A 144,179-nucleotide genomic window follows, 5' to 3' on the forward strand; every position below is an offset into this window, starting at 1 on the left:
TACTTGATATTTTGACGGAAAATATCTGGACTGCATAATTCTAAGATATTAAAACATTGTTATACACAACAGTAAAGATCTGTCAAAATCCCACTGTGTCACAGCACAGACATTCCAAAAAAATCCAGAATCTTTTGATTCGATTCTCTTCACAGATTAAAAAAAAAAGTGAGCAGGAACTCGATAATAAAATGCATTTGGGTCAAACTTCCATCCATCCATCCATTTTCATATCCGGGGCCGGGTTGCGGGGGGAGTAGTCTGAGAAGGGATGCCCAGACCTCCCTCTCGCAGGACACTTCCTCCAGCTCTTCAGGGGGGGCCCCAAGGTGTTCCTAGGCCAGGGTTTTCCTCTGGGTCTCCTCCCGGAGGGACATGCCCGGAACACCTCCCAAAGGAGGCGTCCAGGGGGCATCCGATACAGATGCCCGAGCCACCTCAGCTGGCTCCTCTCGATGTGGAGGAGCAGCGGCTTTACTCCGAGCTCCTACCGGGTGACAGAGCTCCTCACCCTATCTCTAAGGGAGCGCTCCGCCACCCTGCGGAGAAAACTCATTTCAGCCGCTTGTATCCGGGATATTGTTCTTTCGGTCATAACCCAAAGTTCAAAGGATAGGAACGTAGATTGACCGGTAAATCGAGAGATTTGCCTTTCGGCTCATCTCCTTCTTCACCACAACGGACCGATACAACGACCGCATTACTGCGGCCGCTGCACCGATCCGCCTGTCAATCTCACGCTCCATCCTTCCCTCACTCGTGAACAAGACCCCAAGATACTTAAACTCCTCCACCTGAGGCAGGATCTCTCCACTGACCCATACTCCCGGAGCACCCCCCACAGAATGCCACGAGGGACACGGTCGAAAGCCTTCTCCAAGTCCACAAAACACATGTGGACTGGTTGAGCAAACTCCCATGAACCCTCGAGCACCCTGTGAAGGGTATAGAGCTGGTCCAGTGTTCCACGGCCAGGACGAAAACCGCATTGTTCCTCTTGAATCCGAGATTCGACTATCGGCTGAACTCTCCTCTCCAGTGCCCTGGAATAGACTTTCCCCGGGAGGCTGAGGAGTGTGATCCCCCGATAGTTGGAACACACCCTCAGATCCCCCTTTTCAAAAAGAGGGACCACCACCCCGGTCTGCCATTCCAGAGGCCCTGTCCCCAACTGCCACGCAATGCTGCAGAGATGCAGATTGCGTTGTATTATGACTTTGACCCGGAGTCAGAAGACACTGTCGCTCATGAAACGCCTCCACAACTGAAATTATTATTCTTCTGCGGTTCAATGTACGCAACCGGATGTGCCCGGACTAGTTCCCGGACTAGTTCCCGGAGCAGGAGGATCTGCCGTTCAGGAGAAATGCTGTTTATGTAACCGGAAGGGAGATCTCGCTGAGACCGAGATTACAATAAAATACAGCGTTCTCAGCAGTGGCTGAACTGTTTGTTTTGAAACTTCAGGGCTTCGTAAACAAGGTAATGACGCAGATACACACTAAAACTTCCGATCTAGGTCCGCTTTAATATGAGCCTTATGGTACAATAAATATTCTGGCAGCCAGTGTCCAATCGTGAATTTAAATATTATTTTATGAAGTAAATAGTGATAAATGATTAATAAATTGTACTGGTACCTTTTTTGTCCTTCATCCTACCTCTGTAGATCAGATTGAGGCGCCGACCCACCATGTATGTGGTGAACCTGTTGATCCCCAGCTGCTTCCTCATCACCATTGACCTCTTCAGTTTCCTGCTGCCTCCACAAAATGTGGACAGATCCTCCTTCAAGATGACTCTCATCCTGGGCTACACCGTCTTCCTGCTCCTCATGAACGACCTGCTGCCCACAACTGGACACGCTGTACCTCTCCTAAGTCAGTGATTTTCAGAGAAAGCACATGTTTGAGTGTGTTTGGTCATGAGCATATAACTATATATAGTTATATAAACATACATACATATTTATGTATATACAGTATATGTATACATATATAGACCCACCTTTTGCCCTATGTCAGCTGGGATTGGCACCAGCAACTCCATGTGGAGGATGAATTTATGTATATGTATATACAGTGGGGCAAAAAAGTATTTGGTCAGCCACCGATTGTGCAAGTTCTCCCACTTAAAATGATGACAGAGGTCTGTAATTTTCATCATAGGTACACTTCAAATGTGAGAGACAGAATGTGAAAATCCTGGAAATCACATTGTAGGATTTTTAAAGAATTTTTTTTTAAAGAAAAGTTCAACTCAATGCTTTGTAATATAACCTTTGTTGGCAATGACAGAGGTCAAACTTTGATGTAGGTCTTCAGCAGGTTTGCACACACTGTAGCTGGTATTTTGGCCCATTCCTCCACGCAGATCTTCTCTAGAGCACTGATGTTCTGGGGCTGTCTGTGGGCAACACAGACTTTAAACTCCCTCCACAGATTTTCTATGGGGTTGAGGTTTGGAGACTTTGAAGTGTACCTATGATGAAAATTACAGATTTCTGTCATCATTTTAAGTGGGAGAACTTGCACAATCGGTGGCTGACCAAATACTTTTTTGCCCCACTGTATATACATATACATACATACATGCACACACACTGGATAGGTTTCCAGTCCAAATCACAGGGACACAGACAAACAACCATCCACTCTCACACTTCCAGTCAATTTAGAGGGTCCAATTTGCCTCATCCCCAAATTAGTGTGTTCGGTCATGAGCATATATATATATATATGTATATATATATATATATATATATATAAATACATATATACATATATACACAATATGTGTGTGTGTGTATATAGAAAAGTGTGTGTGTGTGTATATATACATATAGTGTATATATGCTCATGACAGAACACTCTAAACTGCAGATTTGGGGATGAGGCAAACTGGACCCTCTCAATAAGGAAGTGTGTCGGTGGATGGTTGTTTGTCTCTGTGTCCTGGTGATGGACTGGAGACTTGTCCAGGGTGTACCCGCCTTTTGCCCTATGACAGCTGGGATTGGCACCAGCAACTCCATGTGGAGGATGAATTTATGTAAACCTTTGTTGTTGCGGGGTCCAGGTCTCACCTGTCTTGTTTTCTGTTTGTTTGTTTGTTTGCTTTACATCAGATGTGTTCTTCTCTCTCTGCCTGGCTCTGATGGTTGCCAGTCTACTGGAGACAATCCTCATCACCAACCTGCTGTGCGGCTCTGTCAAAGTCTCTCCAGTTCCTCACTGGATCCAAGTGTTCGTTCTTCAGATTTTAGGTTTTGTTGTTTTCCTGCCACGCAAAGCTGAAAATCCAGGTATTTATCTTACTGGTGGTTAAGTACAGTGTATAAATCAGAGATTTACAAGTTACAATTCACAGAAAATAGAATAAGCATGATAGTTGATCATAAACTTTGACTAAAGGGAGGAAGTAATACTGAAAACTGTCTGGATTTCTTCTTTTTTTTTTTTTTTTTTAACTAGACATGGAGCTGAGAAGTGTTGCTGTGATAGAGCTTGATGCTGTTGAGGGACCTCCACAGGAGAAGGGGCCAGTGGTGGAGGACAGGGCCGTGCAGGAGCTGAGAAGCCTGGCCATGGAACTCCAGGCTCTTCGCCTCCAGGTGGAGCAGCGGCTTGATGGAAGCCAAAGCTCTGAGGATTGGATCCAGGTGGGTTTCATCATAGACCGTCTGCTGTTCGGTATCTACATCCTTTTCATATCAGTCAGCTTCATTACCATCATCATTATCTGGCAGAAATCATACAGTCAGTAAACAACTGCTTTGTGTTTTAAAAAGGCTCCATTCATGTGAATAGTGACCTGATAGTGACTCAACTGTTTCAGTTATGTCATTGTTTTCTTGGAGAAACATTGCTGTAGCACATATGGTATATTCTACACTTATACAATGTACTAATGTTTAGAGCAACAATTGTTGTCATTGAATTATTAGATGTGATGTGAAAAATAAAAGTACTTGAAAAAAGTTCTGTCAGTTTTTGATTGACATTTATTTCAAGCATAACAATAATGTCCTTTTGAAATTATGAAATAGTGATCAATCATAGCATCAACTCTCAAAAATAAACATTAATACTGATAATGTGTTCCACCCGAGTGGGAACAGTACACATTACAGTACATCAGCAGTGTCACATGGTATGTGGACAGGGACTGGGGTCAGACATGGATGTTCAGCCACGTGGTCTCGCTCACTGTCTTCATATTTGATCCTTAGTATTTTGGATGTGTTTGAATTCAAGTCTTTGTGTTGCAGACTTAAAAGTACTGCTGTATCAAGTGTCCCTGAAAGTAGTAAGTGAGGATGATAAAAATAGTGATAGCGTCTATGGATCACCCAAATGACTTTTAGTCAACTAAAATATGACTAGACAAAGAAAGAGTATGAATGAGACTAAAACTAATAAAAAACTAAAATGACAGTTTGACACAAAGACTAGACTAAAACAAAAAACAAGAAATTGTGCCAAAAACAAGACTATCTCAGTGTGATTTATTTGTTACTGGAGGGATTTGTGTGAATGAATTGTTAAAATCCCCGCTCCAGCCAGCAGGGGCACTGCTGGGTGTGGCCTTTAACACTCACATGCTTATTATTAAAAAAAAAATCACCACAGCATCTTAGATATGATTTTAGCTTGATTAAAAGCTTGGCAAAGAGGGGACCTGAAAAAAATGGCCCCCGTTCAACGTGGAGTTCCCTTTTTGTGGGTGTGTAGCAACACTGAAATCCCCTGTTCTACTGGTACACAAGTACACACACACACACACACACACACACCACCAGCTTAATTCTCTGACAGACAAAAGGGCCTCACCTGCCCAAGAGATCCTCCTAATCAAAACTTCCTCAGGTGATCTGACTCACCTGATTAGCCCGTCTCTCACTACCGGCATGCCAGGAAGCTGCCAGGAAGCTGCCCTTCTGTGCTACATGGACGAGTCAAAATGTATTTAAAAATAAACTCACCTAATGACTTAAAGGGACACTGTGTAGTATTTATGGGTTTATATAACCCAAAATCCACTTTTTTATACATATTATGTGCTCCTGCATTGTCTAGTCGTTGTATAATAGTTTTTGTTTCATTTTCGTAGTGTTTCAAAAAGTCATGTTAAATAACATGGTCGCGGGCCACGGTTGCATTGCCACTGTTAACAGAGAGACGCCATGTTTCTACCGGAGCCTGTAAGGACAAACGCGAGAGAACAAATCAAGTGTCACTTTGCTTGTAGCGGAAGTCCCGCCTCCTCTCTCTCCGCTTCGTCTGCTACGGCCGCGGTAGCTCGCCCTCTCCCTCGCCTCACGAACCTCATCTGCTGACACGGAGAAAGACGACGAGGACGACATTTGACCAGCTGAGGATACCGTAGCGCTCAGGGAAGGGAGGGGGTGAGCAGAGGAGCAGTTCTTTGTTGTAAATTTCAGCCTCTCCTCTAGATGGCACTATAAACTACTTACCTCACCTTTAAATAGTGTCAAAGGCCATTGAAAATAATTTAGTTTTTAGAAGAGAAAAACAGACAGATGCAAAGACAGATAGTTCCACTGTTTAGGGGCCATAACAGCAAACAAATTGTCCCCTTATGCATATTTTCTCTTGGTAATATTATTAAAAATCTAATTGTCCATTGTTATGCTGATGACACACAGTTGTACATTTCCATGAAGTTTGACAGCAATGAAGTTACAAAGCTCTAGGAAGGTCTCACAGACATTAAGACCTGGATGACGCATAATGTTTTACTTCTTAACACTGACAAAACTGAAGTTATGGTCCTTGGTCCTAAAACACCTTAGAGAAGCCCTACCTGAACACCCTAACCATTACCATGGCCTGCAGTTCTACTGTAAGGAACCTTGGATTTGTAATTGACCCAGATAGACCATTCGACTCTCACTACAACAAGTCTGTAAGTCTGTCGGCCTTCTTCCACCAACATAACAAAAATCAGAAACATCATGTCATTAAAGGATGCTGAAAAGCTTATTCCTGCCTTTATTAAATCTAGACTAGATTACTGTAACTCATTATTATCATGATGCTGCTATAAAGTCTCTGGGGAGTCTTTAGTTGGTTCAGAATGCAGCAGCACCACTACTGACGGGAACCAGGAAAAGAGATCACATCACTCCAGAGCTGAGCTCTTTACACTGGCACCCTGTACAATTTCATATCTCAAAGACATGATTATTCCTTACTATCCAAATTGACCACTCTGGGTGGAAATTGGAAGAAAATGGAGGCCTGTTTGTGGTTCCCAGAGTCTCTAAGAGCTTTCAGCTACCAAGCTGCTCTTCTGTGGAACCAACTCCCACTTTGGGTCCAGGAAGCAGACACGAAAGTCAAACTTAAAACTTTCCTCTTTCGTAAAGCTTTATAGTTTGAGCTGGTTCAAGTGAACTCTGAACCATTTGCTAAGTTATGCTGCCATTGACCTAGACTGCTGGGGGAACAGCCACTATTCAGCTCTCTCTCTTTCTCTCTAAAGGGTCATACATACATTTCCTCAGTTTTCCCATGATAACAACAAAATAGGGCTGCCCAAAAATTATCAGATCAGATCTTGGTAGCCTACAACGTGTATGTGAACAGATTCCTGTGTTTTCTTTAATTTCATTCATTACCACTCAAATTAATTATCTCATTATCACGAGAAAACGGAGGGAAAAAAGCTTGTTATCACAAGAAAACAGAGGAAGATTGTCTTGTTATCATGGGAAAATGGAGGAAATAAAATGTATGTATATATGACCCTTTAGGGCTTCCGTAATATATATAAAAGAATGATAGTTTGATGCATATATGAAATTCAAGAAGTACAAAAAGAAAAAGATTGACATTTCATTGCTGTTTACGCTCCACCTCTTATAAAGTGGATAAAACTGTTTGTTTGTGGCAAATGAATGAAATTAAAATGAACATACTTTGAAATAAATTAAGTGAAATTTGGATTGTATGTTGTTCATGCGTGAGAAAACCTGCCTGGCATACATAGATATGTTGATCGAAAGATGGACAGGACTCCAAATGTGTATTTCTTCATGTACACAGCACTGCATTTAAGTGTCGGAAATGGCTTCACATATTTAAACGCTTGGCAGTTCTGCGTAGAAAACGGCTGGCAGCCAATGAGTTAATATTGTGTTTGACACAGAATATTTGGATATATCGCCTTGATCTCTAAAAATCTTTATCAAAGCTTCTCGGAGCTGCCACTGCCTCTGCCTATCATGTGGATACAACATGGAGGCTCCACAGCCACACCTCGCATCAACAAAAAAAACAAACAAATAAAAACAGCTCAAAGATGAAAGAAACAATTCAGACTGCTGAATGCTTTGTGCATTAGAGCTAATTGGAGTAATGTGAAGTCCAGTGTGGTGAGATAAGAGGCGCAATCAACGAACCACATAATTTCCTAAATCATTTCTGCAAACAATCTATGAACCTAATGATAATGCTGATGCATTCAAAGACGCTCAATAAAAGTCAGTGGCTCAGGCTGATTCCTCATTCCCACAACCTGCTCCTTTACTGTGCAGACCAGCTCTGAGACTCCAGGTCTTGAATTAACGACTGGAATTGACCGTCACCGTCAGGATGGCACTTTCAGAGTGGACCAGTATTTTCCTGGGAGAAGCCAGTGATGTGCTGCATTGAGACACTTGGAATCTGGAGTTTTTTATCCCTCTATTCGACCCAAGTCTCCAGAGCCAGGATGGAAGGAATACATCAGTAACACTAGTGCAAGGTCAGTGTACTGGACTTAAATTATCTTGAAGATACAGACCATTTATACAGTCTAATGTACAACACATATGTAAGTATCTCTTACAGTTTTGGACTAAAAGAATTAGATGTGAATAAACGTGTGTGTATGATAAAGCGGGAGATTAATGTATGACTTAGCAGTTGTGTGAGACATTAAGACATGAGGACAGGCAATTTATAAAGGAAACATACAGATACAGTGGAATGCTAAAGTTTGGGCTCCCTGGTCAATTTTCATGATTTTCCTTTATAAATCATTGGTTGTTTGGATAAGAAATTTCAGTTAAATATATCATATAGGAGACAAACAGAGTGCTATTTGAGAAAGGAAATAAAGTGTATATGATTTACAGGAAGTGTGGAAGAAACAGAATTAGGCATGTGCATAAGTTTAGGAAAATGTTGTGCATCCTTCTTTTGCAGAAATAACAGCCTCTAAACGCTTCCTATAGCTTCCAATTCGAGTCTGGATTCTAGCAGAAGGTATTTTGGACCCTTCTTCTTTACAACACATCTCCAGTTCAGTCAGGTTGATGGTTTCCGAGCATGGACAGCTCACTTTAAATCACACCACACATTTTCAATAATATTCAGGTCTGGGGACTGAGATGGCCATTCCAGAACGTTGTATAATTGGGCAGTGGGGATAGTGGGCCGAGTAACCTGCTATCTACTTAAAATTTGACCTCCAGTAGCTGCCATTTATTACAAAAAAGACTATTATTTCCTCACCAGGCATAAGAAACCAAAGATGGATAAACACTTGATTCTGGATGTCATGGCATCCCAGGTAAAATCTATTCTTGCTGTATATTCTGAATTTGACATATTCATCTGAATACAGCAGTGGCTGTTACATACTGTAACTGATCATCTGTTCCTCTATAATATCATTTTCTAAATCTGTGTTCACAATAGCGGCTGATTTTAATATCCATGGTGTGGTTTCTAATGCAAGGTAAGTGTTATTTCTATAAAGCTCATATACAAGTATTTGTACACTGTGTTTAACATCTCTCACCAACAAGGCAGCATCACACAGACAGAAAAGATGCAAAGGAACGCAAAATAAATAGTTTCTATCATATAATGTCTGTAAAGGCTGACATGTATTAGCTCTTGTTTTTACGTTATGTTAGGGTTAGACTGGTATAAACTATTTGTGAATACAATTTGACTCTTTTTTTCCCAGGATATCACATCAGCCAAATCATGTAACCATAACATCTTTTGCATCTTGACAGCAGCTCCATGCAGTGCCATCACAGTGAATTGCTCTGAGCCAAACCAACCTGCCCTTCTGAAGGCTCTGACTCCACTCTTTAACCTGAGCGACATACGACCTGTCATGAACACATCAACATGTACCAACGTCAACATTTCCTTCACCCTTTATGGAATATTAGGAGTGGTAAGTTTACATCTCTTTTAAAAAAACAACCAAGAAATCTCTACGTATGAGGACTTTAGGTGTAGGTGTATTATAATAATAATAATAATAATAAGGATTATATTGTATATTGGGCTGCTGTCTACAAGAACATTCTTATAAGGATCCATGTGTTTTCCAAAACCAAATCCATGTGTTGAAATTGTTACTCTTGTCTTCCAGGATGAAAAGTCGCAACTCCTGATGACATACCTTTGGATCAGTTATGTAAGTTCTGCATTCACCCATTTCCAGGCAGTGATGATGTTGCAGTATAATTGTGTGATCAAGTGAAGCGTCTGCTCTGTGCACTAACAACAGGTCTGTTTTAGTTGTGGGTGAACGAGTTTGTCAGATGGGATCCAGCCCAGTGCGGCTCAGCGTGGATTATTCTCCCCAAACACAGATTGTGGGTGGCAGATATTGTGATTGATGAATTGTGAGTCTGTTTATTAATTTCCATTGAGTAATTTACTGAAATGGCTCAGCACTGTAATTTAATTTTGTCAAATCTTTTCAATTGTAAATGTATACATCTTTGGTACTTTAGTGAGAACTGACACAATATACAGTAGTATTAGTCAATTAGTCAATATTTGGATATACACTTTTACTCTCAGGACAGGATAAATTTATTGGTTTTATTGTTGGCCTCACCATATCATCGGATGTGAATATAGGAGCTGTGGAAAAATATTTTTTTCACAACATAATTCAGTTACAAGCAAATTATGTGATACTGTGTGTAAACATGTAGATATGTTTTCAAATTTAAACTCAGGACAGAAAAAGTTAAGACTTTAAACTTCTGCTAAAGGTGCCTTATTTTCTCTGCTTTTTTCCATCTTGCAGTGTGGATGAAAACAAGGCCCCTGAGGTTCCATATCTGTACTTACGTAGCGATGGTTCGGTGTATGACCATCTACCGGCCAAAGTTGTGAGCTCATGTAACCTTGACATTTATACCTTCCCATTTGACGTACAGAATTGCAGTTTGACTTTCATCTCCTACATTCACTCAGGTAAGAAAGCTTCATCTCAAAGAGTTTTCAAAGAAGCTATGAATGAATGATGAACTACTCTGATATTATTTTCAAGTAGTGTTTGATATCAACACAGAAAAAAGTCTGACACAATGAGCAAATGGCAGTTTGAGTCAGTTATTGAAAATGCATGTGGGACAGTTTGTTTTTTGCCTTTCTCTTCATTACAGTGATGATCTTAGAGGTTGATACCTTCCTGTGTTTGTCTCTCCTCAGTGGAAGAGATAGAGCTTTCCCTGGGCAACCAAATAGAGTCAATTACAAATTTCTCCAAACAAATGATGACTACAGTGGGAGAATGGGAGCTGCTGGATATCACTTCCAACAAAATAAATGTGGATCAAAGTAAACTTATATGTCATGTAAGTTGATGGTACCATCTGTGAAATGCTCTCAAGACACAAAAATGGCATTTTACACCTAGATTGTAAGAGTGCACATTTAGGTTAAAACCTATGTTATGAATTTGATTTACTTGATATTTTGACGGAAAATATCTGGACTGCATAATTCTAAGATATTAAAACATTGTTATACACAACAGTAAAGATCTGTCAAAATCCCACTGTGTCACAGCACAGACATTCCAAAAAAATCCAGAATCTTTTGATTCGATTCTCTTCACAGATTAAAAAAAAAAAGTGAGCAGGAACTCGATAATAAAATGCATTTGGGTCAAACTTCCATCCATCCATCCATTTTCATATCCGGGGCCGGGTTGCGGGGGGATTAGTCTGAGAAGGGATGCCCAGACCTCCCTCTCGCAGGACACTTCCTCCAGCTCTTCAGGGGGGGCCCCAAGGTGTTCCTAGGCCAGGGTTTTCCTCTGGGTCTCCTCCCGGAGTGACATGCCCGGAACACCTCCCAAAGGAGGCGTCCAGGGGGCATCCGATACAGATGCCCGAGCCACCTCAGCTGGCTCCTCTCGATGTGGAGGAGCAGCGGCTTTACTCCGAGCTCCTCCCGGGTGACAGAGCTCCTCACCCTATCTCTAAGGGAGCGCTCCGCCACCCTGCGGAGAAAACTCATTTCAGCCGCTTGTATCCGGGATCTTGTTCTTTCGGTCATAACCCAAAGTTCATAGGATAGGAACGTAGATTGACCGGTAAATCGAGAGATTTGCCTTTCGGCTCAGCTCCTTCTTCACCACAACGGACCGATACAACGACCGCATTACTGCGGCCGCTGCACCGATCCGCCTGTCAATCTCACGCTCCATCCTTCCCTCACTCGTGAACAAGACCCCAAGATACTTAAACTCCTCCACCTGAGGCAGGATCTCTCCACTGACCCGGAGGGAGCAAGCCACCTTTTTCCGGTCGAAAAATGGCCTCGGACTTAGAGGTGCTGATTCTCATCCCAGCCGCTTCACACTCGGCTGCAAATTCTGGAGTTCCTGGTTCGTAGGAGCCATCAAGACCACATCATCTGCAAAGAGCAGAGATGGAATCCAGTTGCTCCCGAACCAGACCCCTTCCGGCCCCCGGCTGCGCCTAGAAATTCTGTCCATAAAAATAATGAACAGAACTGGTGACAAAGGGCAGCCCTGCCGGAGTCCGACATGCACTGGGAACAAGTCTGACTTACTGCCAGCAATGCGAACCAAGCTCCTGCTCCGGTCGTACAGGGACCGCACGGCCCTTAACAAAGGGCCCCCGACCCCATACTCCCGGAGCACCCCCCACAGAATGCCACGAGGGACACGGTCGAAAGCCTTCTCCAAGTCCACAAAACACATGTGGACTGGTTGAGCAAACTCCCATGAACCCTCGAGCACCCTGTGAAGGGTATAGAGCTGGTCCAGTGTTCCACGGCCAGGACGAAAACCGCATTGTTCCTCTTGAATCCGAGGTTCGACTATCGGCTGAACTCTCCTCTCCAGTGCCCTGGAATAGACTTTCCCCGGGAGGCTGAGGAGTGTGATCCCCCGATAGTTGGAACACACCCTCAGATCCCCCTTTTCAAAAAGAGGGACCACCACCCCGGTCTGCCATTCCAGAGGCCCTGTCCCCAACTGCCACGCAATGCTGCAGAGATGCAGATTGCGTTGTATTATGACTTTGACCGGGAGTCAGAAGACACTGTCGCTCATGAAACGCCTCCAGAACTGAAATTATTATTCTTTTGCGGTTCAATGTACGCAACCGGATGTGCCCGGACTAGTTCCCGGACTAGTTCCCGGAGCAGGAGGATCTGCTGTTCAGGAGAAATGCTGTTTATGTAACCGGAAGGGAGATCTCGCTGAGACCGAGATTACAATAAAATACAGCGTTCTCAGCAGTGGCTGAACTGTTTGTTTCGAAACTTCAGGGCTTCGTAAACAAGGTCATGACGCAGATACACACTAAAAAAAAATAGCGTTAATTGAAACTTCCGATCTAGGTCCGCTTTAATATGAGCCTTATGGTACAATAAATATTCTGGCAGCCAGTGTCCAATCGTGAATTTAAATATTATTTTATGAAGTAAATAGTGATAAATGATTAATAAATTGTACTGGTACCTTTTTTGTCCTTCATCCTACCTCTGTAGATCAGATTGAGGCGCCGACCCACCATGTATGTGGTGAACCTGTTGATCCCCAGCTGCTTCCTCATCACCATTGACCTCTTCAGTTTCCTGCTGCCTCCACAAAATGTGGACAGATCCTCCTTCAAGATGACCCTCATCCTGGGCTACACCGTCTTCCTGCTCATCATGAACGACCTGCTGCCCACAACTGGACACACTGTACCTCTCCTAAGTCAGTGATTTTCAGAGAAAGCACATGTTTGAGTGTGTTTGGTCATGAGCATATAACTATATATAGTTATATAAACATACATACATATTTATGTATATACATACATATATATGTATATACAGTATATGTATACATATATAGACCCACCTTTTGCCCTATGTCAGCTGGGATTGGCACCAGCAACTCCATGTGGAGGATGAATTTATGTATATGTATATACAGTGGGGCAAAAAAGTATTTAGTCAGCCACCGATTGTGCAAGTTCTCCCACTTAAAATGATGACAGAGGTCTGTAATTTTCATCATAGGTACACTTCAAATGTGAGAGACAGAATGTGAAAATCCTGGAAATCACATTGTAGGATTTTTAAATAATTTTTTTTTAAAGAAAAGTTCAACTCAATGCTTTGTAATATAACCTTTGTTGGCAATGACAGAGGTCAAACTTTGATGTAGGTCTTCAGCAGGTTTGCACACACTGTAGCTGGTATTTTGGCCCATTCCTCCACGCAGATCTTCTCTAGAGCACTGATGTTCTGGGGCTGTCTGTGGGCAACACAGACTTTAAACTCCCTCCACAGATTTTCTATGGGGTTGAGGTTTGGAGACTTTGAAGTGTACCTATGATGAAAATTACAGATCTCTGTCATCATTTTAAGTGGGAGAACTTGCACAATCGGTGGCTGACCAAATACTTTTTTGCCCCACTGTATATACATATACATACATACATGCACACACCCTGGATAGGTTTCCAGTCCAAATCACAGGGACACACAGACAAACAACCATCCACTCTCACACTTCCAGTCAATTTAGAGGGTCCAATTTGCCTCATCCCCAAATTAGTGTGTTCGGTCATGAGCATATATATATATATATATATATATGTATATATATATATATATAAATACATATATACATATATACACAATATGTGTGTGTGTGCATATAGAAAAGTGTGTGTGTGTGTATATATACATATAGTGTATATATGCTCATGACAGAACACTCTAAACTGCAGATTTGGGGATGAGGCAAACTGGACCCTCTCAATAAGGAAGTGTGTCGGTGGATGGTTGTTTGTCTCTGTGTCCTGGTGATGGACTGGAGACTTGTCCAGGGTGTACCCGCCTTTTGCCCTATGACAGCTGGGATTGGCACCAGCAACTCCATGTGGAGGATGAATTTATGTAAACCTTTGTTGTTGCGGGGTCCAGGTCTCACCTGTCTTGTTTTCTGTTTGTTTGTTTGTTTGCTTTACATCAGATGTGTTCTTCTCTCTCTGCCTGGCTCTGATGGTTGCCAGTCTACTGGAGACAATCCTCATCACCAACCTGCTGTGCGGCTCTGTCAAAGTCTCTCCAGTTCCTCACTGGATACAAGTGTTCGTTCTTCAGATTTTAGGTTTTGTTGTTTTCCTTCCACGCAAAGCTGAAAATCCAGGTATTTATCTTACTGGTGGTTAAGTACAGTGTATAAATCAGAGATTTACAAGTTACAATTCACAGAAAATAGAATAAGCATGATAGTTGATCATAAACTTTGACTAAAGGGAGGAAGTAATACTGAAAACTGTCTGGATTTCTTCTTTTTTTTTTTTTTTTTTAACTAGACATGGAGCTGAGAAGTGTTGCTGTGATAGAGCTTGATGCTGTTGAGGGACCTCCACAGGAGAAGGGGCCAGTGGTGGAGGACAGGGCCGTGCAGGAGCTGAGAAGCCTGGCCATGGAACTCCAGGCTCTTCGCCTCCAGGTGGAGCAGCGGCTTGATGGAAGCCAAAGCTCTGAGGATTGGATCCAGGTGGGTTTCATCATAGACCGTCTGCTGTTCGGTATCTACATCCTCTTCATATCAGTCAGCTTCATTACCATCATCGTTATCTGGCAGAAATCATACAGTCAGTAAACAACTGCTTTGTGTTTTAAAAAGGCTCCATTCATGTGAATAGTGACCTGATAGTGACTCAACTGTTTCAGTTATGTCATTGTTTTCTTGGAGAAACCTTGCTGTAGCACATATGGTATATTCTACACTTATACAATGTACTAATGTTTAGAGCAACAATTGTTGTCATTGAATTATTAGATGTGATGTGAAAAATAAAAGTACTTGAAAAAAGTTCTGTCAGTTTTGATTGACATTTATTTCAAGCATAACAATAATGTCCTTTTGAAATTATGAAATAGTGATCAATCATAGCATCAACTCTCAAAAATAAACATTAATACTGATAATGTGTTCCACCCGAGTGGGAACAGTACACATTACAGTACATCAGCCGTGTCACATGGTATGTGGACAGGGACTGGGGTCAGACATGGATGTTCAGCCACGTGGTCTCGCTCACTGTCTTCATATTTGATCCTTAGTATTTTGGATGTGTTTGAATTCAAGTCTTTGTGTTGCAGACTTAAAAGTACTGCTGTATCAAGTGTCCCTGAAAGTAGTAAGTGAGGATGATAAAAATAGTGATAGCGTCTATGGATCACCCAAATGACTTTTAGTCAACTAAAATATGACTAGACAAAGAAAGAGTATGAATGAGACTAAAACTAATAAAAAACTAAAATGACAGTTTGACACAAAGACTAGACTAAAACAAAAAACAAGAAATTGTGCCAAAAACAAGACTATCTCAGTGTGATTTATTTGTTACTGGGCGGATTTGTGTGAATGAATTGTTAAAATCCCCGCTCCAGCCAGCAGGGGCACTGCTGGGTGTGGCCTTTAACACTCACACGCTTATTATTAAAAAAAAAATCACCACAGCATCTTAGATATGATTTTAGCTTGATTAAAAGCTTGGCAAAGAGGGGACCTGAAAAAAATGGCCCCCGTTCAACGTGGAGTTCCCTTTTTGTGGGTGTGTAGCAACACTGAAATCCCCTGTTCTACTGGTACACAAGTACACACACACACACACACACACACACACACACACACACACACACACACACACACACACCACCAGCTTGATTCTCTGACAGACAAAAGGGCCTCACCTGCCCAAGAGATCCTCCTAATCAAAACTTCCTCAGGTGATCTGACTCACCTGATTAGCCCGTCTCTCACTACCGGCATGCCAGGAAGCTGCCAGGAAGCTGCCCTTCTGTGCTACATGGACGAGTCAAAATGTATTTAAAAATAAACTCACTTAATGACTTAAAGGGACACTGTGTAGTATTTATGGGTTTATATAACTCAAAATCCACTTTTTTATACATATTATGTGCTCCTGCATTGTCTAGTCGCTGTATAATAGTTTTTGTTTCATTTTCGTAGTGTTTCAAAAAGTCATGTAAAATAACATGGTCGCGGGCCACGGTTGCATTGCCACTGTTAACAGAGAGACGCCATGTTTCTACCGGAGCCTGTAAGGACAAACGCGAGAGAACAAATCAAGTGTCTCTTTACTTGTAGCGGAAGTCCCGCCTCCTCTCTCTCCGCTTCGTCTGCTACGGCCGCGGTAGCTCCGCCCTCTCCCTCGCCTCACGAACCTCATCTGCTGACACGGAGAAAGACGACGAGGACGACATTTGACCAGCTGAGGATACCGTAGCGCTCAGGGAAGGGAGGGGGTGAGCAGAGGAGCAGTTCTTTGTTGTAAATTTCAGCCTCTCCTCTAGATGGCACTATAAACTACTTACTTCACCTTTAACAACCACAAATCCTTAAATGATAACTGGTTTGTTTGCTCCATATAAAAAATAACTAAAGTATATTATTTTAAAGTCTTGCGAATAGATAGAAAAATATAAATCAACAGATGCAGTAAAAAAAAAACTCAGAATATGGTTAACAAAGAAGTCATTGTTCAACACCTTGTCCTGTAAAGTTGTCTTCACAAATACATTACAGTTTTCGAGATAAATAGACATTTAAAACCATTCAATCAAGTGCAGAATCAGCTGATTATACATGTGCACATGTATTGTGGGGATTTTAGATGGAACCTATCCTCAAGTAGACATGTTGTTACCAGCCTCATCTAATTTCAGGAACTCTTGATACAGTGGGGATTTTACGTCTGTGACACAGAGACTTGAATTCAAACACATCCAAAACATTAAGGATAAAATATGAAGACAGTGAGAAAGACCAGATGTCTGACCCCAGTCCCTGTCCACGCACCTTGTGACATGGATTATGTACTGTAATGTGTACTGTTCCCATTTCAGTGGAACACATTATCAGTATTTATGTTATTAAGAGTTGACTCTTTGATCGATCACTATTTTAGAATTTCAGAAGGACATGATTGTTATGTTTGAAATAAATGTCAAAAACTGACAGAATTTGTTCAAGTATTTTTATTTCTTTATTTATTCTATTATTTCTTTATCTTCAACTAGATATAATATAATGAGCGATTGTTGCTCTAAACATTAGTACAATTCATAAGTGTAGAATATACCATATGTGCTACAGCAATGTTTCTCCAAGAAAACAATGACATAACTGAAACAGTTGAGTCACTATCAGGTCACTATTCACATGAATGGAGCCTTTTTAAAACACAAAGCAGACGTTTACTGACTGTATGACTTATGCCAGATAACGATGATGGTAATGAAGCTGACTGATATTAAGAGGATGTAGATACCGAACAGCAGACGGTCTATGATGAAACCCACTTGGAGCCAATCATCAGAGCTTTGGCTTCCATCAAGCCGCTGCTCCACCTGGAGGCGAAGAGCCCGGAGTTCCATGGCCAGGCTTCTCAGCTCCTGCACGGCCCTGTCCTCCACCACTGGCCCCTTCTGCTGTGGAGGTCCCTCAACAGCATCAAGCTTCATCCAAGCAACACTTCTCAGCTCCATGTCTATTTTTTTTTTTTTTTTTTTTTTTAAGAAGAAATCCAGACAGTTTTCAGTATTAATTCTTCCCTTCCCTCAAAGTTTATGATCAACTATCATGGTTATACCATTTTCTGTGAATTAAAACTTGTAAATCTCTGATTTATAAGATAAATACCTGATTTTTTTGCTTTGCGTGGCAGGAAAACAAGAAAACCTAAAATCTGAAGAACGAACACTTGGATCCAGTGAGGAACTGGAGAGACTTTGACAGAGCCGCACAGCAGGTTGGTGATGAGGATTGTCTCCAGTAGACTGGCAACCATCAGAGCCAGGCAGAGAGAGAAGAACACATCTGATGTAAAGCAAACAAGCAAAAGACAAGACAGGTGTGACATGGACCCCGCAACAATAAAGGTCGACATACATTCATCCTCCACATGGAGTTGCTGGTGCCATTTCCATCTGACATAGGGCAAAAGGCAGGTACACCCTGGACAGGTCTCCAGTCCATCACAGGGACACAGAGACAAAAGTATTGTTTTAAATAATATCAGTCAACACACTGCACACCGTTATTATTAGTCATATATATACATACCATTGCTACATACAGTGTGTTTATATATGTATGTATACATAATATATATATATATATACATAAATATATATATATATATACATATAACTATATATAGTTAAAAATCACTGACTTAGGAGAGGTACAGTGCGTCCAGTTGTGGGCAGCAGGTCGTTCATGATGAGCAGGAAGACGGTGTAGCCCAGGATGAGGGTCATCTTGAAGGAGGATCTGTCCACACTTTGTGGAGGCAGCAGGAAACTGAAGAGGTCAATGGTGATGAGGAAGCAGCTGGGGATCAACAGGTTCACCACATACATGGTGGGTCGGCGCCTCAATCTGATCTACAGAAGCAGGATGAAGAACAAAAAAGGTTTGTCAGGAGGCATTTGCACAGAAAATGTAAAATGTATAGTTGCTCAACCAGTACAATTTATCAATCATTATTTACTTTTTAAAATTCTATTTAAATTCATAATTGGACACTGTCTTGCAGAATATTTATTGTACCATAAGGCTTGTTTTAACTCGAAAGACAATGAGCATGTTGTCAACTTTCAGCTGTGGGTCTAAAGCACCAAATCACACAGCGACAAAGCAGAATTTGACTGATCTGAAGCTATAACTAAGTTTGACCCAAATTTATTTTATTGTCAAGCTCCTGCTCACGTTTTTGAATCTGTGAAAGGAATTGAATCAAAAGATTCTGGAAATGTTTAGCCCTCTATGCTGTGAGAAACTGTATTTTGACACACACATTTACTGTTACTCTAGAACAATGTTTGAATAATGTTAGAAATATGCACTCCAGATATTTCCGCACACAAAATATCAAGTCAATCAAATTCATAAAATATAACCTAAATGTGCACTAAAATGTCATTTTTTTTGTGCCTTTACAGTACCACCAACGTACATAAAATCTAACTTCATTGTAATCCGCGTCCCTGTATTTCTGGGCGGTGATATCCAGCAGCTCCCATTCTCCCATTGTGGTCATGTAATCTCTGGAGCGTTTCATAATGTATTCTACAGGTCTGTCCTGGAAAACGTCTATGTCTTCCTCTGAGGAGAGACAAACACAGGAAGGCATCAACCTCTAAGATCATCACTGTAATGACAAGAAAGGCAAAAAAAAAAAAAAAAAAACTGTTCTACATGCATTTTCAATAACTGACTCAAACTGACATTTGCTCATTGCATCAGACTTTTCTCTGTGTTGATATCAAACACTACTTGATAAGAATCATTCATTCTGGTCTGTACAAGTCTTACTCAGCAGTTACTTTATTTATTTATTTATTTAATTATTAAAACTGGTCGACACTTTTGTCCAAATTTGCCAAGAAAACTCTTTGAAATGAAAGTTGAGCTTTCTTACTCTCGAGGACGTAGGAGTTGAAAGTCAAAGTGCAATTCTGGATGTCGAATGGGAAGGTATAAATGTTAAGGTTACAGGCGCTCACAACTTTGGCCGGTCGAGACTCCCACACCGAACCGTTGCTATACAGGTACACAAATGGAACCTGAGGGGCCGAGTTTTCATCCATACTGCAAAATAGGGGAAAAGAAGAGAAAATGTGGCACCTTTAGCAGAAGTTTAAAGTCTTAACTTTCTCTGCCGAGTTTAAATTTGAAAACAAAACGACATGTTTACACACAATATCACACAATTTGATTGTAACTGAATTATGTTGTGGAAAAAAAGCTCCATCACATAAGATGCTATGGTGAGGCCAACAATAAAAACAAAAGAATTCTGTTTTAGAGTGAAAGTATATATCCAGATATTAATGGACTAATTGACAAATACTACTCTATATCTTGCGCAGTTCTCACTAAAGTACCAAAGATGTATACATTTACAATTGATCAATATTTGACAGAATTAAATTATAGTGTCGAGCCATCCATCCATCTACTGCGTTATCCTCCACCAGAGGGTCACGGGGGAGCTGGGCCTAACTCAGGGCGATAGACGGGGTACACCCTGGACAGTTCCAGTGCCGAGCCGTTTCAGTAAATTGCTCAGTAAAAATTAATAAACAGACTCACAATTGCTCGATCACCATATCTGGCGCCCACAATTTGTTTCTGGGGAGAGTAATATTTTCTGATCCACACTGGATTGGATCCCAGCTGACAAACTCGTTCATCCACCTCTAAAAGCACAGATCTGTTGTTAGTGCACAGAGCAAACGCTTCACTTGATCACACAATTCTACTGCTACATCATCACTGCCTGGAAATGGGTGAATGCAGAACTTACATAATATAGCCAAAGGTATGTCATCAGGAGTTGAGATTTTTCATCCTGGAAGACAAGAGGCAAAACAAGGCAATCACAGATAGCAGACTTCACCCCATTTATGCAACAAGCCTCTGGCGCCCTCTGCTGGCCGTAGTGGCAAGTCGAAGTGCGGAAACACAAACAAGCAGACAAACAGACACACAGAGTCGCCAAATACTTCACTCCCATTCTGTGGGGTGAAGTAACCATTTCAACACATGGATTTGGTTTTGGGAAACATAAGAATTATAAGAATGTGTTTGGAGACAGCAGCCCAATGGATTTTTACTCATTAATACAAAATATAATCCTTAATTATACACCTACAGCTAAACTCTTCATAAAGATTTCTTGATTATTCATTTAGATAGAGATGTAAACTTACCACTCCTAATATTCCATAAATGATGAAGGTTACGTAGACGTTGGTACGTGTTGATGTGTTCATGACAGGTCGTATGGCGCTCAGGTTAAAGAGTGGAGTCAGAGCCTTCAGAAGGGCAGGTTGGTTTGGCTCAGAGCAATTCACTGTGATGGCACTGCATGGAGCTGCTGGCAAAATTCAAAAGATGCTATGGTTACATGATTTGGCTGATGTGATTTCCTGATATCCTTTGTTGGTGAGAGATGTTGGACACAGTGTACAAATACTTGTATATGAGCTTTATATAAATAGCACTTACCTTGCATTAGAAACCACACCATGGATATTAAAATCAGCCGCTATATTGAACACAGATTAAAAACTGTTGTTGCCTGATAAATTATACAGGGAGAGATGATCAGTTACAGTATGTAACAGTCAATGTCTGTATTCAGCCTCAGATGTAATATTGTCACCATGTTAAAATAATTTCCAAATTAAATTTTTCAAAATTCATCACTTAAGTCACACACTAATGACATAGGCCATTATCTTAAAGGGGTAAAATCACATGATCTGATAAATTGAGGATGTAAGTGATTTTACCATAGGTGGCCGACGTCATGAGGAGATGATTTAGGCAAAAAAAAACAATTTTGACAAAAAATGACTAAGGCGATATGTAACATTCAGAACATGCAACAAGAAAAGATACTTTACCTGGGACGACATGACATCAAACATCAAACGTTTATCCGCCTTTGGTTTCTTATGCCTGGAGAGGAAATAATAGTCTTGCTTTATGGAAACATTACATTTTTGTTACAATGCACCCTGAATGCATCAGCATGCTCATTGGGTGAATAGATTGTCTTAGATAGATTGGTTCATTGATTGCACCTCTGATCTCACCACACTGTGGACAAGTGGTACCAATCAAGTGTCTTTGGTTCAAGCTTAGAGTACAGTGTACATGGACAAAAGAAGCTTCAGTCAAGAAGCATTACACCAAATTAAATCTGGGACAAATGTGAACATGTGTTTTATGCTGTTACAAAGAACAGCCTAAAGCTGAAGATTCACAAAGCTCAGCTCACTCTCTGTTGCAGATGCCTTCTCTACATCCTTCACAGTGATCAGGCTCATGAGGATTTTTGACTTCAAGCTTCTTGTGATCATTGTGGCCTTGATCCAGGTTTTCATTGTAGAACTTTAGTCTTATCTTCTTCACCAGATTCTTCATAAGGATGGTGATGTTCTCTGTGCTGATGCTGGGATCCACCATTTGGGCGTCAGTGCATTTCTTGCAGTTCTGACGGAAACGCCTGACTTTGACACGGCCGTTCCCGTCCGAAAGACTCATGTGGAAGATCACCATCATTCCGTTGCAAGGCCAGGTTCGCTGACACTGGGTGCATTGAAACCTTTGAAATGACAAGTGATTATCATTTATTTTCTAAATCACAGCAAAATGTAATGTCTCACACAACTGCTCACTACTACATTATTTAATCTCTCTCTTCATCACACACACACACATGTATGTTCACTTGTATAATCTTTCTAGTTGTATAGTCCAAAACCTTAAGAGATACTCACATATATGTTGTACATTAGACTGTATAGACGGTGTTTCGGCAAGATAATTTAAGTCCAGTACACTGACCTTGCACTAGTGTTACTGATGTATTCCTTCCATCCTGGCTCTGGAGACTTGGGTCGAATAGAGGGAACAAACTCCAGATTCCAAGTGTCTCCATGCAGCACATCACTGGCTTCTCCCAGGAAAATACTGGTCCACTCTGAAAGTGCCATCCTGACGGTGACGGTCAATTCCAGTTGGTAATTCAAGACCTGGAGTCTCAGAGCTGGTCTGCACAGTAAAGGAGCAGGTTGTGGGAATGAGGAATCAGCCTGAGCCACTGACTTTTATTGAGCGTCTTTGAATGCATCAGCATTATCATTAGGTTCATAGATTGTTTGCAGAAATGATTTAGGAAATTATGTGGTTCATTGATTGCGCCTCTTATCTCACCACTTCACATTACTATAATTAGCTCTAATGCACAAATCCTTTAGCGGTCTGAATTGCTTTTTTTCATCTTTGAGCTGTTTTTATTTGTTAGTTTTTTTGTTGATGCGAGGTGTGGCTGTGGAGCCTGTTTTCGCTCCACTTTGTAAGAGGTTGGGTATAAACTGAACATCTTAAATGTTAAATGTCATAAATGAAAGAGACTATTACTATTGTATATTGTATGTCTGTATAAAAACCTTTATACGTTTTTTTTGTGGCTCCAAATGAATTTTATTTGGGTGGATAGGCGACAAAAATTGCTCTTTTCATCCTAAAGGTTGCAGACCCCTGGTCTAGGTCAATGGCAGCTTAAGTTCGCAAAAGGTTCAGAGTTCACTTGAACCAGCTCTAACTATAAAGCTTTACTAAAGAGGAAAGTTTTAAGTTTGACTTAAGTGTCTGCTTCCTGGACGCAAAGTGGGACTTGGTTCCACAGAAGAGCAGCTTGGTAGCTGAAAGCTAGAGACTCTGAGAACCACAAACAGGCCTCCATTTTCTTCCAATTTCCGACCGGAGTGGTCAATTTGGATGGTAAGGAATAATCATGTCTTTGAGATATGACGGCGCCTGATCGCTAAGTGCTTGATATGTGAGAAGGAGGATTTTAAATGCTATTCTAAATTTTACAGGAAAATTGGTCACTCTAAATAGACCATAGGTGTGAGTGTGAATGTTTTTTGTCTCTTTGTGTGGCCCTATGAGGAACTGGCAAACTGTCGAGGGTGTACCCCGCCTATGGCCCCATGTCAGCTTAGATTGCCACAGCGTGACCCTTCTGGTGGAGGATAAAGCGGTAGATAATGGATGGATGGGTGGATGGATTTTACAGGGAGCCAGTGTAAAGAACTCAGCACTCTTTTCCTGGTTCCCGTGCTGCTGCATTCTAAACCTATGGAAGACTTTGTAGCAGCATCGTGATAATAATGAGTTACAGTAATCTAGTCTAAATGTAATAAAGGTAAGAACAAGCTTTTCAGCATCCTTCAATGACCCGATGATTCCGATTTGGTGGAAGAAGTGAGTCTCCTTCCAGCTTCTGGGTCAATTACAAATCCAAGGTTCCTTAGAGTAGAACTGGAGGCCATGGTAATGCCGTCCAGGGTGACTAGGTTGTTCAGGGGCTTCTCTAAGGTGCTTAGGGCCGAGGACCATAACTTCAGTTTTGTCAGTATTAAGAAGTAAAACAGTATGTGTCATCCAGGTCTTAATGTCCGTGAGACATTCCTGGAGCTTTGTAACTTGATTGTCTTGAGGATCAGCTCATTTAAGATGGAGTCACATGCATCTTGGCCCTTTGCTCAAAGACAAAGAAGGTCATAAAACTCAAGTCTATAAAGATCCCTTATCTTTTACATACCAGTGTGAAACCCACTTCAGTACAAACAATACAGCAGTTAGGTTTCCCCTCCTCCTTGTCCCTTCTCTTCTCCATCTGACCAGAGGACACAGACTCCTCTGCTCTCCCCTGCCCTTCTGGTTAGAGGAAGGCTCTTCAACTCAACTCAACAATACGTCATCAGAGAGGGAGAAGATTGAACTTGTGGAGAAGACCAGCTCTAAAACAGTCCGCAAGTTTATACAGAAACTTCCCCTCAGAGTCAGAAATAACTATGCAGAGTTTTGTCAAGCTATGGTAAACTGTCCACGCTTGAGATAAAGAAGATATCTCAGGCATCACCACCATGTCCACCAGCTGCCCCGAGACAGGCACTTCCACAACAGAAGTTGTTGGAGGCCATACGGAATTACTCTGATGATGACCGCAGCATCTCCGAGTACAGTTCAGAACATGATCATGAGCAATTTGACAGTGAATCTCACCACTTCTCCAGCTACATGTGTTATAGCCCTAAGAAAGCTTTAGATACTAGAGATCCAGATATCACTTGAAGAAAACCTTAGGACACAACCCAATCTGTCCTGAAAAGAAGGTCCTGAAGGTCCTGAAGGTCCTGAAGGTCCCTTCCTTACCAATTTCCCACTTAGTTTTATTAGACGAGTAGGCATCTGGATTTTGTATGCACAAACAGCAATTTCAGTGATTGGGATTTATCAATTATTAATAATAATTATTCATTTTAATCCAATTGGTAATCATCTTGTTATATTAAACGGTAGTCAACAGTATAAACGTATTTATGATGGACAATCAATGTATTATTTCAGAAAACACACAGCAATTACCACTAACTTGATCGTAAATGGCAGGTCATGAAGCCCCAGTTTGAGACCTCTGTACTGGTCATCAAAACATATTGAGGTTCTACTGACCTATATCTGATTATGTCCACTAGAGGGTGCCATTGGTTGATTGTTAGATTCTGTGTCCTGTGAAAAACAGTATTTTTTTACAGTGATAGCTATTTCTTTGCAAACAAACACAACAGAAAAAAGCAGTCACACTACATTCTGTATTTGGTAGCTACTGTTTTGGTTGTGTGAATAAGTGTCATTCTGTTCAAATGCAATTGCCAACTTATTTCAACATAATATTTCAACAAATGTCAAAATATTTTATAATTATCAATTTTCTACTGTTCTTTGGGTCCAAGGAGATTGTAATTCTCGGTTTCAATTCCACAAAATGAATGAGTTAACAAGGTTAACAAGATAATAGGAATAACTCTTTTTTGACACACTACTTAAGCTTTAACATGTCGACAGAAACAAACGAGACTTTATTAACAGTCTAGCCAGTCTTTAATTGTCAACATAATTATAGAACAAAGGCATATTAACACAATCATACTTAAAGTTATTAACATTTTCAATAATAGACATTTGAATCTGTAGTGCACATAAAATCCCCACACGCCTCCATGTTAAAGGAAATCTAAGAACAAACAATGTGCTGAGCTCAGGTTTTTCAGTGTTTGGTTGTTGTTGTTCAGGAGTCGAGATTTTAAAGAGTTCAAAGTTTCCTTTAAAAGCAGCCTGGTTAAATCTGAAAACACGGGTGCAGTTTACCTTATCAGTGCTCTACTGTGAGGGCAGAGGGACACAAACATCACACTTATTGCTTTAAGCAGCATCTTGTGAGACTGTGTTCATCTCATGAGATTGGACAAAGCGTGTAGAGGACGATCTGTTCTCTGGAGCTAAATAAAGAAAATTGCACTTGGGATGAAATAAAATTAATTTTAAAAAAATATTCTGGAATGTTAAACCAGAGATTTTTTTTCTACGTTATTCCAATCAACTACGACATCAACATAGTGATTCTTCCCAACAATCTGCCAAATTATCCTGGAGAAATAAGTAACCTTTTAAACATTTTTATGATGCGAGACCTCAGGCTGCTGGTTACAGAGGCGCTACAAGAAATGCCTGAAAAGCCTAAAGCGTTGCAGTGAAGTAACTGGGTCAGTGGATCCTTGTGACTTGATGAGAGCCCCCAACTGAAAATTATCCTGAGAAAAGCTAATGTAAAAAAAAAAAAGTAGTTGATCTACCAGCAAACGTGGCATACAGACATGGAATCAGAACTATTAATATTATTATTATTCAGCAGTATTCTCTTGGACATTATTGGCAGGAGAGACAATAAGTGAAGATCAAAGTTGATCCAAACTGTCAAATTAGTGATTTCTGGGATTTCAAACCAAAAAAGTTGAGAACCAGTGTAAGAAATGATCTCGTGTCTGTTAGGACAAAAACCTTCACAATGTAGTGACACCCATGTGACAGGGAAACACATGGTGAACGACAGAACAGCAGTGCAATTACCTGGACTGTAGTATCCCACAACCTACAATATTAGAAAACAGACGGGTGTCGATTAGGCTGGTGCAAAACATTTGTGCATGTACAGCAGGTAGACACACACACACACGCACGCACGCACGCACGCACGCACGCGCGCACGCACACACGCGCGCGCGCGCGCGCGCACACACCTCTTTCTAAAAAGCCACACATGCACTCAAAGCAACACTAAATCGGAGCATCTACAGTTTCATTAAAATAATTGCAACAAGACTCTGAGACATCTTTGTGAAGTGCTATCATATATTATTATTTCAGCTTTACATTGTAAATTCACCAACTCTGCCCGTCTGAGTTCATTGGTCCTATTGGACACAGACAAAGATGAACAGAAATCATCAATTCATTTTAAATGTTCAATCAAAAACCTCGGTATAAAGGGGCAGCATAGCTTCAGTACACAAAACCAATCAAATTATAAAGCTGATCTATATTAAATCGTGTCAATTTCAGTCACACAACCGTTCAGCTGAACCAGCAACAAATAAAAACCACCAGAGTCAAAGCAGTTTCCAGAAGCTGCAGTTGTAGGAAGAAACACAGGGACAACAGTCTGAGCAAACGCTTGTTATGGTCCATTTAAATGTCAAAATATATCGATTTTACCAGAGAAGCAGTGACATGAGTCTCAGGCTCTTTTCACACATGTAACTACAACGTGGCTCTAACACAAAGCAGCCAAATGTCCTCATAGGCTGATGAGAAATATTAAAATATAGTTTTGATTGATACTGCTATTGCTTAGAATAGGAATTAACTGATGTGAAAGGAAATTCAATGATAAAACATAATGGACAAAATTCTCGGGATGTGATACAGCAAACCTTTTTTTTCATGGAGGAATGTGTGAAAAGGTTTTCTGAGAATCATAAAATTGCCTCGCTCTTTTTCAGCTCATATGACACTGGCACAACTGGTAAAACCCTGCCCATGTGGCAGCCTGTTGAGATCAAAACAGCTGTTTGCAGAAAGTGCCGTCACCCTGGTCTGAGAGGACTGGAATGGAAAGAAACGTGTTCAGTCACTACAATCAATGGTCATGTTGTGCTTTTCTTCTTTTGTCTCCTGCGTTACCAGCGCTACGTCCCTCCTCCCTCGTCCTCTTGTTCCTCCATGTTTTTGCGAGCCATCCTCTCCCTGCGCTCGGCCAGCCGCCGACATCGAGGGCAGTCTTTGCCTGTCCGGAAGCAGCTGCTATGGTAACAAGCGTGACAGTCTGCAAAGTGACAAACAAGACAAAAAGAAAAAAAGTCAGTGACATAGCACTTCAGAACATTTTGTGTCATGGCAACAAGAGAGAAAAACAGTATTTGCATTGAGCTGCACCCATGTCTTTGTCAAACATGACACTGTGTTTACACACAAGAAGCAGTTGCACCAGTTTGACAACAATGAGAATTCCAGTTTTAACACAGCAGCCAATCACAATCAGACCTCAGGGAGGGACAATGAGCAGGAGAGTATAAAAGACACAGGTTAAAGGCAGCAAGGCAGAGGGCAGGTGGAAGCAGGCATGTGAGAAAGCTTAAAACCTGATGAGCCCACACACACTCAACACCCTGAAGCTGTTCAGACACCTTAAGCTCTGCTGAGAGCACTTCATAACCATTCAAACCCTAAGCCATTCTGCATCAGCAGATATTTGTCAAGGAAATCCCCATGAGAAAATTATTTTGCAACAGTTTCTGTAAAACTATGTATTGAAAGTGGATGAAATGACACATAGTACAAATTGAAAAATGGTGTTTATTTCACATTCACATCAAAATGGAACTTAAATAGCAGGCAGAACTAAAGTCAGAGTCAACTAAAAATAAAAGGCATACATTGCACATCCATTCTGACACATGCCTGAAATATCAACACATTCTTCCTTCAAGGAGAAAATTGTTTAAAAACATTGAAAGGTGTTTCCTCTGTGATGGAGCCGACTTTTAAATAAAAGAGACAATTCTGCTGTTTCAGAGAGGCAAATTGATTAATAAGGGGTCTCAACTCAAGCCGAGGAATATTAAAATAAAAACACAAACTGACATCACGCTCAACAAACTACCTGCACAAACTGAAATTCATGACCAAAGCAAAGTGAAATGTAAACATTTACGTGCAACTGAAACACCATGACAGCATGGAAATAGATTCTCTCAGCATTCTAGCCTCTCTTGGTGACATACACTAGCCTAAACAAAAAAAGTCCAAAGCTCACAGCCAAAGACGACACACCAACACCTCTAGAATCTACACCAGAATGACATCCATCACCAAAGAGCTGAAAAATCTGTCCCCTCCACCATTTTTTTATAGAGCCAAAAAAACACCAACACAACCACGGAGCCAGTAAGTCTGCGACAAACAGGAGCAGCAAGGAAAAAGGAAGAACCATCAGAAAGTTGAGAAGGGTCCAAGAGGGAGAGAGAAACACAGATGTAGGTCTGCACATTTTATCTGAATCTGATTATCAGAGTTTAGTCAAAATAAACCAGGCAAATTGGTGTTTGCCTTCAGTGCAGATTAGAAGATCAATACCACTCTCTTTATCGGTCTAAATCAGGGGTCTCAAACTTTAGCTGGGGGCCACTGAGCATCTAGTCTGGTCAGTAGAGGGCCACATTCATGACATTCCACCATGAAATCATAATGACAATATTTGTGATGATATTTCCCAGAATTTCGAAATACTTTTTTGATGTGGAATGATGTATAGATTACAATAAAATTGCATTTATGATGCTAAAGCAATCTGTCATTAATAATAATAATAACAATAATAATAATAAAAGTAAAGATATATAAATACAAGTTGATATTAAGCAACGTGCCACATGAATCATAGTGGAGGGCCACAGGTTTGAGACCTCTGGTTTAAATCCTATGACTGCCACTGCACCAAGCCAAAGTGTAAAAACCAAGTTACCCCTTGTTTTTTGGTCATAATAATAAGCTCAGGTAACCAGCAGCTTAGAAACAAGGGAGTGGTTTTAATCTCGACATCCAGCTCTCAGCAAGAAAGTGAATGATTGCAATGCTACTAAAATACCTGTTTCTTGGTTATGGAGAACATTGCAGCGATGGTGATGATAAAAACAGAAAGGTCTAAACATTCATGATTTTCTGTGTCGTTGCATTTGGGTATCAGAGATTGAGATACTAAAAATCTACAAATAAAACATGAAAAACAAGAGGAAAGGGTGAGTCAATAAAACCCCTGTAAACTTTAACTACAGACATTTGCTTCATATGATTAGACAATCAATCACACTTTTGCCACAATCAAATATTAACAGCTCAGTAAGTGTATGTAGTATCTTGGGAAAAGGCTGATGACCATTCTACTGAACATTTTCTCCAGGTCTTTGCAGACAGTAATTCTCTCCCTTCGCGTCACTCTTTTCGTCCCTCTCTCTCAGTACAGTCATCTGTGTCATTTATCTCTGAGCTCTCTCCGCTCCCTGTGTTATTCTCCTTCACTAATTCTTCCCTCACCTTCCTGCCTCTAGATAACCTCATGGCTTTGCGGGTTTTCCGGCCTCTCCATTTAGTCCTAGTGACAACGCCCAACTCACTTTGGTCTCCCTCCTCAGTGGCTACCTCTCTGTTATCAATACTTTGGCTGCCTTTCCTTTCTCTGGAGAAAACAGTTGACAGCTGATGGGGTTTCAGCAACTTTGTGACTGAAAACTCTCCACTTTCTGCAACAGATTCAGATTTGACCATTTCAGGTTGTGTTTTGCTTTCAACTTGCTTTTTGCTATACTCCTCAGTGTTCCCCTGGCCTCTCCCCTTTTCCTCGGTACTCCTCGGTAGTTCCTCCAAAAACTGATTTTCAGATTCTTCCACTTTCACTTCTGTTTTCCCTTCACACTCAGCCTCTTTTTTCAAGAGTCTATGTCCTTCCCTGTCTTCTCCTACTTCATCTAGACTCTCCATACTGCTTCCTGTCTCACTTTCGCTGACTTCTTTGGACAATCTCTTTTTTAGTCTTTCTATTTGAAGACGTTTCAGTAGGTTGACTTTTTCCCTTCTCGCATGACTATCCCTCCTTTCCTTTGTTTTGGTTCCCTCCTTAGTACAAGACTCCTCTCCTTCATTTTCCTTCCATACCTCTTTTTCCTCCGTCTCCGACTCTCCTGACACCTCCTGTTCCTCGTCATCTTTGCTCCTTGAGAAAACTTTAACCAGATTTATAGGCGTAAAAGCTTTGAAAATACCCCCTCTTTCCTTCTCTTCTCCCATCTTTTCCTTCTCCTGTCGTTCAACAACTTTCTCCACCTCATCCACTTCTAAGGCCAAATTCTCTTCCCCTCCCTCCCCATCTCTCCTGTCTTGGTGGAGAGCCCTTGCCAGCCTACGAGGGTTTGAGATCTTCCAGTCTCTCCAGGTAAGTGGAATCAAGGGGCGGGTAGAGGGGGCTTTCAAGCCGCCGAGGCCTGCCATCGGCAAAGAGGGCTCACCTTCGCAGCGCTGGCACTTGTTCAGCTGGAAGGGGAAGATGATGTCTTTGTCATTGCCGCAGAACTCGCACACAAATCCCTTCGCCTGGCACAGCTGGGAAAGATCGAAGCAAAGTTGGTGACAGACAAAAGCAAACACTTAATTAAAATCAAAGGAGCTGCGGAAATACTGGGTCATTTTCTGACTGTTCCTGATATAAGTGATCACAACATTAAAATATTGTTGTTACTGTGACAATTCTCTGTAATAAGAAACAGTAAAACCAAGCAAATGTGCCTCTTACCACACAACCATCGACATGTGTGGTACCAAGTTTAAGCAGCTCTTTCATTCGAGGAGCCAGATCCCCGTTGCGCACGGCAGTGAGGTCAGTAAGGGAGAAGAGGTGAAGGTCCTCGGTCAGGTGACCAGGCAGGCTATCAAACTGGTCCAGCACCCTGAGAAGAAAACACACAGACACACTGCAGATGCCTCTCTCAACAGGGTGCTTTATTTTGTGCAATTACAAAATCATTGCAAAACTGAAAAACATGCAGAACTGATTTCTTACTCTTTAGCAAAACGACAGGTCTTGAAGAGATTCTTCATGTGAAACAACTTCACTCTCAAAACCTGAAGAAAATCAAGTAAAGAATTATTGTTGCTTTAACATACGATGAAATACAAACACCCTGCCAGCTGAAGCTTTGCAGTTCTCTTTCCATTCAGCAGAACATAAAACAAGCTGCATGAATGAATCATAAACACTGTGATATTCCAAATAGGAACTGCTAGGGACGGTTAAGTTGTCCATTTCCCCTTCACATTCAAACATTTACCAGTAGATTTGTACCTGCTGCAATCAACTCACCCGTACAGCCTCCAGAGATTTGACCTTCTTGTACAGTCCGCTGTTAATGTCACTGGGGTTGAACAGTGGGTCTCCAGCAATCTTGCTCAGTAGGTCACGGGCAAAGTTGCTGACATAGTATTTGCTGAAATCCCACTTCCTCAATACCCGGCCAGGAACCACCGCCTGGGCATTTTCATGGCAGCACTGGCAGAAGTAACGGCCGATGTATTCACAGTAACGCAGTCGCTTAATATAGTCTGAGTGGAAAGAGACAGCAGAGACGTAATCAGGGTTGAGGTTAAACTTGCAAGTAAGACCAAAAAGTAACAGAATTTCTGCAGAACATTTCTACAAATAAAAATAAAGTGTTTATCAAGTTTAAAAGATAAGAAAATGTTAAGTCTTACAGTTAAACATTCTGTTTGTGAAAGTACATTAAAACCCAGACATAATAACTGTAAACAATAAAAATATAAATCAAGTGTTTTGATACTTTAGTGTAAACTGATACTGTAAAAGTGTGTTTTAAAACTTTAATATCTTGCTCATCTTTAAGGAACGACAAAAGCATTTAATTCCTGATCCAACATAATTATTTATGTCTAATATTCATACCGGGGTCAATGCGGGTGCCACAGCCAGCGCAGCGGTAGTTCTGTTTAGCCACAACTATTTTCCTCCTGAGAGAGAAAGAAAACATTTTGAGCAACACGCATTTCACTTTGTCAGACCAAGAGCAAAACCCATACAAATCCACATACTTCTGGGGACAACTTGTGCTGTTGTTTATGTTTCTATTAACTTAATGTAACAACATCTTAAGTGTCAGATTAAAACAGGGAGGAACAAAAAGAAAGTCACAATATTCACAAAGGAAGGTAACACCACTCACTTGGGAGCAGGGTGAATGTTGAAGATGATCTGTGGTCGAGGTGGTGCCCATTCGAGGTTGCCTCGAACTCGAATCCTTAACTTGTAGATGTCAGCGTGTTCACCATCATCAGGTGAGATCGGCAGAGAGTCAGGGATGGGCAGTAGCTGGATGGTAACAAAGAAGAGTTGTGTCAGTTCACAGGTTAGTTTTTCACTCTTTCATATTGAGTGTCATGTAGCGGAAAACTGGGTTCTGTTGCTTTGGTGAGAAAAGTATGAAAGTATAATGTACCTTCTGTGGAGCATCGTGTTCTGGGACCAGCCAGTCCAGCTCCGAAGCAGCAGGAAGCTGCATGCCCTCAAACTGCTTGAGCAAACCCATGGCTACTGACTCAGCAGAGTTAGACTGGAGGAAGGACGGAGTGCTGAAAACAACACAGAGAACATAATGAGCAGAGAGTTTTTGAGTTTGCTCTGGTAGCAGCTCATCAAAAATCCTGACATAAAATGAAAAGAGAGGTCAGAAAGCAAGACATGTCTTTGCTACTTACACAGACTCTGAGCTGAGAAAAGACCTGCTGCCTGAGCTCATACTGCGCTTTATGTCTGCGTCTGCAAGACAATAGTAAAATAACAGTTTTGAAAACATGAGTAAGAAAGATGAAGAACACATTTTATCCAGCAGCCAAAGACACTCAATGATCAACAAATGTGCAGTAAAATCCAACTGTTGTTCATTTTTACAGAAACAAATTGTGAGATAACAATGGATAATTTGAATCCTCTTCATGATGCAGCACCAGCAAATAGCTCATGTAATTCTCACAACTGAAAAAGTTTAAACTCCCAAACAATCTAAATATTTCGTAAAATATTTCAGTGAAATTCCAATTAAATTTTTTTTTTTTTTTTTTGCATGTATCTTGCAAAAATTTGCAAATTTTCTTAGCAGAGGAGGTTTGGCATAGCAATTATCTGCCTGCATGGTTTGCACAACAACCAGCTGTTACAAAGCAGCACAGTTAGCAGTTGAAAACAATAAATCAGAGCACACACATGTTCTCAGTGTAGTAATTATATGCCCTTGTTTTGTACAGATGGCTTAAGATGATTGTCAACTTTACTGCAAAGTGATATGACCGTAAGAGCACAGGAGGACTTTCAGGAGTGGCACAAAAAAGAGGAATGTGAGAGAAATGAGGTGCAATTGTAGCACGAGTAGAAAGATATTGACATTAGGAGTAATAGTTCCTGGACACAGCTGTATGGAGAGAGAGAGTCAGACAGGAGGAGCTAAGTGATTCAAAGTAATGCAACATGTAATGTGAAGTTAGATTTTAACAATTTGAAAAAAAAAAATCAAATGGTGATCAGTATCAGTGTTTATATTATGATTGACAACAATCACACGTCATTCTCACTTGAACCACTTGTGTAGATGGATGGATGGAACCTGATATTTGGAGTCAACACAGGATGAAACCTCCTAAACTCTAAACTGTGCAGGTACATTGAGTTTCCTGCACAACCAAAAACCCTGGAGCCCTGAGCAACAAACAAGCACCAACACAAACAGCCTAGTGCACAATTCATCTGAGGTGAGGAAGCAGCTGGCTCACATCCAAACTGAAAACTTACAGCACTTCCCAGCTTGCTATGCAAGATAACAAGGGGAAAAGAAAAGAAAAAACTACTTGTAGCTACTGAAATACAGTAGCTACAAGTCCTCCAATGGACATACTTTCTTATTAAAATATATTTAAGTATCTAAAATCCAGATGGAGTTCATTTGCGTGTCATCATACATGAAAATCAGCCTAATTTGCAGCTTGCATATTAGCACAGCACCATCACAAAAGTAACAAATCCCACTGAGCCACAGGCATCAAAAGATGTGGAAAAAATGGAATACAAGCTTAAAAACATCCTCAACAGTTTCTGTGTATAAAATAATTTAATTTTCGTGTGAAATTTGGTACAAACTGTCGATACTCGTATGTTTGTGATCATACAAATCTAAAATAAGATCTTATTACAAGTCAAGTTATCTGAAATATGAAAGTGGCTCGACGACAGAACCAGTTATGCAGCAGGAAATAAATGCAAAATGTTTCAGTTTGGCGAGAAGCCATCAGCATCCTCTCAAAAAGCACAGCCACAGTAAAACAGTATGCATGTATCTGTGGAGCCTCGCCCACTCACTCATCCAGCCAGCAGATACCTGAGAAGAGCGAGGCGAGTGATAAGGAGAGGCCGTTCTGAGACACCGCCAGCAGGGACTGACCCTCACAGCCATCTGAGAAACAGAAACTAACACTCAGCACAACCATTACCACAGGCACAAACATTTTACCCCTTCACAGAGCTGTGTCACTGTCGCAGGCAAACATGCTGTTCAGTGGAACACAGTTATACAGCTCCACACACATGAACACACAAACTGCTGTATTGAGAAGTACAGTTACATGCAATGAAACGCATTACGGCACATGCACTATGTTTCTTACATGCACACACAAAACCCCACAACTCATGTTATTAGTATAAAAGAATTACATGTTCACATAGTTCTGTATGTTAGTAATTAGTCTTCTGTGATTAGTGTTATATTGATCACATTTTTTTAACAGACATCTGTTTCCCTATGATTCTGTGACTTTTGTACTCAAGATTTCCCGGTTTATGGTTTAAATTAAAACATGACATGCTCAGTGAGCAATATGACGAGCAATATGCCTCGTGATAATGAGGTCATGAATGGAACACAAATAAACTCATTCATACAGATAACTTCCTCAAAGCCTCTATTTTTGGAAATTTATAGAAAACCTTTTTTCCCAAATATACGTTAATATTTAGGACAAAGTTCATATGTGTAGCTTGTATCCTGCTGATGACCAAGGAAAAGGGCACTGACGTGGTGCACAATGAACATTTGTGTTTACACGTTCAGCTTTTCCTGGGAATGTTAAAAAAAACATCAGGATTACAGGGCATGTCTAACGGTCTTCACTTTAACTGTTCAAGATCTGTTCATGCAACAGATTAGTTGTAAAATGCAGGAGTCAACTCAACTCTATCACTCATTCACTAGGACATGACACAATAAATGTTTGTTTCGTTATGGGTTTCTATCTCCTACTGTGGGTGCTCACTCATTCTCTCTCTCTCTCTCTACCTCTTAGTTCACACTCCTCCACCTCCTCAGCTGACCCTGAGTCAGACAGGCCCTGATAGGAGTCCTGAGAACTCCTCCTGGAGCCTCCGCTGTCAGTGGAGTGAAATACTGCAGGAGAATCAGACAAAAGAATCACAAATATTAAGACCAGCAGATAGTAGTATACACAATACACTGAGTATAATAAGTATGCATTTTATCCAAAAGCATTCTGACTAACTGTGCTGGGAGGTTGCGCAAGGTGGAAGTCGGCTACGGCGGATCTGTTGCCTGCGCAGGCGGATCTTTTGCTTGAGTTGCTGAATTTCAGAGTCACTGTCTCCCTCCTCCTCGCCCCCTTCCTCCTGAAGCCGCAGGTTGTACTTCATCAGCTCTATAGCTGCAATAAGGGACTCAGAAATGCTGAAATGAGCATTCTCCTACAGAAGAAGAAAAAAAATCAGTCAGGGGAGAAGATTAACTGAAAAAAGTAATAGATGTTTGATCCACAATTTCTCACATGAATCACACAACATTTGACAAAATCAACACATGGTAATTGTTATGAGAAATTAGGTAAAATTGAGTCACTTCATACCTTTTCAAGGTCAGCACAGCTGCCAAAGTCCTGCTCTGACAGATAGCTGATGAGGCTCTGGCCCTCGGATGGTTTCCTGAACATCCCATCTGGCACACTGCTGTACTGGGATCCATCTGAAACACACAAGACATACAAGACATTCACATTTTGGACTGTGATTCAATACTGGATTTTTAAAGTATTCTGTATTTACTTTCCAAATAAGTGTTGGCACAAAACCTGTAAATTTGCCCCCAAAAAAACCACTATATATAATAGCTTGTGGTCTAACTGTGGTCAATATAATGTTATACACTTCTCCAAACACAACTAACAACCATTCACATTAATGGACCAGGGGACATACTTGTTTTGCTGATTGACAGGCACTAAAACATGTGACATTTACAGTGACTGTTTTAATATTAACATTGTATCATTTCTATAACTTTTTGTGTTGAAAATGTAGACATAGCTAAATCATACGAGAAAACTCACAAGACTCCATGTAGAGGGAACTTGGAGTTTTTGAATCACTGCACTGAGTTGAGAAGGGGCTGTAGTCCTTCATGCAGCCGTCACCTGCCAATTCTACAAGACAAACAGCTCATGTTATCATTAAATCCAAGCACGACTAAAATCAACTATGAATTCTTGTAAATGGATGGGGACATGAGTAAACATTCATAGATTGATTTGATTGTAATGTAATTTTTATGTCAAACAATCAATGTAATGCCATATATGGAGATGGTTTCAACAATTGCTGTATATATGGCAGCTAAGTGTTGACTCTTGTCATTATAATGAGGGTCAATTGGTATAATTAAAATGGAAATAAATCATGCTGCCATACGTAATCATATTTGAAATATAGATATATTTCTACTTAAGAGCTTCAACAATCTATCCATTAGTGCTGAAACAATCGATTATTAGCCGATTACTAAATTAATCTTCAACTATTTTGATAATCGATTAATCGGTTCGAAGCTTTTTTCCTTATTAAAACAAGATTTCTGATTGTTTTAGCTTTGTTAATGTGAATATGTTCTTTGGTCCACATAACAAAGAAATCATTCAAACTGAATCATTTTGATTTGTGGACAAAACAAGACATCCAAGAACATCATCATTTCCTGGTTTGACAAACACTGACCAAATGATAAATCCATTCCGATAATCGTTAGTTGTAGCTCTATTATCTATCTGTAACTAACATTTACAGTGAATTGTTTGCATTATTGTATGAGGACAAACATAATTAGGACACTGGCAAACAGCTCCATTGCATTAACAATGACATTGGAATATACAATGATGCTTTCAATAAAAAATGTGTTAAATGTCAAAAATGAACACAGCAATAAAAGTGATAGCTCATATCACTTATGACAAAAAAACGACAAAAAAACAGAACAATTGATAACAAAAACCACAATGAATAAATGCACATAGTATAAGGATAAGACTGAAAATGATGGGGTGGAGAGAGTTCATCACCATGCAGATATAAAAAGTAAAGGGTGGGAGGGGTCAAGTGATGGAGTACAGTTAAACTGCACTGCCAACCTGCTACCGGATCTTCTATTATTATGGTGATTTTGCGGTGTCCCCCTCCTTTGCACAAAGAGTAGAAGAAGAAATGACAGAGATAGAGCAAAGAGAGAAAAAGTTACTCAAGCTAAGAAGAAGAAACGGAGAGCACAGAGTGGAAATGTTAATTTGGAACCATTTAAACTCTTAACACAGGAAGAATGCATTGTATGAAAGAGAATGTATCCTGATCTTACACAGCTACAACATACAGTAGACAACAATACGTAATCATAGTCTCACTTTCATTTTATCCAAACTTGGCTGAGCTTGGTTAAAAAGGAAGTGTGTTTCAATCATCACCCAAACGTTTAAGGCTCATTCTAAAGCAATCCCTTTTCAAAAATAATGACACAATACAACATCCCTATGGTGTCATGCATTACCTCAAAATGGACTTACCATTCCTGAGTTTCTGATTGAGTCCGGTGTCCGAAAAGGAGCGGGTGTGTCCTCTGGACCCGCGGCCTGGCCCCCGCTGAAGCTCTGAATAAGATGAGCGTCTGGGTGGAGGCGGGGCCTGCAACTGTCGTTGATGGTATTGGTCCTGGGTCTCGCCCTTCTCACTACTATGGGTGGAGCTTTGGGAGTCCCGGCGAGCGCGTTGACCCAGGTTACCGATAGCCAGGTACTCTGGACCATCATCATAGTCTCCATCACAAGAGTCACCCATTTCAGGATGAGGGGAGGTGGGTTTGGGGGACTGTGTTAGGGTGATACATGGGACTGACCCGGGGCCAGGAGGGGGCGTCACGCTTCGCTCACTCTCACCAGGCCTGGGCACACACAACCATGGAGCTCCCAAGCTGCTGGTAGGAGAGGTAGTGTCTGCAACACAACAAGTAGGCGAAGTGAGGGGAAGCGGAAAAGTGTCAGCATTTTAAAAACAATAGAGTCACGTAGAAAAAAGGAAGGATTTTTTTTTTTTTTTTTATCCTTATTGTAATTTTATTACTGGTAAATTTAAAGCAAACAAACATCTATTGCATGTTTGTCTGTTGAGGACAAGGGAGTTATCCTACTTTTCCACCCAATTTAAAGCAAGCTTTGTTTTGGATTCTCTAGTAAAAGTAAAAAATGAACTATGCCTGGTTGGATCCATTTTAGGGAGAATGTTCAGGGCATTAGAGTTTAGAGGCTTTATCATCACATTCTTCAATAAATGAACTGGCCCACAAACAATCAGGCCTCTGTATGGGTAAGTGAGTCAGTCTTATCAAATGCACACTGTCATGCATTCATAGAGCTATCCCTCCAACTCCATCTCCTCCATCCCTGCATATACCAATACCAAAATGGTGGTATATTGTTTATCATACACCTGAATGTAATCCTAGAACCATTTCTGACTTTGTGAAAATGTACATAGAAGAACTAATGCTATTTTGAATGCAAAGGGTGATCATACCAAATTGATGGGACTTTCACACTGGCCTGAAAACAATTTGCACAGCAGTGTATATAAACACATATATAGTATATAAAGAGTGTGAATATTACTGATATAACTACAAATGAATAGCACAACATGAATCCTCACCACCCATCAACAAACACATTTGAAAAACTTAATTATCATGTTTTAGCCTTTCTTAACTTGTACCGTTGGTGTTTTGGGAGGATTGCTGGCTGGATATTACTGCTTCTCGTAAAGAGCAGTTGGAGGTGGTGAGTCTGCGGTTCAAAGATTCTCCTCGCGGGGCCAAGTCACGGCTCTTCCAGGCCCCACCAGCCCCTGGCAACACACACAGACTCTGGCTCTTCAACAGACCCAGACATGGAGGACTTTTCAGAGGCGACAGCTGGAGGGAGGGGGGAGACATAACAAATGTAACACCATGTAGGTCTTTGTCTGAAAATATACCCTGATTTCATAGTCATCATCGTAGTACACCATACAAGACAGATATTTCAAGTCATTTCACCCGACATACCCCAACAGTGTCTACTAGGGCAAGCAATTTGGGATTGTTCTGCTCCACAGCTTCCAGACACTGAAACATGGCAGTCACGTGGGGCTCACTGAGCAGGAAGGCATCATCTTCAAAGAACAAACAGGCACAAAGTAGTTAAAATGGAGGAGAGAGAGAAAACGCGGTGAATGGAGAGTGGTAAACGGTGGCACACAAGTGAAAAAGCAAAGATAAGAGAAAGTGTGAGAGCGTTTACAATGCACAGTAATTTATTAACGAAGAACTCACCATTATAGAATTTACGTGTATGTCCCAAATGCCTGAGTAGAGGTCGGAGTTGTGCCGACAGCATGTGAACCTGTAAGCTGTGAAGCAGCCAGCGCTCGGCCTTGTAGCTTTCCCCAGAACTCTGCATACCACTGCTCAATACCGGCTCAAGGTGACTGAACTGAAGACGGACAGAGATGGAGGGAGAGAAAGAATTAATAACAAAGGGGATTTGTGCGGTTATCATGCAACATCATTATGTTTTTGTTGTAAACAGCGCATCAGTCAATATCATATCTTCTTTACTGGACTTTCTGTAGGTGACATTACTGTAGCCCTGCTGCTGCTGCTAACAAACCAAATCCCATTACATTTACTCCAAATTTACAGCTGTTTTTGTGCAACCAATGAAGCCTAACACTTGCATGGTATTCCCATGCATTTGTATCTGATTTTAAAATATTTGCTTGATTCTAAAAAGTTAAACAGTTACTGTGAATAATCTCTGCCACACATAACACAACACTGATAACAGTTTACAGAGGGGACTAGAGGTGTATATTACCATGACTGCACATCGTAATAGGAAATAGGAACTGTTTTTGCCCAGCAGGCAGACAAGTTCTTCAAATCAACACCTACTTTCAATGTCCAAAAATACAATTCAAACCTTTTAAAACCACGATTAAAACTGAGGAAATGAGAATGAGTAAAAATGCAATGTATGTGCACTGTACACATCACTTGTACACTACGCAGTGTGAATATGAATTGCAGAACTGAAACATGCTAGCTTTTCAGTAAATATGGAACCTGAATTATTTTTTTATTATTATTTCCTATGCCGATTTAAGAAGTGAAACAAACAGAGGGACCAATGACTCAGGAGTACAATATAAATACAACTACTGTGTGAAAAGCTGATCAAAATCAAAGGTAGATTTTCATGTAGGGAGATTTTTATTGTGATGAGCATTATGGCGACTAATTTCAGCTTCAATACTAATTTTACAAAGGTAAGTTCCGACCAGTTGCAAGCAAGTCATTTGATTCCAGGAATTGCATATTGATAATAGAGTATAACAGCAACTCCACTTCACAGGTGTGCATAATAATCATTAATTACACTGACCGCTGAGTGCCATCAACCTACACTGTTACACCTGGTTCACACTGGATGCATGGCATGTGCATCACTGCTGTATTTTTATGTCATCTTGTCTATATATCATATATTTAGGACTCAGTTCCCAGCATTGATAATGACATTGACATTCTTCCAGAAATATTACAAAAAAATGACATTGTTCTTGATTATGAGTGAGAAAATACCCCATCACAGCCATGCTGATATTTAGTACATCACTCCCTCTTGTGTGATATTGCATAAATATATAGCATATTTTTCCCAATCCTAATCCTCAAGATCAGTAAAGCCCTATTTACTGATACGATTGCTATACAGTGACCACTATTTCTTAAAAACTCAATATGCAAAGTAAGCTGATGTTCTTACACTTTCACAGAAATATAACATTTCATTTTGCATAAACTTGACTGAGTCATATGCGCCAACTAAACTCTGAAGTATTTGAATGTCAACCTGTATGTGGCTGTCAGTGATCATACCTGTTCTACATGTGAAGCAAGATGAGGGCTGATGTAGCGTACACACCACACAAACGGCCAGTAGTCTCTCTGCTTGTAGTATACCTGCAATTCAAAAACCGGTGTTCACATTGCCCACATCGAGAGAAAAGCAACTTCAATAAAACCCATCGGCCATTATGGAGAGGGACAGCATTTTTTCATACATTTCAGGAGGTCAGTTTAGGATTCAAGACAGTTAATCCACATGTTCCTAACTTTCTTTTACATTAACACTCATGATGTGAAGGTCAATTCTTTCTCTTTCTCTCTGAAATGTAGATATGATTGAAGCATATGTTAGGGTTAGGGTAAGGGTTATAGCCTAAATTTACTGATACAATTTCTTGGAAAAAATATGAAATATCACGTCTTACAAAAACTGTTCAAATGCGCCCACATCCAATTCTAATAAACACTAGGTGCTGGGCGGGATAGACAAATGTGTCGCTTGTTCCACGTATGTCGCCGCAAACTTCCAAATAACTGATACTAGTCCTTTCTTGGTAATAAAATTCTTGTTTGCGGTAGCAATGTTGTCAGTATGTGTGCATTTGTGTGCATGTCCGAAGGTAAACAAGTATGGGGGGTTCTGCAATAATCAATGTTTTTATTTTTAAAATCGTCCGGAACAAAAAAACTGATAATTAATGTATATATCGCCCAGGCCTAATTGGCACATTGATCTGAATCTGGAAACATTGATTGTCAGTCATGGATCACACAGTGAGCATCTACGTTCAGTCACACAACACAACACATTGTTCCTGTGGGTTCTGAACATGCATATTTACAAATAAAAGTTTTACAAATATTTACTTTGACCAGCAAATTGGCCAAAGCTGTCCAGGATTCATGCTGACAGTGATTCGTAATCTACTTCATTAACAGATTACATAGAACAAACAAATGCTTATTAAAAGGAAGAGTGGTGACCTCCTGACCTGTTCATTCTTCAGACCATGACTGAGGATGTTGTTCATGTCCTTGTGGAGACGCTGCAGTCCACCATAGCGTGACCATACATTGGGGTTGTTGGTGGACACAAGACCCTCGACTGTCGTCTTCAGACTTGACAGCAGTTTCCAATGCTCCTTCCTGGAAGGAAACATGGTATCATGAAGAGAGAAGTGCCAGAATGGGTAAGTGCTGGTGTCAGCAGCGTTGCAGCTTTAATCATTACTGACAGAAGCAAAAACTTCAGCAGTGAACTCAATGACTAACAAGCAGCAGTATACATCAGTAATTGTGTAAGCAGAATTACCACATCCTTGTCTACATAGACAAAAATATTTGTAAAAATTATTCCTATACTACTAGTTTGAAATCCTGTTCTCGTGTCAGAATTAGAGCTACAACTCGCTAATTACTTTTTTCATAATCTGTCTATTTTCTCAATCGAGTAATTGCTTGGTCCATAAAATGTTGGATCAAAATGTTGATGCTCTCAAATGTCTTGTTTTGTCCACAAACCATTTCTTTATAAGATTTCTTTGTTATATGAGCAAAGAAACCAGAAAATATTCACATTTGAGAACCTGCAAAATATGAAAACTTGATTTAATTATTTTTAAAAAAACACTCAAACGGATGAACTGATTATCAACATAGTTGACCAACAATTTAGTAATTGAATAGTAATACATTAATTGAGTAATTGTTTGGTCAGATAATGCCAGACAGAAAAATAAATAAAACGTTATTGGGTCATATTCCTTCACAGAACATAAAGTCCTATCCCACATAGAAAAGTTTCTCTTTTTCACATTAAGTCAGCAGTTGAAGCAAGGGCTTTTCAAATCTAATCATACAAGTGTAGCAACAACACTAAAAAGATTATAATCAGAAGTTAACAGGGCCCTAAGGTGCATAATTAAAAGATGTAGTCTGTGAATAAATAAGTTCAGCTGTCAGCTAATTTATCAAATTCTTAAACCTCGTCCCTGAGGTTTAAGATTAATGTAACAAGTTTCTCTTTCTTTCTCACTGTGTGTGTGTGTGTGTGTGTGTGTGTGTGTGTGTGTGTGTGTGTGTGTGTGTGTGTGTGTGTGTGTGTGTGTGTGTGTGTGTGTGTGTTTATATCTTTGTGGGGACCAAAGAAATGGAAAAAAACATACATTTTGTTGGTACATTTTGTCTGGTCCTCAACCTTAAAGGGCCTTTTCAGGGTTGAGACCTGTTTTTTCATGTAAGTCACTTGTGATGGTTAAGTTTATGGCAAGGGTCTAGGGACTGCATTATGTCAATGATGTGGCTAATACTATCTTTTTTTAAGAATTAGATATCATGGTGGTGAGGAATACAACAATACAATGTGGTACATTTGCTTAAACACTACTTAATTAGAACCTCAGACACTTGTATTTTTACTTTAATTTGACATTTACTGCTACTTTTACCCTTGTACTGCACCGAATTTAAAAAAAAAAATGTGTTTAGCATATCAAATTACAAGAAGAAAAGACAAATTCTGTATTTTCCTTCCCATTGAAAGACAAAACAGCTACGTACAAACACCTCTATGTGAATAATGCCCAAGTATTAACTGCACATCACACCTAGAAGTTAGCAGCTACACGTTAGCAGCTACATGTCAACTTGATTTGACAGCTAGCAAGTTAGCTGTTAGCACAACCAAGCTAGGGGTAGATTCTCGGTCCACAAGCTATTAGTAATGTTTAAGAATTGTTTCAAGTGTGTTTCCAAAACCTCAACTAAACAATGGTAGTTGTATTTGATAGGTTGAATCCGCACAGCCAGTGTTGTTACTTTAAGACTGTCAAATCTGACAGGTCAGTTAGCTTCGCCTAGCTCTGTGGCTAGAGCACAAACCAGCGTTGACTTTACTCCGCCGCTACAACATATATGGCAGCAGCTCGAATTAAGAGAGCTGTCACTCACTGTTTTGACTGTTTAACTATCTTATTCCGTTGTTTATATGACCACCGCGGTCACATAACCCCCAGCTATGTCCTGCTACAATCGGCCGGTGGCTGTCACTTACCTGCGCTCCTCCGCCTCTGCCTCCGCCGTGATCTCCATGTCCTCCTTGAGGAACAGGGCTCTGCGCAACGCTGCCAGCTTCCCGGTATTTTGTCCCCTTCTTGTCCTCACTTTGGAGCGTCGGTGTTGAAATACAGAAGCAGAGCTTCGAGAAGAAGAGTCACTCGGTCCCCCAGTCCTGTTCCGCCATGTCTGCCCTGCCTGCTGCGAGGCGTGGATCAAAACAGTGGAGGCCGCATGACCCGCTCTCTGTGAGGGGGCGGAGATGTTGTGCCTCTGCCCACTTTTAATCCATAACACTGTTTTCACCGTGGAATAACGTTAATTATTCTAAATTAGCTGCGGTTATTACAGACACACTCCTGTAGAGAGAACTGTTAAAAGGCTTGACTAGACTGACGATGAAAGAGCTGTGTGTACAGTAAAAACACGGCCGCACAACGTTCGTTGGCTAATGCTGCCACCTGCTGTTGAGACATGTTTATTGTTTCTGTTTGCACTTTCGTCCTCAAGGTGGCGCTGCAGACTGATAAAATCCACACAACTGAACTGAGAACCACCTTTTATCTGAACGATAACACTTTTATTTTCTACACCAATCCACTGTTGTTTTTTTCTTATGCTGCTTATTCTTATGATGCATTTTGCGAGTTACTCGTATATTGCATCTTTGTTTTATTGCTATTGTGTTTTATTGCAATGTTTGGATTTCTTGAAGTCTTAGTTATCATATCAGTTAAGGGACTGAAAGGGACTAATAGCTTTCGCTATAATTATATGCTCCTTAATATGTACTCTCCCATTATAAATAAATATATTAAAAACATGTAACATTATTTAAATATCAAATAAGCCTCAAATAGACTTGCAGCTTATATTATCAGAGCTGCATCAGTGTGTACACAGTATTTTATAGTTGCTGCTGTCAACCTTTTGATATAAATTAGACAACAAATGAGAAACCTTTCTTGATGGCATGTAAAATAATGTATTATGTTGCAGTACATATATTTGCTATATTCAAACCCACTGAGCCACTGGTTATGGGGAACAGATCAGTTATACATGTGTACATTTTTGCCCATATCCAGTGGATATGAGACATTTCAGTCCAGTATTGTTGACTACTGTATATTTGTCCAGTGAGCCTCCATCGAGTGACAAATCCTCAACACATGATGGCGCCACAGATTTGAACTGTACCTAATTCAATCTGCACAAAGCAACATAAATCAAGTTTTGTCACTTGATGACAATGTCAGGAGAGGGCGTAAACATCAGTATCATACCCAGTAATTTCTGGGTGTGACGGTGGATGACTGAATATCCTTGCGTAATAAGGTCACACACATTAAATGTGGTCAGTTCCTGCAAAGCATCCACACAGGGATTACATAAGACTTCCTTCCCCGTGCTGTGAAGAAGAGTTACATGACACATGAGATGCTGTTGACGATGAAACAAGCTTGCACAATCCTTACAAGCTTGCGTTTCGCAGTGAAGGCAAGAACGATCTAAAATAAGAGTAACATTGAGAGGCCACGTGTTGTCTTTAAAGCTGCTGTCTGATGTTTTGCGGCTATCTTTTCCTGTCCGTTAGCTTCAGTGTAATGTTCCATACATGCATACTCACTGTTGCATTTCACTTCACTAGCTGCAGTTTCTGACCAAACGTTTGCCTCCATATGTATGTTCTTGTGTTCTTTTGGGTACCACTTCCCTGTGTTGAGTCTATGGTTACCATCTCCTGCAGTTACCGCAACACCAACTGGACCAGAGAGTGTTGTGTTTAAGGGAGCATGTTCAGCTGTGTTAGTAACATTTCAAGATTTTGACTCACTGACTGCAGCTTTAAAATTGTTTTTCATGTAATCTTCACAGACACCTGACACGTATCACAATGCTAATGTGTGAGAGTCATGGCTTGTCCACACACGTTAAAAGAAATGGAGGTGTTGATGTTAGCTTTTGTCTGTCATTTATTTTGCATAAACTGATCTGTGTTTACTCACAGTGACGTTGGAAACGCACCCCTCTCATACCATAACTATGTTGCGGCCTTTATGACTCAGATCTGAAACCTGCTGAGGCATGAGAACGCACAAAGCGTGGAAAGTAGGTGAGTCGGATGATCTGTCAAGAACGGATGACGCAAAGCCAGATTAATCCTGTTTTTTAGTTCGCAATATACTTCTTCTTGGCGCCGTAAGTTGCCTTTGTCATTTTCATATTTTACATGTGTGTCATGGAGGTATTGGGAAAGTCAGACATTCATTCAGTCAATTGAATTCACCTCACCTCACCTCAGCAGTGTTTCTGACCATTATGTCATTCAAGGATTCAAGGATTCAAGGCCATTATGTCATCATTAACTTATTTGACATGAATTAAAAAATGACAAACCCAGATACTAGGCTAGAAATAACCCAGAATGGTATATCGAGATTTTCCGTGGAACAAAAATGACACAGTTGATCAGATTACATGTAATTCTGTAAAAGCCCAAAAGGGGAAATTGGATCCACATGGTGGCACCTGTAAACAAAGACACCAGCAACATAACAGTGCAACACTGTGATTGCAACACATTGATGATGATGATGATGATGATGATGATGATAAACCACTGAGAAACTGGACATAGACAGAGAAATCTTTGTTTTTGTTTTTCAGTTCACTTGAAGGTTAACGTTTCAGATGCAGGTTTTAAAGATAGACGCAGGGAGGAGCTGAGATTGTGAAATCAATTACATTAAAAATTAAAATTAGCTGGAACGATATGGACTGCTCCTCAAACATGTGGTAGTTTGTGTCACCAGGCTGCTGTAATTCAAAAAAACAAACAGGTAATGAATAAGGTCATATGACATTGTTACATTTCTCAAGAGTCACACACAGATTACAAAAAACTGGAGCTTACTTAATGTTTTATTTTTGACTTAACAGCACATTTTTTGACGATTCCCTATGATAATCTTGTATAATCTTGAAGCCATAGTTTATTACCCTGGTCTTATTTGAATCATATCTGTGGATAAGACTGAAGATCGGAGTCAACCTCATTTCGTTGCTCTCAATACAAATGACCCTCTGTCCCCTGTTGTTTTTCAAACAAACAGCGAACTCAGTTGGATATTAGACGTGACAAACGTGTGTGACAGTCACTGCCAAACACAACACTGAGTCGGTTGGCACCTGGAAAAGAACAGAAACATGACAAGGTTTTGGCACCAAACAGCAGAGATTGTATTGATAATTAAAAAATTTTTTTAAAAAATAGAGGAACACAAGAGGCCGAGAGGCTGACGACTTGTTTTGTTTTCCCCCCATCAGCTGGCAGGGAATGTTTGGTTGGGGTTTTTGAAGGACATGCTTTGAAATGAACCGCCTCTCTGGTTGAGCAAAGAGCAATAACTTATGTCTGAAATGACAGGTTGGAGATGTCACAGACGACTGATTGTTCGACTTTACATAACAGTGAACAAAACCGACAGGACTGTTCACTTCACTTCCTCGGAAAAACAAATTAGTCCAAACAAGTCTCTGAGAATTTGGGAGTCTTCCTGACGTGAAGTTAGATGTTTGTTTCTCATCATAAGATGACTTGTGATTCTGAATGATAAAACCACAGGTTCACAGGATTAATGTTATTGCTGGCGGATGATGAGGTCAGGAGTTGGCTAAAGACCCGATGACCTAAGTTGTTTAAAATGTTATGACACAACCATTCAAAAAGCTTACTGTTAAAGTGTCATTAATTCAGGGTTTAAAACTTCTAAATAACATTTGAAATATGACATTTTAGATGAATACAATTGTAATATTTATTGTCAGATTTTATCTTTATTTTTATGTCCCTCGTTGGGCTTCCTGTGTCTCAGTTAATGTGATTGTGTGGCTGCTAAATTTTGCATATAAAATCAACTGACTTTAACTCACAAACTTCGAGTTTAGCAGCTCAGTTTGAAGGTCCTGGTACTGCAATAGTACACTAACAATGCTGTTAGTAAGATTGTTGCTAATTAAAGCAACTTCTCTGCTATACGAAACATAGAAATATTACACTTTTGCATGTGTTGGGATCCGTGTGTAATTTGTGGAGAAGAGGTGAAATGACACGTCAGACACGAGCTGTTAATGAAACAGTAATTTATTTCTGGCTGAAAACTAAAATTGTCTGAACAGCACATTACAGGGGCATTAAGATATTTTCTCCAAGGCTCAGTGATCACTTTCATACAGTACACTTGGCATGTACATGGCATCTCCTTCAAAACAAAAGAAATTAAAAACAAAAAGAGACAGGAAATAAGCCCATTTGGAAAACAAAGAAATCACAGAGTCCATCATTTCAAAAAGGTGACTGATTGTACAATTACCAAGCATTTTGGTTTGGTTCTAAGCCACAGAGAAAGAAACCGTATCGTCTGACGACAGCAGACGACGGCAAAGGAGGCACAAAGACGTGACGTAGACGGGACATCCCATAATATGCTCATACACAATCGACTGGGCTCCAGCTTTAAAGTGTGAAAATGTTTCATAGTTTCCATTGTTCTTCGTCTTTGCAAGCAAAGTGTTGTACGCAACAATAAAAGTCTAAATGCTGCATTTGTTAAATTTACATTAAAATGAGCTATGGAATACAAACTTTTTCTCTGCATTTGAAAACAAAAGATGGCTCCTTTTTCTCTGCAATATATTGTGCACAAGGCCACTCCCAACAGCTTCTCTAACATTCTTAATTCTTACCCTTCGACCACTTACACCACCTTCTGCCCAGTGTTCCCTTTCTCTTTCATAAATCCTCTCACAAACATTCACAGACTGACTGAAAATAAGAGTGCTGGATAACAACATGAGGTAAGACAGTGGTCTGATTATAGATCATGCAGAACATGCAAAACAGCAAAAATATAGGATGGAGAAAGAGTAGAAAATAATATGAAAATGTGCATTTAAAAACAGGGAGGTGGGGGAGGGAGTAATCGTACACAGCTTTGCGTCTTTGGTTATAAAGTAGGTTGAACCATTTTCACAGCTTTTCATCCCCTTAACCACACCCACAAATAAATTTGTTTTTGTTTGCTTTGACAGTCTATAGAAAAAGTAAATTATTTGTTTCTTTATAGAAACATCCCATCACATATTTCATATCTTAACTGGTGTTCACCTGTACAAACCCTCCTCACACATAATACTTTACAAAATATACATTCAACCTGGATTTCACCTAAAGCAAGCTCAGCCTTAGTGTTAGCACTATCGTGTGACAAGAATCATGTTGTAATGTGGAACTTATTGCCTACTCGCTGTGACCAAATGTAATAACTGAAACCACATTCTAAAATACCAAACGGACCAAAGAGATGTTTTTCTCTTATTTTTGCTTTAATAAGTATCTCAATGACATTGTTCATTTACATTATGAAAATAGCAGCCCTGAAATAAATAAATGCAAATACTAAAACTGAACTAATTAAAAAGTATTACGATTCATGACAAAGTATGGTGGCTCTGAGAAAAACAACATAAGCTCTGTTTTGCAGCATTTAACAAGCTGAGGTTCTTGACTCGCTCTGCTCAAGCCGACGCGGCGCTCTCTCCTCGCCCCCCCCCCCATCTTCCTCAGTCCACTGGCCTCCAACCATGGAGTGATGTGATGTGAGGTGAGACGGTGGGAGGACAGCACCTGCTGGATGTTTTACAGGACCCGCACTTCATCACTCTGTTCCTTCACAGAGGCATCGTCCTCTTCCATCACTTGTTGCCCAGAGCAAATCAAGCCCTCTGTGCCCTTTTACCCCTTGTCACCTGCACAATAACAGCATGCAGTTCTACGGTAAGGACCAACACTTCTACCCCGTTCCTTTATTTCCTTTCCTGCAGCCACACACGGGACCAGAATAAGACTTTTCAGTGGTTGGTATATATGTCTTAATAACATGAAGGCCTGGTGACTGCAGTGTGCGCACACTGAGGCACGGCTCTCTGTGGATAAGAAAGATGTTGTTGTCGATTGTCCCTCGAAAGGGAACACAATGTACAGAGCCGAGCCATTTTGCTTAATGGAGCTAACGGTATGGTAGTAGTTGTTGTCTTTGTCAAACAGGATCTTCCACTCCTGACCACGGGAGCTGTGTGTGTGTTTGAACGCGCGTACTGAAGGAAGGGGCTCACGCTGAGGAGATGTTGGGCTGATGAGGGACATTCTGACTGCCATCATGGTGAACTAAGGGACTGTTGTTGTTATTGTTGTTTGTGATGAGCGGGAGTTGGTTTTGGAGCGTTGGCAACGTGCTGCTGCTCGGACTGCTCTGACTGGGGAGCTGATTGAGCTGCTCAGAGTTGGCCAGTGACTTCAGCACGGCGTTCTCGCGCTCCAACATGGAGTTCCTCTCGTACAGCTCTTTGATCTGCTCCTTCAAAACTTCCACCTCCTCGCGAACGGCATACATCAGGTGGCTCTTTACCAAGTCCTGAGAGAAGAAGTGAAACAGGACACTAAAATTAGAACAATGAGAGAACAAAGAGGAGATTGAGACTGCACAGTGAAACATAACTCATCAGTCAACATGTGTGGGCAGTGACACAGTTGTGTCACTCACCAGCGGCAGAACAATTATGACGCAAGACAACATTTTACAGGCTTGCAGAGAATGCTCGTCACCGGACCACATGTGTTGTTACTTGTCTTTTTCGGTGGAAAACTCACCATTGCCTGCTCAATCTTGTTATCGATGGCAACGACGCTGGCACCAGAAGCACTGAGGAGGCAAAAAAGGAAAATATTAAGATTCCCGCTTGCCATGAGATTGATATCATATTTTCACATTCATGGCGTGTCAAAGCTGTTTTTTTCAGTGGCAAAAAGCTACCTCGGCGATTTGTAAGTGACTCTGAATATAGATCTATTTTACCGCTGTAAAGAGAAAGCATCAAAGAACGGAGCTCATGTTATTGAGAACTAGTGAGATATTACAGACATGGCACCTCTTCGAGAAACACAAGTCCGACTGTCAAATCCCAGTACACACTATGTAAATTTAAGAAGCATTGGTGTGAGAGGTGCAACACTTCACTTCATTGCACACATACTGTATATTCATTAGACAAACAAAGAAACTACACACTAAATTTACTGTATTCCTTCACTCTCGCCACCAACTAAGATAAAGCCCCCTTTAAAATGTTAAGTGCATTTTACTTCTAAAGTAAAATGTTCACTTGGAGTCAGCGACAACCGAATCATCTCCCATGGCGTCTGTAGTCAAAGAAAAAAACAGGCGCTCTAGTCCGAGTAAGAATAAATAGTGAAAGCTGTAGCATGTGTGATCACATAACAAAACCACCCCCGAAAAAAAACCGCTTGTGGAAAGTTTAAATGGCAACAGCTCGTCATCGCGGTCGTGTTCATATCAGAGGTGAAGAGTGAGCTCCTCTGCCTTCACTCCTGCACGAGCTGTGTGCTTCGGGTGCGGCTCACACTCCGTTTACTGAACCAACTGAAGCTCATATGTCTTATATCCGCATCCACTGAATATAAAACACCGTTTTATCACCTTCTGGTGAAATATCAAGCGAATCCAACATCGTTCAAATGTGATCGAAATGGCTTCAGAGGAGCAACGTTGTTTTGTTTACCTCTCCTCTCTCCACAAGAAGGAAGAAAGAAAAGAAAAACCGCCCCCCACTTCCAACACAAAGACGATCGACTTACGCTACTCCAGGCTACGAATCCTCGCATACAAACAAACTCCGGCGTTCACTTCACTCAATTCTTCCAAAACGTGTAAAAAAAACAGTCCGTTTCTCGGTCAGTGAATCACATTAATCACCAGAACACCGCGCTTGCACAATCTCCGCCCTGCCAGATGAGGATACCAAACAAAAAAAGTGGCGGCCAGAAGCCGCTAGGAGGAGCTGTGGCAAGAGTGTGAGGAATGAGAGGGAACATGATGTGCTCTCCGACTCCAACAATGTTAGTAATTCAAACGCAGAACGCTGCACGACATAAAAAAAAACATTTAAAACAAGTCAAGTGTTGTTTTTTAAGTGTATAATACGAATGCAAACGTCAATGAGTGAACGTTTAAGTGGTATTCCGTGTGCGTAAAACTGCAATTCACAAAACCACAGGCAAACAGCTCGTTGTTAATCAAGTTAACTCCAATACCCGCACTACGACGACACTTTGATTTATTTAAAAAAATATCTTACAAACGAAAAAAAATGGCTGCTGGACACTGTCCATCACCACCAACACCACTCCATATGAAGCTGGAGCGGTCAACATTTACATCCAACGATCATGCTGTGGCGCACGTAGGCTGCGGGCCACGGTACACATGCAGTCCCGGGGGACGAGAACTACAAACAACATTAACACAGGCGCCTGGAAACGTGGGGAAACCAGAGAGAGAGAGAGAGGGGACAGAAGCCAGCACACCACTGACTGGTGCCAAACAACTTAAAGAACGCAGGACACCGCGGCGAGACAAGTGGATGTGGAGCAGATTTGGATGTCAATTTATGCCCACACAACAGTTCAATTGCCACAATTATTAGTATATAAGAGAAAACGAGAAGGACACGAGTGTAAACACGAGAACACTCCCACAGATTTGAACGAGCACACCGGTCACAGGGATGGAAACTAAACCAACAATTAAACAACAGGGCAGTCACAGTGTTTTTAAGTGTGTTACCTGACGCATCTCGCTCTGTAGGACATCAAGCGTCCAGAGTAGGTCGGTGATGTCCCTGGTGAGCAGGGCAAACTGTAGCTCACTCTGCAGCGCATGATTTCGTTTCTCCAAAGCCTCTACAAAGTCGTCCAAAATACTGAGCGCACGCTTCCAGCAACAAGGATGAGTCTTGTTCGACTGAGGACTGAGTGAGCCTTAAAACCACGCATGGTCACATGGTGAGAAAAACTGGGGGGCGGGGTTTGGCCTCACCCTCCTCCTCCTCCTCCTCCTCCTCCTCCTCCTCCCTCTTCAACTCTTCCTCCTTCACCCCTGAACAAGTTACCTTACAACACAAGTTACTGTGTGCCAAAAAATAAACAAATCTAACACTGCTTCCCTGAGGCACAGGACAACAAATTCAAACATCAAAAGTTAATTGAAAAATATGCCATGTTTTTGCACGCTCAGAACACAGAGTTCTTAATAACCTTATTGTTTCCTGTTGGTATGACACAACCGACAATGTTTTTGATAAAACTGTTGAATCTCGTATATTTTTAATCAAGTTTGGGCACATACGAACCATCCTGGGTATTTACAATGTGATGATTGAGTATCTAAAGTGAAGAGGAAATGTAATAGTAGTTGGTTAGATTGATTAGCCTGTGTGTTAGAGATTAAAAATTAGTGATACTAACACAAAGAGACCGAGGATAATATACGCTTTTGTTGGTCACATGAATATCGGGATACTAAATGCCATTGTATGTCACACAAAATTCCCTGGGTCAATTCTTGCGTCTGCCAGAAATCAGATTGGTACGCAGCGTTCCACATACTGTACTTCCCCCTACTGCTTTTCTTCTATGTGGCAAAGACAAAGGTAAAAAAAAACATCTCAACTTATTTGTACTCTTGTCAAACTACAAAGCAAGCTAAAAAAAAAAAAAGAAAAACACACAGCCCAATAGATCCACACCTATGCGTGATCGCGGGGTAAATGAGTTGCATTCCACAACAAGGGTCTTGCTCGGACCCGTGAAGGTGATGATGACGAACAAAGCCAGGCAAAGACATTCCTCCCTTTTGACAAAGCATTTACACATCTGGGTCAATGACAATAGAATGTCCATTTAGTGGAAGCTGGTATGTGTTTTTGTCAGTCAGAACGTTTACTAAACATGCACAGGTGCACTGTACAAAAGGGAAGTTGTGTCAAACAAAAAAAAAAGGACCCAAACTAATTTGTTGCCATTCTGTGTCAAAGCAAAACAAAGCAAACTGTACATTTTATTCGAGGCAAAAGACATGTGGTGGTTTGTATAAGGACCTCTCGCTGTGTGAACTCCCCTAGAAAAGTCTGCAGGACCACAAAGGCAGCACATTCCTGCTCTGGACACCTCCTGCTCAGAGGCCAGCATCTCCAGACATCTGTGTGAGGGCCACCACCATGCTGGGACAACACACGGTCAAGCTCTTCTGTGAGGAATGGTTATCAAAACACCACCAGGTGTTTAATTTGATACCAGCTACAGCCTCATTTACATCATCAGCATGTGTCCTGTTTGACACAGAGCTTCAAATTACTCGGATGCCACAAATGACCACAGGATGAACAGGAGATACACCCACGAAAGTCAGACCTGTAACTGCTTTTAGCATTGTGGCTGATTGGTGTGTACTCTTGATTCAAATGTTACAGGTGGATCTGTATCATAAGCAACCTGAGATTGTCGTGTTATGCTTTAAAGTTCCAGAGATCCAATGTATTCTCCTTTAAGGCACAGATGCTCAGCGCACATCCCCATCCCAAAACACTCACCATGGGGGGAAGCAGCTGAATAAATTAGCCCTCAGTGATAACCCCCTCCTCTGTGAGTGTATTTCAAAACAATAGGCAGTGGGTGGGGGCTGTAACAACAGAGGAACACACTCGCTGACGACTCACTGTCATCCTCTTTCAGATGCAGACCTGCTTTCGCTCAGATTTAATTGTCTGTATTCAAAGATGCAGTTTGATTGGTGCACCAGAGGAGGTCAGCAGAGGCTCCAAGTAGTTTGGGCACTAAAAAGCAGTGCAAACTCCAGAGTGCAGCTGAAGGCATAAGCAGATTAGTCATCATGTCTTCCCTTATTGATCATAACTTAAACCACTCTTAGGGCACATACCAGATGAGCTGACAAAAAAGGACTCATTTACAAATATGACTTAGTAATTAATACTAATGACAGAAACACGAACACCGTCAGCATAAATGTAATATGTTTAATAACAATTATTGACCTCCGCCAGGAGGTATATGTTTTCGCCGGAGTTTGTTTGTTTGTCTGTCTGTCAGCAACATAACTCAAAAAGTCGTGGGCAGATTAGGATTAAATCTACAGGAAAAGTCTGCAATGGGGCCAGGAATAAGTGATTAAAATTTGGGTGTGATCCGTAGACGTCACAATTTTGTGGGGGGCTGAGCTGCCTTGGTGGAGGTCTGCGCTCTCCGAGTGCTTTTCTAGTTTACAGTTGTTATCGTATAAGAACCCTGTACAAGGGTTTCTTGTGGAGTTTTTTGAAGGAGTTTCTGAAGGCTGGTGGAGCATGTTCGACAACTTTTGAAAAAATACATTTACAGTGTGAAAAATAATTATTATTATCACGCCGTTATGTTTTTTACTGAAATATGAACTGTCAAACAATAAATCCATCCGTCACAGACTGTCAGAGAACGTTATTATCGAAAAGGTTATACTGTAAAGATATTTTTGAACTAGGTTGAAAAAATGATGTTGTGACACTGCATAATGCCTCTGACATGTTTAATTGATCGGGAAGTGGCCTCTCCAGTAAAGACAGTGGAAAGACTGAAGAGAAGAAAAAAAACTGCTTTACCCTGCAAGCAAACAACCACGCCTGGCCCTCAACACTTCACTCGATGAATGATCAGCTTCTCCGGAAACAAAAAGACCAGTATTTTTCAAGAGCGCTTTCGTGAAAGGGGGACCTGTGTGCCCCACATGTTTACCCATCGAGTTAGACAAATTAGATCACAGCAGAGGCTCAGTCCAGTTTTCCAGAAAAACCACCAGTGGAAATCAAAATGTTTTGGAGATATATACGTCAATGCAAACACTTCTTTATTTCTCAACACTTTAGATAAAAACCTGTAACGTTTTTTAGGGCTGTAAATATCAACTTCCAGTTTTTCCATACTCCAGTAAAGGGTTTTATGTTAACATTTGCTGGCTATATATATACACATATATTACACTAAAGGTGATGCACAACTGAAATTCCCCCTTAAATTTGCATTTTAAAAGTTGAAGAATTTCGACTAACTGATTCTGTCCTTGTCCTTATTGCACTTACTGAAACACAAACAAACATGACAATTGCAGGATGCTGGAAACATGTTCATAGCTGCCTCTGGCTGCTGCAGATGTTTCAGATGTCGGGACATTGCGTCTTTAGAGGGGCAGGTCCATTCTGACACAGTAAAGACTAAACAAAATACGAAAGAACTCAGATCCTCCTTGTTTGGAGATGGAAGTTTTATTTTGTCAGGCACTAAATCAGAGTCATGAGTGGGTGAGACTGGTGCCACCAAGCTTCCTCGTAAACATCCCAAAGGAACTGTCCCACTCGCACCCTCGCCTGTTACATAATCTCCAGACATGTCAATAAATATTGCCTTGTTGTGCATATGTCACGATGACTTGTGTCCAAAGACCACCAGCATGGTCTAAAAGAAGGACATCTCTGGTGAATGACAGGGAGCATGAGCAGGAATCGAGGGCTAAATTGAGTAGAGGATAAGATCTCAATTCTTAAAAAAGCGGATGATGTTCATCAGTCGCTCTTATTTAAACGGGTTATGGAAGACCTTGTTATCTTATCCTCTGTAGAGACTTCAGTAACTGCTGGCAGGGATGTTTGTTAATGGCTGCAGAGCCATATTACCCTGCTCCTGTAGAAACGATAAAGAGCCACAGTGTAATCTCACCACCATTAAACTCCATGTGCAAACACAGTGGGGGATCTGGGACAAACAGTCTTACAGCCTTAAATAATCACTGCCTATGCAGTGGTCAAATGAAACCAGGTCTTCAGAATGGACCATGTGGTTCAATATCACATTTCACTACCTTTTTTTCTTTGTGAACCGGAGTCACTTTTGGCTCATTGCAGATAAAGACCCCACTGAAATGTGTTAAAAGTCATAGAAACACTCCTTAGGCTTCAATGGGCTAATCCAGGCACTTCAGACTGTTAATGAGCCTCTGTATTCAGCAGAGCATTTATCACAGGATCACAGACTCATTTGGGATTCCACTCTCAAGTAAAAGGTTTAGGTCAGACTAACATCATTAGGTTCTACAGTATGTTGCTGTTGCTTTTAATTATGGTGTCTGTGTGTTTTGTTTTTTTAAAACCTTCATCGGGACTTGATGAATTGCCAATTAACTATTTCAACAAATCATCAATTGGCACATTACATTTAGTTAAAGTTAAATCAATTAGATTTTTATAAAAGACACTTTCATATACATTATTGACCTGTGGGGTAATATGACAGGCATTTAAATATTTTTTTACATTTAAGAGACACCAGCATTTATCAATTATTGACACGTCACCTGCAACCCCTATGTACAATTTACGTCTCTCCATAATGATATGCAGTATGGCTAACCATGACTGGCCACTTGAGCCTCTGCTGATGCAGTGGAGGTATTTACAGAAACCCTGTGGTTATGTTGGGTATCTTGGAGGTGTGAATGCCTTTAACAGAGTGAGTATGAAGCAAGACGATGTTAAAAAAGCTACATGTGTGCTCAAAACCCTCAGCAAAGTGTCCAAAGATAACGTTGCCACCACACAGTGCCCTCTTTTACACCAGGTCTGTTACATAAGTGGTTCCAGAACTTTGATGGTTATTAGCTCTATTCATCAATCATTCACTGCATCTCAAAAGGCTTGTTAAGCCTGAGATCAGACCTCTAACGTAATGTCAAGTCAAGTCATATCAATCAAAAATCTGCATTCAATGAATTGATGGGAAAAAGAACTGTGCAGGAGTTTTTTCCCCATCAGTTTTTTTAATCTGCACCGCAGAGAAATCAGTTCAAAGTATGCCCAACAGTCTGTTAGTAATTACAAAGTGTTTTGGTGGATGTTTTTTATAACAAAAGGATGACTCCAGCTAGGCCAGTGCCTAGATAAACATGTTTTTGGTGAAAATACAAGTTTTAACAGACAGAAACTGTTTTTTTCACATAACCATGCTCTTCCTTTAGCCTTGGCTACATACTTTTTCACCTTGGCCAGTGGCATTCAGTGTTTCCACCTTTTCCACCAATAACACCTGAAAAATAATATGATTTTACAAGGCAATGATGAAGACAGAATTTTGAGAATATCATTGATACCAGTTCATTGCCATCATCACTTCAAGAAAAAAAAAACTGTAGCTTTCCCAATGTTCTACTTTCCTCATAATGAAATGTTTCAGTGTCATAAACACTAGGTGCAAATATTGGTTCAGGTCCGGATCAAATAACTCATGGCTGAGCAGGGGGCCACAGGTATGCTCAGTAAAAAATATAAAGGTCTTTTCTTTATTGTCTGTAATCATTAAGTTGATCACTGCGAATGGAGGTCAGGACGGCCGTTTTACTTGGGACCAATTATAGTCTTACAATGAATCCATTCTGCATATCAAGGGACTGTTTTACTGAAATGTTTACAGATTTGTTTAACCTGTAATTCAGTTCGGCGAATATACATTAATAGGTATATATATATACTGTTACAGATTATACTGAATTCCAGTATTGTTACATTTAAAATATAAATACTTGTGCATATAAAGATGGGTTCAATTATTATTATCATTTTGGACTTTTCATCTGTAGCCTTGCGCTTGCTTCATCTATAGCAATGGGGAGTTACAAGGCCTAGAGAGAGGCTTGTAAATTGAGTTTCAGGCAGAAATTATTATAATACAAAATGGTATTAAAATCTCAATCCCATGAGCCAAATCTTGCCCAATCCCAACCATGTCTCTTTCTATGTTATTGGTGTTATTGTGGAAAGAAGACTCACAAAGCTTCTAATCTTTAACATATTTTCTGCAGAAGTTAATTTGCAGATGGTCAATCTTCCTTTAAAAGCAACCAATTTACAACATTGTCTGCCGATTACTGTCTTTTGAACAACATCACTCTTTCCAAACCACCTAAGTGCTGGTGAAGATGATTCACATCAAGCATTTAAATGTAACAACTTAAACTGCAAGGCTCACTCATTTTAAAGTGATATATTCTTAGACAGATACTGCTGATTTCGATAATAATTCTTGTTAATGTCAGCCCACACATCCTTAAAAGAACAATTAAGGTAATTGCAGATGCTACAAACCTAGAGTTTGAGGTTTTACACTTTTCACAAAGCAATCATAGAGGAATCCTAAAAGTCCTTTTGGCTGTCAAATGTTTTGCAAGTTATTCCCTCTTTATTTCCAACATGTCCATCCTTGTAGGAGGCTTGGATCAAGACAAAGGAGGTAGGATTAGGCGGCTCCCTTAAGTGAATAAATGCGTACCGTTCCTCACAGAGCCCTGAGGCTAACATTAGCTGGAAAGTGATCAATAAGAAGCGCTGCATCGTTAATCATCCACAACGGTACACACTTGCTCAACAGCTGTTGTTGTGTTATGTGGATGAGGATATTCCCATGTCAATATTCATGTAATAATTTACACTGATCAGCCACAACATTAAAAGAGAAAACTGGTTTTAAAGTTATGGCAATCACTGTCTGCCCTTGGCCTGCTTTCAAAGTGTTCACTTGGAAACATCAGTCATGTGATTTCAATCCTACTTGTGATTTCAGTTGTTTTCATGGCTACTTAGTCCAAAATAAACTGACCTACATCAACAACAAAACTAGTTACCCATTTTCATATTGTGGCTGAGCAGTGCATGTGAAATAATTCAATTCATATGACTAATCCCTCCATCACACGTGTGAATGATTGGAGAAAATATAGTGCAATTAAACCATATCACATGAGAGAGTGCTAATGTACCAACTATCAGCACAGCTGTGATGGGGTCATAGGCACGCAGGTGTCTGTTGCCTAGCAACACCAACAATGAGCATATCCTGGACGCGACACAGGGTATGTCCACTACTCTGACCCAATACATTTATTTGCATGTTTTCATATTGTTAATTGTGTGACCATAGAAAGAAAGTTGCTTTGGTGGTTTATATGAATGTGGTGAGTTAACAGCTTGATCTGATGGTTTCCAGTAAGTTTTTAATGAACTTTAACATCTGAAAGACAGAGCAGGTTGTTGAGTCAATATTTTGTGTTCATGACACATTATAAGTCATCATGCTTACGTTATATGCACACTCACTGCCATTATCTCGCCTTGTTGATATCACATAACCACACTGGTTTGCTCAGAAGTATCCTGCTCCATCTCTTTGTCCTCTCCTGATAACCATTCATAATTTAGGTCAAATGTTATCCATCCATCATATACTGCTTTATCCTCCACCAGAGGTTCGCGGGGGGGCTGTGCCTTTCTCAGCTGACATAGGGCGATAGGCGAGGTACACCTTGGACAGTTTGCCAATCCATCGCAGGGCAAATTTGTGTGTTTATGGGGATTGTGTTCACATCACATTTATGACATTAGTTTCTGATTTATCTCTGACTTAGATAGACAGAGCCTTGCCTCTCCTAAGTATAATTATTGATCATGTACACATGTGACGTGGAGTGATACTACAGTTAAAGAGTTCCAGTGACGTTATACTCAATGTCAGCACTCATGGAATGCCTCTCGTCCAGTCAAATTACTTGCTTGCAACTGGTGGGAACTAACTGCTGTATTATGATCACTATTAACCAGTGACACAACATTAATATCAACACACATCAGCATCATTCCAATAACAGCTGTGATTTAAGAAGAAATTGGATTTCAAGTGTCTATTAACCCATTAAGGCCTGAAGCGCCTGGAAAAAATGTCTCTGAAACCTGAGCTTCAATGGATACTAAATGACCGATTTCTCAGCCTCTGTAGCAGATAATAACACAATTCAAAAAGTATTTGAGAGCTTACACCTGTGGCTTTCCTGTAAAAGTTAATTTAGATACAAAAATGTAAAATTAAACTGAATAACTATTTTATTTGAGTGCTTACAGCGGTGCGGCATCTGCAGGTAAATCCACTGTCACCATTGGTGCGCGGTTGTAAACACTATGTCGATTATGGTGGTATTTATCGTCATTATCGCCAACCTCATAGTCTTCAAACATAATTATGTCTTAACCATAAATCCCGGTCGATTTGTTCAGCGCGTTATCAGTGATGACGTCATCGAAGACGCCGCTTTACCGGCGTCTATGGTAGAATGAAACGCGCAGCCGCTCTCCCGGCGTCAATGGTAGAAATGCGACAATGCTTTCCTGGCGTCAATGGGTTAAAAAGTCAAAATTAAAATTGTTGCCAACCAATGCCCTGATACCTGGCACTTCTTCAAGGATCCCAAAGTGAGAATAGCCTCAGAGATCTGCTCAGAAATTTTCACACATCATTTCACAACTCGACAAGCCCACAACAAAGAGGTTGGCTACCATGACTCCAGAATATGTCAATGTTTTTTTTGACAGCTAGATTAAACATCTTTGGCAGAGGGTCAAGATACTGAAACAGCCGCCATGAGAGCACAAAACACTTGGGAACTTGGTGGTTGTGATTAATGTAAACCAAGGACATAATTAACAAAGTTCACAGAATAATACTACCTCGCATTAATGTTGATTTTGTAATGATGCTACTTGACAGGACCACACACGTTTTAGAATGAGTAACAGCCCATTTGACATGAAGGAGCGGTGACTTTTATCTGATCTCTGTGCGGATGTCTCATTGCATTACATTACCCATTACAAATCTCTCACGTTGAGCCAAGGCCTATGGAGGAAGCTCATTTTAACAGCTTATACCCACAAACTCATACGGTCAGTCACTACTGAAGAGTTCCTGACCATAGGTGAGGGTCAGATTTAGGGATGGGACTTTTTTTAAAGACATATTCTAAGTGATAATATGTATCATGAAAAATTACCATGATGCTAAGAATTTCTTATTATTTTATGCCCTCCTTTTCCATGGATTCCATGGGTTTGTGCAATACTTACTTGATCAACACTATCCTACTATGCCATAAAAGTTCCCAAGAGCTTTATATGCTGAAAATGGATCTGAAGGAAACTAGCAGCAGGTAGGTAACAAAGGATGTAAAAAGAAAAATCACGAGAAATGTCTGTTACAATTAAATTGCTTCATTTCAATTCCAGACCAACCTATGAAAATCAGTAAATTCTTACATAAGCGTGGATAAAAACTGTGAACATTTTGATTTTCCTTCACAATATAGTAACAAATTCATTTTCTTTTGATGGTCTATTTGATTAATGGACTGGTGGTTTTAGTGCTATGTTTTAATCTTGGACAGCGATGGCTCTCTGTCTGTGGTGATGTCTGTATGACAACAGGTCATGCTACTTTCAAAGTGGCAACTGAAGTTAATATGATTAAGCAGGTAGTCTTTCACACATCAAGTCACAAGAAGCGTTGAATTCAGAGAGCCAGTGAATCTAGCTTCTCATCCAACAATACAAATGGTATGCATTAAAGGATATTATATCACAAAGCAAAATCTCCCTCTTGTTATTTCAGAGTGATTTTCCATTTACAGTATCAAATCCCCATGATATCATGCTCCTGAAGTTACAGAGGCAAGAGAAACCTGTATTGCAGTTATGAGTACAGCATCCTCATCAGTGGCACAACACTGAGCCCCTCAAAAAAAACGACAGGTACGTGTCATTGTTTGAGGCAATGCACCGTGACCTTTCCATGCTTTCTCCATGCATTACACATTTGCAGTTGCTGCTGCCAAAATGCCCATCATGTCAATTAATTACATTTCAGGCAGGAGAGAACATAGGGGAAGTGAAATTAAGATGTATTCATGTAAATTATTAAAATACAACAATGAGGCTACTGAGCCTGCAATTTTATTTAGTGTCTTATTATTTCAGTAACAGAATGATAATGATAGTTTAACTTGCATAAAAACAACACAAAAGTGTCTCAACTTGCTGACACCTGTCAGGGACACCTTTAAGTTAAAATAGTTTTTCTTTTGCATGATTTGCATGATTCTTTTATTTTTTGGGTGCTGGGTCTGGGTAAGCTAAGCAGGCTGGGCCACACATACACACGCATGTAAACACACCCGTGCTCATACCTATTATTGACAGGCTTTGACCCTCGTAATCTGCAAGACCGGAAAGCCCGGTAGAAAGCAGTAGATGGGTTCCTGTAGTTCAGTGGTGGAGGAAACAAGAGACAGGAGAAATGTGAGTAAAAGAGAAACATGTACACTGTATAATGTGTAACTGTGCGTGTGTGTTTGGAGTGTTGGGGGTGTTAAGAGGAAAGGACGACGTATTTCAGATGGCCACACTCTACTCAGAAATAACTTGATGTACCAAGTACACAGGCATCTGACCAATTCATAAAACCCATCATACACAGTTCTTTAGTTCAATGAGCCTTCCAGCCTTGGCATTGTCTCCTAGCACTGATATGTACTGTAGACTGACAATTACGTCACACTCAACAGGACATTGTGACATCATAACAATTCTCAAACTTAATGAAATGCCAACACTTACATGTCAACTTTGTCTCATCTGGTTGGCTAATAATGTTCACAATCCTCAAATTTGAGCACACACCTAAATGTTGTGCTGGTGCACCTTCGTGAAAAAGTTAGGCACACCATGGCAACTACTGCAAAACATTCCAGACTGCCGTCCAGAATAGAAAATGATCTTCACATCAAGGCAGTTTTGGTGACACAGCACTTGAAGGCAGATAAAGTTACAAGGAACATAAAATATTTATCAGCATTTGGGTATTTGCTAGGAAAGTGTGTTAATAATAGACCAAGTAAACAATTGTACCTGACCTCAAAATCTCAGTTTTAGTTCATTTTAAAAACAATTAACTGATTACATAAAACAGACTGAATGTATTACGTTTTTGGTAAAATGGGAAAATATCTGCTTCTAATGCTTTGATGTGCAATGTGAATTCAACTAAAACAGAGTGGAGTAAATCAAATGTAATATAATCATTTAACGAAAATTGCACAAATACTGAAGTTAAAAAAAGAAGCACAAGTTGAAAACATCATTAATACTAAAGTAGTTACTGGACAAGTTACCAGTGGTAACAGTCAGAAACGTACATAAGTTCAAGTTCATGTCAGTCACCTTATTGCTTGAGCAATAAATGTAAAACTTTTTACGAGAGGCTTGTCTAACAATGGGAGCAGGGGCGGTCTACAAAATCGTTAAGTCAACCATGAACAAGACCCTAAGAACAAAAGACTGTATAAGAGAGGAATTCATTTACTAACTAGAAAAGTGGGTTTAACCATCCACTACTATACTTGTTGACTGTCAAGAGTGATTTACCGCTGAGCTTCCAAATCCGAGCCTATGACAGAATTATCCCAGCCACAGCCCACAAAGTACAGCAAAAGACTTTCAGGTTCCTCAAGGACTGTGGAAGTTTTTAGACACTGCTAGTTTCACAAGTTCAAAAACACGATATTACAACACGCAGTGGGCTCAGCCTCTCCGGCCAAATATCTGGTTTCATGAGAAGTTCAAGGGAAAAGCCTGGAAAGTAAAAACAAAGAAAACAGGGCTGTGCGGAGTGTCACCACACCTGAACCCAGTCAGTATCGTCACTCTGCACTGCAGCAGGAAATGAAACAAACGTCTCTTTTACATCTATATTGCAGAGTGCACAGCAGAGCAAAAATGTACTTAAAGTATTAAAAGTGCTTAGGGCAGAAAAATGTTCCCATGTGACCGTTACCATAGATTACATCCCAATCAACACCAAAGTGCTTTGGAAGTGGAACTCTTTTTAACGAATTAAATCCAATGGCAAATGATGAGAACGATTGGATTAACTCAATGTATTAACCGGTTGGTTATTTTCATGATATACAGTAACATATCATGATATCTGCAAGTACTTTAAGGGTGTGTTCACACTAGCCTCACTAGCGTGGTTTATTTGAACCCTGGGGTGTTCACCCCCTTTGTACAGTTTGTTTGAGTTGGTGTGAACGTAGTCCGAGACCTCTGGTCCTGGACCACTTGCAAGTGAACTCTGGAGCACAGCTGGGAACTATCTATCTGCACTTTTGACTGGAAGAATTGTATTTACAGCTACAGCCTCAGTGTTTACATCTACATCAACCAGCGAGGAGAAAGAGCTGGTGACAGTCAGAAATGAGAATGCCTCTTCCATCCTCTTCATCCGGCAGGTCTCAGCTCTTCCTCTTCCTCCTCAGGAAACCTAGCACATCAGCAGAGCATCATCACGCCAGAGCAACATACAGCTTCCAACTCGCGGCCTAGGATGTGGGAAGAACGCGCCGCTCAGGAAACCTCCTGCATGTGACTGAGAAACACTAGAGAGTCTGCGTTTCATGGGGTCTTTTTACCCACATACATGTTTTACCAATAACTGAGTGTAAATCAAAACACAGGTTGCTTGATAAAGAAATAATGTAGACTTTAAGTCTTTTCAGATAAGTATATGTAAACTGTAGAGCTAGAATGATAAAATCTGCAACCATTTTGATGACCGATCATCAGTAAGTACAGTCTTATTCAAGCAGAAACGCAGTTCCAGCTTTTTCACCATTTTATTTTTATAATTTCTTTGTCTCAATTTATGGACTGCTCTTATAAAAAATAAACAAGGTGAGGCTACCTTAGGCATTTTCTTTTTACAGTTGTACATACAGCTGTCAAATTTCAATCTCATTCAATACAACTCTCATCTTTGTCACATTGCAATCTTCATAAATTTAGTTTGTGAGAAGGTGAGGAAAAGAATGGGAATATGCTCCGTTCAGAAACATAGTCTATTTGATCGACCTACAGCCCCGAGTCAAATAAGGGTGGGGTCAAGTAAGCAGTAGAAAATGTGACAGAAGCTCTTGCCAAGGCCTGAAGCATTAATTGAGAAGGCGTTTTTGCATCCAATTTGATTGACGTGCACATGACTGAGCTTGAACTGAAAGTTTCTGTCAGTCTAATAAATTTGCATTTTTTTCCTTGAATCAGCTGAATGAATTTATGCAAATAGACAAAAATTAAAAACATTTTGGTCATGTGCATAATTTACTTAAAGGGACACTGTGTAGTATTTATGGGTTTATATAACCCAAAATCCACTCTTTTATACATATTATGTGCTCCTGCATTGTCTAGTCGTTGTATAATATTTTTTGTTTCATTTTCGTAGTGTTTCAAAAAGTCATGTAAAATAACATGGTCGAGGGACGCGGTTGCATTGCCACTGTTAGCAGCGAGACGCCATGTTTCTACCGGAGCCTGTAAGGACAAACGCGAGAGAACAAAATCAGACATTTGACCGGCTGCGGATACCGTAGCGCTCAGGGAAGGGAGGGGGTGAGCAGAGGAGCAGTTCTTTGTTGTAAATTTCAGCCTCTCCTCTAGATGGCACTATAAACTACTTACTTCACCTTTAAGTTAAAAGTGTTTTTGTAACATTAAAACATTTTATAACATTTTTTTTTTTTTTCAAATGTTGAGAAACCAAAGAACCAGAAACAAAGGGTTCTGTTTTGTATTATCATGAATTTAAAAACTACATTAAAGTGCATCCTTACAATTAACAAACCACAATTTTTTGTTTTTCCCTCTCTCATTGTTTCACAGCCTACTTCTGTGCAAATCTTGTTTTGATGCAGCCGATATCCCAACTATAAATTTGGCAGAATGTCTTCTATAACTGTAGATCACTTATAGGTGTGGCAGGAGATTGTTTTTTACTGGTTGTGCAACACTACTATAAAATATAAAATAAATGTTTTAACAGTGTTATTTTATTTGGTACGATGATCATTAATAGTGCCTAATCCCCCAGCAACAAGTGCTGGCAGTACCTTCTAAACCATTATGAATCTAATGTTAAGACAAGATGTCAGCCACAAAGTCATAACATAACATTTTGTAACACTTCTAATAATGACATACAAATGTTGTGTTTTGAGCCATAGCACAATGAAGAAAAAACATTTGACATTGTTTTCCATCAGCAGACAGGCAGCACAATACTGGAATCAGTGTAAACTGTAACATAGTAGTCAGATATTCTCATAAGCAGAACACTAGACCTTTAAATTCCCACCTTTACAACACATGTGATGCATATATTCAACAAAAATATAGGTCACTCTGTCAGGCTTAAACAGCCGTTTTTTTTTCCTGAAGCGCTTTTCCTGCTACTGGCTCCCTGACATTCCTGCATGTGTAAAGAATCAAGTAGACTATACATATACACATCTTAAATTTCATGTCAGTCACACACACAAAACTCTCCTTGTTCTTAAGCAAATTTGGACTGAAGCCTGAGGCCGATTCATGTGAACAGTGGGATGAGATGTGACCCATCGCCTGGAGCTGTTCTTCTCCTAATGCAGTGATTAGGGGATGCCATGGGAGAAAGAGGAAAAGGTTCAGTGCCTAAAGGCCACATTATACTTCTCCGACTGCGTATGCGTTATCCGTCTGCGTCACCACGGAGACGCCTCGAGCCTTTATACTTCTGCGTCGTGGTGACGGACACGCGCTGCAATTTCCCGCCCGATCAGTAGGGGTCGCTGCGCAAGGTTGTTCTGCTTCAGACTACAGTGAGCATTGGCGTCCGAGAAAGAAAGAGAGAGAAAGACTGTTGTTGTTGAAACAGTGTCCGTTTCTCACTTTTCTGTGTGACGGAACGCAGTTTCAAGATAATTTGAGGCGAGAAATTGGCCATTTAGTGTCTAAACATGTGCTGTGTGTATTAAGATATGACGTATTTATAGTTTGGCAGCGGCGTTATCGGCGGGGATCAGCTCCGTGTCTGTAGACGCTCGGTGCAACTGTGAGCCGGCACAGAGCAGCTTAGCTCGGCCTGTCCTGAGGACCAATCGCAGCTCTTGCCGTCTCCGTTGTCCCTTGACGGAGTGACGGACACTTAAAAAATATTTTGTGCAGTCAGAGACGACGTAGAGGCTCTTCGACAGGCTCTGCGTAACCTACGCAGAGCACTTTACGCAGAAGTATAAATTGGGCTTAACAGGGACTTGCCTCTCTGCATGGGGTTAGGCAAAGTCCCAGCAGTGCAGCTAACCACCACTGACAACACAACCTCACCCACTCTCCTGTGGGAGGTTACAAGACAGAAAACAGAGGGGGTTGATAAAGAGGGGCATTTGTGACTCAACTTAAAACGCTCAGGCTTCAGCAATGTTAAAGGCAGGCTACGACACATCACAAAAGACATGCAAATATGTAAAGTCAGCAAAAGATGAGTGAAAGAATGTCACACTGATATGAGCATTCTGGTAAGCAGTGGGTGTTAATTTCTGCTTGGGTTACACATAATTGTTACCATGAGTACAACTGAGTCAGGGACCTAGGGTGGCTCATTCAGCTGGGTGGCAGCTGATAGCATCAGCCTGGAGCTACAAAGCCACCGCAGCGGCTCAATTTCACTTAGCACAGCTCAAGTTCACCAATTCAGTCGGTTAAATAAAGTGTGGAATTGGTTTCTGAAGCGTGAGGCTGGCCCAGTGAACTCTACCATATTTACCCTCAGGTCTGTTTATGCTCAGTATCAGCACTGGGTTGACACTCTGCTCTGACTTCGCCTGAGGTCAAGCTGCCAGGTCAGACAACTGAAAGGCACAAATGTGACAAGAACTATAAGGGATTATAAGGCAGGATAACGAACATGTCATACTGATATTATTCAATATAATGATTGTGTTTAGTCAAGAAAACAAAGGTCAGAAATCCCTCTGAATATTATCATAACAATGCTCCATATGTTCATATATAATTGGCTATATTATGGGGTTGTAGCCAGAAAAAAGGCAATGAAACTGACATTAAACTAGTAAATCTTTTTTTTAATAACTTGCAAACTGAAACAAATTCTTACTAATAATAGACTCATCATTCATTCAGTAAGCAGTATACAGTTTGGAAAATGGTAAAAGAGAGCTATACATTTTTATGAGTGTCTTGGTAACTTTTGGTTGCATCGTCTCCAAGGTAAAGGAGTGTGTGCGCTAATGTTGGGTATTTTGGATAAACAAAATACCCAATATTAGAGCACACACCCCTTCACTTCACTTGATAATACATGGTCACATAAAAATAAAGCCTTCCTCTCTTTCAATTGAAGTGTCATTGCCTGAGGCCAATACCATACTGTGTTTTTAATCCAAAGTGTTTACAGCTGTTGTGTTGCTGGTTGCCTAGGTATTCATATCTCCATGCAGACGAAGCACTAGCAGATTCCTGTGACAAATCACACTTCTTTTCACATACCACACTGGGTGGGTCTTGTAAAGCATTACATTAATTGCTATAATCTTAAGTAAAGGTTTTTCTAGTTCAGGAGGCACACACGGTACAAAAACTCCTACTTCAATTTCTGCATGATGATTGAAAACCACATATATATGATTTCACTGTAAACATTTACTTGTTTTAAATCTTAGAAACACCCAATGCCTTTGACAAACAAACAAAAAACTTTAAGGGGAAGACGCAAAGCCTCCTTTGTGGTACTCGGCTAAACAAAGCGAAAGCCTTTTTCACACCAATTGAGTCCAACAATCCAAAAATACAGTGGAGCTCAGCCTAAAAAAGGTGGATTGCCCACTTCAGGTCAGCAGGGACTGTCACTTCCCAGTACTGGTCCGTTGTAGTGAAGAGGGAGCCGAGTCCCAGTCAACCTACTTCCCAACTTTCACCTATGGTCATAGCGGGTAGCCACAAGCTTGACAGAGAGAGTCAAGCTTGTGGATACAAGCGGCTGAACCAAGTTGTTTTTTTTTCTTGTTTTGATTTTTGACCAGTAAGAATGTGCAAAAGTTGATTGACTTTAGACAAGGCTCGGGTGCTGTATCCCATTAAAAAAAAAACAGGTTGAGATACAGCTATCAAAATCTGTGGTCATTACAAACATTACATCAGGATGGGCTCTGGGTTTCTCTACAGTCAGCATACTGGTGACTATAGAGAGCAATCCAAAAAATAATCCAGAGGCCTATGTTTTCAATGTCTCTAGTGGCCTCTCGCATCCATGACCTCAACTTTTGGAAATGAACAGATGACTGCCGAAATCCTGGTTCAGTGATAAAATGCCAGTGCACTGCCCTGCCCAGTTTCAGCTGCTGCCCATGAGCTGAGGTCAGTGACAGCAGAGTATTTTCCATTGTTTGTTATGGAGTTTTTTGGCTGACCTAATTCTAAAGGTGGCACACTGGCGTGGATCAGTGCAGCCACAGCACATATGTCACTGTGAACTAGTGTCTCAAGTTCACAGTGAAAAGAATCCAAATATCTTATAAAAGTTGGATCTGAAAATTAAATGATTCAAGATAAACAGATGGACATGCTCATCCCTAGATTGCCCAGCAAAACAATTCTAGCACCAAATTCATTGATATCAAATGATTGTCACTAGGCATTAGTGCTTAACTTTACAAATACAAACAAATGTCTGTTTCATTGCTAATTTCATAAAGTTTGAATAATGAGTTCACATGATGCTGAACTATATTGATGGAACACTGCATCACTTTAAAGGGAAGGTTTTTTGGAATAATATCAACAGCAAAGCCAAAAACACAAATAAAGTCTGCATATTGAGAGACAAAAATGACATATGTTAGGGGTTTGGTCTCTTTAGTGTTGTAGAATAATATACAATGTATCTGAGAAACAGTGAGATGTGAGAGGCTATGTAAGCCTTATATTATTTTAACTATCTGTGTTTTGTTAGGATTATTCTTCTCTCTGCTCCTTTTCATACATGTTCATCCAATCTATTCGTATTTGTTTTGTTTCAGGAATTTAATAATAATGAAACAATTTCACTAAAATTTTAAGAACAATGTCTTTCAGTGGAAAAACAAAAAATGGGAATGAAACTGAGTTGGGCTTTTTATGTCAGTTTCTTACCAAAACAACTCTGCAGGAAACCCACACAGGGGTTTAACACAGATGAGTGTTATGTTCAAGCCATGTGTATGTTTCACAGCTCTAAGTTAAATGAGTGAGAGAGTGAGATGTTTTTAACTGTTAAACTTAGAGCCTTACATGATGATGAATACAGAGGCATTGCAGTGTGAAAGTTCAGTATGAGACAGTCATCACTCCTCACCACACTGACGACCAGGAGGGTCAACCTTGCTCTTACTGGTTGAATACCTCCCAAAACCCATGAGACTAACAACAAATTAAATCAATATGTTAACATGAAGCTTAGATAATAGCATTTTTTTACTGATGAATTGTAAACTGTCAACAGCATGATAATACAAGTTCAACAATAATCATCACCAAATTGGGGTATCAGTTACACACACTTAAAGATAAAATCATCACATATGGTGCTTTTCCACTACACAGTTCCAGCACAGGTCCAGCACGACTTGATTCGACTCGTTGTTGTTGTTTTTTGCTTTTTCATTAGCAATAGTACCTGGGCATCTGGTACTTTCTTAGTACCTGCTCTGGCGAAAAAGCACCAATAGTTACAGGAATTTGTTAGACGTAAGGAGATTACTGTTATGATTGATGGCCGCACCAGATGAAGACAAGGAAGTTTAGGCACATGACAAATCCACCCTGATTCAGTCATACACCAAGGTACCATCTGTTTAACACTCACACAATAAAATAAGTGAATAAACCGTTATCAGTCTACCAAGCCACAATGACTCACGTCCGTTTCCTCACAAAAGCCTGCTCATTGTGAGACACCGGAGATGTCGGTGAGGGGAGGGCAGAAGGTAGTTTGATGCTGCCTTGTGTGACTAGACAAGATGATTTGAGAGAAAGAAGAGGAAGAAGACAACAGAGGAAGTGTTTGACAGAAATTGCCACAGACATCAAAGTGAAGCAGGAAACTGAGGTTCTTAGGAAACCTGCGACTTTCTCAGCGAGGGATGGAAAAAAATGCACCCTGACTAATATGCATTGCCTGCGTTGATGTTAGATTCGACTTGCTGAGGAGGTAATGACCTGAGTTGGCCTTTACAACAGGATGTGCTTATGTTCATTGACAAGGCTGAATTATTTAGTAGCAATACAACTCTAATTTTAATCATTGTTCTAAATTCTATAAAACAAATATAATCCCGCAAATTCACATTCAAGAATTAAAGTAGGAAAATGGAGGTTACATTTCATGAGTCAAAAACTGCATGTAAAATGATGGTCTATGTGTTGTTTATACTCAGCCAGTGAGTGTTTTCAAGTTAATTATAATGAGTCTTTCAGATGCTGTTGCCTATTCTTAAGTGTTTTATTTATACATACTTTCAACTACGAGAGTTTATCAAGGCTGTTTTAACATGTTCTGCTAAAGAGGAAATAAATAATAGATTAGACAAAGAAATTCTCAGCCTCTCATGACACCTTCACTGCAGAATTAATCTGTGTAGGAAAATCTGTTCAAGAGACCAAAAAATCTTGACAGTCAGAGAAATTGATTATGTGAGAATAATGAGAGAAGAAGAAGAATGGGCGGCTCACTTCAGTAAACAGCTGGATTGGGTAACTGGGAAACATCCATATGAACAAAATTATGTTAAGTAGCTGTGATTTATACTGACAGAGGTTAGTCCTGTTTTTGCAATCGTTAAATGTGTAATTCTATTTGGGCTCTGGCTCAACTTCATTGAGCATGTTTGCTTTCCTTTACAATTTTCCACAGTTCCAACAGTGGGAATGAGGTGATCCAATTCACTACATCAAATCAGTCTGCTTCTGGTCAGAATCACTGGATTAGGTATCACATCAATGGTGTAGGTGTTATGTTTTTTAAATATCTGATATCGCGCGTAAAATTATGCGATAAATGCATCAGCAACATCAACAGCTAAGGTGCTTAAAATAGGTAAAAGAAATTTAGAGTCCCGTTAGTATCAGTGGATACAGGGTGTTTGGCTCGATGGCTTTTTCTGCCCAATACCACAAAAAAGCTATCGAGCCAAACACCCTGCAATTTAGAGCCATCTCTAATCTGTTAAAGGCAACAGTCAACCAAACCAGTCTCTGAGACCCATTGGAAACAGGCAAGCACACAGAGAGAGGATGGATGACTCAATTGCAGCTGCCTTCCATGTTTAACACACATCCTCATTACTCACTATTCATACAGTACATCCTGGGCTATGGGGGGCCATTGGCACTAAAACTTTTTGTTCACTGTTTGCTTCCCACTCAGGGAGTCTGAGTGACTGCAATACATAGAATCACATTTTCTACAGCAACTGGTTACCTGCCAAGGAGCTTATGTTTAGCTGGTATTTGTTTGTTTGTTTGTCTGTGAGCAGCATCATTTTAAAAATGTACACATTTTGATGTAATTTTCTGGAGAGCTTATGGCCACATAAAGACATTTATTTGGTTTAGTGATTCAGACTCTCGTTTCAATTTTTTTCAAATCAGCGACAGTGAAGGTTTTCTCTAGACATTGATATCCTACTGTTATCCAATCAAATATTTTACTTCAAATCCCTGTACCTAGATTTAAAAGCTATATAAAAGGCTTTGTACAAGCACTAATGAATCACCTAACCATCACAATAACTTACCTAGCACACACACACAACTTTGTGTTTTATTGTAAAATATCCTTTTTTAAACCCCAGCCTTTAAGGTTTACTACTTATCATAAGCACTTTTATTACTACAATAAAGCAGAGAGACAAGGGGGATGAGAAACTCAGACATGTAGCCAGTTCTGTCCAGTGGTTGTCTGAACATTGTAGCTTCTTGTAATGAAACCATCCCATTAATAGATTCTCTCTTTCACTTCCCCAGTTTTGGGGCAGAATGTCCGACTTTACTGTAAACTAAAAGAGTGAAAGATGAGAAAAACAGTAAGTTGTGATGATCCGATTGAGGACATATCGGTGAGAAAATGTATTTTCACTTTCCAATGCTGAAGGCAAATATACGCATTCATGTTCATGCCAGTGAGTATTTGGTTGTAAAGCTACTAAATACACCAATGGGACAATTGTGTCAGCTGATAATGCTGCATATATTATCAACAGTGACTGCTTTATCACTAATTAACTTGCCAAATACAATGCCTCAGCTCAACATAGCCTCTGCTTCCCAAGTCGTAAATATGGGACAGTAACAAGCATCTGTCAACAGGTTTTCATGTTAGCCAAGGCTCAGCTTGGGTGCATACTTAACATACTGTAACCACTAAAAAGAGGAGTCTAACCTGTTCTGCGTTGAGACCATTTTAGAAAGGACAACAAACACAAAAAGTAGTTTGCACACACTGTGCTCATTCCTGGAAATGTCTGCAACATACTCTGAGGCTATTTCAATGGCCTTGCTTCCAGAACAAACTGGGCTAGCTGTGGTATACCGCTAAGAGCGAGGGTGCTTACTTGCTTTGGCAGGTCTTCTCTAATTGGAAGTGATCCCCTGACCAGATAACAGGGTGGGTCCTGCTATGCCAAATTATTCTCCCACTTAACTTCACACCACTGGGTACTTCAGATCTTTCCGAACTGAAAAAACGAGCACTTCGAGAGCAATGCCAGGAACTATGATGATAAGCCAACTCTCGCTATTTGTTATGCTTTAAAATAAGGTGGTGATTGCTCAACACCAAACTCCCACTCTTTAAAGTTAAAAAAAAAGGAGAAAATAAAAGCACAGTTCCCTTAATTGATTTAAAGTGAAGAGTGCATGAGAAACAAAAAGTAAGCTGTATGACGCCATTATGAAATCCAAAATGTATTACTGTCAAACTAATTTCTGGTTAAGAACAAAGACCTATGTTTATCTGCTGTCACTTTCATTGTCATGGCCAAGCCTTTCCCAGCGATGACTTACAACAAAGAAACCACCTGAATGGATCTCACATGCTCCAGGTAAAAATAAATAGAGGTGATACAATAGTGAGAGAATAGTATAATAAAAGAGTAGAGGCATATGTAATTGCTTATAAACTGTACAAAATATGTGATTAACTAAAAGATTTAAGAAGTGCAACAAAATCTTTGTTGACATTTAGCATATGTATTGTCAATGTGATGTAAATATAGAAATACACAGAGATGTGTATACCTACCTAGAGGCATCCACAACTGTATACATCTGTCATGATGACATATTTAGCCATTGAAAACCATTAAGATGCACGCTATGCTCCTATCAAGTAAGGTTCAAGTCAATCCTCTGTTGATATTTATTAGCTGAAAGCTGCTTTTTCAGAAACAAAGACTTGCATTTTTCCATATAACAACAACCAAAGCGACTCAATTGTAAAAATGGCTGACTAACAGTTAGAGATGCTGCTTATGTGCACAGCTCATCCTTTCCATCAAGTTGAACTCAAACACACTTTGCAGCTGACCTTTCAGAAAGCACCCAATCATATTACAACATCATGCGACATTCAGTGTGTGAGGAGAAAATAATCTTTGGTGTATTTGAGTTTCCACCACTGCACAGTGACATCATACAGTACATCTGCTATCTGACGAATGGAGGGGGTTTGTAAATTTGGCAGCTGGTTTACTTTCCTTCTGTTGGACCAAGTGCTTTGGCTTGTTTGCTGATATGAGCTGCTGTCAATCTGGCAGCTACCACAATTAACATAACCATGCTTGCAACTAAATGGCAACTAAAAGCTTCACTCCAGCATTTGCGTTTCATACTCAGCTGACCACTTTCTCAACAGCAGTAACACATTACCGTCTCACCGTCCAACCGAGACACTGATTAGCTGCAACATTACAGACATGACAGAAGTGACCAAATTTGTAATTAATCGCTGATGTCATTGTGCAGGGCTCTTCCCATTAAAATAGGCCACTGAATCTGCCTCAGGAAATAGCAAGCAACAGTGTCAGGCTGTTTTGCTCAGAACAGAGGAGGGTGGAGCATGTGCAGGAGTAACAAGCCGAGAAAGATTACATGCAGCTCATGTCATTATTATTCCTCACAAAAAGCTGTTGAATTCATGTGAAAAGGGCAGGTATCTGTATCTATATCTATTCATCTGCGTTTCAGATCAGTAATTATATTAACGTTTATTTAACATAAGTTTTAGTTGACAAATTTTGAGCAATTAAAATCAGTGTTCTCCTGCTTGAAACTGAATAACACAGTGTAATTAATATTAATAGTAGTAGAGTACAGCAGAAGGGTACTGTGGTCGATGCTGAGAGCAGTAACTCAGATAAAGACCAAGCGCTTCAATTGAAGGAAACCAATTTGTCCCTGGGGCAGAGTCATCATTTCATTTGGCAGAGATGCAGCTTACTGAGCAGAGAGTGTGCTAACCATTCCAAGCTGAGGGGAAATCATTCTCATCTCATAACTCCCCCCCCACCATGCTTTGTTCCACTTTTATGATGCCAAAAAACAAACAGAAATCTAGTAAGTACTCAGAGAATACAAACCTCCACCAACACTTAAGTGCACTAACTGCCAAAATAAATTGTGTTTTGCTCAACATGCTTTGACATATATTTTGCCACGTAATATTCATACATTTTTAAGTATATTTAAGGGTATTTTGAGCCTTGTTTGAGAGGACAACTTGTAGCATACAGGGAGAAAAAGAAGACACAGCAAAGGGCTGCAAGCCAGACGCAAACCTGCGGCTGCTGCAGAGAAGTGTAGCCTCAGTAAAGGGGGCACAAGTTGTTGTACGAGCTGAGCGACCAGCCACTTCAAACAAAATGTTTTTTTTCTGATGAACACAACAACAATTATACCATAACCATAATAAGAAAAATCACCAGCCTAAAAATATGTATTTTGATTCACAACAAATTGTTTTCAAAGCCCCTTCAATCACAATGACAATCAAAGGATTTAAAAAACCATGTATCCACTCCCTACATTTAAAATGTAATGAGTTTTTCATGGACTCATACCAAAGCCTTTTACCAAGCACCTTGGGAATCAGATCAATAGAAAACATAAAGACAGACAACACATAAAACATAACTTCCTTGGCAGAGTTAACAGTGAAACTTGGAACAGATACCTCTACAGAGCAAAGAAGAATGCTCCTCCAACACAAGAATGATCGTATCTGTGTTCTGTTAATCTGGTGTGTACTGTGTATAAACAAAAAAGTTACATGCGTTAAGTTACAAAGACATTTTAATTAAAATCCAGTGGTCAAAATTATGCCTATAATTGCCAACATGTCCTAGGGCCTCAAATCAAAATTCACTATACATAATACATAAATGTGGCAAGCAGAATCCATAAAGAGCCATTTGTTAGAGGGAAATTTAATGACAATCTCAGGTGCTAGCAGTTCATTTACCACCATACAGTACCTGCAGCATCACAGGTACTGCTATTTTCTTTCCTTAGTCCCTCTGGCTTGGTTCATTCCATCAGTGTTTTTGTATACACGAGACCGTGGGTCTCAATGGGCTTTTACCTGTATAAATAAAGGTTAATAAAATATAAGTATCTTATTAAAAAGTTTGCACCTGCTTTGTATACATGCTCAACGTCTACTTCATTATTGGTGTAGCAGCATCACAGTGCCACATACAGGCCTGGCATATGTACTACAGCGTTGAGAGTCATTATGGGTATTTTGTGTGGATGAAGACATTTCATAAAAAGGATGCCATGCTTCCAGAAAAGAAGATTGTTTCCAGGAGAAAGACATCTCAGGTAGCTAGCAGACCAGCAGGTACAGGGTAGAATACGGTTCTGTTACTCAAATTGAAGCTGTTGATTGTTAATAAAGTGTGCTGAGGGTTTTTATAACATTACAGTGTTTGAGGCGGGAGTTGTGCTAGCTATGGCTCTCATTTGTCACTGAGCCATATTTTAGACGTGCCAAAAAAACACAATACTGGGGAGAATATGTTTTCAGTCCTTTGTCAATAATTCTTCACTCTAATTTTTTCCACATGTTTTCAGCCACTATGCATTTGCTTTACAGGGACTTTAAAGTAAAGTTTTCAGTTTTCCATATTCAGTTTCCTGGAAACATGAGGAACAAAAAAGTTGTGAGGATCTGGTTTTGGACATACCAGTAGGTAAGAGCAAGAAAAATGAGATTCAACAGGTCAGCACAAGTCAACACTAAGTTAAGCTGATGTGTCAACATGGACAAACCTGACAAGAACTTGAGCTTTAGAGCAAGAGAAGAGGGCAGCAATCACCCTGCTGATGCAGTCATCACTGCCACAGACACAACTTCTTACATACCTGCTACCATTTTCACCGGTGTGTGTCTGTCTGTGTGCAGTCTGTCTGTCTCTCCTTTCCACCTCCTTTCCTGTCCTGCTGCAATTACCGTAGCAACTCTGCCACTGATTTTGCACTTATTTCATACACACACATATAAATGACAAAGAGAATGGGCACTGTCTATTCCCCTCATGAAATCAGAGAGAACGCACACTGTTTCTGCTGCTGAGATTAATGCTCTTGGTAAACAATGATTCCCTTCAAGAATATGTGGACTGAACTTGATAAAAATCCAGCCACAACCTCCTAAAGCACACAGACACACCTCCTCCTCAAGCTGTACCATTCATAATGTGCACTGCAGAACAGAGCTGAGCACACTGATAAACACTGATATAACATAAATACAAAACAAACTATCCATGCATATGTGCTTGCTTTGAATGGCAATTAGTGACCACTTCAGCTCAACCTGTGCAAGAGCCAGCAGACTGCACCTAAAAATAGCTACAGTGTGTGCATTAGACGAATACCGGTGGCATATGAAGAACAAGATTTAAAGTTACCAGGGTGTGATTGTCGCTCAGGGCATGCATGCTAACCATCCTTCCTAGACAGACAGGAAAATAAAAAACAACTGCCTTTGTGTTGGGAGTTATTCCCTTCTCAGCTACAAAACACAGCTACTGTATGTGTCATAATTCATCCAATTGCTTGTTAATGCCTCTTAAATCCAACCAGCCATGTTGGTTGAATGAAAGCTTGAGGGGGCTGTGGGTGTGTAAAAAGGCAAGTAACTATCCAGCCTTTTCTGGACCTGCCTATTAAAAACAAAGAGTGATCCACAGTTCTCCTCGTACCCCACCTTCCTCCCCATCTACAACTTCACACTCACAAACAGAACTATGAAAAACGTGTGCTGTGATTTATTGTTCTTGAAGCATGAACAAACCCTTCCACTTATAGCGTGCATAATTTTGGCACTAGTGAGGGAATAGGCGTTTTCCACAGTGTGGAGTATGACCACACTGCTGCAGAATGCAACAAGAATGCTTTGTATGTTGGAAAACTTCCACATACTTCCTGCAACAATCTATCAGTGGTACCCCACATACATCCACAGACTAAATACCCTGTTAATAAAAAGCAACTAGCTAAAAAACGACAGAAAAAAATATTATATGAGTGGATTCATTACTTTTTCTATTAGCATTATACACTCTTACCTGTCCTCATCCACATTGCCATCCATAGTAATGTGGATGCCAAACAGACTGTTGACAGCAGGAGTGGGCAGATTGAGGGCCTCGCTGATGAAAGGTCTTACACCACCTTTTCCTGGCATGACAATGGCAATAGGCTGAGGTGGGGCCTCAGACTTCTGCCTACTATCTTCTGCTTGGTTGATAAAGCTGGAGGGGAGGCCAGATGTGGCTCCTCCAAGGGGCTGTGCAAGTCCTCCCATGCCAGACGCCTGACTTGGTACACCCTGAGGGGTGTTGGTAGTACTGGGCACTGTGAAAGGCACATTCTTAGAACCGTTGTGGGATGTAGTAGGGGTGGTGATGGAAGGTGCAGGGGCATTACCTAACCCTCCTGAGGGCTGGGTCTGGCTGACAGGCTGGCCATTTCCTAGATAGATTGAGGCCATGGCTGCTGCATTGCTCAGAGATGGGGCTACCTGGCTGGTTAGCGGCACCAAAGGGAGGTTTGTGATCGTAAGGTTCTGAGTGCTTGAGCCAAAGTGCTGCTGACGATAGTCCAGCTGACCAACTGCGAGGCCAGTGGGATGAGTAGAAAAGGCAAACTGTTGGGGCTGCGTGGCCGGAGGCAAAATAGGAGACTTCTGATGCATGGCACCTTGGTGCACACCATTGAGGCTGTTGGAGGGGATGTTTTGATGAGCAACAGGCTGCATATTGACCTGAGCCTGTTGTGATTGCTGTGATGCTGCAGTTGTGTACCCTGTGGGCTGGAAGGCACTTGCTCCATTGCCAATCTGAGGAGCAAAACTGTAGCCATGCTGCTGAAAATCTGAAGGGTGAGGGTGGGTGAGGTGGGCAGCTTGCCCAAGAGAGGAGCTACAATCCACATTATTCTCTAAAGGCTGTGCAGAAAAAGAACTGGTAGTAACCACAGAGTTATTTGTGGTCCCATGCCCGCTGTCCCGGTCTATACTGTGATCTAGAGTTAAAGTTGGCCTAATGCTATCCACAGTCCGATTAACATTTGAATCTGAATCTCTCTCATAGAACTCAGTGCATGTCCACCTGCCCCGTCTGAAGGGCTCCCCGGAACCATGGTCAAGTTTAATGACTCTGAATCGTGAACTACAGCTGGTGCTCACAGGAGCTGTGGGAGCCACGCTGGTGGAGACAGTGGCAGCAGAGACCGTGTTGACGTGTGTCAGTGGATGGGTGGCTGAGCTCGGTACACTGCCTCCTACATTGTGTGGGGTGACACGACCAGTTGCTGAACTTTTATGAGATAGCGTCCCGTTCACAGGTCCTGTGGTGGGAGGATGGCCATCCTGAGTCTCCGCGACACTGTTTAACGTCTCCTCGGATGAGCTCATGTCACACACACCCAAGTCGGTCCGGGAAACATCAAATATTTCAGATGACACGTCCTCTGTCCGGGACTCGTCCGGGTCGTCCAGGCTCTCGGTGTCATCGGTGATGCTGCTGGCCGCCACCTGAGCCTGCGTCACACTCGTGATCTGGAAACAACTTTTCTTCTTTGCTGGCATTTTCGACATGTTGACTATCTGCGTCAAGTCCGTCTGCTCCCTCATACAACTTAGCGCAGGATTTATATCTTGCGAAGTAATTCACAGCTGAGGGATGTGACTCAGACACGTACCGTCATAGTTAATTTCCATATCGTTCCTCTTCCTCCCTCTCTTGCCCAAGAAAAGTGTCACAAATAAGGCGAGACTGTGCCTGGGACTCCCGCTGCGTCCCCGGTCTCCGTTCACTGAGCGCACGGGAGACTGTTGCTCCCCTCCTGTGGCTTCTCTCTGACACCCGGTCGGCCGCTCTCGTGTCCAGGCAGCGGAGTAGTAAAAAGGCCCTCGACAAACTTCTAGTTGAGCAGCTGCGGCCGGTACTTTAGTCTGAGGCGGGCCCGGGCTCTTCTCTCTCCGCAGTATATTCCTCCCCGACCAGCTAACTTAGCTGATGCTAGCTAGCCTTCCCAACCTCTGCACCAGCATGTGCAACACCATGATGTAAACACGTCCATCGCTGATTTGAAAGTAATATATATCCCAGCGGTAGACAGAGAAAATGTCTTAAAGTCTCCCAAGTTTTGACTCTTGTCCTGCGGAGAGCTCACTTTTGGCAGCTGCTAGTAGCCCAGGCTAGCTGACAGATCACTAGTTTACCACAGCCGCAGTGAGCTAACGAGCTGCTCTGGTCCTGCACTCCAACCAACCCCCGACAAGATGGCAAGAGCGAGGTGCATGCTGGGTATACAGTCAAACTAGTTTCAACAAAATAATAATAATAGACAAAAGTAGTCATTTTAACTGTTTTCACATGGTCTACAGAAAACAGTATTAATTTAAAAAAAAAATGCAATTACATGTGGGGGTTTTAGATGTAATTCATTAGGAATTTATGTAATGCAGATATACATTTTATACACATAAAGGCAATTCTATTGTATTGTACTCTATCAATATTATTACTTAAAAATATACTTATTATATACATTACATAGCAATTTATTTATTTATTGTGTATTTTCAGGTGTTCATACTGCTGCATTTTTAGCTCCTGTTATCAGTTGCAAAAAAATCAGTTTTTATCTTGGATTAAGCTCTGACACATTCATAAGCATGTGGAAAGATACTGTCACACAAATAACTACACATGAGCTGCTGTTTGGTCAAAAGCATACTGGTCTATGTCTTGAATCTTAAGTGTTCTCTATCTCTCTTTTGTCATTTTATAGGCCTAAATACACACACAAATAAGCTGCTAAAGTAAACTAAATCTATTTATATAATCATTACTCATCTTTACTAGTTTTGAAATTGTGTGAACATTCAACTTTAGTATATTTTGAAAGTGTAGTTACACTTTTATACACAACTAAAAATGTAATTGTGTTTTCTTTTTTTTTTACTGTATTTTATTCTATTTTTATATTGCATTTGTGTGTTTTGTGTGTACAGCGACCTTGAGTGTCGGAAACAAATAACATTTATTATTATTATTACTATTATAAAACTTTTTACACATTTTAATTACCATTTCAATACAGCCCGTAGGTATTAAATGTTATGGTATTAAAATGTCATATAACTCAAGAGGTAAATACCTCAGCAAACATATTATTATTTATGTCTGTGAAGTTTCTCAGTCGTTCAGGTCATAGTAATCTTCTTAAGTTTTAATTTCATGAGGAAAAGCTACAATGTCACTATTGCAATTATGCAGTATTTTTATTTGCTACGGTCTCCTTTAATGTCACATAGATGACTGAACTCCCTGACAGACTAGAAATATGACAGGCTTGAGCTCAGCTGCAGGACATTCTGTCACAAGATCAACACATGACAGAGGAAAATATAAAGAGTCACAGTGTTGTGCTTTTTTTGTGTGACAGTGATACTTTTTTAATGAAATCACTGCCCGTCATTAATACCCAACCATTATCAGTCAAGTTACATCAGTTTTTTAATTAAAAGTCCAAAATCCCTTTAACTTTTGTGTGTTTGTTTGTGGGTTTTGGGTTGTTGTTGCTGTTTTTTTGTTTTGTGAAACAAAAACAAATCATGTTGTGCATGACAAACATAGTAGACAGACCCACAGACTGTGCACAACAGTACAAGCGTGTGTGTATCCACGTCCTGTGTGTGGCTGAACATACGGTTTGCAAGGAAAAGAATAGAAAAAAGTAGACACATTTCCCACTCTGCACATAGCACTGTGCATAATTGTGATTGTAGACTATTGCAGTAAAAATATAAATCCCTTTACTTTGTTTCTTTAAGAACAATGTTTCAATTATGTGGTCTCTCTCTCTCGCTCTCTCTCTCTCTCTCTCTCTCTCTCTCTCTCTCTCTCTCTCTCTCTCTCTCTCTCTCTCTCTCTCTCTCCCTCTCTCTCTCTCTCTCTCATACCTTAAACAAACAGGTATGTTGTCTATTTATTCCACCTTTATTGCTCTTCAGGAATAATGACAAGAGAAAGGGTGATAATAACAGTCTGGGGTAATTTCATCAAATTTATTGTACAGGTAATGAACAATGACATTTATAGCTTTGTTATAATAACCCTTTGACACGACTGACAAGCGATTGAATTATATAGTTATTATGTCCCGGTTGCCAACTCACACGGCCTGTCTGACCAAACAGTTTGAACGGGTCCTGCGATAACACAGGAAAACAACGCAGTATGTGAGTTGACACAAAATAATAAAATACACTTAATTTTGAAGGTTGATGGCAGAATTATAACATAAACTGATTTATCAGTGGATCCTGATGTTCTCAGTGAGTAGCATTTACAGCTAAGTCACACAGCAGTAACCTTTGAAGGTTGTTTATTCACTACCACATGTTGAACTCAAACCAAAACAAGGGCTTTGTTGGCCACATCTCTACCTTCTGTCCGTGCTCTCGGTAACATACTGAATATTTGGAAGTAAAAGTGTCCTCTAAACAATGTGCCACCAGAAGCACAAGTGAATCAATTTAACTTCTGCAGGAGAGGAGTTCTATTGAAAAAACTCCTGCTGTTGGTTGATTTCACAGAGGCATCGCTGTGCCAGTATGAGCATGGGTGCAAGTAAAGTTGAGCATAGAGTGAAAAGTTCTTGTGTGTGGCACAAAGTAGAAGTTTGTGCATATGACTAAAACTGCAAGAGATGTGTAATTACTGAACTCTTTTTTTGCTTTCATATAATTTCTTTAAAAAATACAATTGATGCAATTGCAAAATCTGTGCTCACTGCTATACGAGTGCAGCACAGACTCTTTATTTTTTCCTTTGACAAAGACTAGTTTTTATTTTTTATTTAACCTTTATTGAACCAGATAAACGATCCATTGAGATCGAGATCCCAATTACGAGGGTGACTTGGCCAAGAGGTCAGTAGTACATGTCTTGATATAACCCAAATTCATTAAAAAACAGATTGCAAACTGTGAATTTACAAAAAAAAGTCATCACCCCCACTCAACATGTTGACAGTCAAAGAGTGGGGGTTATGAACACAGTAACAATTTTAAGAACACAAGCACTGCAGTGTTTCTGGCGTCACAGGTTCACATGTGTGTTCACTGAAAGACGTCACCGTGCAGAAAACGAGCGCTTCTACCCAGGTATCGAATCTCTGCTGATTGAAAGTGGAAACATTCCACGATGTAAACATGTAGAGGACCCACTTTTTCACAGCCAGGAACTCACATGCACTAACATGCACATGCACTCACACTATGGACAAGCAGCCAGACCGGTTACCGAAACAAAAGAAGACTGGGGCTCTGATCACAGCACACGCGGAGCGAGTGTGACTTCATACTTCTCACCATTACTGCAAAATATATTGACATAGAAAATCATTGCCATAACTTTTAAATTGAATGATACAATCTTGAATTGTTTCAAAATTAGATGCATCTTTATAAGACATGCATTAATTCGAACTTCTCTCTACCTCAACCTATAACTCCTATGAAAAACAATGTTGCAACATCAGCCTCAAACAAGCCCTCTATCTATACTTAGGCTCCCTCCTTTAGCAGCAGGCTGTGCGTGGGCTTTCCCAGCCCCAGCCAAGGTTTTTGCATAGCTGGTTGTGTTTATTTACTCTGTTATGAGGGCAAAGACTTCCAGGCCATGCTGAGGCGCATCAGGGCTATGTGCTGGGTCCACTTTCAGTGTGCCATTGCACTAACAAGACATGTCTTGTGCAGTGTGTATTTTGGAGTCTGGGGTCCTGGCCAATGGTCACTTTCTGTAGCCCATCCTGAGAGACCTCTGGCCTTTAGCAAAGCTCCGTGTGGTCCAAAAGTGCACAATCAACAAACAAACTGACCAAACATCACTCAGCACTTGCTAAAAAAAGGGTTTCCCCCAGAGGAAAGGGCACAAGGGGTTGGTTCAGGCAACTGGACAAGCTTGGAACTACTATAATGAAATATACATGTGAACATTGTGCATGGTTTCAAGTTTATTGGGCTCCTTTCCCACAAAAACACACATTTGCTTGTTTGTGTTGACCTGGACCATTTATTTCCCTGTGTCTGACTGCTAATAAAAGAATGAGTTAAATAAAGTTAAATTACCATCACATGTGCGCTTCCAAGTACTACTCTGTCCCTTTTTGTCCACATAAGCCCTCTGTTAGTCACAAATATACTGAATTCTACAGCTCAAAGTTTAAATTTAGTGTATTTCTGGGTATTACTGGGTTACTGTTGAAGGAGGCTAGATTTAACTACCCCATAATGAGAGCTGGTCGTATGGTGGTATTCATTACACAACATCCTGAGGTCACACAGTGTGAGTTAAAACAACTTAAAAATAATAATAATAATAATTAAGATTACCTAAATTGTCTGAACTGTCAAAAGGCAGAACACAGTAGTAAGGATTGATGGCTGTTGGTTATTGTAAAACAGCAAAGTCTTTAAACACTGGGCTATTGACAGCCAAGCAGATTAACTGGCAGGGTACTGACTGAGGTAAAGCGGGTGAGACAGGTGTTTGTACACGAGCAGAAATCCAAACCACACAAGGACAAAGCTGGAACGTGGCTGAAAAGTGACGCAGAATGGATGTTGAACCAGGGTATTACTGACGTGCAAACAGGAAAACTGGCAGGGCATCAGAAACAGTTTAAAACAGCCAAGGTGTTGTGACTGAACCGCAGTCAGTGTTGTAATGGCACAAAGTACAAATACTTCACATATCTGTAGTCTAACTTTGTCATTTATATTTCTAGCAACTTTTACTTTTACTCCACTACATCTCCTCTAACTCTGGTCTGTATTTATATAGCGCTTTTCTAGTCTGGATGAGCTGCTTTACACTACAGATTTGCCATTCATCCATTCACACGTCTTTCATATCCATTCACACACTTCAACATGGGGTTAAGTGTCTCGTTCAAGTGAACATGTAGACCGCTACTGAGCTACCATTGCTCAATCCTTACTCCTCACTTTTCTAATACTTTCACTTCTAAAACTTAAGTACATTTTATATCAGAAAATTACTTTGCTACTTTTGATACACAAATGCAGTAAATGTCACAAACTTCAAGACTTCAATTCGGTGCTGAGCTGATGTGTTTTGAAATGTTTTGAAATACCGATCACACTATAGATGGCTCTGGTCAGTGCATGTAGAACTAGTTTAAAACAGGACTGACCCTGAAACTGAAAAAGCTAAATAGATCTTGTTTCATGCAGTGACCTGTCAAAATGGCTGCCGTGTCAAGGCTGACGGACCGTTGCTCTAAAAAAAACAAATATTTTGATGCTCAGCAACAACATACTATCTCGTCTGTTTGCCATTTAAAATGTCATAATGAGCATAATGAAGTAGTGTTCACACCATAATTCTCCCAGTGGTCCTCTTGCACGGTTATTTAAATCTTTCAGTTAAAGTTAAAGCATTTCATTGCTTACTCTGGCCAAACAGGAAGTTCAAGGTTCAGGGTCTTGGAATTCTAAAACCTTTAAGACAAAGAATAATGCTGTGTGGTTATCCGGAAAAAACTGCAGGAATTAATGCAAATACGCAGGAAGAAAGCATTCCTACAAAGGGCAAATTTATGAGCTGTAATCCTAAATGAGACGGACGTCGCTTCACAACTGCATTATTCAACTCAGCTGGGAGGAATATTGGTATATCTTTGTGTGTGTGTGTGTGTGTGAGTGTGTGTGTGTGTGTGTGTGTGTGTGTGTGTGTGTGTGTGTGTGTGTGTGTGTGTGTGTGTGTGTGTGTGTGTGTGTGTGTGTGTGTGTGTGTGTGTGTGTGTGTGTGTGAGAGAGAGAGAGAGAGAGAGAGAGAGAGAGAGAGAGAGAGAGAGAGAGAGAGAGAGAGATAATCCACATGTTGCCATGCACAGACACATTTTCCAGCAACGTCAAAGCCAAGGTGAAGCAATAACAACATCAAGTTTGAAACCCACGGGAACTGTGTCATCTTCATATTTTGTCTATGCAGGAATATGTTTTGTCTAAGTGGTGGGATGCCTGTGTATTACAGGGAATTATAGTGATTTACCACCAGTCAGCGTGTTAGTTCATGATCAGTCATTCCATCATAATCAGTCATTCATAGAAACTGAATCCTTTACAAAGCTGCCGCGTCTTGCCTGTGTGTGTGTGTGTGTGTGTTTGTGTGTGTGTGTGTGTGTGTGTGTGTGTGGGTGTGTGTATGTGTGTGTGTGTGTGTGTGTGTGTGTGTGTGTGTGTGTGTGTGTGTGCGTGCGTGCGTGCGTGCGTGCGTGCGTGCGTGCGTGCGTGCGTGCGTGTGTGTGTGTGTGTGTGTGTGTGTGTTGACACGTGGTCCTTATGGAAAACAAAACCTGATCCTCACGGTGTGTGCATCGCTGCCGCATTCTGTCATGTTTTTTTTAATTATGGTGCCCATAATTACAGATTAGAGAATTCACACAGTGCACGTGATTGTTCATGGAAAACATTAATATTGTATTTTTTAAAACTACTAGTCCATATAGCTGCGTAAACCTGTGTGTGTCTTGCCTGTTCACAGCTACTGTGTCATGTTCTCACGCTTCCTCATGGACAGAAGAACAGGTTAATTTGAGTCACTTAGGTCAACATACTAAAAAAAAAACCTCAATAACTTGTGACTTATCTTCTCTTCTTTCTGAAGGACAGATTCCAGAAAACTCGGTGATTACTTTCATATGACGTGCTGCAGGGCTGCAGCTGAGGTTCCCACCAGGTCACAGATTAGTATGAAAAGCGGATGTAGGTTACTTAAGCAAAAGATCACAACAGGTCATGATATGTTTTTATGTTATTATCTTATATGCCACTGAATTATAAACATAAAACATTATATCACACATTCTCTAGAGGTTATATTTGTGTATGATAGTATATAATTATTGTATGTAAAATGCCCAAAACATGAATGAATCTAAACCATATGTCACAGGAGACTGAATTATGTCTCACATTTGGTTATTTTCTGTTGAATAAAAAGCAACACTTGTCAACATTTCATAAAGCAACAGTTATATTAATCAAATTTAATAATACATTTTCATATTATACTTAGCAATTGTTGTATAACTGGCACACAAAATGGCACCACATACGTTAGCACTGCATCAATTTTTGCATGCTAACATGCTAACATGCTAACAACGACATACCTGCTAAAATTCGGCCTGTTTGTTTGTTGTTTGCTGATGTTAGATTCAACTTCACAGCCTGTATTGTGCCTGTAGACTACTAGTCTTGTTACTTAACAGGCTAACTTAATAAGATTTCTTCTTTATCAAATTACAAACACTTGATTGTTGCTACATTTGAGCATCATGACAAGTTATTTCAGAAGTCACGCAGCATTAGAGTCCACAATTTCAGTTGAAAAGTGTGCCGTTTGAAATTAGATTTTAAAAATGAATAAGCCAGAAAGTTAAGACTATATTATGTGTCTATAACTTCCTCTAACTGAAAGAAATAATTTCAATATCCTTGTTAAACGATGCACACGCGTTCACAAACAAGTGACCACCCATTCATCCTTGTTTGTGCAACTTTCTGCTCCTTGAATTGGTATAATTACTTTCCACTGAATTTGTGAAAATAAGAGGGAAGGCAAAGTGGTACATGTTCAGCCTGATTTAATTCCGCCCTAATCATCCACTCGTAAAAAGAAAAAAGTGCCTACTCGATATGTATCATCACATCTACGGTGAATCATGTTTTGCCTCAGGGAAGTCAGATTTCAGAGTTAGATGTGCATTCAGGGTAAGTATAGGCCTACTGTTCTGCTACAGTTTAGCAAGTTTCAGCATACATGTATAAAAATATTTTGAAAAGATTACATTTCTGCTGGGCCACACGGTTGGTGTAGTGGTTAGCACTCTTATCTTTGCAGCAAGAAGAGCTGTGTTCGAGCCCTGTTTGAGCCTTTCTGCATGGAGTTTGTTTGTTCTCGCTGTGTGTCATGTGCCGTTTCTCTGGGTTCTCCAGCTTCCTCCCACAGTCCAAAAGCATGCATATGGGGATTAGCTAAATTGGACGCTCTAAATCAGGGGTCTCAAACTGGCGGCCTGGGGGCCACATGCGGCCCCCCAATCAATTACATGCGGCCCCCCACTTATCATGTTATAATGAAAACATGGCCCACAACCTCACCGTCTTTTAAACACAGTGTGTAACTGAGACACAGCTGCCAGCGAGGTGATAGGATATAATATATGTTTGTGAGCAATGTTTATTATAACTGGCACAAATTTTAATTACGGTTATCCACACTATTATTTATGTAATTTAAAATAAATGTCTGTTTTTGATATTAATACATTAATTTTGCATCATAAATAGTATTATTAAGTATACAGTGGTGTGCAATATTGTGAACAGTTGTTTTATTTCCCACTTATTGTTCTCTAGGCTGGCCCCCTCTTGACCACAATAGGTGAGCATTGGCCCCCAGGTCATTTGAGTTTGAGACCCCTGCTCTAAATTGACCATAGGTGTAAGAATGAATGGTTGAATGGTTGTTTGTCTGTGGCCCTACAATGGACTGGCAAACTGTCCAGGGTGTGACTCCGCCTATCGCCCTATGTCAGTTGAGATAGGCACAGCATTCCCAGTGACCCTCCTGTGGAGGATAAAGCAGTAGAAAATGGATGGATGGACTATATATTTTAAAGGGGAAATCCTAGTTTCTATTTAGCCTGTGGCCATTCAATGAGTCTGTATGATAACCTCAGTGCTTATAATGAAATATACAGCGCAAAATCTGCAAAATACAATTAAATGTAAGAAACACATCCTCTCATATTCATTTCCACCTCCAGTTGACCCTTGACCTCTCTGTACATAATATCCTTTTGTGTTTATAGCAGATAATGCTTCCGTCTTTTAATCTTCTCATTGTATTCCTGATCCTGACCAAATTATGTCCTTAATTGCCAGGCTTGAAGGGGATTATGGGGCCAATAGGGCCATCAGGGGAAGGGGAGGGGGCGTCAAACATGATCAGCCGACACTGGGCATGAACGGGTAGGCCCATGTGGTCAGTGAGCACAGGAAGAAAGGCTGTAACATTTATTTTTATCAAAGACAGTATGTTTTTCATTAAGTGCACCACAGTCTGTTGTGTAATAATGTCATTTACAGCTGTGGAGCTACTTGCCAATTCAGTTTGGGGAAAAATAAAAGACTTATCAGAGTTATGTCATGTTTGGCTTTAATGTTTTGTTGCCAATTGGAGGTGCATGATCGGTCCAGAAAAACAAGGTAAACAAACAAAGTAGCCAGTGTCATAACAGCCGTCTGATGCTGATGTATTACCAAGTGCCAGCATTTAATGTTGCACTAAATGTTGTGGATTCTACACTTTTACTCTTGAAAATGTCATTGGACTGACCCATGTGTTATGTTTGCTTCACATCTGCACATGACGGAAGATAAATGTTTAATTGCTGGAGTTTTGCCCTTTGAAAAATAATTGAAACTGATATAAACCAGATGTAAGTAAACTGAAAGTGTTGTTGTGCGTACCTCACATCTACTGCAAACTTTATTTTACAAAACAAAGTTAAAATGTTTTTTTTCCCATTAGGAGTACCAATCAGCTTGGGGGAAATTGTTGCATAATATCTTGTGCTTTTTCTGATTAGGTTTGGAAGAAAAATAGATTTATCAGGGTTATGTCAGACTGTTTTTTTGCCAATTGGAGGAACAGGATTCAAAAGAAAGAAAATTGATTTAGGAGAATTAATTGTTTATGTGATTACTGCTAAACAAGGGAACCGCTGTCATACCAGCTGTCTGAAGCTGATGCTAAATGCAACATTTACTGTTGAGCGAAATTTTCTATTACAAAAGACAATTTTATTATTTTACTTTTGAAAACATAATTTACCTTGTATTTGTGTATTTAGTAATATGATATGATAATACGATAAAACACCTGTACCTTTTCTTGTGTGACCTGTCATAATGCCATAAAGTACGTTTTTTGGACTCTTTGCTGGCTCATGTACTTCATTTCGACAATTGTGTTTAAAATAGTTATATTCTTAACTATTTGTTAGTAACGTATATAAATATATATACATATTTATGTGTGTATATATACAGCTAGCTTACCTTCATTTCCAAAGGTAAGCTAGCGAGGCTACGATTAGCATTAGCGTAGGGCTAATGAGGTTGCACAGTGTTTGTATTATTATAGCCTTTACGTTCCTTAACATGCATTACCATAACTGAAAAATCTTCTTCATAAAACAACTTCCTACGGGCACTGCCCTAGTGAACAGAACAAAACTACTATATTCCTGTTGTTTACATACAAAGTACAACTGAGACAAAGTGAATTCATGGTCCCAATAAAGTATATTAGAATAACAGCTTTAGGAAAAATCTACATTACGCTCCATGACAGAGACCCGTGTTGTCGCACACCACCATATTAATCTAACTGTAGTAACCAGACACCGCCACAAGATGTCGTTAAAGAGCAGTGAAACTACTGCAGCGCTCCTACGCCCTTCTTTTTCTTCTGGTGATTTCCAGCAGGCTGTACACTGACAGGTGTAATGCTGCCCTCTACAGTTTGAACTTCTATATCACAGTTCTGTGCAACTAATCTGCAAGAGGTGAGGTTTGAATTGTGACTGAAAATTAGGGATACTACTTTGTTTACACTATCTAAGTAAATGGAGGCCATTGAGTGTATGTGTATGTGTACAGATGTGGGTGGTGGTTGACAGGTGTGTTTGTGTGTGTGTGAACATGGTTATTTCATATGTGACCTGCTGTGAACACGTATCCATATCAGTAGGTGTGGTGGTCAAAGGTCCAGGTGCCAAACTGTTTACCCACACGTACTAAATGAGACTCTGTCGTAAAGTGGAAGATGACAAAAAACAACTGCAGCATCAGGCCAGCGTCTTGCTGTGACAAGTGGCTGACTTCAGAGTCATAAAAGCTGAATGAAGGCTTTTGTTACTCGTTACTACCAAATAAAATCATAAGAAGAAGAGTTGGTAGATGGTTTGTATTTATATAGAGCTTTTCTAGTCTTGATGAGATGCTTTACACTACAGTTTTTGCCATTCACCTGTTCACATGCTGCAACATGTCTTGAAGTCAACATGTCACGTGTCTTGCTTAAGGACACATATAGACTAGCAGAGCCAGGAATTGAACCCACAACCTTCCATTTGAAAGAACAACTTGTGCTATACCACTGAGCTACCATGGCTCAATCCTCACTTTTTTAATACTGTATAATACTTTATAATAGGGTAAGGGATAACTTTATAATACTTTACTTCTAAAACTTAAGTACATTTTATATCAGAAAAATATTTTTGATACCTACGTACAGTAAATGTCATATACTTTAAGACTTTTACTCAAGTAATATGATTTTTTTATTTTATTTTTTTAAAGGGACTTCTACCAAAGTCATTTTCTTGTAAGATACTTGTACTTTTACTCAAGTTTCCCTTTAGGTACTTTATACAAGACACTGTGTAGGTGTGGTGAGCAGGTGAGAACACTGTAAGAACTGTATACAAGTAACAATATAGTCATCTTCAACTTATCAGGCTCAGTAAGTTCAGGGAATAAAAAATAATATAAAAATCTACTGAGAGGGTTACATCAGGAAAATCAACAATAATAACACATCATTAATTTATAGGTACAAAGGTGATTCATTCTGTCCGGCTTGGAGCATGGTAGACTTTTGCTTTTGTAAAACATCACAGTAAGTCTTTCCTGGGAACAGTCCCACAGCGGGTTAGCCACTAAAGTGGTGTATGTTTTCAAAATGTGAACCAAGCAGTCAGCACAGAAAGACAAAGTGAACAGCACCACCTACGGAAATTCAACCTTCATCAGAATTGAAAGTTTACAGTGTGAGTAACAGAGAGGTCGTTTCTGTGCTGAGAGCAGAGCAGCCAGAGGTGACGACAGAGAATGAAGAATTTAGACGTATCACATGACCAAATTCATGCCTTCGTACATTCCAGTGTAATACTGTGTGTGTGTTACAGAGAGATACACTCATGTGGTTGGCATGCTTTTTGTGCTGAACAATGACGATTAAAAATGTTTTAAAGTTAAGAGCAACTTGGAGTGAAACTCATCAAACCATAAAAATGTCCACTTCATCCCTCTGTATGAATCATGGCTATTCATCAGTGAACAGTGGGGCTTTATCTAATCTCTGTACGTCTTCATACTATGCTGGCAATGTGAGTAAGACAGGATGCACAGAAGCCTGTTGCCGGGCAGAAAAACAACAACAACAACTCCCTGAAATACTAAAATGCACATTTTGCTTCCAAAAGTTTTTAGAGAATTCACCTTCACGTAATTGAAATCAGAAAATGGCACTTGTACTTTTGCAGGAACTGAATTTCTTCATCTGTACATTTGTAGACAAGGCCTTCACGCCGTGTTGCTGCTATTCAAATTCAGACTAACCCACTGCCCTCAGAACTTTACATAAACTCACCTTCTGTGTGATTGTTTGTCATAACTATGAGTCGTGAGTATTTGCCTACCTGCGTGAGTCTGTTTACACGTGTGTGGTTCTCAAGCTTTTTTGTTGCAACCATCAATCAATTAGTGAATCATACTTTATTTGTATATCACTTTATATACAAAGGACTGTAAACAAAGTGAGGAAGTGAGAATGCGCTATCAGAGATTTCAGCTATCAGCAGCGAGGAAACGCTGGCGAATGAACGATCGAGAAACAGCAGGGACAAAAAAAAGTTTAAATAAATACTTTAAATAAGGGTGACTGTTATGATTCTGAAAGGACTGCTGCAGTATGCTGTGCCTGTCCCACTGTGTCTAACACATGCAGACTGACTCTGCCGGCTGTGCAGATGGACCTTTGATCTCCCATGCTGACCTTATTCCAAGGGCAAAGGTCACTGCAGCCATTGCAAAACTGATTATCACGTTTCATCCCAAGTTGCGATGCATGCTCAAGAGATATGTTATCAAATGATCATTTTCAGACTCTGCTCTGACCTCGTTGAGCAAATATCCTTCATTAACACTCTCTAAGGAGACGCGCATACATGTGTCCTGTAATAAACTGAGGAAAGTGTTGGTGACACGTCATCTGTTTAAGCTTGTTGCCACGGTATTTTTCATATTTTGCTCGGATGTGTGCATCTTTCCTTTCCCCCACTGCCGTGACTAACTATTGATTGATTTCAGTTGTGTGTGACTGAAACTTTTTTTTACAAAGAGAGCAACACCAGTTCTCCATCTTCAATACCTGCTGCCGCTCAATATTTGAGACACCACACTTTGTGTGGAAAAAATGTGAAAGCTCAGCTTCTTTCACTGAGACCTCTGCTGACCCTGCAACTATACCAACGCACAGAGCTAGATTTCCTTTTTATTTGTTTCTGATGTTAATTTAAGGCTTATTTTAATCTTTTTTATGATCTGTCCATTGTTTCTCAATTAATCAATTACTTGTTCACAATATGTTGATCCGTGTTTCCAAAACACTGAAATGATGATGTTCTCACATGTCTTGTTTTGTTCACGAACCAAAATTATTCAATTTTAAAGATTTTCTGTTATATGTAGCAAAGAAAATATTCACATTTAAGGAGCGGAAAAATCAGAGAGCTTGTTTTAATTATCTACAAAACAATGAAGCCAATTATCAAAATAGTTCAATTATAACTGATTATCAATCGTTGCAGCTCTATATTACTTCACCATCACTTGCCCTCTTTAGATACAGTGAACTCAACATACTGAAATGATTTAAAATGAAAAATGTATGCAGGAAACAGGAATTGGGCTTGAAACCCCCCACAATAAGTGCCTAAAGAAATGTATTCATGTGGAGATACACATCATTAAAGATACCGTATCCACCCATGAGAGTCTCAACATGTTAAAGTTTAAAATACGTCTACTTTCAACTACCGCTACACAGGATTAAGAGCTAGAACTACTCGAGTCAGGGATTAATAACTCTGCTCAGACACAGTGATAAATGTGGTCAGGCAAAGCTGAGCCTCCTGCAGAGTCATGGCTGAACTAAAGACTGCTGCTTTAATAACCTCGGTAACTTCAGCCGCTGTCAGGCAGCTGTGGCTCTGACCGCTTGACCTCTTCCCCCACTGGCTGCCTTTAATACTGACCACCTTTGGATGAAAGATGATTCGATTCCTGTTGTCATTATTTATTAGTATCAAGCTTTCATTTACAGGGACACTGTGCACTGATAATTGACTTTTGTCCTAAAAGTAATTTTCCTAAAAGTATAACATTATATAGTAGTATAGTATAGTATAAGACAGACATATAGCTCTCAAATGTTGACTTGTATAAACACACATTATTGCAGCACACCTTTACGACAATACATACTCTTTAATATAACCCCATATTTATTATTATTAGTCATGAGCGCTGGTGCCAATTACAGCTGACATAGGGCGAAAGGCGGGGTAAAACCTGGACAGATCGCCACTCCAACGCAGTGCCAACATACAAACAGCCATTCACGCTCACATTCACACCTACAGTCAACATAGGGTGTCCAATTACTCTCTGTATGAGTTTTGGAGTGGAAAACCCAGAGAAAACCCATGCACACATGGGAAGAACATGCAAACACCACACAGAAAAACCCTTGTTCTGACCAAGTGGTGAACCCAGGTCGCTGCAAGGCAACACTTCTCTCTCTCTGTATAGAGATATATATATATCTCTATACAGAGAGAGAGCTATATATATATCTATATATATGTTTGTATGTATATAAAGCACAGAACAACAAACATCTGCTGGAATACCCAGTTGTTTCAAGAAATCATTCAGCCCTTTTCTGAGATACTTGTGACCTGTTTTTGAATATTAAAACGGCAGATTCAGTAAGAATGAATGAGCGTTTGCAGTCCCGTGTCGTCATTGTCCCCCGGGCATACTTTTTTTTTCCAAATCAAACGGCCTCAAAAGCGTAAAGTATTTGTTAAACTGTTAACCACCCTGCGTGTGCATCTGTGACATGGGCTCACAAGTATGCAGGTCTTGTTTTATTGAGTCACAGGCCATAAAGATTAACAACACTGGTTGTCAGAGGCCTCATTGCAAAGGTACTGATATTGCCTTTTACTTCCTTGCAGAGCAGAGGGCTTATTTCTTCATTGGAAATGTCTGTGTGTCGAGGCAAGGATGATGGAACAGAGGGACAACATGCTTAAAATGAAACAGGGCAACACCTCAAGCAGTAAATCAGTTGCAGGTGCATGGTGCACCCATCTGTCTGCTGATCTAACAGGGTGGAACACTCATGATTAGGTCAGAGTGTGCACTTCACTGACCTTTTCACCTTGGTGAATACTTCGAGTTCACTTTTACCTGTTTACTCCAACTCATAGACCTGGGAGTTATTTCTGTCAGAAATATGCCATCATGCACATCTGGGTCATCCAGTTGTGTCTGTGACAAAATCCTTTTGTTGGTGCCCTTGATCGAAAACAAGACTTTTTGTAAAGTAAGAAGGTTGTTCTTTACTCTATCGCCATGACTCATGGGCAGGCTGAGAGGCTGTGTGTGCTACTATTTTGACAGAGCAAGTGCAAAACAGAGGTGACCATGGAAACCGACGTGTCCAATGAGGGAGTAGGATATGGGCGGGGCTGGCTGATGGACAAGTGATCCTGTTTAGTTCCTTTAGCCTGGTCAATGAGTAACTTTGACCAGAGATAGACACACACACACATAGAGAGAGAGAGAATTCACTGGAGACTTCTGAATAAAGATAAAGCTGATGTCACATGCAGGGCCTCAAGACTCGGATGACAGAAGCTGTACATGTGTCAAAAATGTCAAAAAGACACGTTTTGAGAGTAAAAGTGAATATAGAGAGACACGGAAGTTAAAGGAGCTGAGGAACTCGTCTAATCTGCCGTTGAGAGCTTGAAATATTGTTTTAAATATATATTCGGATCACCACCACAGTCTAATCATTTCCTCCTTGGGTTAAAAACTACATCCCCAGAAAACTGCAGCCAAATCCACCCTTTTTTCCACATTTTGAGATGTGCCGCTCACACAAATGAGGCCAAAAACATAAAAACCTTAGCAAAAGTAATAAATATATATATATATATATATAACAGTGTTACCTTTTAGTAAAAAACAACAACAACAACATATCATATAATCTGTCTTTATAGTCCAATAATTTGGATCAGAGGTGAAGACATCGTAAACGGTCATGTGGTTTCCTGTGTAATGGTTTCCATGAAGCAAACACAAACATGGATACAGACAGAACTCGTGTGTTATGATAAAAGGGAGGTCATGAGTTTCATTCCACCAACAGATAGATATTCACTGGGTCCTACAGTATAGGGCAAATTACTGTTTTTTGTCATTGAATAAAGTTTTAATTATTAATTTTATTTACGTCCAGTTTTGTGTGTCAGGGTGGTAACTGTCAATGTCAATAAAGCATAAATAAACAATGGACAAAATGTAACACTTTTTATCACACCCACAAACACTACGCTCTTGGACATCATTTACGCACTGATTGTGATTGACTTTAATTAATGGAACATGGAGGAGGTCACGTTTTCCCTTTTAAATATTCACATAGTATATGTCCAGGAACATTTTCCAGTAAAAGAGTGCATCACCATACAAATCATAAACACACTCACCAGTTGAGCGTACATTTGGGAAATTAAATGACGCTAACTCTATGTTGACATAACCTATGCCTAAATGTAAATGTACTCACACATACATGGAAACACAGCACAACGTTGATGATGGCAGCCTCATACAAGTTATTTTTTAAAGGGACAGTTCCTGGTTTTATTTGTTTGTTTGTTTTTAATTGTGGTTGCATAAGATACGTGTCCCCAAGGCTGAGAACCAGGCTGAGACATAGAGGCTTAATCTCCCTGGCTACCAGGAGGGATAACAGAAAAAAAAAACGATTTTAGCCACTCAGCAAAAGGCTCACATAATAAATTATACATCAGCTTAACTCAGCGATATCTTAAGAACTCAACTGAAAACTAAAAGCATGTTGCTTTGTAAAACACTCATTCTGTGCACCAAATTCCATTCAATAAATCTGTGATTTTGTGACTTTGGTGTTATGGTGAAATTATTTGTCTAGATTTACAAAGGAAATGAGGCAGCAGTATAGACAAGCAGCTCCCGTGTCCATTAAACTTAAACATTTAGTTTGTTTCTATGCACATTGGTTGTAGCATGACTATGACATTCAGGGTCTTTGACTGATGTGTGTCTTCTTCCACTATGATAGGTGGTGAGCTTGTTAATGCAGTATTAGGTGGTTTCTGGTTTGGTTTGTGGCTAGATGTCAGCATGTTGAGCGTCATCTCAAATCATATCACCCATGCACTTTAAAATGTTTATTTTTAAAGACGACAGAGCATAAATTCAGTATCCTCTATGTTTTCCTTGCTTTTGTCTGATTCTTAGTTTTAGCCAGGGTGGCTTCTGTGGTACATGCGCAGAGCACCCAGCACAACCTGAGTTTGACATTGGTCCAACTGATTTTGAGAAATTAGATTTAGTACAATTTTTAATCAGACAAACACAATAAATTGTTGCATACAAACTAACTTCCTCTTTGTACTTTGGTGTGCGGGGAGTAAAATCAACTTTACAAACTAGTTTCCAGCTGGAAAAGGCTGTCATAAAGGAAGCGCAAGCATCAAACACAATTGGCAAGCAAAGGCTACCAGCTTCAATTTAGATGGTAAATCTTATCTAATTGTCCAACAGAATTAATGTTATTATGTAAAGACATGTGAATCATAAATCAGTAAATAAATGAAGCTGCTTTGTAAGATAATGACAATTAAATAATGATGATAATGTATGATAATTTAATGATAATATGTCACAAAAAACCTGTGCATAATATGTTGTCAGTGATCATCACGAGGTCAAAGCAATGTCTTCATAACTATTTTACACACACGAATGGAACATCTTCCACCTGTTGCTTTTAAAAAATTAAATATCAGGATGCAGGATGAGTGTAAATCAGTAACATTGCTCATATAGAGCTATTCTGTCAGGTTTGTGTTGAACAAAATTGACAATGCTTAGGAACATTCAATAAATGAGTCGAAGACAAGCATTGGTGCAAGTCTGGAAAAAATAGTCTGTCTTTGATTGCTATAGGGATCAACAATATTGTATTCCTCCGCGGAGGAGTATATGTATACAGTGCCAGCAAGGCAAACGACGACCCGGGCGGAGGGATACAGTGAGGACTACACCCAAGAGCCTGTTCGGTTGCAGCGGCTTCTTTTCGTTACCCAGACCAGAAGAAAGCCGGGACGTGACGAAGCCGGGGGAGTTACTTGCTTGCTGGAGGCCCGTTAAACCATTGATAAATACAGCTTTCCTCTCAGTGTCTTCGTCGCCCGAGAGACGTTTGTACCCCAGCTCAATCTTGTCATCCTAGAACTCATTCTTTAAAAAATGTCCTGGCAAAGCTACGTGGACAACCTGATGGCTGATGGCAGCTGCCAGGACGCGGCCATTGTTGGGTACACGGACGCCAAATACGTCTGGGCATCGTTTGGCGGCGGCACATTTGCCAACGTAACGGTTAGTATGCTGTTTCTGTCAAAGTCAAAACGGAACGTAGGAGAACGAGGTTCATTGTGCATGTTGGTGTGTTTTTCTGCAAAGCCGGGCCTTGTTGAATGAAAAGAAGGCGAGCGCTGTGGTACACATGGTATCCGGTGGTCTCCCGCACACACATACACAGGATGCAGTAGCACGTATGCACCGCTGCGTTTTCATTTATCAATGGATTGTTGTTGGGGTGCTTTTTTAAAAATAAAATAGAAAGACAACCCAAGAACATCTGTCTGCTAAACTAATATTCATTCATCGGTTCTATTAGAAAAGGCCTCCGGATTAGCCTGCTATATCCCGATCTTGTAATAAACGGCACCAAAACGGGAGCTAACGGTGCTAACTTAGCATCGCTAGCAGGTTAGCCCGAGTCAACTCGCCCTCTTTGCTTTGCCTGTCAGGATGCTTAACGAATTCAACCCCCCTGGATTTTGACGACTTTATTGGTAAAAAAAATGGTAATAATGGTGACCATACATGGCGTGTGCAGACGAGGCCGCCACACCAACCCTGAGCTGTAATATGCTCATTGGTGGCCGACCGTTATCTCCATTCAGGCCGGTCACCCGCTGTAAAATCGTTCCGAGCTAACGCCAATAGCGCAGCGGTAAGTGTTGCTCACACGCGCTCTGGGCGTGCTGCTGTCTCGCTTTGCTACGCCTAGATTTTTTTCTCCTATTCGGGCTTCTGTGAATCACACCGCCCCTTACTTTCCAAGATGGCGGACACTCCCAGTTTCTTATTCATTTTGCTCACGGTGGCTGATCGAGTCTGACCCGGTCTTCTGTGAACATGTGCATCTTCAGCGGTATTGATGTAGACGCCCAGGAAATATGGACGCGAAACTCGTGGCAGTATTCGTGTCAATATATATTAAAATGATATATTAGTCAAACTGTGAACCGTTACCCGGTAATTACACGAGCCTCCATTTTGTCTTGTTAAATAATTCGTTTATGATTTTAAATTCGCGTGAATGCGAAGGTCATGTGAATGAGACATCATTTTGATGACGGGGTAGTCATCCATGCCGTAGATTAGTGACCTGTGGACGGGCGAGCCGCCGCTGGCTCACAGCGGTTGGGAGTGTCCGCATAGAGCATGAGCATGGGGCGATGTATCTGTTTCCCCATCATGTTGAACGTCATTTTAAAAACTGACAATAACTGTCGTCGTTGTGGGGGGGAAATACCGTCGACACAGAGCCAGTCGCATTCTTTCTATCAGCGTTAGCCGGCCCGGTTTAGTCCAAATCTGATGACTCACGTTTTTCAACGAAACTGGCTGTGGGTTTATTTGTGCAGCCAGGTAACACATTGTATGTGGAATGGTAACTGCGGTTCAGGTTTGGACGTAAATGCTTGTTAAGAACACGTAGTGTTCAAATTAATTAGCTTAATCGGGCTCCGACGTCCAGTTAGCTACGATGCTAACGTTATCCGAGCATGCATTCGTCTGGGTTTCCTCTTTTTGTCTCAATGGTTTCGTGTGTGCTATGAGTGTGCACTTCTGAAGTTGCAGGGCGACGCCTTTTGTTCTCTTATTTCTTATTTCAAACGAACGGAAAGTCGGCTTTGTATAGGTTTTTAATGACGGCAATGCAGCCAAACACCGTTTTGTATGAATTCTGTGTAAACTGCTGTGGTCAGGTTGTTATATTGGCGGTACAAGCCTTTAAATACTTTATTTTCCTCTTTTTTTTTTTTTTAACCAAATGACTTGATGGCATTAACTACACCGTTCATCCATTGCATTAAACATGTTATCTATAACAGTGAACGTTATTGCACATATATAATTATGTACACATGCCACAATGTCTAGTAGTAGTAGTAGTAGTAGTAGTAGTAGTATAGAGGCTGCAGCATAATGCCAAGTAACTGAGAAGTGTTAATGAACTGATAACGGTCAACTTCACTGACAAATGACAATCACTTTTTACTTTATTTCACAAATTTTAGTCCCATTGAATTCAACATGCAAAGTTGTGTTGTACATGAATAAAGTTATCAATGTCAAGGAATGTGGCATGTCTCTACTTGTGCAACATTCTGTTAATCTATATTTTTGTTTCCGCGATTTATATACAGAGCGGCAGTCCTTAAAGGCCATTTTTTTTGGAAACGGTTCGCACAGTGGGAAAATCTCTAAATGGCTACTTTTGCGTTTTTATGGAAACGACCAATATGTTACTTTGGTAAACGGTGATGTCTTAAACCCACCTCTCTTTTACGTGTGCATTTGCTGTTATATTCATCTTGCGTTTGGATATTGTTTAGTCTGTTAGCGTTTATTAACTTATTTCTTTCCTTAGTCCCTCCAACCCCCCCAAGGCTTTTGCCATTCTGTTACTGTGATTGTTTACATTGTAATGTACACTTATTTAAATCAAGATTTATATAACAAAAGTGTGTACAAGGTACATGCTTAATGTTTTCTTTTGGTATAGCAGTGACACAGTGCCATTGACAGGCCTGGCATATGTATTACAGCATTTAGAGTAGTTTTTTTTTCGGGTTTGGACATTTTACGGTTTACGGAAGACTTGTTCCAAAATGAAAAAAACTTAACGTTCCATTTCCGGGTGGATGGGTCCTAAAACAATTAAACTGATCCTAGTGTTTTGGTTGATTAGTATTGAGGTCATGCGTCTTCCAATATTCACCTTTTTTATCTGGCAGGTTCCCTGTATTCATGGATCATCTTTTAAAGCATTGTGACTGGCCTCACGATGTAAAACACTTGACACTGATGTTTCACTTAGTACATGACCATTTATACGAGTCTCTGTGTTCTCGAATCAACCAAGTGACATAAGCATTACCTAAATCTTCTCTAGCACTCTACTACTTGCTACTGTCGCAGCCTGTGTAATCTGGCTGCAATTTATTTCCTTGATTAGTCCATAGAATTGTTTCCCCAAACTCAATCTCTAATGTCCTTTGTCCACAAACCAAATACATTGGTGTGATGTTTAAGTGTGGAAGCACAAACATACAGAGCCACTAAAAACAATACTTCACTAATACTCTGTGGGGTGTTTAATTATTTGTTACATGGGGTCAAGGAAACTAGTAAATATTCCGTTAAGAAGCGAAAAAAAATAGTTTTAATTATTATTATTAATAAATAAAAAACTTGAAACTGTTGATCAATTAAAATGAACTTGGAAATCAATTATTTGTTGTGGTTCGAATTTGTAATACATTTTTTGTATGTTTACCCTTTGGGTACTTAGTTTCTGTTCTACTTTCATTATTTATGACACCTACATCTGCATATCTGTCTGTCGTATTCATTTATTCAATCTTGTACTGTATGATTAAAGGCTGTATTATAGGTCTATTTTACTTTTAACTGTGTATGAATGTGGTGTTATGGTCTAGCATGCAAAAAGACAAGGGAACAGATTCTGATTTGTTTTTGTACATACCTGACTTCTTGCTTTTATTTTTTTTAGCCTGAAGAAATAGATGTGTTAATAGGAAAGGACAGAGAGGGATTCTTCACCAGTGGGATGACCTTAGGCAATAAGAAGTGCTCCGTTATCAGAGACAGCCTCCAAATTGACGGTGACTGGACAATGGACATCCGGACAAAGAGTCAAGGAGGAGAGCCAACATACAACGTTTCTGTAGGCAAAGCCGGCAAAGGTGAGCAGCACATTTGACGTTATTGGCCGAAAAAGTTTCACGGTGCTACACTGTCAACATAGCCTGCTGTGATTATAGTGCCATTAATTTAGCATAGTTATTCATTATGTGTTGTCGATGCATGTGGTATAGATATTTAATGCACCTTTCCTCAATATATGACATACACAGCTTAAAATTTCACCAGATATCCCCCTTTAAATCATCGGCTGATGTAAGTGGAAACGAGTGCATTCATGTTGTATGTTTAAATATCCAGGGAAAAGTCAAATGAAGAGGTCTATTTGACTCACTCGTGCTCTAGTTGAACATTTGTAGTGGACTTGACATTGTCTGGTGAAATATCAAAGTTGAAAAGTATATTTTCAGCAGTTTTCCTCTTAATATTAATCTTATATCATGTAGATATACAATGACTCTATCTATGCCATTTATTCCTAGTTACTGAAGTATAAATTGCTGCAAAAAAGCAGCACTAAGGTACTGGACCAAAGGCCACAAAGGATTGTTTTTTGTTTATTTTAAATACATTGCTTTATCGGTATTTAAAATATCAACGGAAGTAACAGGTATTACACATTTGTATATTATATACCTTTCAACACGTATGTGCAGATTCTTCGGTCAATCAATAACTTAAAATACTTCTGAAATAGAAGAGTGAGATTCTGAGGGTCATATCCCAATAGCATCAAGGCTGATGAAATCTGGTACAGATTTAAGTAAATTAAAGATGTGCCTTTTTGGGGTTTGCCTAAGAGTTGTGCCAGTTTTCATGTTGCCTGTATGGGCCCCCAATGCCCCGTCCACCCAACTTTTCTCAGATGCGAGTAAAATACAGGTGAGACTGTTTGTCAGCTAATTTCACTGGGCCTAATCTTAAGGCCAGAATTTTCCAATCTTCCTAAACTGCATGCCTTTCTTTTTCCTGTTTAACACAGCCCCTTACCCACAAAGTATGAATCTGTTTTCCTGCTGATATGCTCCCACTCTTCTCCTGGTTAAATGCCTATTCAGTCACTAAAGGATCGTACATGTATTGAGGAGAGGTACCACGAGCATGCTGCTGTATCCTTGTCTGCTGCATTAGTGATGTTGGTAGTCTTGAAGCTTCACTTTCTTGATCCTTGTTGCTGGATGGTGCATATTGACTACAGATGAAACAAAGAGTTTTAGGTCATGAACAGTAACCCTGTAGTATAGAAGTCGTATGGATAAGTAAATAAATAAAAAAATGTGTGAAATGGTGGGATTTTGTGCTCATTGAGGTATTTCAGATCAAAAGGTTCTCCGTTTTCAGTGATCTTTGTTTAAACCAGAGCTTAATCATTCCTGCATCTTCCAGCATATAACTTCATTGGGTTCCAGCTCATTTGTGATCTTAATGCAAGGCCCTGAACAAGTTGATTTGGAAAATTGGCTCCATTTAAAAGATAATGAATTGGTAAACCATTGGTTTCACTTGCAGAGGAACTCTGTAGATGTTGATGCTTGTGTGCACATTTGATAGTTTGCATGTGTCCGTCACAGTTAATATCCTGCTATTTTCCGTTTACGCTACATGCATATGACTTAAAGCTGCAACAACGGCTGCACTGTTGTGATGTCACAAATGCTCCCTCTTAGTGGTTTTAATTTGAAACATTGGATACAGGAAGTGGTATCGGTAAACGGCTGTAGCTTGACACGAGTGTGAAAGAAAGAGGTAAACTGAGCGAGTCAGTCTTGACATTAGATTTTTCAGTCCCTGTTTATATTCACTTTGACTGTCTGCGTAGTCTGTGCATGCACCGCCCATGTGCCCTGCCTACTCTAACCCCAGCAGCAACACTGATGCATCTTGACCACCAGCAGCACTGATCAGAAAATCAATGTTGAGCCAGCGTAAACACCAAAGCTGCTGCTGCTGCTATGCTTTGTGTCACCGTCATCTTTTGTAGCTGTCGTCTGCCTGCTGCATTTGGGTCTGTGCTCTTCTCTTTTCACTTGTGTGATCTCCACACTTTCTCTAAATGTTCCTTCTGTCTCTTTTTCTTTCAGTCTTGGTCTTGGTAATGGGCAAAGAAGGGGTCCATGGAGGCGGATTGAATAAGAAGGCATACTCAATGGCAAAATACTTGAGGGATTCAGGGTTTTAGTGTAGTTTTCACGTAGCTGGCGTAGTTGAGGGAGAGAGAGAATAAAACAAGCAAAAAGGCAAACAAAAAACACAAAACTTGAAAAAACAGACAAAAAACATAACCGTTGAACCCATTTTCTTCTCCAACAGTCCTGTTAAAAAAATAATCCCAGGAGCATTTCTAACACAGCGTGGACTCTGTCCTCAACAGTTGAGCCCCACATTAAGTGAGGTGGCAGTGAAAAGGTATCTTTCTTTTTCCAGCCTTACTGTCACCATATTTGTTCATTTATATTGTTTGTTTTTTTTCCTTTTGTGTACTCTAGCAATGGTTTTTGTCATGGGGAAGGAAGGTGTCCATGGAGGGCAGCTCAACAAGAAAGCATATACGATGGCTGACTACCTGAGGAAGTCCGGATACTAAGGCAGCCTGTACCCAGCCACCTAGCAGCTCACCCTTACCACCCTGTTGCATTTCACACCACTTCCAGTCCTAGTTGGTAGTTTTGTTTCTCCTCTGCTTCCTCTCTCCTATTTGTTATCCCTCTTTTTTTTTTTTCATCTACCCCTAACCCCCCGCCCCCAACACACTCGCTTTTTATTTTAATTTTTTTACCCCTTAAAGCACTATTATTTTTTTAATTTTATTTCTTTTTTCCCCGATAGCAAATAATTGGCATGTTCCTAACAGGTTGTCATGACGAATCTGCTCTTGACAAAGACCAGCAAAACAAAATTCTGGCCAAACACCCGGACAGTGAAAGCAATGGCGTCAATTTAGAATAGTTTTCTCTTTGCGTCATGGTGCCCATAACATGAACCCGATCATACACGGTCCCTCCCTGAGCAGCCAACACCCTTTGGAGCACTTGAGCACTAACAAAGCTCATCATGTCTTCCTCTGTTGTCTCCTCTGACCCCCCCCCCCCTCCCCAGTGTGTCCAGGAGGGGAGACTTCATGCATATCTGTCAACTCTGGTTCCCCTCCACGTACCCACCAACCTGACACGCACTCCTGCCAAAATCGTTTTTTTTCCTACCTCCCATCCCCCCGTTTTACCCCGCCCTGTTCGCTCCACACAGGTAACACTACAAGACTCTTCTTCTCACTACTCGTCCTTGCACCCCCCCTCTCCCTTCAGACTCACCACTCTGTCCTGAATATGTTGTTGGGGCAAGGTGGTAGTGGTCCACATGCTGGTAGCCTCTCCTCCCACCATCACAGCCTCCCCAGCTACACCCAAACCCATGGACATTCCACAGTAACAACGGCTCAGGCACTTAAATCTGTTTTTGTTTGTCAGCACCTGTAATGTAATTTTGTTTTTTATTTTTAAAGGCTGCCATTGTTTTTGGACCGTAGATAACCCAGCATATAACCTCCCTGGAGTATGTCCAGTTTTTTCTTTTTTGTTTTTTTTTAATAGGACCAAGTGTAGTTGAAGCTCTGGTGTTGATGCATTTGTTCTAAACCATGTGAAGGATGACTGCTAACTTTTTTTCCAATGAAGGAAACACTCAGCAGACAGTTATACATGCATAGCATGGTTAAATACATGAAGCTACAGGGGAGGTAAGGGTGGGAGTATCTGAAGAATATTCTCATAGGTTTTTTTTTTTCTTTTGTTAGAAAACAAACAACTGCATTTGTACAAACCCATGCTGCATTGACAACTACAAAACTGTGGAATAAATTGCCTTCTACTCTATAGTCGTCTGAGCTCTGGGGTATCACATGGTCTGTCTACGGTCAGTACTGCTAACTGTAACGTCCAACTGAGAAAAAAAAAAACACTTTAAAAGTAGAAATGACACTCGATGGTATTGGTTGGAAACAAAGATAGTCATGGTTGTTGAAATGTCTGCAGAACCTGTGTATCCTGTGCCATAATGTAGAGAGATCTGTTGCTGTTGTAAGATGGATTTTACCCACTGTCCACTAAAGTAATTTCATTGGCACTTTTTTCTCTTTTTGTTTTCTTTTTTTGCTTCAGCTCCACTGTTTAGGCCTTGTGGGATATGTGTACTCATTAAAAAAATCCTGTTTCAAGTCCTGTTTGCTGATTTATGTTAATTTCCTTTTCCTCACCACTTTTTTCTTACATTGGGGATTTGATTTCATATGCATAAAACCAAGAAATGCCATAAATTGATTTATCACCTTGTTTACAGACAGATCAAATAAATTTATTCCAACCAGATAAGCGTTTGCTGGCATTTTTGTTTCACAGTGAATGTCCCACTCTTTATTGCCACTTTTTCTGTGGTTGGCTGGACACTTAAGACCGGAAGCAGCCAGCCAGTGTGAAAGGGGGATGGTGTTGATGTTTAGTTATGTTTGGCCTAATCCCAGAAACCAGGATTACCTAAGAGTGGCAGTGACACCTTGGTCCATCTGTGGAAACTACAAGCTGCAGGTTTTCAGTCCAGTGTTTCATGAGATGAGCCCCAGGATAAAATGTACAATTTCCAAAGAGTCAAACAGTTGCTGAGCGTTGTTTTAAAGTCGGTAACGCATTGTCGACTCTGTAGTTTGGAGCTTCTGCTGCAGTTGCCCAAGGTTCTTTGTTCCAAGTGAGTTTCAGAGTTCATTAAGACTTTTTCAGTCAGTCCAAGTCTATTTTTACATCTTAATCAGTGCATTAACTGCACTCGCATTACTTGCACATTATGGCTTTAGCTCAGGGTTTCTCACTCCTGGTCCTGGGGAACCACTGTCCTGCTCCAACACACTTGATTCAAATAAATGAGCCGTTGTCAGGCTTTAGCAGAGATTACTGACGAGCTCATCATTTGAATCAGGTGTGTTTGAGCAGGGAAACCTGACCAGGAGTGAGAAACCAATGCTTTAGCGAATTCATTTAATGTCTGCGTTGCAATTTGTAAAAGGTTAGCACTACGATTTTTCGAAGCTGCAGTCTGTTTCCACGTCTACCATCATATCAAAGCTATAGTAGAATGTAGGCTTAAGAAATGACTTGCATCTTGGAACACTTTGACTTGATAATCTGAGCTCTTAAAGAAATTGTGGTATAAACGGCAGGGATTTTAAACGAATTCAGATTTTAGCGTCATGCCATTGAGTTTAATATCTGATGGTGTCCGTAGATGCGTATGTGCTAAAAAAAAACTTTAGGTCAGTCATTATCGACATCCAGTTGTTTCAACCTTGTTTAAAAAATCCTAAGTGTCACTGTAGAATAAAGTAGGAACATGAGCCACTCTTTTGCATGTTTTAGATGTTTCCCTGGTCAAACACACCTGATTCAAAAGGTCAGCTCGTCAGTAAGCTCTGCGGAAGCCTGATAACGACCCATTTATTGGAATCAGGTGTGTTGGAGCAGGGAAACTTAAAACATGCACCACAGCGTATACCCAGGACCAGGAGCAAGAAACCCTGTTCTCAGGTATAAAAGTAGCATGAAATGCTAACTCAAATGAGCTCAATATTGGGCGTCATCATAGCCGTCTTATCCACTAATTCTACCCAGAAATAAACATTGTGGTTTTACATTGTGGGTAAAATGTAACTCTGAAATGAAATTTGACAAGTGTGGTGGTCCAATTATTTCCACAAGTATAACTGCAGTGTATCAGACTCGCACTGTAGCACGTCTGTGTAAAGTCAACAGGTCCGTTTTTCATTGTTATGAAACTTGACAGCCAAAGGTTTCCATGTTAAGTGTCATTTTTATTTTATCGAAGTGAATTCATATTGAGAAAAGACGAACGGAACGAAAACACAGACAAGATACGCCAACTTAAAAAGGCAACAGGATTTTCTTTTCGACGAAAAAATAAAGCCGTTATGGCAAAAAGAAGAGTTAGAATATTCACTATAAACAGTATTAAAATGACCTTAAACATCTACTACAAGGCCGATCAACCAATACCTGCTCTATATTAAATGAAGTGACAGGTCTGAAGCAGCCAGAGGAAGTTCATCACAGGCAGAGTGGACACAGTTGTCCCTCAAATGTGTCTCTTCACACTTGAATTTGTGACCCACGACGTAATAACGTGATGTCACGTGGCGAGCAGCACATTCTGTGCACTGAGTGCATTTCTCACTCTGGTTTGCCTCCAGTCACTGTAACAGATGAACTGTGGCGTAAAACACAGACGGGAGCAGCTCGTCCGTCTCCTTCATGCGTCAGACTCGAAAAATAAAATGGCAAAAAATTGCTGTGATTTGAACCGTTTCTTGATTTGATGGTCATGGATGCTGCATAGCGCTTTAAATAAGCAGAACATGTATGTACAGTAGTGAACCTGTCGGAGATAAATCAAACGTAAACACGTATCTTATAGTGATCTACAGTATAGATAGTACTTTTACTGAAGTTTGTGTCAGACAATCATTGGGACTTCTTCACTAAAGGAGACAAAACAGCAGTGTGTTGTCTTTTTTTTTTTATGAATTTACAGTGTACAGTAGGACAGTCTACTGTACATCAGTGTCATCATTCCTCTCAAATCTGTCAAACAGCCCTTTCAATTATTTTCACTCACTGACCTCCCGTCACACACGTGGGAATCAACATTCAAGCCATGATCAAGCTAAAAGTGAAATTTAGATTTGTATGTGAACTTAAGGATACATTACAATGTATTTAAAGCAGCAACAGAAGCAACGGTGACCCCCCCAACAAAAGTCTCTGCAGCTGTGAGGTTGGGGTGTTGCAAAGGGAGGGAGGGGTCGGGGGGGTTTATTGACCAACAATCTGTCAAGCTTTGGGCAGGTTGTGCTCGTGGTCGTGGCTGTCGGAGGAAGGCTGCTGCAGCTGCACCACCACGGTCTCCACGGTGACCTCCTCCTCGCTGTCGCTGCTGTCCAGCTCGTCGTCCTCGTACTCGGAGGATTCCTGGTCTTGCTCCGAGTGCGACGCTCCTGACATGGTCCCGAAGGAGTGGGCGCTGGTGGAGGCCAGGGAGCGCAGCAGCGGCGTGCTCTCCGACACCTCCTCGTTCTCGTCGGGGCCGCTCTCGCCATCCTCCGAATCCGACTCCGAGTCGCCCTGTGAGGGGATCACCTTCTGTTTACACACCGGACAGGTCTTCTTGGTTTTGGTCAACCACGGGTCCACACACTTACTGTGGTAGGCTGAGGACCAAGAGGAAGGAGTTATTCACTGGCTTATTTGACCACAAAAGAAGTGAAGTTTGACTCACCATGAGAACACGGCAGGACTCGGAGTTTGTCTCCATCTTCATATTCGTCCAGGCAGATGGCGCAGACATCGTAGTTATCTCCTGGGTGGAGAAAAAAAAGGGTCTGTAGGTCAGTGATGTATTTGGCATTAAAGAAGACATTATTATACCTTATTTCTCCAAGTTAACCTAGTTCTCTGGTGTCCTAATGCACATGTCTGTGACATGCTTTGGTCAAAATACTTTAAATATGAAACACCACAGCAGTTCATCCTGCCAAAACAGCCCAGTTCAGAACGCTCGGTTTTGAGTGCCTGTCTCTTTAAATGCAAATGAGACATAGGAACCTATGTCTGAGGCTCCGGCAGCTAACAGCAGTTAGCATTTGGAAAAGCCATCATTTGCCGACTCTAGCCGTCACATTGCAGTCATATATAAAATGCATCGACTGGACACGTAAATCCTCTGAGGCTGGAAGTTTGTGTAGAACTCCATGCTGCACTGTGGAGCCAAGAATAGAACACTCGGTGGACTTCCGCTCTTCTGGATACTATTGCCCTCGCCTGCACTCTCATGGTTTTTAAGGACAAAGCAGAGACAACAATTCCAGAAACGTATCATTGCTACGTCACAATAAGTGCGGAAGTCAACATTGTGTGTTTTATTTCCTGTACTTAGACTGAGGTGGACCACAAAAACACGAGTGTGTCATTTTCTTTACACACTTCGCCTACTCAAGTATTAAAATGATTCAAAAGTTGATTTTGCATAATGTGTCTCCGTTAAAGGTCCAGTGCGTGACATGTAAGTGGGTTTACTGACATAAATTAAAAATTAAAGTAGTACCTTTGTTTTTAAAACCTTAGAGCAGGGTTTCTCACTACTGGTCACGGGGAACCACTGTTCTGCATGTTTTCGGTCCCCAACACACCTGATTCGAATAAATGGGTCGTTATCAGGCTTCAGCAGAGCTTCCTGACGAGCATTTGAATCAGGTGTGATATTGATATTGATATATCTCAATGATATATGATATTTTCAACGCCACCATAGTTTCCCTGACCTGCCTGGGGAAAAACAGGGTGAGTGAAGGAAGACACTAGATCTTTAATTAAGTTAATTTCTCTTGCTGAGTGGAGGAGAATATTAGATTATCACAGAATAATGATATATATGTGATTATATGGTTCATCTTTGATTAGATTTTCACATGAGGACATGGGGTGGATGTGGGGGGTGTTACAATTAGTTGTAACACCTTCAGCTTTTATTCAAACAGTAACCAAAACAACTGGCCACAGCTATTCCATTTTTTGGTATCGTTCCCCTGGGTTACCAGAGTAAATGGTACGGTACAGGAGGAGTTAGAACCATGACAGTCAGCTGATTGGGCGACTGAAAAGCTTCACTCCCTTGTGACCGGTGTTTCTTCAACGCCCGCAGTCTATTCTCATACATGTCCTCCATTGTTGTCCATTGTGTCGCGTATGATGTCATTGTCCGATGTCGAGCTAGGTATATTTTGCTGACGCGGCCTTCAAGCACTGTCTACATCCCACCTAACAAGTAAAGGTACTGTTCTACGTCGAAAACACAAGCCTGGCCGAGTGCTTTACCGTACATATTGTACCAAACTGAACCGTGCCATAATGGAAACACGGCTTATTACACGTTTGTCAACGGTGAACTCCAGTTGAGCTCCTTTGACTTCCCTGAATAAATGATGTTGCGGCACACGCACAAACACCTCCACCCACAGGGAGAATCCCTGTGAAGATGCCACAACTTCACTGCACTGCACTTTCTGACGTTGCAGGAAGTGCAGCGTCTTTGTGAACAAGAAGCTCAGGAATGTATCGACACACACTTTTCCTGCCCTTCCACTTCCCGGGCTGAAGGGAGGGAGGCTAGGAGGGGAGCAGAGTGGGTCGGTGTGTTTATGTAAGCTCTAAATGAGCATGTTTTCCCTAACTGGGCTTTCTGTGTCTGTGCCAGTGCTGCATGTGACCGTATAAGGATGGAGTTCACATCGACCACGGCCTCCTCTTCCACTCCTCCTCCTCCTCTTCCTGGCTTTCTTCCGTTTCTCTCTGAGTGTCAGCAGCTTAAAGTCAAGATCTTCCTCTTCACAATTTCAGTTCTTTTCTTCCCTTGCTCCAAAATCACACTAATATTTAGTCATTTTACCAACAATGTTCCTCCTGATCTTCAGACATTATTACACTCCTCCATCTTGTCCTCTCTCTCTCTCTCAGAGCAGCGTTGGACAGTCGTGGTGAGGCTGAGGGAACGTTTATGCAGGCATTGATCCAGAACACACTCAGGAAATGCTGAACTGTGGCACTGAGCTATTCTGAGTGGAGCAGAAAACAGTGGCATCCTGAACTCAAAGACTGCTCTGGAGAGATAATGAACGGAACTGTGTGTCATGTGAAATATTTATAATACAATGACGTGCTTGATAACCAGAAAAAAAAAAAAAAAAGATACCAGAGGAGCTTTCGTGAGGTCACGCTTCTGTCACGGCCGTCGTTACTAAGCAACCGAAACCTGGGAGCTGCTGAGATGACAGTGAAGTTGCTGCAGCCTCACTGAAATAATTAACACATTCAAGTGAGGGGGAGAAATGGATTGTGAGCACCACGTTCCCCTCACAGCAGCTTTACTGAAGTACATGAGGTACTGCAGTGTATTTGTTGCTACCAAAGTATCACTTCCTAGTAAATATAGAAGAAGCACAAGCAGTCCAACTATTGTTAACCCTTCTGTTACATCCTGTTGCCGCTGACAGGATTTGGCATGTGTACTTCTCATTAATGTAACTCCTCGACCGCTTACAATATCTAGAAAATTCAAAAAAATAGGCCTTTCGCCCTATGTCGGCTGAAAATGGCACAGCAACCACCACGGCCCTCATGTGGAGGATGAAACGGTATGAGATGAAGATAAAATGGATACCAGAAAGCAGAGGAATAGAGATTTGCGCCTATATACCTGTCATTATGGTAGCCCTCAGGACTTCCGCGGAACGACCGCCCAATCGCAGACAAGATTGACCAGCTTCTCAGGACCCTAATTCCCAAATTCCTAAATTCTATAGCCATAAAATCAAAATACATCCAGACAGCCTGAATATCATGATGGTCATAAGAGGGTTAAACTCAAAGGTGAGCAGGAAAATTAGTCAGTTGTAAATGTTCAGATTTATGTTCTTGATTTTAGTAGAGACTTGATAAAAGCAGAACTCCAGGTTGTTCACAACCTGTCCAATAAAAGCTGAAATGAAATGGAATTGCCCTTCAACTTTCCACACACTGATCAAGTGTTTAATGCGATCTGTACCTTTTCTGATGTCTCGTCTGCAGTCGATCGTCTCCAGACAAATGTTCCCGGTGAATCAATGCGTCTGATCATGTCTAAAAGCCTTTAGTACTTTGCTTTTTAAATGTAAACACCAGTGAGTAGACTGTATCAAAGACTCCACTGTGGACATGACTGGCTCCTTATTAATTGAAGGGCCGCTGACCAGAGATCAGCTTAGTGATGTCATTATGGTGACTGGTTCTTGTGAGTACTTTTAATGTGAACACACTTTCCTGTCTGGTCTTCGTGCTTTGGGTCGAGTCAGTTTATAATGTGGGAGGTAAACTATGTGTTATACTTATACTTTTTTTTTGGCTGTGCCGTCTACATTAATTGATGCGGGAGATCTCTTGTATTTACGTCTTCAAGCCCGTAGTACATCTTAAAAAGGACTTGTGAGCCAGTTCAGCTCTTCCCCTCCTCACTATGTTTCATTAATCAGCCAGTCTGGCAGAATTCCTCGCTCTCGGAGGATCCACGCTGTCCTACTGAACTTCAGCTGAGCACTGAATGTGTGTGTGGCAGAGAGAGCGAGAGAAGGGAGAAAAACTGAGTAAAAAGAAAAAAAAAGTATGTCACTGCTTGAGCCAATCACATGATGGCAACTGGCACTGAGACCAGTGGACTAAGAGAGAGAGGGAGACAGAGGGAGCTCCTCTGTACTGACATCAACATGCCTCACACAACGAGCCTGAGACACTGCAGCTGCTCCTCTGTGTGTGTGTGTGTGTGTCTTTATTAGGACATATTTTGGTTCAAAACCCTCGTTGTGAGGACATTTCAGTTGGCGCTCATAAATCCAAAGGGTTTTTGAAGGTTAAGACTTGGTATTACATTTATTTTATGTGCAGGGTTAGAGAGTGAGGCGTGCAGTTGAGATGATTGAGGTGAGAGTAAGCAGCTGGGGGACGCATTACGTCTATGAATTATCACAACTATAGAGAGACAAATGTGTGTGTGTGTGTGTGTGTGTGTATACTTGTAAGTGTTACCTCTCTTTACGACCTTTTCTGGCGAAAACACTCTTCATAGAGACCAAAACCTGGGTTTTAATGAGGCGGGACCTCATTTCTGGGGGTTAAGTTTAGGTTAGGGCTACGTCTGTCCAAATGAGCGAAAGTCAACACGGTGTCCTGAGAAGAAAAGCTGCACAAATGTGTGTGAGTGTCTGCTTCCTATACTTTGGAAGCAGATGTCTGAAGGGAGTGGTGGTGTGACTCATCAAACAGGAAAGGATCAGACTTCAGGTCAGGAGTCAGGCGGACAGTCCGGCCTTTCCGTCTGAACGAAGACTCCAAAACAATCCCCCTTGTTCCCTCTGCCAGCTCGCAGTTCACTGGGAGTGTGAGTGTGTTTATAATTTCCATCGCTTGCTGGACGCTGGTTGCAAGTGAAACTTGCTCAAGGGCTAAAAATGACAGTCAAACGTCAGGCTCTTAAAGCCTAAGTGGGGATGACGCAAGGTTCTGCAATAAAGCCAGAGTATAAGTCACGTTAATGGCAGGTCTGTGGTGTATGCCAGCAGCCATGGCAGCTGCTATTACATAATCCTGTACATTGACACAGATCTTTAGCTGCGACTCAGACAGGTATTGTGCGTCGATTACATGGCTACCATGGTTTTCATTAAGGCACCGTGCACCATACAGACTCTCTTTGTGTCTTTGTATTTGCCAGAGTTCTTGCTCATACACAGCCCCAGTATGCAAGGTGTGAATGAAATACATGCTCAAATGGGAGCAACAACATTTTTTTAAATGCTGTGGGGGGAAAATAAACTGAGTGTTTGTAGAGGTGACAGAAATAGCAGATGTCTGATTTTTCCAATCTCATTTCCAACACAGTAGTCCACACTTTTCTCAGCAACGTGAAGCGAGCATCTAGTGGTGATTGTCAGAACTGCGGCTGCATATTTGTACAATGACTTCACCGTGCAAGTATGTGGACTCAATCCACTTGTGATCAAATCTCTCTGGACAGATGTTAAAGGCCCAGTGTGTAACGTTTAAGAGGGCGTATTGGCAGAAATCGAATATCCTACTCATACGTATGTGTGTATAAGTGTATAATCCCTTTAAAATTGTTCTTTTCATAGCCTTAGATTAAGCCTTTTATATGTACTTCATGCTTGCTTTACAGACGCCTCTATATGTTTCTATAGCAGCCAGAATGGACAGGAACAGCTACAATGTGTGTGTTATACTATGCAAACAAACAATAAAGGCATCCTTCCTGGTATGTGAAGGCCACCGTCGTTCCCTGACATGCTTAGAAAAGAAATATCACGTCTGAACAATCACAGTAAAGCACACCACACACTCTCCCGACCTTTGCCTTTCGAATTAAGCAAGATTATGAATTGCACCTGTAAAACAGCCACACCAACACAGCCTCACAGTGTTCCTGTTCACTATAGCTGCATCTGTTTAAAGCCCCTGAAGTCCAAGCTCAGCATTATCTACTGTAGCTGAGGCCAAAGGCACCATTGGGCAATAGTCCCACTCTGTGCTGCACACAGAACTGGAGAGAAAGTACTCAGAGAGCACAAACCTCTTCTTCATAAGAAGTTATGCTTCTCACAAACAGACAAACAAATGCTGCTTAAAACAAAACCTTATTGACAAAGGTAATAACTGAAGGTTCAGGCTTGATGCCTTAACACTTGTTGGAAAGAGAAGTAAAAAGTAAAGTCTGTGACTGTGTGGACAACAGGCTGTAATCATGAAATGATGCTCTGATGACCTCTGTGATTACATTCCATTGGCTGCCAATGAAATTAAATCAGAAGTCTAGTAAATAAAAAAAAGAAAGAACAATCTGGTCCCCGAGCTTTGTAATTGTAGAGATATTGTCTCTGTTGCCAAATGTCCACACCAGTCCAACAGTGACAGCTTATGAAGCAGAGAGCCTCAAACAGGGATGAGGATCTGGTTACAGAGGCCTCAGACACTTACTATTTTTTTTCTATTTCCACACCAACGTGTACTCTTCAGACCTGAGGTGGACTCAAATGACAACAGATGAGGTTATTTATCCAGTTCTACACAATTTCCTCTGGAACCACATGACAGGGTTTCATATAACTTTAATCACATGCAGTTGTTGTCGCACAGACCCGAACAACTGCATGTGATGTGGTTTATGTCACCCTTTAAGTCAAAAGCAAGCCATCAGCATCTCTTGTGCATTATTAGAGCTTAGAAATATATATAAAATTAGTGGTATTAACCCCCACCAATAAATAAATGGGGGAAAACAGTATATGGGACATTCCGGAGACACCAGTCTTGTGTTGTAAATGCACTTCACAATAATCTCAAATGACATTTATCGGTGTGATTCATCCAAATGTAAAAGTCCTCTAATACGATGAAACATCTTTCATGAAAGCTACTTCATCATTATGTATAATGATAAATAAGAAATTGAATATACCACTGTTATGGATGTTAATATGTGCATGTGTGAATAATCATTATGAATAAGCCTTTTAAAATGTGCTTTTTGCAAGGTGCCATCTTGGGCTGCCGTATTTATACGACAGCCCAAACAGACATGTTGACACAGAAGCTTACGACGCACATGAAGACCATTTTTTCTGACATGCAAAGGCCACCATACACTCTTAGAAATAAGGGTCCTTCTTCAAGGGCTGAGGTTATACCTAGAACCATTTTGCTTCTGAAAAACCCTTTCCTGAGGAAAAGGTTTTTCAAGGGTTCTTGGTAACACTAATAGTTCCAGTAAGAACCATTTTGATACAGAGAACCCTTTAAAACCCCCTTTCCGAATAAGGGGTTATGAAGGGGTTCTATGAGGAATCCTCCAAATAATAATATAAATGTTCTACCTAGAGCCAAAAAGGACAAGCTGAAGAACCTTATATGGTTCTACTTAGCACTTTTATTTCTAAGAGTGTAGTTTCCCTGACCCTAGTCTAACCCATGTTCCTTCCTACAGGAGCCCAAACAGACAAAACAGCTCTATTTTGGTTGCTAAATTTGTAAAAGTGTAGTGCTCACTAACAGATTTGAACAATCTGTTGTTTGCACATAGGAAATATTGCATATTTTACTTCACTTCATGGAAAACAGTACATTTTAGAATTGTTGTTGTTTTAGTTATCTGGAAAATAGTCTGCCTATGACCCCTGCCCTTCGTCGAAAGTTGTTCCAAGCCTAAAAAACATTCACAGCAGTAAAAATCAAGAAAGAAGATCAAGAAAACTTGGATTTAAAGGATTAAAACAGATGCAGTACCATGTCGTGATATTCTAAGTCTCCTCTCTGCAATAGTAGAAGTTATGGAGGAGATTTTGTGAGAGTCCTGTTCTCTTCAGCCTTCTTGAAAAGTAGAGGTGTTGCTCTGCCATTTACAATGAAAGTGGAGGTTTGTGCAATCCAGGAGAAGTCCTCACTAATATTCACTCCCAGGAATGTGAAGCTGCAGACTCTTTCCACAGCCTCACTATTTATAAAGCCCTGGCCTCAAGACAGTTCTTTTCTTCCTGTAGTCCACCACAATCGTCTTGGTCTTCCCGGTGTTGAGGATGAAGTTACCGGTGAAGCATCAGGCTGCCAAGCTCCTCACCCCGTGTGATGTCTTATCATTGTCAGAGATCAAAAGTAATGACTAATGTTGTGTGATCTGCACATTTTACGATGGTGTTTCTTGCTTGGTTGGCTTGACAATCAAAGAGTGCGCACAGAAGCGGGACTCAACACTCACCACCAAGGAAGACCAGTGCACAGGGTGATGCTGGATGATTGTGTCTTTGCTTTACCTAACATTCTGTGTAGACAATTGGTCAAGAGGTTCACAATCCACTTGGCACAAGACAGTGTAGGCCAGGGTTTCTGACTTCTGGTCCTGGGGAGCCACTGTCCTGCATGTTTTAGATGTTTCCCTGCTCAAACACACCTGATTCAAATGGTCATCTTGTCAGTAAGCTCTGCTGAAGCCCGATTCCAAACCATTTGAATCAGGTGTGTTTGAGCAGGGAAACATCTAAAACATACAGGACAGTGGCTCCTCAGGACCAGGAGTGAGAAAGCCTGGTGTAGGCCAAGGCTGTGGAGTTTGCACACCAGTGTATTTGAGGATGATTGTGTTAGTCACTGAAGAGCATTTCTGACGTTGGCATTTGGTTTATCCAGGTGATCCAGTGAAAAACAGACTGATTGTTTCTGTTTCCCTGTAGGCAAAGTGGTCCCCAGTTGCAGGGCTGGCACGATTAATATGTGCCACAATCGGTTGTTTCATTCATTTCATTTCATGGTGTGATGAAACAACCATCGGCCATTTTGAAGCATTGAAATTCAAGACTTGGCCTACAGCCCCACTGAGCTCAAGACGTTTGTTAACGCTCAAATCAGGGCACACTTCTTGCCAAGCTCCAGAGAGCAGGGTTTAAAAGGTGATTAGGTAGAGATTTGGTGTCCCCTTCTTGTGTCACTAAACACTCAAGACTCAGCTGACAGAAATGCAAAAGCCTCAAGGGGCGGCGTTTCGTGGACATCTGAACTCCCTGACAAGGTTGAATGAAGCAGTTCCTGGTGGAAACCCTGAGTCAGAGTGGGTGCTGCTCGCAGCCGCAACCACCAGTGCACAGAAACCGCAGATCCTGACGTGACAGAAAAAAGCTATCTGAGCAACACGTGCTACTTTTAGCTCTTCTGTCGCATGTGCATCTGTTAGTGCCAGGCGGGGAGGAGCAGCTCGGCTCATAACCCCCTCAATTAGCAGCTTTGCAAGACTGCTACTTATCATGCACCACCCATCGTCTATAAAACAGGCTAGTGTTTCCCTCTGGACAGCTGATTGCAGTCAGGGGCTTTCCAATCGGCAAAATACAGTTGCAGGAGGAAACACAGCTGACAGAAAACAAACCACAGATGAAACTCACTTGACCATGGTACAACGTTGATTTGCATTGCAAAACAATACCCAGTCTGACCTTTGTACCTGGACTGAAAAGGAGGGCAGAAGGAAAACTAAACTAAAATGCTTACATTCACACATACTATAGGTGTGGAGATTTGTTGATCTTCTCCCCTCATTCATCTAGTTTACTATAAAATGTCCTCTTATTTTCCTCCCAATACACCTACTGTACATGTGTGCATATGGCTTTCCATCACTGGCATGACCGAGACCACATTCCAAAGCATCTGTCATGTGTCTGCTCTCAGAGGAGAGGAACTTTAATCCGGCACAGAGAGAAAAAAAAATCAAGTCCACATTAATCCGATTAGCTCTAAGGTGCAGAGTTTGAGGGAGGAATGATGAGTCTCTTCTGGGCTGAATCGTGTGAGAAAACAGCAGGACAAAACAACATATGTACATCTCTCTGATCAAGAGCTTCGCATTTTCAGCAGAGGCTGCACAACAGAGTTTGGGTGAAACAAGAGTGAAACAGTAAGCTGATGCTTCTGTAGATATGAACTCATCAGTAACACAGTCACACACAGAATAATTCAACAGGCCTCATTAGTCCCACTGTCACATGGGACACCAGCAAGCACATCCACTGACCTTGAGAAATGTTCACTGACTCTACAAAACAGTATAGATTTAAACACAGGTGTATCACACACACACATATAGAGTAATCCAAGTCCGCATTGTCCACAGTGTTAGAAATCATAACCTTGGATTAACATGGAGCCACACTGTCACTCACATGACCAGATTTATCAGTATACAGTATGAACTGCTCTTCTAAAACAGCCAAACACTGCTTCTCAGCGCTATCTTACCTGATTTGAACTTGTGAATCGGAAGTTTCTTGAGCTGATCTTTGCGCAGGCGACTCCTACGAGCTCTGTGTCGATCCTGGACAAACTTGGTAATCTGTCAAAAGCAAAAAAAAGAGAGAACATTGTCTTAAACTTTAAAATAAGGGCACACACACACACACACACACACACACACACACACACACACACACACACACACACACACACACACACACACACACACACACAGGTTTGCACACTCATTGACTTCCATTGTTTAGGACAGTCTAAACAAAGCCTTATACCTAATCTCACAATTCAAATTCCAGTCCTAAACAACCAGTTCTTTTGAAAATGACGTTCTGCTTAATATGGACCAGGTTTTAGTCTCCATGAGGACTACTGGTCCTGACAAGGTTAGTGTTTATGCCAGAAAAGGTCGAAACACACGCACATTTGTGCAGTATCCTAAGTGAGGACACTCAGACACAACGATAGCCTGTTACTCTAACCTGAACCATCACAACTAAAACCCAATTCTAACCCTAACCTTAAAACCAAAATGTCCTCACTCCTGATTAAAAGTTTTCTGGTCCTCACAAAAATACACCAACAAGATCACACACAGACACACTACTTGTCCAGGTACTGAGTCCATAAACACTGTGATTATGATGTCTGTCTCCCAAGCAACACAGTTACATAAGAACAAGTGTAACATTTCAGGCTCAAATTGGATGACAGCCTAACAGTGAAATATTATTTCCACAGGCAGGTTCAAGATGGGTTTCCTGACAAAGAACCAGTTTCACCACAAGAGTCCTTTTTCTACTGAAGTTACATAGAAACCTTACAGCAAGCATTTAACAGTGTTGCGGGTTCACAGGAGACATTTTTCTTTACTTCACTTCTTTGTATTCAAATTTGCAACTCAATGTACCAACCATGAAGACAACAATGAGGATGAGGCAGATTCCCGCGATGATGAGGAAGGGGATCAGGTAATATTCCAGCGGCAGGCTGAAGTCTGGCATGAGGACCACATATCCCCTAGAAAAACAAAACAGAAATGTTTTTATGTCAAGGAAAATGTGATCTCTACCAGTTTCATTTGCTCCCGGCAAATATTTTGAAGCCGTTGTAAACCTGAACAGAGGCTGCGGTGTTGCAGTCATTGTAATTTAAGATATTCTTTTTGGTTTACAAAGCTGCAGTATGACAGTTTCTTCTATTAATTAAAATACATTTCACACTGTGAATAAATGAGGTCAAAGGCCACAGAAATCACTGCAGTGAATCTGTAATTTAATCTGTGATTGCTGATTCAATACACACTGACAAAATGTGTTAAATATGCTATGTTAGGCGTAGTATTTACGAATGACCTTCATAGAGTACTGTGCAAAAGTCTCAGGGCACCACCTGCATTCTTGTTTTTAATGTATATTACATTACACATTATCAAGCTGTCAATGAGTTTCAATGTATACATGTGTATGTAATTCTCAAGCATATATTTTTCCACAAGAAACAGTATGACAAACAAAGGTTTTATCAGTAACATTAATGAGGGTTCAACTAGAGGTTTAAGAGTTTAGGGTTGTGCTGTTGTTCAAGTGTAAGGGTAGGTCATGGGAAATACTGCATACATGCAGTTGAGAAATAATTACACCTTACGATCATTATAGCGACTTTTCACAGTGCTATATATACAGTATCTGACACACAAGCACAAACAAGCACATCAGCACATCAGCACAACCAGCTGATCTGAAAGTGAAGAAATGAGAATTTACTGCTGTGGCTCTTCTGGACTCTTCTGACAGACTGAAAACATTTCATTACCCGATTATCACATCAGCAGCAGCAGCAGTGAAAACACAGCTTTGACACATTACAGTGCACATGGAGGCAAAGTATTTGATTCAGCTTGAGAAAGCAATGAATAAACAAAACAAAGAGTTTAGTGAGCCAGCTAATTAAAAACAGTCATTGCTTCATGATGTGACACTGACTGAAACGTTACGAGGAGAGCCGAGCACAAAGTGCTTTCAGTTATTCTGATGATGGGCAGAAAGACGGGATTGGAATTCATTTTTTACCCCTTGTCGTATGTGTAGTCGTCTTTCAGAGAATTGGCAGTCGCCTCGCCCACAAACACAGAGGGAATATCAATCTGCTTCAGAACATCCACTAAAAACAGAAACAAAAACAGCTTTTTTTTCATATAGAACTGCATGTGAATGAATAACATTGAATAGTCTTATCGCTTCAACGTGGCATATAAAAAACGATCTACCAGAGAGATCTCTGAATCCATTGTTCTGACATTGTGAGGTCATTTTATTTAGTGGCATAAACAGATGTATTAAACAACTTGTGTTTAAGACTTCCTGAAAAAAAATGTCTGGTTATAAGAGAAAGAGGAGACCTTTATATATTATTTCGAGGAGCGCCATTTCAATTTCATATTCTAATGACTACTGTTTACGATGAATATTAATGCAAGGCAATAAAACCGTCAACTTTTGAACTCGGCTACAACTCCCTTTGAGGAAAACTACTCCCCAAACCAAGCTCGGTGTTAGTGTCCCCCTTACTCCCATTGGATGTCAGAAAACTATGCTGGAGCAGTGACAACACAGACTCATGCTCAGGGAATTCTCTGGCACTGCAGGGCATCACATCCTTCCTCATTCAGAGACTTTAAACGTGGGCTTCCGGGCTGAAAGACTGCCTTTCCTTTCCTCACAAAATAAAGGCAGAAGCCCTTTAGATTTTTTTTGATATATTTAATTCATCAGTTTTCCCATCACTGTATATTGTTATAGTTTGTTTGCATTTCACAGTTTTTTGTCTTGTGTTTATTGTTGCATATGTAGACTACTGTATATGAAACCAGTCGTTTTAGATGAAATTAATAATGCAGGGTCACATGCGTAACTGGACATGTGTGAATGTTAAAGCGATGTTACAAAGTCTGTTGTTCTCGCACACTGACAATACAGGCCTTCTATTGAAGAATCACGTACAGAGAGAAAACAAAAGGTACAAACTCTTTAAGCAACATGCAACAATGGATTGGTGTTGGAGTACAGAGGAGGGAGTAACTTACGATCATTTGAGCCCATGCTGATCAAGTCATCAGAGTCCACATTATGAACAATGGCTGCCTTGTATCCTGCTTTCTGGGCATTGAGGACCTGAAAGGAAACAAACAATTTGAAATCTTGATTGTTGAATAGGCATGTGTCAGATAGTGTGTCAAACCACAGCAACATCAAACCACACTAAACATGACACAGAAATAGATGCCAGTTGTGGTAAAGAAGGGAAAGCTTGTAGATCCTTGAGTCAAACCGACTAAAACACTCAAACTGTCTTATCCTATTTCACAACATCCTTGAATGCACCACTTTGAGTTTATAGGACACAAACTACAGCGTATGTGACTTTAATTGACTGAAATGCTGCTGAATGGAGTTTATCATCAACATAATAATAAAAAAAAAAGTGGTGAGAAAAGGTAGCAGAGACCACAGAGACACAGAACTGTGTGAACTCCACTGCACCACAGAGTGTATGCAATAGATGGGATTTTTGCATTTTAATCCCAGACAGCTCATTTCTCCACGGTGACTGCTCCGTCTGAGCTGACTGAGCTGTAACTGAAGATCCAGGAAGTGTTGTATGGAGCAAAGAACCGGGACAAAGAAAGAGCTATGTGATTATGAGTGGCAGAGTAGGTAAGCAAGGCAGTTCTGTTTTATTTAACAGTGGTCACTGCAGCAGCACAAAGGCCTTTTGTGTTCCTTCAGAACAATAAGACACAACCTGACCACCAAAATTCAAGATTTTCTCAATCACAAAACCTAAACCAGGCAATGAAAAACCGAGTAATTTTACTTTGAAATGTGTACAGCACGTGCTGTGTTTGTGACACATGCGAAAAATGAAGCCATCGACGAGTTCAAAAGCTGTAGTCAGCTTATTAGTAGCAAGTGAGGGAGAGGGAGACAGTCAACGTCACACTAAAAACAGCTGACTGCTGTGTGACATAATATGCAACATAAAAAAGTTGGAACATAAAGAAAGTTGGGGAAAAAGACAGAGAGGATCAGTGATTTAATCAGAAAGTGTGCAGAAGCTCATGCTACTCCCTGACATCATCAAACTAGATGTTCTGTTATTTTCACAGAAAACTACAATAGTAGCAAGCAGGTTAGACAATTACAACTTTCTGGAAACATTCAAGAAGGAAAACAGAGAATTTCCTGCATGATGTGTGCTGCATCACTTAATCGGGGGGAACTGAAGTAACTTCCATCTGTGAGACGGCTTTTGGAGCTGTAACGCAGTATAGTAACTCCGGTATCCTGAATAACAATTGTTGTGGCTCATGGCTCACAAGCAGATGTGCTGGCGGAAATAGGAAATGACAATATAATCATGGAATGAACCATTATATTAGAGGCCAAGTGATATGGGTTTTACTGCAGTTAATGCCAGTCTAAAAACACACACATATATATATATATATGAATGTAAAGTAATGAATAAAGAAATATAAAATAAAATTTAGAATTTTTACCAGCTAAGGACTCAGCTGTGTGTATTTCACAAAAGAATAGAAAAGCAAACCTTTGCGTGTGTGTGTGTGTGTGTGTGTGTGTAGCTGCAGGCCTTTTTATATGAGCATTGTCCTCTGCTGTGATGCATGGAAATCCATTTAAATCTAATATGGGTGTGTGTGCATGTGTGTGCGTGTGTATTGTGGCCTGTGTGGACGCACACACTGAACAGCGCTGTCTTTTGTCTGTCCCTCGTCATTGTAATTTTATGCACTGTCATACATGAGGCAGTGTGTATGGCAGCCACAGCGTTGCGATCCCCATGCGTTTGCCTGTGAGAGTGTATTGTGTGGACGCATGAATGGCTGCTGTGTGCATCCAGAAGAAGGCTGCCTGGATAAGGGACAGCACGCCCACATGCATGTGTGCATCTGCCATACGCAAAATTAAACGGTCCAATTTTTGCCATTTGGTGAAGAATCCTCAGCCGATTACTAATCATTGAATTGGCCAGTTAATACAGTTTACACATTATCATTTTAAGAAACTCGGTGAATGCTGGCAAGTCCATAAAACGTTATTCTTTAATTCAATAGTTGACTTTTGAAAATACCTATAAACAGTGCGGCTGCAGCCATGGCAACAATGGCGTCAGACCGTCAGTTCTATCATATGAGGCTAAGCAAAAGCAGGCAGACACGCTCCATGTCACTTGTTGACGTAGAAAAGGGCAGGAATGCAAACGAGGCTCTTCAGGATCTCCAGAATGATTCAGAGTCATAGAGAGGGACTCCCACAGTCCCATAGTCAAACTTTTAAATTCACAAAACACTACAAGGAAAGGAAACTCAAACTATCAATGATTTATTATAAAATAACATAGCATTAATGGAACTGATAACATGGAAGTATGTGTGGTCTCCTGCTGCTGAGTTGGTGCCGTGTGATCGGCTGATTCGATATTTACATTAACCATTTACATTTACCGTGGGCGTAACATAAAGGCGGGTAAGTCTGTGAAGGTTCTCGGTCATCCAGGTCAAAGTCATCTTCAGTAGTTAGCTGTAGGCAACTGGACTGTGCAGTAAATATAGTCATTGCGTAAAAAATTGCAATTTGCTACGATTAAAAAAAAAACAAAAAAAAAAACTTTTTATACGATGATTGTGAATGCAACTGAACTGTTAATGTGTTGCAGCTGTAGTCTATGAATTGTAATGTGCGTTGATTGTTTTTTTTTACATATTAAGCCATATTCAGTGCACAATGTAGGATAAATGAAACAGCACTGTGTTGTTAGATGACAATAAGTGCTATTAAAGGGTTAGGTGGGTGTTTATCATCATGATAACAATGATAAACCTGTGCTTAGCATCCAGAAACAATGTCAGGAGGAAAAAAACAAAAGCTAAGGTTTGTGGTTCTAGATAAACCATTATAAACCATTAAATGTGTCCTGTAACCAACAATTAGAGATTCCCTTTCAGACATTGACAGGTTAACTAGTCTGCACTTTGTTGGTCTATTCAAGGGGAATTTTTACTGTTAAAGTAAGAAGCCATTCCCACTGTCTAGAGATGCCAGTGTGTGGCGTGGCCCGCCTGTATGGGATCTGCAGAGGAATTCAACCTCTGCTGCTGGCTCACCCTTGTGTTTGCACGGGCAAAGATAAGGACATTCAATGCATTCCTGAGACTGAAGAGAGGGAGTCAGAAAGCAGGAGAGGGGGGGGGGGAGAGAGAAGGGAAAATGAGATGCGAAACCAATGTCCATCATACTCATACAGAAGCCTGTGTGCGACAGGAATCGCATACAAACTCAGACCATTGTGCTGAGCTGTAGCACCCTCCTCTTTGTGGATTTAACAGCAGCCATTACACCAATAAACTGTTGTGATCCCTGTGAGACCACACACACAAATCCTTCAGCATCATAGAAACCCAACACTATTATGATGACGGTGTGCAGAAGAAAAAAGTAAAACATGTTTTTAACTTTCAATTTTGAAACAACCTTCTAATTTCTCCAAAAAGTTTCCAGAGGCGATGCCGTGTACCTCTATACTTAATTATTATTATTATTAAGGTTAAAGTTTGACATTTTACACAAGTCAGTGGCCCTGCACTGGAAAAAATGTATGATTTGCTTTTCTCAAGGGCATCTTGACATCTTGTATCGTCATGCGATGGCAGTACTTGGCTCCAGCTCCTTAGAGCTCTATATCTTTTTCTGTTTCCCCAAAGTCCACATTATTTTTCCCCATTTTTGTAGGATCAGCGCTTTGATTCAAAACAAAGTGAAATAAGCATGTGACTCTCTTCTTTTTTTTTTCTCCCTTCTTTGCATCCTGCAGTGTGCTGACCAAACTCTGACTTGGCCTGCAGCACAGTCACCAGAGGGTTATTTATAAAAATTGACCTATTATGGGATTTTTGAAAAGCAGACTAGGCTTTGCTTGACGTGCTGTTATTTTCAGGACATTGAGAATGAAATTAACCAGCTCCAGAACTTTTTTTTTTATACCAAAAGGTTAATAAACACAGTGTGACATAATTCACGTACACACACACACATTTGCATCAAGTTAAGATCTGTTCTTCAGAGTCAAACAGCACGGGGCAACGCGTGAGTGGATGCAAACAAACCTGCTGAACTTTGTGATAGAAGGTTTTTGTGCCCTTCACAGTGAAGGTCACAGCAGCTTGGAGGCCGAAAGCACTGGGCTGTGTAGTATATAACACAGTATGTGTTGAGCCTCTTCCTTTGAATGTGTGGGACTGTGTAAATGTGTAGAAAAGTGCCATTAAAGAAAGTAGACATTTGGGCAACCACTGTTAAATCACTGTAAAAACACCCTGCTCTTGTGTTTGTGCACATTTATTTATGTGAGTCAGACCTGAGTCACTTTGGTCAGAGCTGACTGGAGGTGTGTAAACAGTGCCACCTGGAGCTGACTCATGCACTGATGTCCGCACTTGAAGTGAAGTAAGTAGTTTATAGTGCCATCTAGAGGAGAGGCTGAAATTTACAACAAAGAACTGCTGCTCTGCTCACCCCCTCCCTTCCCTGAGCGCTACAGTATCCGCAGCTGGTCAAATGTCGTCCTCGTCGTCTTTCTCCGTGTCAGCAGATGAGGTTCGTGAGGCGAGGGAGAGGGCGAGCTACCGCAGCCGTAGCAGACGAAGCGGAGAGAGTGGAGGCGGGACTTCCGCTACAAGTAAAGAGACGCTTGATTTGTTCTCTCGCGTTTGTCCTTACAGGCTCCCGTAGAAACATGGCGTCTCGCTGCTAACAGTGGCTATGCAACCGCGGCCCGCGACCATGTTATTTTACATGACTTTTTGAAACACTACGAAAATGAAACAAAAACTATTATACAGTGACTAGACAATGCAGGAGCACATAATATGTATAAAAAGGTGGATTTTGGGTTATATAAACCCAAGAATACTACACATTGTCCCTTTAACCATTTAAAACCCAAAAAGAGCATCACCCGTTTTTTTTACAATTCTGATCTGCATTTTGTGTCTAGACTATGATGAAAAATGTGTTTTACACTCCTCTGGATGTGTGAGAAAGTAGCTGCAGATCGCATCACTAATTATTGCTGCACTATACCACCGTGTAGTGTGTGTGTGCTTCTGCCAATAATGATTGCATCTTCACTCCTGTGTGTGTGTGTGTGTTAGAGTATCAGCTGCCAACACTGCACAGTCTCCTCACACAGCGCTGCAGCGAAAAACATCGACTCATCTTCCCTGCCTCTCCTCCTTTACCTCCGACATCCTCTCCTTCACACTTCCCCATCCGTCACTACCCCGTTTTTTTTCTCCTCTCTAACCCAAGGTCCTCCTTCCTCTGTTTTGCTATCCATTTTTAGTTCACACTCTTGTCCATGAACGCTGTAAAAACGTTCGCCGTGCTGCACTTGTTTCGAGCAGACGTGACGTGTCGCGCGGCTCAAACTCTGGCCAGGTTAACAGTGAACGTGTGAATGTGTGTGTGTGCACAGTGCAGTGTGTGATGGCTGCGCTGCTGCATCTCGCCCACGTCTGTTCACACGGGGGAGTGTGTCTGCTGCAGAGCTGCTGCTATGTTTCACATCATTTGAAAGTGATAATAAAACATAATTTTAAATCGTCTAAATACTCCTCTGTGCTCAATTAAATACCAGGACTTTTCGATATGATGCTTGCAGGAAAAAATAGAGGCACCAGAGACACATTATCTCACATAGGTATAGTGTAGCTGCTCTCATCAGTTAACATGTGAGCCTGAATGTGAAGTGAGACATTCCACAATGCAGATATGGTTAGGATTCAGTAAATATGATGTACATCTATAAAGTAAAAGCACTCAATAGTTTCATTCATTCATTCATTCTTTATCCTTCACATAAGGGTCAAGGGCGGCGCATGTGCCAATTCCAGCTGACATAGGGTGAAAGGCGGGGTACACCCATGGACAGTCCATCAAAAGGGACACACAGAGACAAACAACCGTCCACTCTCACACTCACGCCTACTGTCAATTTAGAGAAGTCCATTTTGCTTAATCCCCAAATGTGCATGTTTTTGGAATGTGGGAGGAAACTGGAGAACCAAGAGAAAACTCACACACACATGGGGAGAACATGCAAACTCCATGTAGAAGCCAAGAGTTTGAGTTCCGTGAAACTTTATTGAGAAGCACGGATGGATGTGCAGCTTCATACTAAGTAAGTAGTACTGGCATTTCCTTGAGTACAGAGGAGTGTTTAGATTCTTTAAAACGTCTATTTTTCTATGTAGCACAGGCTCCACAGCAGACAGACACACAGCAGACACGTTCCCTGTGTAAACAAAAGAACCTTGCAAGAAGCAGCAGATAAGTAACGTAGCTGTCACATGCATCGGTCGACTGTTTGTCTGAACTGTATCAGATACAGGTACAGCTTTTCTGCTCGTCTGCAGTTTACACAGCAGCTCTCAATCAGGTCCTCATCTCCCTCCTACCCGTTGCATTTTTCTCATCATCATCATCATCTCAGTCACTCTCTCTCCTTCACCCCCCACAAACTCCCCCTGTTTTCACCCTTCCTCTTTTATATCTCCACCCACTTTTCCTCTCTCTACTCTCCTCCCTACCACTTCTTTTTTTTACCTACTACTCCATATCAAACCTCCTTCTCTCTGCCCTCAATACCCTTGTAATATCATCCCAACTCCAAAATGTCTCCAGAATTCTACTCAGCCCATTGTCTGATACTTTCGCCCTCCCGCCATTATTCTCTCCCTCCCTTCTCCTTCATTTTCTTACCTCCCTCCCTCCCTCCCTCCCCTCTGTGTTTCAGAGGAATGTGGCACACCGTAGAGCAGAGCTTGGGCTTCAGTTTCAAGGTCCAGACAACTGATTAGATAAAGAGTTCAATAAAATTGCTAACTGCCGAGATGTGTCACGTACACCGATAACACCTAATACACGTCCATGTGTGAAAGAGTCTATATTGAACTTGAGATGTCACACTACTATTCACACTTACATTGTGCTTCCCTATCCCAATTTGGCTTTAAATGTTCAATAAATGTTTGTGGAAACTGTGGAGCACGCTGACCCTGCAAAGTGTGGCACACATTGAATTTTACATACTTATCTAAAAGGTGTGCTGTCATGTGTAAGAGGAGCTTGTAAAAAAACCTTTTCTATTTACTTTAAGTTCATATATCCTGTATACTGTAAAAGTGTAAATGTACGGTGTGTGTGTGTGTTAATGAGAGAGGGCAATAGCAATGCCATGACTGTCATTTTTCAGAGCTATTGTGTCAACAGGTCAGCCGACTCCTTTTAGCCTATAACACACACACAGTCATACATTCACTCAGCCATAGTCATACCCTGTACTATGTGAGTTTGTGCAGGAAGCCAGATTACAGTTTGAATAAAGACTGTGGCCTGTGCATGTGTGCATGTGTGTATGTGTGTGTCTGTGTCACTAAGGGGCCATGAGGTCACTGCAGCACAAAAAAAAGGCAGCATGGTGAAATGTATTTACTGCAAGACACAGAGGCAGGAAGCAAGGTTACATGGGAAATGACCAGCCAACTTCAAAACTCCACAGCTGGAAAAAGCAAAGACAGCTCAGTCGATTCTTCTCATTGGCCAAGATATGGTATGATCTGACCTCCTCCTCCTCCCCCCCCAACCCATGTGTGATTGTGTGATACCTTGCAGGGCCACTCCTCAAGATAAGCCGAGGGACTTCACCACATGAAGCAACGAGAAAAGTTTTTTTTTTTATGACAGAAATGGATATAAGCATCTTGCTATTCAATAAAAGCTCACTGAGTGCCAATAACAATCACAACCCTCATCATACCAGAGTCATAGTGTTTTTCCTCCTTTACTAATTAATAAAACTAGGTCTTTGTTAGAGGATGCTTTTATTTGCTTTATTTGGATACATTTACTGTCCCTCCCTTTTCTTAACCAACCTGTGCCATTTTAGGATTTGATTTGAATATCAGCTTCTAAACTAGAACATGTGATGTACAGGTTTAATCAAATTTTCAATAATTATTTTTTTCCGATTCCACATCATTCACCAGGATTTATGCTGAGGGAAATATGTTCCTATTAATACATTTGTTCCATGAAAAAATAAATGATCCCATCACCACTAATTTATCTCAGAGAAACTCTTGCTATGTTGTCCTGTTTACTCATCATGCTCATATCATAAGTGAACAGCAGTACACTGAACTCCTGTGTTAAGAGTTTTGGAATGGAATCACAGGATTGTTTGATGCTATCGTCCCTGATCTGTGTCCTGTCAACTTGAGTTCACAGCTTCCTGACAGCAGAGAAGCCATTTACACCAGACTGCACGTTTAGACTCAACTGCGCTTTGGCAGACAGGTTTTGAACCATCTCATGGCGTGACGTTGGTCTTATATGGGAAAGTTTCCACCAGACAAAAATCTGGCACAGTAAACATCGACACTGATGGATAATACGCTTAACCGAGCCACTACGCTTTAGCATTAACCTTTGTAGTCTATGGAAGTCACAGTGGCTACTCCCGTAGAATCAGGATGGTGTTGTATTATGGTGTTTTCCACTATATAGTACCGCCTCAGCTCGCCTCGCCTCAACTCCATGGTTTGGTTGATTTTCTATTCCAATATAGTACTTCCTCGATGTGTGCGGAGTCATCACAGCACAGCTGTATGAAACTCATGGAACCTCACCTGAGCAGGTACTCAAAAAGTATGAGTTACCAGGTACCATCGCTAATGGAAAAGCAAAATAACCGTGCCGTGCCAAGGCGAGTTGCACTAGTGGAAAAACGCCATTAGAATGTATTATCCTGGATTTACACTGGACGCGTTACAGCCGCGGCACGTCAGCGGCGCAGTCGCCATTGCAAATAGCTTCAATGCTAATCAATGAGAGCATTTCCACTGGGCGTGCTGCGGAACGTCTCAGTAGCGTCCCAGAAGCGGCTCGCCGTGCCGAAACTCTTTCGATAGGTAGCAGTTCTATTTTTGCCGTTTGCCGCAGATCGCACCAGACAGGAAGTCAGACACAGGTCAACAGTCAATTGATCAGAGCGTCTCGGAGAGTCATAATGTACGACGAGAAACTGATTGTTGAAGTGGAGAAACATAAAATCATTTATGACACCAGATCAACAGTTCTTCCATGTCAGAGAATGAAAAGAAGCTGTGATGTTGTTCTTTTATACACACAGTCTATCGCGGGATATTGTGAACTTGCGTCCGTTCGAGATTATCTCGTGCTCTTCCGTGAATACCGCTGGCTCCCAAGGCACCGCGCTGCTGCTGTAACGCACCCGGTGGAGATTGCCGCTGGGCAGAGATCGAAGCAGAACCGCGCCGCTGACATGCCGTGGCTGTAACGCGTCCAGTGGAAATCCGGGGTTAGACTTAAAGCGGAACTAGACAGGAAGTTCCTATTAACGCTGTTTTTTTGGTGTGTATCTGCGTCATTACCTTGTTTATGAAGCCCTGACGGTTCGAAACAAACAGTTCAGCCATTGCTGAGAACGCTGTGTTTTATTGTAATCTCAGGGCTCAACGAGATGACTGAAAATCCCGTAATAGTTACGTAAGCAGCGGTTCTCCTGAACAACCGATCGTCCTGCTCCGGGCAGTAGTCCGGGCACATCCGGTTGCGTACATTGAACCGCAGAAGAAGAATAACGTCCGTTGTGGAGGTGTTTCACGAGCGGCAGTGTCTTCTGACTCTGGGTCTGACTCCGGTTTAAAGTCATAAAAGGGACGAAGCTATTTTTAAACACTGTTAAAACAATGTTTTGATAATGAGGAGCAGTGCATCCACCGTTCCAGAGGGGGGTGCTGCGTTTCTGAGAACGGATGTGCTGGATAGTACTGGCCAATCACAAGACTCTGTCTTCTGGGGGTGAAAGTTCACTCTGAAATCTCGCAGCAGAAAAACAGCGGCAGAAAAGAGGATTTCTATCGGCTCGTTTATAGCAACTAGGAGGTTTTTGACCATAAAAACAAGTTAATATATGTAAGTAGACCTCCATAACTAACATTTATGTGCAACAGGACCACTCTATGTCACCTTTAAATGTATGTTCCTAACAAACTGGTCAGTGGGTGTGTGGGTGACAAATTTGGAAAGTTTTTCATGTTTTCTTATGAGCAACAAAAAAATCGAACCTCACTCATTCTTGTATACATTTAAACCAGTAGAAATAGTTCACAGAAAAGACGAGAAGAGACGAGAATAAAAAGGAATATGAAAGGTTAAGGGGCAACAGAGATGGCAGAAAACAACAAATAAGGGAGAAAGAGAGGAGAGGATGGTGTGGTCACACTGAACTCAGCATATCAGAGACTATGTGTTACATAACTAGGACATTATGTCTCCATACATATAGGTCTGTCTGTCTGTCTGTCTGTGTGTGGTATTTGCAGGGGGGCAGAAAAGCCTGAGCTAAGACCGAGGGGAGGAACACGGAGAGGTTCGCTGGGGAGAGAGAGAGGGGAGGAAAAGGGTATCGTGTTTCCTGTCCACCCCCCCTCTCTACTACCAAGAGGTCAGAAAAGTCACCAATGAGGGAGCCCCCCCCCCCCCCCCCCCCCCTTCACCATCACCACCATCACCACCTCAAAGAATCCTTGTGTACAGGAAGTACAAATCTCTGCTCTCTGGAGATCCATTTTCTAAAAGAGGGTATTTCCATGGAGGAATGTTTATCTCTCTCTCTTTCTTTCTCCTTATTTGATTTAAATGTATGGACAAGTAACACCTGCTTTGTCCACTCATTGTTCGTTCTTGTTCCACCAACAACACTTTACATTATAGTTCAATAATAACATGATAACATGCTTGTGTGGGACATTTACAAATGTGAATTCAATATTTTCATGTGAACTGATTCTACCATTTCTCTGATAGCAGCCTGTAGTGATTCTCATTACCAAGCTTTTACCTAGACATTACGTTAAGAGAAATAAGATTGTAGTATAGTATTACAATAATATTGCCTTCAAATTATGACACTATCACTGTGTTAATAGTTATGTGGAATGTTAAGTGTTATTGCTGCACCTTTAACCCACTTGGGGTTAATATCGATTTAACATGAAGTGGGCTGCGCTGCACTTAATGCAACATTTATACATTTAGCATTTAACTTCAAGACAAACATTTGCAGCAGTTTCTCCATCACTCTTGGACAGATGCAGCCTTTCTGTATATTCTGCTTATTTTTCCTTTAAGATCCAGACTTTCACTGTCTATAAAAATAACATCCAGTTAAAGGATATGGTGAAAAATGGCGGTTGAAATGATAAGAAAGATTATTATGGCCATCTGGTTGACAGGGACAACTCTTTCAGCGTGTGCCTGTTAACATGCCTTCACTTGATCTTCTTCACCCCCTCCACCTCCCCATCTCCAACACTCTCTCTCGACATACGACCTCCTCTCATCATCACGTCTTATCACAACACACACACATGCACTCTCCCTCTCCTCACACACTCCTACTCTGGAAGTGCTAAGACGTGATGCAGGGTTAAGTGGGTGAGGATCCATTTTATTGCCCATTACAGCCACGGATCCATTAAAACTGTACACTGCTGCTCACTGGACGCCGATGGCTTAATATTAGGGGGGAGGTAGAGGATATACACAGAGAGAGAGAGGTGAACCACGCTTTCAGTATGACATCCCTGCATCTCTCTCACACAAATCATGTCTCAGTCAAGATGGAATTATTATTATTATTCCTTTGTTTCCCAGATAGAGAGCGAGCAAGCAGGGAGACTGTGAGTGTGATGAAAAAGCCTCCTCCTCAGCGCCTTTTAAAAAGGCTTATTCTAAGACTACAAAAAAAACATACAGTTTATACTGTATTTTAATGCAATTATACACTTATACAAACTTACTTTTGGATAGTATAATACTTCATTCCTGCCATAAAAAGCATCCTTAATGTATACGCTGGGCCTTCAACTATAGGATCTGTAAATTGCCGTATCAAGCATTAGACATACCGATCAAGTAAGTCTCATAAAAATGTTTCGTCAAAAGACAATATTACATTTGATCATAAATAAGGCTTCATTGTCCTCTCGCTTGAAGTTCAGCAGGCATGTGATTTCAATGTGAATCTTGCAATAGAACTGGTCATATGGCAGCAGTGTCAGAATGTCCAATTTACTGTGTATTTCCTGTTCAATTGCTAATACCATTTATGTTACATGTGATCCAATTTACCAAAGATAAAAAAAGATATTTATTATTCCATAATAGTCATGCACAAGAGACAGTGACAGCTTGGTTTTTGTTCTTTACAACAGCATTACAGATTATATGTCTCCCTCTTCTGGCTTATACATGCTGCCATGCATACAGCACATTGTGCGTCTGTGTGACACACAGCTATGTGAGGCCTGGTTATGTTCTAGGAGAGGGAACAGCTCGCTGCTCTGTCTGTCAACACATTTCTGTAAGCGTGTGTGTGATGCAGTCAGACCTTATAAGGGTGCATGGCTGGTCCCCAGTTACAACAGAGTAAAAAAAGAAAAGAAAGAGGGAACAAAACAAGAAAGAAAACCAGGAAATGTGAGAACACATGAATTGGGAGGCAACCAATAAAGTACAAAAGGAAATAGATTAAGAGAATAGGAGGATGCTAAGAAGTGCTTGCTTTCCTCTCTTTCAGCACATTATCCAGCCTCTTAATCATCACTCCATTTTCTCCCTTCAACTCCCAAACTTTTTACCTCACTCCTTCTCCTTACATGTTTTATTCAGTTTCCTCCATTTTACTCTGAGCAATAGGATGGAAAAGCATTCAAACATACAAGTTGTGTATGTTTGAATATGTTTCGTTTTAAACTGGCATATCCCAAACAAAGACACACAGTTCTAACTTCTCTCCTTTTGTACATCACCTTTTTCCTCACTGCATCCATCCTCACTTTACTCAGAGATCAACGCTCTGTCCATCCTCAGGCAAACCAAGCTTCTCACAGTAGAGGTCAAAACAGGAAGAAAAAAAACAGCAGCATTGGATACCAGGGGATTCTTAAGCAGGAAACTGTGTTTAGGGAAATGGCCTTTTCCTGTTTTCAGTGAAACTATCTGTGAAGCACTGCTAACAGACACGCGGTAAATACAGTGTGAGGAAAAGCACAGCAGTGAGCAGCAGTACCACATAAACTTACACTTTTAGTAGCTTGCTCTTATAGATTAAAAGCTAATAAATTTTGTTTTCAACGGTTTCACAGTGCTGTGATGCGAGTAAACACATTCACAAGATTGACTTGAAATACACAGGCACTAGAAGCCTGTCTGTGAAATACAAAGGTTGTAATTCATTGTGCCAATGTTTGGTCAGCTGGTTTGCGGAAGAGCTGAGCAATTAACCTTTTCAAACAAAAGTTGCAGTTTGAAACAAAGCAATTAACAAATTGCAAAGACTACAATTGAATAGTTTTATTTTTAATGCTGTGTGTCAACTTTAACACACGTTAACACACGTTAACGCATGACTTATTTACATGACCGGAAAAAGACGCGTGTGACGTCATGTTTACTTGACTCCTGATTGTTAAAATTAGTATCTGATGTAACGCTAAACAGATAGGCAGGACACAGGTACGCTGGTTATTCGTAGCGCTGCTCTTTTCGTTTAATAAACAGACCTCTCCAGTTCGACTGTAGGGACGCTAACGGTGCTAAAAGGAGCTAAAAGAGCTAACGATGCCGTGGCACGTAAACATGACATAACATGCGTCTTTTTCCAGTCAGTCGTCATGGAAATGTGCCATGCGTGAATTTGCGTTAACGTTGACGCCGTTATGTGGCGGTTACCATGCCCAGCACTATTTATTTTGGATTATTTTGTGATATTTTCTCCTTTACAAAGTGCATTAAATAAACGCTATAAACAATTTAGATATTTTAAGTATTACACCTTGTACTAGATTATAGTAGTTAATATTTATAAGGTCTCTCATGTAGCAATCCTCCATCTTGTGTTAAATCTATAACAAAGTAAATACTGAACTGAAGCTTGATTTAAAAGTTCTATCAAAAATCAAACAGCAACATGTCAGGAAAAAAAAGCTAAGACAGATATCCTACCCAAGTCATTCAGCCCTCGTGTCTGGTTGTGTACTTTAAGGTGATTAAGCTTTAATTATTACGCTGAGATTAAAAATCAATGTGAGGCTGATTAAGCACTTGACAAAGACAACACACGCACACTCCCACACACCACCCTACACACACAGTGTGTACAGTCGCTGTACCTTGATGTCAAAGTTGCAGTCCAATCTCTTGATGAGGACAATGAAGGCACCTGTCAAGTTGTCCCTCGGAGGAGGCTCAATGGGCTCGCACGCATTCTCCGGCCGGGCACCAATCAGGAAGCCCTGTGAGGAGGACATCAGACACATGAGCGACTTATATCCACGTACAGGCAAATGTCATTGCTTAGGAGTCAGACAAACAAGGAGCCAACTCACAAAGAAGACGTAGAGTATATTAATAACAGTAAAGCCTTCATAAACAGTCTGAGATTTAATGAAAAACAGACAAAAAGAGAGAGAAGTCATTAATAACTATTAACTTCTGAAAATCCTTTCAATAAATTAAACGCTTCACATGAGTGGGTAGACATCATTTTCAAGTACTGATGTTTTCAAGTAAATTATCTCAGTCATATCTAATCAGGTTTAGATCATTTTGTCATTTTCATTCCTTCATGTTCTACCAATGAAAGGCGGGAAACACTCAGATCACAGATCCATCACAGAGCCAACATACAGAAACCCACAACCGTTCATGGCCCTCAGTACAACCGAGATTCGAACCAGAGACTATATTTAATATCATTTATGTTGATGGTTGCTGAAGGTGGGCAAGTGAAAACATCTAAAAGCTTACATCACAAGGTAAATGACTAAACCAAACAACATGATGTGTTCTGCTGCAGCCCCAGATGTAACACTGGCGAATCAAACATTCATTTAACACGGTAATGCATCCATAATGAATGCACTTCCACTGGAGACAAGATTACAGACACAAAATGATGCATGTGTATATAATATGTATGTGTACTGCACTCTAGTAGATGTAAAGAATGCTGAGCCGCTTTATCACAGTCTCCATCTCCTTCTCTCAGTCTCTCAAACACACATACACACACACTCTGCTGCTTCCTGTCTCAAGTCCCATGTCCAACCACGGCTTTTGAAGTGACTGATGAGAGGGAGATGGCGAGTGGACAAGAGACAGCGAGGCTGACAGGATGATAAAGGGAAGGACAACAAAGGCAAAAAACAACAAATTATACGACTACAAAGGGAAAATAAATCAGGTACAGATACCCACTGGAATACTGGCAAAGGAAGAAAAATGGACAGAGTGAGACAAAAATAGAAAGGTAAGGACAAAAGAGGGACAGGATTAGAGCAGACACAGAGACGATAAAGTGTTAAAAAGGGTATACACTTCTAAACATCCACTGCTAAACCTCTCTAGGACCTTTTCTAATATAAACACTGACCTTGTCAGGACCAGCAGCCCTCATGGAGACCAAAATGTCCTAATAATAATAATAATAATAATAATAAAAATAATGATAATAGATAGGTTTTATATAGCGCTTTTCAAATGAGGCAGAGCCTTATTTCTTAGGAGCTGGTTAAGTCTAGAGCTAAGATTTGAATTGTGGTTAGGTTAAGGGCAGGGATAGGCATTAAATAGTTATGATCAAGGTTAGGAGTAACGCTTGGTTTAAATCCAAATGAATGGAAGTCAATGCAGTGTCCTAAGAAGAATAGCTGCACAAACCTGTGTGCATGTGTTTTTATGCGAGTCTTTCAAAGGCAGGGTGGTAGACAGGAAGTGTGGACTGTTGTGGGACTCTGGGAGTCTACAAGCACTTTGGCTCTCTCTCTCAAAGCTTTAAAAGAAAAAAAGACAAGTCTGAAGAGTCAGCACTTTCTCAACCTCTCTCTCTCTCTCTCTCTCACACACACACATACAGTCTGTGTGAGCCTGAGAGCATATCTTTCGTGCTGCCACACCAACATGAACATGGCATCTGAGCTGTACATGGAAAATTACCAGAGTGACACGTCACAAATACAAACAAATCTGCAGGACTGAGTGAATGCAGGGAGACCACACTGCAGACTAAATGCCAACACCGTGCTGCAGTAGGACCTGATACATGCACGCAAAAAAATACAGAGATCTGTGAAATCTGAAATCAGCGAGGAGAAACATGTGAGGAATCACCTCCTGCACACAGCACCATCACTATTGGATACCTCCTCCTCCTCCTCCTCCTACTCCAGTGCAGCGTGCTGTCTTGCAGTTCAATGACATCACTGTGCAACTGCCTCACATTCCTCCTCCTCACTTTGAAACCAGTGGCAAGGGAGCCCTCTGTTGGGCTCTGAGAAAGAAAAGGAACCCGCAAGCACTGCAGAATGCAGCGACGAGAGGACAGCGGAAAAACAGGAAATGACTGCAGGAGGAGGGGAATCCTGGAAACGTAGAGTGGAGAGGGATGAGGATGCAGTGTGGACACGGATATTTATTATTCTGACTTATCTAATAGCACCTTAAGATACAATTTTCATGACTGGGGTTTCTACTACTTTTCTATTTTGAATGAACCAATACTATGTTGATAATCTATTAATCAGTGAGGTTTTTTTTGTTAAAATAAAGACAATTTCTCCGATTTACGCTCCTTCAGCGTGAATATATTCTGGTTTCCTTGCTTCTGATATGAAATGAGACATTTGAGGTTGGAGAAATATCAATGTGCATTTTTCATAATTTCTGACATCGTTTTAAAATCAGCTTATAATAAGGGGAAAAAATGTGCACATGGTATTAGCGTCCATGTACCTTTTGTGTGCTACGTCAGGATGAGTTCATGAGTTGTCACAGTCTCTTGATTTTAAATGCACCATAACGTCAAAACATTTGACCATTTGAGTCATTCGTCAAAGCCAGTGACGTTGAAACCGAGGCGTGTTTTAGTTCACACACTGTGTCAGAAGAAAGACGTGCTTCATAAATACATGTTGCAGTGTGTCTCATGAAGAAAGCCCCAGCAGAATTCCCCACCACTGTGAAGGCAAAACACTGATTTAAAAACCTTTTTAACTCCTTCCTTCATTTCTGCTTGCTTTGTGACAACATTTTTGTACATATATATAAAGTTACAAACAAATGTGGACTAAAACCTCCTTTTTTGGAGTAATTGGCCAAATTTGACAACCTTTCCTGATTCTTTTAGCTGACGTGAAGCTACAAAAAGTGTATCTTAGTGAGGTGACTGTAACACCACCTGATACACATGTTGATTTCTGGAACATTTAACGCACAGGTGTTGAATTCAGTCCATATCAGCATATGAGATGCTTTCTGATCTGAGGTTTAGAAGTATAACTTAAAAAAAAAAAAATCCCATTTCTGTTTCATCTACAGCAGTTCTACAAAGTCAGCAAAAAGCAGAATAATTCAGTATGACTTAGCATAAAAAAGCACGTCTGGCTTGCACTACACAAACTCATTTTTTTGTGTGTGACTAATGCAGAGTTGCAGAGAAAGGGAGAGGGAGTTTCTTTGCTGGATTATTCCAAATGACAGCACAGTGACCACATATAATCCTGTCAGTAGAAAAAATAAAAGAAATAAAAATTGTTTCACAGATTCATTTGTTCTGGGATCAGTGTGAGAAAACAGTGGGAATAATAACTCCATTTAGCCTGACCAGGAATTCCTGTAAGCAGATTAGAGCGAGTGTGTGACTCCACACTCAGATTCCCCACTTTAACCTACATTGACACATTTAAATCCCCTACTTTTAGCATGACCACAACAGGAAACAGGTGAGGCTGCAGAGCCAAAAAAAACCCACTAGTTTCCACACTGTGCTTTACCACAACATTACGGCTGAAACAAACAATTATCATTGAGTAATCTCTCAGTTATTTTCTCAATTAACTGATTAGCTAGTTGGTCCATAAAATGTCAGAACATTTTGAAAAATGCTTTTCCAGAACCTTGAAATGATATTTTCAAATCTCGTTTTAACTGATTTATTTGTTTTATGGAGCAAACCAAAAGCTGAAAAATCTGAGTTTGTTTTAATTATTATTATTTTTATTTTTGTTAAAACCGCAATTAATTACTAATCGATTAATAATAGATTAATTATTGTTACAGCCCTACACTACACCATTTTGTTCTTACAAAATCAATCACAAAAAAAGAAATCACAGCATTTACTATATATACACATTGTGCATTGACCTTCTTTCAAAACTGAGGATTTCCTGTTAAATTAGGAGACTGAAATCTAAATGTGAACAATTATAGATTGCTTCTGGGTGAAACCTAAGACTGACAAGGTAATGTGAACCAGAGAAAAACCCCATTCAGGTCTGGTACCAAACATCCGTCATGAGCGATCTGGTCACGTGCAGATCTCATTATGTACACATCGTGAAGTTGAGGTCTGAACAATCCCAAGCCGCCCTGAATGCCTCCTCAGATCCAATCACAAAAACCACATTCAGCGGTGGTATGCATTTGTCCACATTCCTGAGCATGCATGGAACCACCCTAAAGACCACCTCCTGAGCTGACGTCCAATGACTTGCTGGAATTTCAAAGTATTTTTCCACTCAGTAGTCAACGACTGTATCACTGAGCAAAACATTCACGTGAATTATGTTATGGATGTTAATTTTATGCCATTTGAAGCATGAGACAAAGTGTCCTGCTGCAACTGAAACAAACCAGAGGGAGCTTTTGAGAACAAAGCAGAATAGATATCATTTTGGTGCAGCAAGTGTCAAGAAAAATAATATTAAGATAGGGATTA

The 144,179-nt window shown here is 40.7% G+C and overlaps 6 protein-coding genes across 10 annotated transcripts in view; 1 reads left to right on the forward strand and 5 right to left on the reverse strand.

Moving 5' to 3' along the window:
* Positions 1-17,537: 17,537 nt before the first annotated feature.
* Positions 17,538-21,379, reverse strand: LOC310925795 (5-hydroxytryptamine receptor 3A-like; the record flags this gene model as incomplete). Its single annotated transcript, XM_083887812.1, has 9 exons — positions 17,538-17,830; positions 17,983-18,159; positions 18,518-18,728; positions 19,313-19,449; positions 19,766-19,935; positions 20,440-20,546; positions 20,654-20,698; positions 21,060-21,223; positions 21,358-21,379. 9 exons carry the CDS (start codon positions 21,377-21,379, stop codon positions 17,538-17,540), a joined length of 1,326 nt encoding a protein of 441 aa, XP_083743938.1.
* A 752-nt stretch (positions 21,380-22,131) lies between these two features.
* LOC310925796 (receptor-transporting protein 3-like) lies at positions 22,132-22,853 on the reverse strand (the record flags this gene model as incomplete). Its single annotated transcript, XM_083887813.1, has 2 exons — positions 22,132-22,462; positions 22,705-22,853. The coding sequence occupies 2 exons, from the start codon at positions 22,851-22,853 to the stop codon at positions 22,132-22,134; spliced, it is 480 nt and encodes a 159-aa protein (XP_083743939.1).
* A 3,057-nt stretch (positions 22,854-25,910) lies between these two features.
* Positions 25,911-45,481, reverse strand: rubcn (rubicon autophagy regulator). Its single transcript, XM_083887513.1, has 21 exons — positions 45,199-45,481; positions 43,139-43,292; positions 42,177-42,260; positions 40,569-40,728; positions 40,302-40,408; positions 39,971-40,169; positions 38,770-39,195; positions 37,270-37,362; positions 36,790-36,905; positions 36,433-36,631; positions 36,213-36,320; positions 35,256-35,330; positions 33,586-33,646; positions 33,327-33,459; positions 33,054-33,199; positions 32,777-32,841; positions 32,180-32,418; positions 31,880-31,941; positions 31,613-31,766; positions 31,329-31,422; positions 25,911-28,093 (listed from the first exon to the last, which is right to left on the reverse strand). The coding sequence occupies exons 1-21, from the start codon at positions 45,234-45,236 to the stop codon at positions 27,957-27,959; spliced, it is 2,850 nt and encodes a 949-aa protein (XP_083743639.1). The 5' UTR covers positions 45,237-45,481; the 3' UTR covers positions 25,911-27,956.
* A 3,856-nt stretch (positions 45,482-49,337) lies between these two features.
* On the reverse strand, positions 49,338-82,701 carry tsc22d2 (TSC22 domain family 2). 4 transcript variants are annotated; one of them, XM_083888543.1, is made up of 5 exons: positions 80,886-82,701; positions 80,525-80,813; positions 64,217-64,288; positions 51,913-51,964; positions 49,338-51,676 (listed from the first exon to the last, which is right to left on the reverse strand). In XM_083888543.1, exons 1-5 carry the CDS (start codon positions 82,090-82,092, stop codon positions 51,374-51,376), a joined length of 1,923 nt encoding a protein of 640 aa, XP_083744669.1. In that variant the 5' UTR covers positions 82,093-82,701; the 3' UTR covers positions 49,338-51,373. The 4 variants fall into 4 exon arrangements, 3 of the variants coding, with proteins under 3 accessions (XP_083744669.1, XP_083744667.1, XP_083744668.1); XM_083888541.1 differs by having other exon boundaries at positions 80,525-82,701; XM_083888542.1 differs by lacking the exon at positions 64,217-64,288 and having other exon boundaries at positions 80,525-82,701.
* Positions 82,702-100,867: 18,166 nt separating this feature from the next.
* On the forward strand, positions 100,868-109,124 carry LOC310926378 (profilin-2-like). 2 transcript variants are annotated; one of them, XM_083888499.1, is made up of 3 exons: positions 100,868-101,145; positions 104,639-104,831; positions 106,872-109,124. In XM_083888499.1, exons 1-3 carry the CDS (start codon positions 101,017-101,019, stop codon positions 106,967-106,969), a joined length of 420 nt encoding a protein of 139 aa, XP_083744625.1. In that variant the 5' UTR covers positions 100,868-101,016; the 3' UTR covers positions 106,970-109,124. The 2 variants fall into 2 exon arrangements, with proteins under 2 accessions (XP_083744625.1, XP_083744624.1); XM_083888498.1 differs by having other exon boundaries at positions 107,277-109,124.
* A 1,566-nt stretch (positions 109,125-110,690) lies between these two features.
* The window catches only part of rnf13 (ring finger protein 13), a 40,874-nt gene continuing 7,385 nt past the window's right edge, over positions 110,691-144,179 (reverse strand). Inside the window, exons 4-10 of the mRNA XM_083888445.1 lie at positions 139,573-139,695; positions 125,317-125,404; positions 124,304-124,394; positions 123,146-123,251; positions 122,223-122,316; positions 112,123-112,203; positions 110,691-112,054 (exon numbers count right to left, since the gene is read on the reverse strand). Of these exons, the coding sequence (XP_083744571.1) occupies positions 111,678-112,054; positions 112,123-112,203; positions 122,223-122,316; positions 123,146-123,251; positions 124,304-124,394; positions 125,317-125,404; positions 139,573-139,695 (960 nt within the window). The 3' untranslated portion in view covers positions 110,691-111,677. The remainder of the gene's footprint in view (positions 112,055-112,122; positions 112,204-122,222; positions 122,317-123,145; positions 123,252-124,303; positions 124,395-125,316; positions 125,405-139,572; positions 139,696-144,179) is intronic.

This window comes from Microchirus variegatus, assembly GCF_963457635.1.
Source record: "Microchirus variegatus genome assembly, chromosome: 4".
Lineage (NCBI taxonomy): Eukaryota > Metazoa > Chordata > Actinopteri > Pleuronectiformes > Soleidae > Microchirus > Microchirus variegatus.

What these genes read in the sequence shown, in the direction of transcription:
- rubcn (XM_083887513.1), bottom strand. Translation starts at nt 45,236, where the DNA reads ATGGAGATCACGGCGGAGGCAGAGGCGGAGGAGCGCAG. An exon ending in GCTGTGCTGACCTTGAAAAG is followed by an intron (nt 36,632 to 36,789) that starts GTATGAAGTGAC and finishes CTTCTTCTGTAG; the next exon opens with GAGAATGCTCATTTCAGCAT. An exon ending in TTTCTCAGCTCAGAGTCTGT is followed by an intron (nt 33,460 to 33,585) that starts GTAAGTAGCAAA and finishes TGTTGTTTTCAG; the next exon opens with CACTCCGTCCTTCCTCCAGT.
- tsc22d2 (XM_083888541.1), bottom strand. Translation starts at nt 82,092, where the DNA reads ATGAGGGAGCAGACGGACTTGACGCAGATAGTCAACATGTCGAAAATG. An exon ending in GGCAATGTGGATGAGGACAG is followed by an intron (nt 64,289 to 80,524) that starts GTAAGAGTGTAT and finishes ACTGAACTACAG; the next exon opens with GAACCCATCTACTGCTTTCT. An exon ending in ACAAGATTGAGCAGGCAATG is followed by an intron (nt 51,677 to 51,912) that starts GTGAGTTTTCCA and finishes TTCTTCTCTCAG; the next exon opens with GACTTGGTAAAGAGCCACCT.
- LOC310926378 (XM_083888499.1), top strand. Translation starts at nt 101,017, where the DNA reads ATGTCCTGGCAAAGCTACGTGGACAACCTGATGGCTGATGGCAGCTGC. An exon ending in GCACATTTGCCAACGTAACG is followed by an intron (nt 101,146 to 104,638) that starts GTTAGTATGCTG and finishes TATTTTTTTTAG; the next exon opens with CCTGAAGAAATAGATGTGTT. An exon ending in TGTAGGCAAAGCCGGCAAAG is followed by an intron (nt 104,832 to 106,871) that starts GTGAGCAGCACA and finishes TTTTTCTTTCAG; the next exon opens with TCTTGGTCTTGGTAATGGGC.